Source organism: Marmota flaviventris, chromosome X (assembly GCF_047511675.1).
Source record: "Marmota flaviventris isolate mMarFla1 chromosome X, mMarFla1.hap1, whole genome shotgun sequence".
Lineage (NCBI taxonomy): Eukaryota > Metazoa > Chordata > Mammalia > Rodentia > Sciuridae > Marmota > Marmota flaviventris.
Window position 1 is genome coordinate 13,331,334 of NC_092518.1, and position 144,179 is coordinate 13,475,512.

The 144,179-nt window shown below is 38.4% G+C and overlaps 1 protein-coding gene across 1 annotated transcript; it reads right to left on the reverse strand.

Moving 5' to 3' along the window:
• Nucleotides 1-269: 269 nt before the first annotated feature.
• Adgrg2 (adhesion G protein-coupled receptor G2) lies at nt 270-110,103 on the reverse strand. Its single transcript, XM_027927358.2, has 28 exons — nt 110,030-110,103; nt 63,340-63,458; nt 41,731-41,766; nt 39,244-39,291; nt 39,123-39,146; nt 37,527-37,565; nt 35,421-35,462; nt 32,917-32,970; nt 29,641-29,696; nt 28,535-28,590; nt 26,960-26,999; nt 26,491-26,528; nt 25,276-25,370; nt 24,263-24,329; nt 20,069-20,469; nt 17,497-17,662; nt 17,152-17,308; nt 16,744-16,887; nt 16,031-16,153; nt 15,363-15,408; nt 15,146-15,249; nt 13,800-13,921; nt 12,190-12,458; nt 8,941-9,040; nt 8,124-8,407; nt 4,920-5,021; nt 3,798-3,950; nt 270-857 (listed from the first exon to the last, which is right to left on the reverse strand). Exons 2-28 carry the CDS (start codon nt 63,455-63,457, stop codon nt 673-675), a joined length of 3,069 nt encoding a protein of 1,022 aa, XP_027783159.1. The 5' UTR covers nt 63,458; nt 110,030-110,103; the 3' UTR covers nt 270-672.
• Between the last annotated feature and the right edge of the window lie 34,076 nt (nt 110,104-144,179).

Sequence of the window (144,179 nt, forward strand, 5' to 3'; positions counted from 1 at the left end):
AGGCACTGTATGAGCTAATTGTGGAACTGTCTGATTAGAGTCTGGCTGCATCATTATTATTTCTTGATTTCAATGAAGTTTCTGTATTTCACATCCATATAATCTCCAAAAGGAGCTTTAGAATTCACTGAATCAGTAAGGATTTTCTGAGTTATCACATTAGACAAAACAATAAAACCATGATTCTACAAAAGAATAAATCTACATAGTAGAAAATAAATACAAAAAAAAAGGTAAAAGTAAGATTTCTGACACGTGGGTCCCTAGAATTTAGCTTATATACAACAAAGGCATGCACAACTAAACTCACCAAAAGTCTGAAGTCAACAGTTGCTTTCTAGGATGTTATCAAAGATAACTTAGCCTCTTTAAAATGTAGCTGGAAATTAACTACGTTTTTGTTTATACAAGTCTTATTCTCACTGTGTTGTTTAAAACCAACCTTCTTTTAAAATGAAGGTTCGGAAACCAAATTGCTAATGTCTAAAGGTCACAATAATGTCTTGGTTTCCCCTTCCAATAGTAACCACCATCGCCTTTCATTAGCTTATGTTCCTCCAGAGGTTGCTGAGTATAAAATAAGTTGATTTTCATACATCTCACATTGTGTAAAAGGTAAAATTGGACATTTCACACCATCAAGCATCATGCTTTGATTTTAGAAAAAAGGAATCACATTTGTTCAATAAAGTGTAAGCTTCCCCTCTTTGAAGTCCTTCTGAGAGCCATACGGCTTTTACCATTGCAGGAATCTTCTTTGTCATTAAACATGTGCTGTTTTCCAGTAAGATCATGAAGGCACACATCTCCATTCTGAACACTGAAAGAAACCCCATTCCTCTCTGTAGAAGCATTACCTGTATAAAGAAAAACAAAGTGGGTATGATGAAGTACCCACAGAAAGCATTAAAAAACAAATGTAAACACTTTAAATATGCACACATGAAACAGCTTTTAAAAATATTTGATATATATTTATTTTATTTTTCATTCTATCCCTTTCCTAAGGGCAAAGTAAGCACAACAAATTGGAGATTGATTCAGAAATGAGTTTCCTATGACAGCTTTCTTTTTAATGAAATGGCCAAAATATGAAGCAAAGCAAGGTATTTATTTATTTGTTTATTTATTTATTTTGGTACTGGGGATTGAACCCAGGGGTGCTTTATCACTGAGCTACATCTCCAGCCCTTTTTAAAATTTTGAGATAGGGCCTTGCTAAGTTGCTGAAGCTGGCCTTGAACTTGCAATTCTCCTGCCTTAGCCTCCAAAGTCTCTGGGATCACAGGTGTGTGCCACAGCACCCAGCCAATATATTTTATTTTAGGCCCCTTTTCTAACTCTGATCAAAAACATACTGACTTCAAGAACATATAAGATAGCCTAAGGCAATATTTTGATCTCCCCCCAAAGTTAAGACTAACAGAGATCCCCATATATACCCTTAAAGGTTCCTGCTTCTCTAAGATTCCTATAAAATGAAACTTTGTACTAGCAGAGAAAGTTAGAGCAACCAACCATAACAGTCATGGCAAGAAGAAATCTCTGACCATCTTCTAAGCCAGCCTCTCTGTCTAAATTGAGATAGAACTCATTCCCAATAGAAAACCATAGATTCCAATCTAAGATGCCAGGCAGGGAGCAGCTGAGCATTCAGTGACACCTATACATTGGACCCAGGTCTCTGGGACCCCAAGTAGGCCCCAGATTGTAGGGCTACATAGCTTCCAAGAACTTCTAGCTACTTGGCACCATCCTTCTGAATGCTATACCATTGGGAGACTGTGTAGGAAGTGGAATAAAAAGCCCATTTGTTAGTTGGTGATGTAATCATAACAACAGTAATTATATCAGCACTGAGCACTTGATAAATATTATCTCATAACTCTATGGGATAGATACTCTATGGGATATTATTATGCTCATTTCAAAGATGATGGAATTAGGTTTGTAGAAATTAAGTGCTCTGCCCAAAGTTCCATGGCTCAGAAGGGATGAAATCAACATGCCAGGATGTTGCTTCCACACTGTGAGCTTGTGACTCTGTGATATGATTTATCTAAGGCAGCTTAGAATTGAAATATGTCACATTCATGCAGACAAGGTGGTGGATCTGGTTAATGCAGCCCCATCTGTGCCACAGCTCAAACAGGGCATGTGACTGTCTGAGGCAGCTGTTCTGACTTAGGCATTTTGGTCTGAGGACATTTTGGTGCAGGAACAATTTGTCCCAGTATAATAAACAAACGATTCAGCTGCTAGTGTCTCTTTTAAAATTGCCAATTCCATTCCTCATCCATTCCTGAACCTAATGTGAGGACTGACAAATCAGGGATATTCATCTGACAGACTTATTAGGTAGTCTGAAACAGCCATTCTGGTGGCCTTAAAATGTACCCCTTCCTCACTGTCAGGCATCAAAAATAGCTGTGTCAAGCAGCTGTGTCAAATGTGCTACTTCTGTCAAATTTGATTCCCCAAAGAATGACAATACATTGATAGGGCTAGGCAGGTGAAGCTTCATCTCCGAACTCTCTGTAGAATATGGAAAACTCTGGTTATTGATGAAGAATGCCAAACACATGCAATTTTAAGACTTCTGGATGACCCAGCCCATTCTTCGATTTCTCGCTTTTCAACTTGCTCTCTCACAATAAGTTATTAACCAACCTTGATTCCCACTGCCTCTACTCCGTTTGCCTACATTGAATCATTCCTGATATAGCTATTTGGCATAGAGCCCAGACCTTTTCTTCTGGTATTGACAGAAGATCCAAGGCCACATGGCAGCAGTTTCTCGTCTTTTATATAAGGAGTTCTTAACCAAGGGCAAGTTTATCCCCCAGGGGATATTTGGCAGTGTCTGGGGATGTTTTTGGTTGCCACAAATGAGGGTAGGGCACTACTGGCTCTACTAGGTAGAGGCCAGGGATGCTGCTTTCAATATCCTGCAATTCCACAAAACAGAATTACCCAGCCCCAAATATCTCCTGTACCTGAGGTTGAGAAACTGATTTCAAGGCATCCTATTGTATTTTTAAAGTCTGAACAAACCACCAGGGCTCCCCAACCCTCAGGAGACTGGAAAACCATTTGGTAAATGTATGAACTTTCTCACAAATTTATTTGAATTAGTCATGAAAAGAACTAACACCCTTAAACAGTGAATAAAGATAAATTCTCCATGGAAGGAGAAAGTATATTGGCAGAACTTAGGTTTTTATAAAATGCAAAAGATAATATTAAGAAGCAGAAGAAGGCAAGCTTTTATGAGTAATGAACAGCCCAGTCTCATGAAAGAAAGAAAGTGTAATGAAGTTTTAGCTAGAAATGTCAGACTTAATGAGTGCAGGAGGCACAGTAGCAATAATCTGTTCATATACTGATGACATATATGGTCACCAATACTGGTCACAATTCATCTTCTAGTATCTGATATATTTGTGGGGATTTGGGTGCTGTCACAAGGCAGCCACACTGTGGGAAAGAATTAACAAACATGAAAAGTGAAAAACAGGAAGGTTTAAAAGTGTTGAAGATGTGTACGATTATAGATGTAATAAAAATTAATATAGTCTCAAGGACTATTTTAGGTACTGCTCTCATAGAGCACAGTACTGAAGTCTTTGGGCGATATTTGGATAAATAAACTTGTCTTTTATGTAAGGGAACCCCATTTTGATCCACTAGTCATATATGTAATTATTCAGTTTGCTTTGCAAAAATACCACTAAAGGATAAAACTACTTAAAAAAATAAATACTAGCTTGAGAAATACTATATTGAGACATACATACCATTCCCGCTTGCGTGTACTGAGCAATCGTTATTCACTAGCAGTGTGGTGGAGTTAGTGGAGTTACTGCTTGACTGTAAGGAATTTGAAGAGCTGGATACTCCTTGGTTTACAGTCTGCTTCTTTAAACCATTAGTAGCAGTTTTACTCCAGTCTACAGCAGAATAAGCATTACAGAAAAACGGCCTATGTTGAAGCTCAAATGCAAGAGACAGATCACAGTGTAACAAGTTCTAGCAACAGATTTCTCACTTTGAGATCTTATAGAGAAGTCACACATTTCACAAGCTGGTGTGATAAAAGATTTTTTTTCATTTAGACTATTTACATTTGTCCTTTAAATGACTGTCTGGTTAAAAGTAAACTATATTCTCCTGGAACTAAAAGCCAAGCTCATTTGATTGTGTCTATAAATAACTACTGAATTAGGTACTAATTCAAAGCCTCACACTGTCTTCACAAGAACAGGAATCAACTGTGTTGTGATGTCTAATTCTTCTTGAATCCATAGAAATGACTGGCCTATGTGTATTGCCATTTCCTGAGAACAGACTCTAGTGCTCCTCACCCCCAACCCAGGTACCGAAAGGATGATATTCACACAAAAGGAATCTTGCTTTTTAAAACAGTACTTAATTTTTCTCATTTTTAAGAAAATCTACCACCCAACAGAGCATATGCAAAAATAACTTCTAAATAACCAAATGTGTGACAAAGCTTATATACAAAGTTTGGCCTGCTAACAAATAAAGTGACTGACAACTAGGACCTATGGAGAAAGAGTTGAGTCAACCCTTAAAAAGTTATGAAGGAAAATATTAAAAATTACTTTGGGAAATGAAAAACATGAACTCAATAGGAAATAAATTCTAAAAATGTCACTGTTGCTTCCTTCATTCAAGAAGCAGCCAGTCCACTAATTCTATTGCTTGTAAAATTCCCAAACAGCACTATTCACTAGGTTTTCCCCCTAATGTTCACAATCCATAGGCTTCTGTTGCACAGGTTCTGTTTTTTGATTTTCAGATCCAAGGGCCCCTTAGCAATGATTGCTTTGGAGTTTAATTTATACATCCTTTCCTTGAGATTTAAGAGGAAGAGAAAAAGTAAGGTTAATTTTTACCAGAATTTTCAGCCAGCCGGAACTTTCCACAACAAAGATAGCGCCTCCATTGCTTCCTGACATTCTCTTTTGCTACACAGTAAAAGATGAATATGAAAAATCCTAAAGGGGGAAAACAGAAAAACAAACCATAACATAATAAATTTCAAATAAGACCTGAATATCATGAGCTTACTTTGCAAAAAAATAAAATCTTTGGCAGCTATAGGCAAAGTGAAATTTTACACATTTACTAAAAAAGTCCTAAGTTCAAGGCTTGCTATGGAAAGGCACCCAGAGAATGCCCCTCATTTTAAAAAATTTTTGTGAGATAAAAAGTACTTATTGGCTGGGCCTGGTGGTGCAAGCTTGTAATCTCAGCGATTGGGAGACTAAGGCAGGAGGATCGCAAGTTCAAAACCAGCCTCAGCAACTTAGCAAGGCCCTAAGCAATTTATCAAGACTGTGTCTCAAGCATAAAAAAATAAAAATAAAAAGGCTGGGGATGTAGCTCAGTGGTTGAGCGCCCCTGGGTTAAATTCCCAGTAACAACAACAACAACAACAACAAAACCCAAAAATATATAAAAACAATGATAACTTCACATTTCCAAAATTAAGTTCACTGTCTCTCCTCTCACATTCTGTCATTGGCCTTCCCTGACTTGGCAGTATAAGCCATCCACCTTGGTGGGTCCTTGGCTCCTACCTCTCCCTCCCTCTGGATTCATAATCCATCTCCAAGTTTTGTCAAATGTCATCTCCTTCACAGTCTCACATTCTTCTCTCAGGCCCACTGTCAGGTCTTTGCTTGGCCTTTTCCCAATGTGCCTGCCTGGGTGGTACACCCAGTGCACTCATTAACTATCTTCCTGCTGCCACCAACCTGCTTAAGGACATTCTCCAGGGATGTCTCAGCAAGAAGAGCAAACTGAAGATTTGAAGGGGCCCTCAGACTCCACCTCCATCCCCAGTTATGCAGGCCAAGGCTCCCCACACCTCTCTCTCTGCCACACCCCAAGGCTTTGGCCAATAATATTTGCTGAATGTTTGGATGAATTATGAGGTGCTCTCTCTCTCCACAACCCTTTTGAAATACACAATCTTTTTGAAATACACAATCTTTTGAAATACCAGATTTGCTTCTAATAGGGTACACATGCCCACCCTCAAGACTGCTGTCTGAATATTGTATCCTTTCCTCAAAGTGTCACCCTGGGAGGCCACCCTTGGTTGCATTAGGGGGAAAACAACATGTGTCAGAGAGGTCAAAATGGAGATGCACACAGCCCAAATCAGAACCTATGCATAGCTCTCTTTAATCAACTCAAAAGCACTGTGAATTAGGCATTAGTTCTCTTTTATAGAAGAAGCAGAAAATGTTTTCTATTCATTCAAACTCAAATAAGAAGATTTTCTGGAGAAATACAGAAAAAGAGGTAGGTTCATTTTCCACATTAAACGTGAGGGTGGATACCTAGTTTTTTGTGTTAATGATTAATGTGATTTGGGCATATAAACTGTTTGTCTTAAAGTATATACTATTTAAGTATGCCATTGTTAGCAAATAAAATTTTTCTCAAAACCCTTAGAAATAATTTGCTCTTCTCTACTGTTGTTTTTGTTTTGGTATTTAATACCATGTAATGTGATACCTGGATATACCAATTTGGAGCCTGGTATATTACAGATAAAATTAACAACCATATGTAACCAATAAGCATATTTGGGGCTTCCTCCAAATAAAATAAGAACTAATGACCAAATCAGATATCTGAATTCATATCAGGGTGGGATTTCTTTTTTCTGATTCTTTTTTCAGTCCTAGGGGTTGAACTCAGGGCCTTGAGAAATGCTAGCCAAGCATTCTACCACTGAGCTACATCCCCAACCTATTTTATTTTATTTTTTAAAATTTTGAGACAGGGTCTCACTAAATTGCCATGTTAGCCTTGAAATTGTGATTCTCCTGCTTCAGCCTCCCCAGTTGGGATTACAGGTGTGTACCACCACTCTGGTTCTGGGTGGGATTTCTTTGAAAACCAGCAAAATGATCTATTGCCTGATGGAACTACGTGAGGGTGCTAGGGGAGCTAAAAGCAACAGGAAAACAAGCAGATGAGAGACTGCAATGAGAATCTCAAGCAAGGATTTGGAATAAAAGGAAGCCAAGGGACAGTGAATTATTGTTATTGTATGTAAGCCTATTAGCCTGCTGGGCTTTTAATGCCAAAGCACTTCCATTAAAAATTAACAGCTGACAAGTGTTTTATAACAGTACTCTAAAAAAATTAGTCATTTGCTTTCATAAAGAATACAACTATGGGGGTGGGATTGTGGCTCAGCTGTAGAGCAGTTGCCTAGCTCATGTGAGGCACTGGTTTCAATCCCCAGCACCACATAAAAATAAATAAAAGGAAATGTGTCCATCTACAACTAAAAAAAAAAAAAAGAATACAACTATACAACTATGGGGCTGAAGCTGGAGCCCAATGGCAGAGTGTTTGCCTAGCATGTGCAAGGCACTGGGTTCAAGGCTGTTGTTAAATATGATTAGCACCATATTTAACAACAGCCAAACAAACAAACAAAATAAAGACAATCTAAAAATACAAAAACTTAAAAAAAAAATACAACTATGAGGGTTCCAAAAGGAACATTTGTTGAGCTTCATTAACAAATGGAAAGCTCAGAAGGGAAAGGCAACATGCAGAGCCTGCCCCTTTCGTGCTGCAGAGTCAGCTCAGTAACTTCTAAGGATTAGCCTCTGGGAAGACTGTTGCCACTTGGGTCTGTTTATTCCCTTTCCATTTATCATCTGATGTCTCCAAATCAAATGCTGGCCTAGGTTGAAGTGGCCAGCCTTCCTATGGACATGTATAGTATGTGTGCTTTTATGGTTCTACTTCAATAAATTAGTTTAAAAGGGAAAAAAATAAAAAAGGAAAGAAGAAAGTGAAGGAAGAGTAATTGGCTCTCTCAGAAGAGTTCCTGGCAGGTTTCTCTCTCCAAGGAGATAACAATGGATAAAGAGGAAAAAAGCACAATTTCTTGAATTTAGTGAACACTTTTCTTCCAAGAATCTCAAAGCTCTTCTTCTCAGCAATAAATCTTAACAATGAATGTATTTTAAACCACTAAGCTACTTTGCAGATACTCTTTTAGTAGTGATATTTTATTATACAACTGGGATCATTCAGCTCGTATTTAATGGTGTAGAGCTTACCCTGTAAGGTGTTAAAGATGGCAAAGAGATACATGAAGGTGATGTTAACTGGTCCCCAGGCAAAGAAGGCAAAGCCCCAAGTAATTCCCAGTAAAAATGTGAGGCCAGCAATACTCCTGAGGTCTTGAATACTGGTTTTTCGCTGGGCTCCCAGTTGCTTCTTCTTTTTAATTCGACAGAGCTGAACCAGGACGACAATGAACATGCTGATGTTCAGCAAAAATATCACACAGAAATATCCCACAACTGTAATATAGAATACTGCATTGCTGTTGATCCAGCAACTGGAATTTGGGGGGGGGGGAGAAAAAGGGGAAATCACATTACTATGATGAAATAATGTTCTACATGATACACTGAGTCTATAATGTATCACTAAAACATTTTCTACAGGAGGAAAAAAATGATAAAGCCGCTGTTGTCCACAACCATTTATGGCTCTGAAGGACAAGAATCTATCTTAGGACACTTGGTGATTAAAAATATTTTCAAAAAATATTTTTAGACATTCAGGATTTCACCCTTGCAAACTCTAGCAATTCTATTTCATGAGCTTTATTAATATAATGTAATTTGTTTCATTTTTATGAGAGGCTAATAAAATATTTCCAATATAGTTTTTCCTAATTCATTAGTTAAATAATTGCATCTCCAACTACCTTATCTCATTACATATGACAGTGAAGGCTGTTGTTAAATATGATTAGATTTTATTATGATGACAGCTGGAGTTGATATGCTGATTAGATCCTCCATTTTCTTGGAGAATTTTATTTTCTAGTTTACTTAACAATACCTCAGGGAATTTTGTACTCACAAGTCATCTGGTGAGCCATTAGGGAATTTTCCATAGGATCCAAGCCCATAATTATGTGGGGATATAATCAGGACAATAGCTACAACCACAGCTGGTACCCCTGGAAGATGGGAAACATTGGTCACACATACTTTTAACAACCAAAGGTGGTGAGAAAAAAAAACTAAAGATCATTCCATTTACTTCTTGTGGCATGGTAGAGACTGGTTATTCACCAAATGAGTTTCTGTTTCTCTTTGACACATGGATAGACCCTCTCAGCCTCCCTGGCAGCCAGGTGTGCATGGCCATGATAGGGAACGGACAGATGCAAGTGGTAGGAACATGAGGTTAGGGGATTAGTTCTATAAATGGGGCCCACTGTGCTGATCCCACACACTTTTACTTTTAAAAAGCTATTTACTTGTAGCCCTGTCTGGCTTAAGCTGACAAGATATGTTACATTCCTTAGCAAACTACCTGTTATCTGCAGGAGAAATTCAGGCCCTGAAATGCTGATAAGAAGAACACAAGTTTGGGGGACTTTTGTGACCTTTACACAGATCAGATCCCAGAACTCAGGGAGATAAGGATAATTCCCCCAACCATAAAATCTGTAAGAATAGGTTCCAGTTAGAACTGGTCAGCAGAGGCCAAAGTGATCTAAAGTTGCCTTGGCAGTAAGGACTTGAAGGTCTGATGTCATCTGCTGTCAGTCAAAAGTCAAAAGGTGAATCTGGGCGGGACTCTCTGGAAACTTCCCTGGGATCTCCAATAAATCTGGAGAGCTGGAGAGTCATGCTGTTCCTCTCCTCTCTGAGACTACCCACTCTCTCCCTTGAGAGTGTTCCCTTTCTCCTTTCCTATCCCTTCTAATAAACCTATAACTGTAGTGACTTGTCTTAAATCTTTCTGACTTGATCCCTAGAATTGGGGTTTAAAAGGGGGGGGGGTGCTTTCTGCTGCCTCAGTTTCCTGTAAGTCCCCAATCCTGTAACACCACATGACTAAGTTTTGGTCAGTGGGATTTGGTCAGAAGTGATAAATTCCACTCCAGGTCTGCCCTTGTGAGATCTTTTACTCTCTTTTCCCCAAAACTCAGAGTAACCTTGGAAGCACCATTTCCAGGAAGTCTTCATCATCTTGGATCCCTGAAAAACTGCAAGACCAGAAACTCTTCTACTCCTTGTAACTGGACCATGTATAAGCAGGAGATAATCATCTGAGATTTCAAGGCTTATCTGTTATAGCAATGAGTGTTACCCTTAACTTACACATGACTAGAATGTAAATTTAAGAGTAAGCAATTCCTGGTGAATCATTCATAATGAAACCAAAATCCTGATTCTTTTTTTTTTTTTTTTGTGGTGCATGGAGATTGAACCCAGGGCCTTGTACATGTGAGGCAAGTACTCTACCAAAATCCCTATCCCCCCAAATCCTGATTATTTAGAACCCAGCGTATCTTAGCTGATATGGGGGAGGTGGCTGCCACTATTATTGGCTCTCTCAAGGGCTTATGAGTTTAAGAAGAGGAAAATGAGAAGTTCCTATAAGTTTAAAATGGTTTCTGGCTGGGAAAGAGGGCTTCTCATCCCTCTAGATCATTACCCACCTGCTCTATGCCACCACCTCACCTATATATACAGACCAACCAGCCATCTAACTCAAGGCTCAGAGAAATAAAAAACAATTGCTTTCACAGACTGGCTGGAATGCCTGGTACAATGTAATATTTCATTTAAATCCTTCGTATTTGAACCTTCTAATGATATTGACATATGATAATTTCCTAAGAAAGATGTTTTCCTAAAAATACAATAATGGAAGGTTGGGGATATAACTCAGTGGCAAAGCATTTGTCTAGCATGCACAAGGCCCTAGGTTTATCCCCAACACCACAAAATAAATTAAATAAAATAAATTAAAATCAAATCGTGATAGTAGGGCAGCTTGTTCTTCACAAGGGCGTCTGACCTTTAAGCTTTCTCTAAAGAAGACAGAATCTGTGCCCAATATCCAGAACAGGGACTTATCTTTCTGGGGCAAGTTAGGGGAAAAGGTTGTTTTATTTTTCTTCACAAAGAATGACAGGCAGGGTGATAAGGATGATGAAAGGTTTGCACTCCTGGCGTGTAGGGACTGTTGAGCCTGAAGAAGAGGGAGTCTGCAGGGCGGTAGCAGCTGTAATATAGTAGAAGGGGCCTGCACAAGGAATCAGAAAGGCAGGCTTGGCTGACTTCTAGCCTTCTGAATTGGGGATAAATCACACTGGCATTTTGAGCCAGTTTCTTCACCTGGAGTTGACAAAAACTGCCTTAAGTACCCCACAGGCTTGATTTTAATAAGGTGACTTATGTGAAAATACCTTGAAAAATTGGGCATTATACTACTTGTGAATAATCCAAAGGATTCCTGGGCAGAAGAGGTATCAGATGATGATGATGATGATGATGATGATGATGATTATGATGATGATGATGATGATGATGATGATGATGATTTTGTCTTGACAGCAAAACCATTGGTAAATGTCTCCAGGGAGCCAAGTGAACTTAATGGGAAAACGGAACTGAAGAGCTTTGGAAAGTGGTCATTGGCTGCTTTGTAAGATAATGATCTCCCCAATAATGGAAGTGTTCAAGCAGCAGTTGGATTATCTTTAGTCAAGGAAAATCAGGTGATTTGAGGAGGCACCTACATTGGGTTAGGATTTGAAGAAGCCCTACAAAATCTTGGGGAAGTCTAAGGCTTTGTGACCCACCACCAATAGGTAACATGATCTCAAATATTGTGCCAGTGTGGCAATGAAGTTACATTGGTTTACGTGTACATCCTTTTACTCTGCCCTTTGGAGTACATCATTCTCATACATGTGTCTGGTATGTGGGAGGTATAAATCAGAACAAGACTAGCCAAGAGCTCAGGGATGGAGAATTTGGCCTCATTACCACAAACATTTTTAATTTATTGAGCACATTCTGGTACCTTCTAGCACTTTCTGTGTTAGCTCAAATTCAGTTGCTGGAGGTACAACAAGGATTCATGGTCCAACCTCAAAGAGTTCTACATTCATAATAAATCTAGAGGAAATACCATGTCCTAGAAAAATATTACACAAGGTAGCTCTGCGGACAGTGCAGCCTGTAGGAATAGAAAGCTGTTTTAGAAACTTGCCAAATGTGATCTGCTTCATCATGTCTCTACCTTAATAAAAATCAAAACACTAGAGAAAATGTCCAGGGCATATGAAAGCAAATTTATACGTACCCCAGCCAACAATGCAGAATTTAAGGATGTATTTTCGGATATAAGTATTGAACACTTTGACAAGAGCCAGGTACATATGGAATGCTTCTAGGCCCATCCATGTGAATGAGACCAAGAGGAAATAATGAAGGAATACAGCTACTGAGATGCAGAGGCCTTTTGTGTTATAAAGAGCAATCCATGAGTCCAAGAGAAATATTAGGTTCAGCAGGAGCAGAGCAGTACATAGCTGGATGAGGATTTTGGAAGGGTAATCCCTCCGGATCTTTCTAAAAGGAAAGGGCAAGAAAAGGTTAACATTACATTTTGCCAACCCTTGCATAAGCATATTTGACAGGCTATCTATGAGTTCTAGGCAGTTTATTTTTATTCTTTGGTAAATGTCTAAGATATGTATAAATTTTCTCTGTCTCTGAGTGGGTGTATGTATGGGGGACTTTAAAATCAGCAACAAAGGAAAAATCTTAACCAAATCATCTATGGTAACCATATGGAAAATTTGTGTATGGATTTCTGTGGGACTTTTTACATGCTGACTGTTGACCCATACTTTTAAATAGTTTGTAGTAGATTCTACTGACTACCCACCCCATATCTCCCAAACTACTTCTAGAAGCATTGCTGCTCCTTCTCATGTAATAGACTACTAAATTCAGATCTTCAAAATGTAGCCAGATTCCCATATTATCCTAGGTTATTAATTAAAATGAGGTCATGGAAAGAGTTTAAACTATAGCTAAATGTAATGGCATAGGAAAATACAGCTAATTGATGACATGTACATGTTTATATGTGCAAAATTAGAACTGGTGAAATCATTCTGAGTAATGGCTGGCTTTATGGTGATTTAGTCTCACTAAGAATATTTCCAAAGGTCCACCAGAAGATCTGTAGTCACAGCTGGACCCTAAATTTGGCACTGAAAATAAATTTCTACATTTCCTGATCAGTGTCCAAAATCTAAATCCCAGAATCTACATATTGTTTCAATTAGCTAATATAACAAGAATGCCTAGTTCTTTCTTTTTCAATAGAATTTGTTAGAATTTTCCCCAAAAAGTGACTAGAGGAACCTTTCTGGTGAGCCAAGAGAAGCCATTTTTTGGAATGTCATTCCTGTTTTGACTTACAAAGCCACACCCACCAAGTATCTATTTTTTTTTCCAGTGAGGTTTTTTACACCCTTTTTCATTATCTCTAAACCAGTTAATATATTTAATCTTTTATGCTTGTTCAGTATAATTTAGAAGCTTAATTTACTCATAGTTATTCTGTTTCATGTGTTGCTGTAGCCTATTTCAGACTATAAGGTCTTGGATTTCAGGGTGTGTCCCCATCTTTCATTTCACACTAAATGTCGACTAGGTACCAGGCATCACTCTGGGGTACAGAGACAATTATGCTGCAATCCTTGCCTTTACTGAACTTGAAGACTTGTGGGAGGAAGCAAGCAGAGAAGCCAAAAAGCCTCATAAAGTTTCACACCTAGGTGCTCCACTAGGTGGGTGTACAGGGCAGGGAAGGTTGAGGAAAGTGCTTAATTAATACATTTTGGTGATGGAGGCGAGCATCAAGTCCTACAATCCAAATTTCCAGTTAAGGATACTCACTCAAAGGCTATGTAGGTTACAAGAGTAATTGACAGAAAAATTGATGAAAGCCCACAACCAATATATGTTATAAATGTCAGAGCCATCATTTGACCAGGCGGTAAGGATGTCCGAGATAGGTCCTGGAGAAGAAAACAATGCTTTCAATGATCAAATATTTTTATATAAACAAATGAATCATAATTTACATTTTTTGAGTGTGCTAGGTATCCATCTGTAGTCCATTGAACCAACCTATGTGGTAGGCACAATTATTATAATCAGGTAAAGACAAGGAAACTGTCATTCAGAGAGGTTAAGCAACTTGCCCAAGGTCACATAGCTAGGAAGTGGAGGAGTCACATTCAAATTCAGGTGAGCCTGACTTTAAATCCCATGTACTTGGTCACTGCATTACAATGCATGGGCAAAGCACTGGACTGGGATTCTAAAGACTGGCATTTGGCTCTTGGCTCTTACATTTCTTAATTCTATGGTTAGGGAAATGCCATGAGCTTTGATTATAATTTCAATAAAACAACAACAACAGTGCCCCATGCTACCTATCTTTTAGGACTGTGAAAGAGATTAAAGATTGTTTATGTCAAAATGTTTTTCAGATTTTTAAAATGCACCAGGCATAGTGCCACACACCTGTAATCCCAGCATCTTGGGAGGCTGAGGCAGGAGGATCACAAATTCAAAGCCAGCCTCAGCAATTTAGCAAGGCCCTAAGCAACTCAGCGAGACCCTCTCTAAATAAAATATAAAATAGGGCTGGGGATGTGGCTCAGTGTTTGAGTGCCCCTGAGTTCACTACCTGGTACCCCCTTCAAAAAAAATTCTTTTTAAATGCTTTGCAAACTAAACAATTTTTATTGTCCATTGTAATCTAAATTCCTTGTCTGAGTCATTTAAAGGAGAAATTTTAAATGTAAAAGTAGAGTGTGAGCCTGGCAATAGAATGTTATCCCAGAGACTCGAGAAGCTAAGGCAGGACAATTGCAATTTGGAGGCCAGCCTAGGCAACTTGGAGAGACCCTGTCTCAAAATAAAATTTAAAAAGGGCTGGGGATGTAGCTCAGGGGTAGAGCACTTGCCTATTGTATGATATGTGAGGTCCTGGATTCAATCCCCAGTAATGGGGGAAAAAAAAGAATGTGAAAAAACGTTTGTATTCATACTCAGATATTTTCCTTTAGATGCATTTGCTTATTAGAAAAGTAATCTCATTGGTATATAACTTTGCCATAATACCATGCTATCTGCTTATCTGTTCAAGTCATACTTTAGATTAGATATCCAGATATGTTGCCCAGCTTCCCCTCAGTCCCAGAATACAAGGCCACTGAGCATGGTCATGTTACCAATAGGACCCCAAAGCTGGTAAGGTGGCTACAGGTACAGATGGTTTCATTCAGCTTCCTTTCTTTGACCGAGCAGCCATCGGATGACCAGCCTCCTCTGCCACCTGTTGGCATCAGAAAGAATATCTGTCCTATCAGCAAGGCCACAGCATCCATGACTCCCCACCTTCTCCAATCACCCACTCAGGATCTTGACAAGGTTTTGACTAGAACCTACCATTTCTGCCCAAGTCCCAAAATACACATTTCACTGTTAAGTCATCCTGCAGTAGAAAGATAAATCATAATTAATTAATTTTCTGAACTGAAAAGCAATTGGGAAAAAAATTATGGTATTTTTTATTACAGAATCTCATGCTTGATTTTGAGAGTTATTGTTTTATGTGGTCCCCACAAGAGGGAGCCCCATATAGGTCATGAATCCTCAAGCATATCAGTCATGCACAGGGATGGCCCTGGGACCTTGATAAAGCACAGTCAGACTGAGTAGACCTGGGGTGGGTCCTGAGAGCTTACATTCTAGCGAACTCCCAGGTGATGCTGATGCTTCCAGTATGCAAACCACACTGTGAATAGAGAGGTCACAGCTGAAGTTCAAAGTGAACTGAGCTGAAAGGCTATCTCATGGAGGTGAAAATCAGACCTACATGCACTGAAATTCAGCAATTGACAAGAGCTTGCATTTGCATCCATCCTTCTTGGATACTAGGTGGTCATTTACGAGGTGTGTTAAGATCCTACAGAGTAATTATGCAATTCTAGTCTCACACATGAGTCTAATGAGTTCAAGATCCTTTTTGCTGTCTTTCTCAAGTCATGTCTTATGGACATAGTTTGCATAAGGTGTTCCTAGTCAATGAGCAGCTCAGACTGGCCTCTCCTCACCTGGCTTGGATCTGTGTGCTTCAGTGTGACTGTCACATTTCTTGTCAAGTTCTTGACAGTCAGGTTTGCAACACTTGATGATATGACATAGCTGATCAGAGAAAGGTTCTCCAGAGAAGGGTCCTAGAACACCAAAGAATCAGCAAGATGACAAGGGAAAATAAAATTTGATCACAGTTTTAGAGCTAGAAGGGACACAAAAGACATTTAAACCACATTATTTTATAACAGTAGGTCAGAAATTGAGGGTCCAGGAATAAAGTGACTTTCCCAAGGGACCACAATTAGAAGCAGACCTTATTTCACTACAATGCCATAAATCCTGAGATAAATTGCATAGATTAACACAATAGGACCTCATGAATCTTCAAAGGAACATAATATTAGTCCATTTAAACTGAATGTCCCTGAGCAAGTTACTTAACCTCTCTGTGCCTCCATTGCGTAGTTTCCTCCCTCATAGCTTTGCTAGAAGGATGAGTCAACATTAGTAAATGCTTAGGGTAGTGCTTGGCAATTGGTAAATACTATGTAAGTGTCTGTTACAGTTAGTTATCATCACCAGCACCATTAGGCTATGAATAAATATAAACTGCAGAGTTGCAGCAATTCATTTGACTTGTAGCAGGTGTAGAAATATACGAGGGTTAAAAGGAATAAATCCCCCACCTCCAAATGAAATGCAAACCAAAAGCAGTGAGCAGCAACTTTACCTGAAACAGGGCAGGTGTTTCAAAAAAATTGAACTGAATCCTGGAAGCTAGCTCCACATCATTAGCTGGCAAATTACTCATCAACGATGAAGGCAGAGTAATAATGCCGATACTATTGTCAGGAGCTTGAGTTTCCAGAGAAACCTGAAAATCAAGTAAGAGATAATGAAAATGTCTGGAACTGGTATAACAAGGAGATGGAAAACATGACTAATTAAGATGGAGGGTCCTGTAAGGGCTTGATCTGTGGTACTTCTACATAAAATGGCTCCTGCTTCTCTCTTTGGTTGCTACTAAATGAAAAAGAGGATATGAAATAATGAGATGAGGACTCCAAGTGGGAAAGGAAACATGTTAAGGATACACAGAAATAGTCAAATACTTTTCCCATAAAAAATTAGATTGTACCTGCAGATTTGCAGGGTCTTGGGCCGCAAAGGTAGTTGTGTTGAAATTACTGGCATTTACTCTGATCACAGCCAGAGCCAAAGAAGGGGAGGTTAGACTTATGGTCTTGTTTGAAAAATTCAGCTGTAAGCCAATGTCATCTACAACTTTTAGCAACCTGTAAAGAGAGACGGCAGTTTAAATTTAGCACTCTCATTTTGTCTCCCCCATTCTAAGCAGAATGTAGAGAAGTCAAACGAACTTAGTCCTTGAGAGAAAAACAATTGGCTATAACTCATCATGTAGACAGCATCTTTACTATTAGAGGGTCCCCTCTTAGCACCTCTTTAGTTTGCTAAGCCATACCTTTGAGCCAGAGGGGCCAGCAAGGCGGGAGGAGAATGAAGGAGTTTGCTGACTTTGTTTATCATTTCGCCTGCAAGGTTGGGCTCCAAGCTGCCAAAGGACAGAGTCTTCTCCATCTGGGACACTTGGTTCTCAAGATCAGAAACACTGCTGGTGTTGAAAATTTCTGTATCAAAGAGGAAAATTGTTTTATGAACACATGATGGAAAGATCACTAATAAAGATAAACATACAAAGACCCTGATCTGATCTGGTCAACCCGATCTTAGATAATTGCCCCAGAGAAAGAAAGCTTAGAAAAGCTTTCTTAAGAAAGCTTAGTCATGAGCCAGGCATGATTACAGCACACACCTGTAATCCCAGTAGTATATATCCATACAGTGGAATATTACTCAGTGATAAAAAGGAAATAATGACAATGCAGTCTACAACATGGGTAGATCACCAGTTTTCCAACACATTATGCTAAGTGAAAGAAGCCAAGCTCAAAAGGCCACATACTATGTGATTCTCGTCATATGACATTCTAGAAAAGTCAAAACTATAGAGAAATAGAACAGATTAGTGGTGGAGGGGCTGGGGGTAAGTGTTGGCTTCAAAGAGACCCAAGGGGACTTTAGGGGTGGTAGAAAAGTTATATATAATTTTTTTTGAGGGGGTGGAGTACCAAGGATTGAAGTCAGGGGCACTCAACTACTGAGCCACATCTCCAGCCCTATTTTTTATTTTATTTTGAGATAGGGTCTCACTGAGTTGCTTAGTGCCTCGCTTTTGCTGAGGCTGGCTTTGAACTTGCAATCCTCCTGCCTCAGCCTTCAGAGCCACTGGGATTACAGGCATGAGCCACCATACCCGGCTAAGTTATATATTTTGATTGTGATATTGGTTACATGACTATGGGTACTTATCCAACTGCACAGAACAATAAAAATTTCACTTAGCTGGGTGTGGTGGTGCACACCTATAATCCCAGCAACTTGGGAGGCTAAGATAGGAAGATGGCAAGTTTAAGACCAGCCTCAGCAATTTAGTGAGACCCAAAGCAACTTAGTGAAACCTTATCTTAAAATTTAAAAAAGGGTGGGGGGAGGGGCTGGTAACTCTGTTCAATTGTCCCTGGGTTCAATCCTCAGTACCAAAGAAAGAAAAAAATTAATTTATCCACAGAATTGGATAAATTTTACTGTACGTAAATTATATACTTCAATAAACCTAACTCAAAAATATAAAAGCGTATCAGAGTATTTAGTGTATATCACACCACTGCAAATCTACTTGCATTTAATTTATATCATGTACACAGGATTTTATGTGGGTCACTAGAAGCCCTTTTGTGAAAAAATTAAGAAATCAACAGCTAGACTCTCAGGAAGCCTAATTTTTATAGTGTATCTAATTGAGAGCTGGACTCTCAGCTAAGCCTGATTTTTATAGTCTATTTAACTGAGAATATAAACCTATCTTTAACAGCAAAAAAGTCTCTTCATTTTGCCACCAACATTCTATTATTTTGCATATTCCCTTCTAATCTTTATCCCTGTGTATTCACACTATTATAAACATGGTGAGCAAAATATCTGTCACTGGGCCTTTTTAAATTCACATCCAGACTTGAAAAATGCCCCCAAGAGTTTTTATATAGCTGTTCTAATGACCTACATGGTTACATGATAGTCACTGGGTTGAGGCGGCATATCCTGTGTAATCATTCCTCTCCCGTGGAATTAAGTTTTATCTACTTTTTGGCTACCAGGTAATACTCCAATGTGCATCTTCTGCAGGTATCATTTCTGATGCCCCAGGAGTAGAAGCATAGGATGAGGAGGCTACTTTGATGGTTTTTGTGCAACCCCTTAGGTTGTTTCTAAGGATAGATGGGAATAGCTTTGGAAAGATGGATTTTGCAGGCCTAGACTAACAAACTTCAATTGAACTTTATTCTTTACCAGCCACTGAAACTTCCCTTGATTAGAGCCCTAATGATCCTATGATTTTGCCTAAAATGTTAATATTTATTTCCAAAATTATTTAAGAGAGGGTATTGCAAAGTGGAAGAATTAACAACTCATTTGGCAGGAGCTCCAAATTTCCTGGTGATGCTAGAGCCATGACAGAGGGGGTGGAAAACAACACCTGAGCTTCAATCTAATGTCACCCAAAATTTGGCTTTGCCTCCCAGGCTCCAAATTGTAGAGGAAGATCTGTTTCTTACACACTGACTTGAAACTCCAGAGTATCCAGAATTCTCTGCTTCTTTCCATCTTGCCTTTATCTCGGTAACACTAAGCCTACCTGGCACCTGGGAGCCCTTTGCAGTTTCCACAGTATTCTCATGCCTGCCATCATTTTTAACGCAGTGCAGTTACATAGAATAGGTAGAGCAGGAGTCAAACTGTTTGTCCCAGATCACCTTGTCTGTGAGGACCTAAGCCTAGATCTTCTAAATGTTTCTCCCTTTCCAAAAAAGAAAGGCTCCACATGGTCTTATCACACATCCTGATTTGCAAGCCGGCAGCTGCCGGTCAGGCCAAATCCTAACTACTACAGGAGCAGCTTGGCTTCTTATACTTACCTGTTTTGACAGGAGGTGTGCTGATGCTGATGTCATTTGAAGATGCAGATGGAGCAGGTGTGGTGGGAGAGGGAAGTGAGGACTTCACAGGTGGTGGGGTATGGGAAGGATTGGTTTGGGGCAGAGGGGAAGAGAGAGTTCCAGATTGGGTGGGCATATTGATGGCAGGGCTGGAAGCTATGGGAGCTGAAGGCTGGGGAAGAGAAAAATGATTCTTCTGTGTCAGAGAGGGAGTGTTCTGGGTCACAGGGGGATGATTAAGGGATTCAGCAAAAGAGAAGGCACTGGATATCTGGGAAAAGATGGTGGTCTGAGGAGCAACTGGGATGGGTTTGCTGGCAGAAGAAAATGGTGGGCCATGTGGATATTCAGCAAGACAGACAATGGGATCCTGCAGATCACTAAAAGAAAAAAATCAGAGATGCATGTGAGACACAAATGTGCTACAGAGGAGTGAATCTCCTTCCTCTGGTAGCCATCTGACACCACCAAATTGACATGGTTACATCAAAGATGTACCACTTCCAGTCTCTGCCATGTCACACCCTCTGTGCCCCTGCCACTGGCCCCTGACTGCTTCTACCACCTACTTCTAGGGGGAAGAATTTTTAACATTCTTTTAGACCCCCTAGTTCTGTTTCACCAATTTGCAGCTGCTCTGGGGCTCTTTGCCTTATCATTTATTACTCCACTGAGGGGATCCTATAGCATTCCCATGTATTACTAGGGAAGGGAGCTATTAAATGCCCTATGACCCAAGTGGTTTCCATATACTAGGAATCTGTATTAACCAACTTCATACTGCTATAGTCTGACATAGTGGTACTGGCACATGGTAAATGACCAAGAAAAGTTGGTTGAATGCAAAGATAAATCACACTGGAGCCAAAGGAATTGGGTCCCCAGCTTGTAAATCATCTGCCCTCGATGCGTGAGAACTATCCAATGAACTTTAAAAAACAAATCATCTCTATATATGTGTGTGTATATATATATATATATATATATATATATATATATATATATATATAGAGAGAGAGAGAGAGAGAGAGAGAGAGAGAGAGAAATAGGTAGATTGATTTGTCTGGCTTACTCCTTAGTGTCTGATGCAGTTGGTCTTGGGACGAGGTGTTGGGGTGTGGAGGTCCCAGGCACGTGTATTTTTTATACTCTCAGGTGATTTTCCTGACTATCAAAGATTGAGAAGAACTCACCTACTATCAGCACATGATCTATTAGTCTATAGGGGGGAAAATTTGAGGGGACAACAAATGATCACCCAGGGATGTCTCTGATGGACCTAGTTTTGGAGGCTTAGAACACCAAGGAGAATGTGTCTTGGAGCTTCTCTTCAGTGAGAGGAGGGAGGACTATTAAGTGGAGGGGCATAAGCCCAGTCACAACCATAAAGAGAAGTGCCAGCTGACCTGCAGTCTCTGGCAGTGGGGCTGGGCATTTGTACCCATCTGAATATGCTTACTCATAGAGATATGGCCCTCATAGAGGGTTCTCACCTGACATTCAGAGCTTGATAAACTTTTACATATGTACAGACCTATATGATCTAGATCTAAACATACAGGTTTTCCAGAAAGCCACTTTAATATATCAGCACATTTTCAAAGTGTCCCAGGTGTTTCTAACATACCATCCATCTTAAGAACCAATACATTAGAAAGATCCTGGTGATCATTCTAGCCCAGTGGTTTTCAAATTTGGCTGCACATTAGAATCATCTCACTTCAGGGAGGGGGTGTAAAAACCCAGAAGTACAAACTATACTCCAGACCAGTCTCTGAGAGTGGGAAGCAGACACTGGTGTTTTTGAAACTCCTGGCATGGTTCCAAAATGCAGCCAGAATTGAGAACCACTGCGCTGCTCTATGGCCTAGATTCTCAATTCTCAAAGTGGGGTCCAGGGACCAGCAGCACTGGCTTTTTATCAAGAGATTTGCTAGAAATACACAATCCAGGGACCCCACCCCATACCTACTATATTACAATATGCAATTTAACAGATCCTCAATGAGTGATAGACACAGGAATATTTGAGATGTGCTTATCTAATCCACTTCCTAATTTCATGGAGATCTAATTTGTTTCCTCACTTTACCTAGAACTTTGAAGGTAAAAAAGCAGCTACTCTAGAAATTGAATACACAGCTAGTTAATGATATAGCCCTAGCCAGACACTAGGGTATAGTAGGGCTGCCTCAAAAGAGGGATGATCTTCTGCTTTCATTCTGATGCTTCCAGAAATTCTATCCCCCAAATGGGTCTCAACCTTCCAGCTTAATAGGGGATGTCAAGCTTAATGAGGTATGTTCCTCTTCACATTTTATTGCCAAAAAAAAAAAAAAAAAAAATGCTATAAATCCTTAACCAAAGACTTTTAGCTATTCCTTGAGCTCAATGTTTTCATATACCCCAGAAATATAACTCACCCAGAGCAGACAAACTACACTTAGCCTTCTATTCTATATAGGAAGCTTTCACATTTAAAAAAAAATGCATGTCTTTTTTTTTCAAATACAATTTTTATCTGATCACAGAAAAAATTAGAAAATGCTGAAAAGCAGGGGATGGTAAGAAGAAATAAAAAGTAAAAAAAAAAAATACTCATCATGCCAGCAGACAAGTCAATCATGGGTAACCATTGTGAACATTTTCATTCATTTCTTTCCTATTTTATTCTATGTCTATTTTTTATACCCCTGTGATCACATTATAGGTAACTGTCAGAGTCTTCTGCTATTTTGAAGCATCTATCTCCCAGTTATCCTCCATTGAAGAGATAAATTTAAGGCAGTGAATCTCAACTTAGTTACAGATTAGAATCAATAGAAAGGCTTTCGATACCTAAGCCATGTCCCAGACCAATTATATCAGAATCTCTGAGGGGTGAATAAGAATCAGTGTTTCTTTAAAACATTTTAATTTGAACAAATTTTAGCTCACAGAAATACTTCAAAAACAGTAATAAGAATTCCATGTACCCTCAACAGCTTCTTCTAATATCTAGAATTAGACCAATATTTGTTTATTTTGTTTTATTTGTTTTGAGACAGGGTTTCCCTATGTTGCCTAGACTGGCCTTAATCTTGTGATCCTCCTACTTCAGCCTCCTGAATCCTATCAAAATTTAGTATATATAATAAAGGCGTCACGTCAAACCCCTGGAAAAAGATGGAATTTTTAATAAATGGTGCTTTTTAATAAATTCTGCTAAACATTTGAAAGAAGATAAAATTAGATCCATATCTCACACCACACACAAGAATAGATTCAATGAATCTAATGTGAAAAATGAAACCACACAGGTATATAAAAATAAAAGGGAAAATGCCTCTACCACCTTGATATAGCAAAAGGCTTCCTAATCATGCCTCCAAATCTACTGGCAATATAAGAAAAGACTGATAAATGTAGTCACATAATTTTTTTTTTAATTTCCAGGAAAAAAACATGATAAACAAATTCAAAAAAGACAATGGACAAGGCTGGGAATTCTCAGTGTTTGGCTAGTGTGTGCAAGGCCCTGAGCTCAATCCCTAGCACATACCACAGATAAAGAGCTAACACTCATAATATATAAAGTCCTCTTAAAAACTGATCAAATATCTATTAGAAAAAGTAAAAGAAGACATAAAAACATAATTCACAGAAAGATACAAAATGATCCCCAAATATATGAAAAAAAATGTCCACACTCAGTCTTAATAAGAGAAATGTCAACTGAGGCAACACTGAAAAGCCATTTCTCATCTGTCAACCTGGCCATTTATTTTTTTTTTTTTAAGTTGTCGATGGACCTTTATTTTATTTTAGTTACATGTGGTGCTAAGAATTGAACCTAGGGCCTCACACATTCTAGGCAAGCACTCTACTACTGAGCCACAACCCAGCCAGCTGGCAACTTTTTTGAATGACATAACATTTAGTTGGTAAGACTGTGCAGTGTCAGAATATCCATAAGGCTCCTTAGGTAATTCTGATGCTCAGCCAAGATTACATATCATTGGTTTAAGGCAATGGTCTCAGTTGAAACTTCATAACAGAAAATGACATTTTCCCTAAAATTCAAAGCCTTTCTTCACTCCCCTATTTCCAGCAATCCTTAGCTAGCATGGAAATTAAATTACATGCCTATATATATATTTTTTTAAAAAAAAGCAAACAAAGTTTGCTACGTACCACTGCAGTTTTTCTAACTCTTCTGGTGAAGAGGGGCAAGGTGTCCTGACAGAACAGCAGCACTCTTCTGAAGGAGACACAAAGAAAAGGAAAAAAAAAATCATGGTCAAGAATAAAGTAATGTAGAAGTTCAGACCCATCAAATATATGGTTCTTATACTGCCTGCATTTTAAATAGAGATTGTCTATAACTGGTGGTAAAATTAATCAAATGCCTTTGTATTGGCAATTACACAATTATATAGTAGGTGCTCAAAAATGGTAATTGAGTGAATGCTTTTTTTTTTTCTTGTTTGGTTATATTCATGTAACATCAATCACTGTTCAACACCTAAGAGGAATCAGAAGTAAACATATCCTGGAGAACATTATGTTAATTGAAATAAGCCAGGCACAGAAAAACAATACCACATGATCTCACTCTGATGTGGAATCTAGAAGTCTAACTCATAGAAACAGAGAATGAAATGGTGGCTCCCAGACTGGGGAGATGTTGGTTAAAGGACACAAAATTTCAGTTAGAATAATAAGTTCTAGATATCTATCATACAACATGGTGACTACCCTAAGTAACAATATATTGTATACTTGAAAATTGCTAAGATTTTAAATGTTCTCACCACACCAAAAAATGATAAGTATGTGAGGTAATGTATATGTTAAATAGTTTGATTTAGCTATTCCATAATGTGTATCAAAACATCATACTGGACACCAAAAATATATACAATTTTTTGCTTGTTAATTCAAAAAAGAAGTAAACATATCCCAGTAACAATCCAAACAATTCTCCCTCTCAACAGGGTTTGTTTTTATCAAGTTTTCTGATGGCATATTGAAATTTTATAAGAAATCAGGAAAAATAACCTTTTTGAGCTTTCTAAAAATTGCTCAAGGACAAAAGAGTCAAACAGAAAGCTGAAACATATGCAAACTTATTAATTATATTTTTAATTATAAAAGCACACATCGAGAGTAATGAGTAAATGAACACAGCAATAGAGACAACTTACCCATTGGTCGAATATGTACTCTTTTCAAAGCAACCATTATAGCACACACATTCATTGTCTTATTCAGTTTTATTGTGAATGTACAATTTAATGTGCTGTAAAGAGAAATATATAACCAGAATGTTATATATGACATTTATAGAGATTCACATTCATAGATGTTGCAAACAGATGCTTGTGGTTTGTTTTGCCTGTCTGTACAATGAACAGACTGGGGTGAGACTTGGTTGCAAAGGTAAGCACCTTGACACCTTTAGTCTCCCACTGCCACAGCTGGCTACTTGCTTGGTGTCTACAGACATTTGAGTTTCCATCATGGGAACCCTTTCACAAACCAGTCTAGATGAATGTCAAGGTCTGTTAAATCCCAAATCTCTCTGGCAATCTAGATTATCAGATAACTAAGAATTTAAGACATTCTCCCTGTTTCTTTCTACTTTAGTCTTGGTGTAGGTGGAAAAAAAAATAATGCTGCAAAAAATGAAGAGGCAAGGGAACTGAATTAAAAACATAAATAGGGGACAGAGAGTCAACTTATAATTTCATGGAAAACTTGTCATGATTTGTACCAATGAACAGTTTGATGAGTGGAAATTATCATTTTCTAGGACTTGGACTCTCATAGAACACTCATGGTTCTCATGGTGAGATTATTGCTGTATAAGCCACTGGCTAATGCAGGCTTACGCAGGACAACCAATGGATGCAATTTAAAAGGGTTATTTATCTGTGCAACCCCAATAATTGTTGGACAATTTCTGATTTTCTCTTGTATACATTTTAATTTCCACTTTTCTCTTTTCTTCCTCCAATCTTTTCCTTCCCTCTTTCTTCTCATTCTGAGTTCCATATTGTGTTTCCTCTTTTCTGTCTGAATTTCACCATGCCTGGACCACTATGAGCCATTTTTTGGTCATATTGGTAGCCCTCAGAAATAAGAACATTGATGAGCCTCAGCCTCATAGAATCAGAGGCAAATGGTCTAATATCAGACACCTCTCCCTCAGTGCTTAATAAGGAAATTAAAAGATAGAGTGATGAAATGATCAGTGTTAGGAAAAATAAAACTATATAAATCCAAAATGTCACTAATAACTATGTATTTATGTTAGAGGAAAGCCTGTGAATTTACAACTTAATGAAGACTCCTTAATACTTTATTTCTCCCAAATGGAGAAATAATAAATATTTATTAAAGAATTTAAGATGACTGACCTTTGGGCCTCTGCTGTAGCACACACTATAAAATAAGTCTGAAATAAACAAAATTATATGTTATTTTGACAGCTGGAAAAGACGACACAGGGTGAATCACAGAATTTTAGAACTACGAGTATCCCTAGAGATCACCCCTTTTATACTCCTGCTAGATAAAAGTTATTCAGGTCATACAAGTTCTACTTGGGATTCCTCCAGCACCAGAAAGCTCAGTAGTACATGAGGGAGCACATTCTCCTGGAGTTTTCATTTTAAGAAATGTTTGGTCTTACAGGAAGGAAAATCTATCTCCTTCATATCCACCCACTGCTCCTAGTTCTGACTTTTGGATGCTAGTCCATTCGCTCTTTTACATGACATATTTGGGAGAATTTGAATACATATCTCCCAGGGAATACAAAACTCCATGGTTCCCCCCAAATAATAACAATGATTACAAACAAGGTACAGGGTATACTGTGATTACCTCACTTAAGGTTTGTAGGGTTTTGTTGAGCTCTGATCGTCTGTTAATAAAATCAGAGAAATTGACATTAAGGCGACCATTAGTGATGTGAAATTCAAAACAAGTTAGATTTTTAGCATTTAAATCAAGCATGTGGTATTTATTGCTCACAGTGTTCACTTTGAAGAAACACCGGGCATAATGAGAGATTGCTATGTGGGAAAAATAAATTATTTATATGTCAGGGGAAACTAATCAGACGGGAGCTGTACTGGTTCTAGCTAAGAGCAAGATATAAATTATGGTAGAACAATCTTGTTATTCATTAAGCTAGTGCACCCCCCCACACACACACCAGCTTCTTCTGGCAGAGGGCCAGAGGAAGAGCTGGCCCCAGGCAAGCATTTCTGAGAGGGGCAAGCCACTTACCCTATACCTCTGATTAATTCCTCATTCCTCTCCAACTCAAACAGCCTGCCCTCTCTAGCACTCTCCAGCCCTGCCTTCCCCTCCTCACAACTCCCCTTCAGGAATTTCGCTCAATCCTCTCTATCATTCCCATTCCAACAATATTTTCATTTCTTCAACATTTCAGAGTTTCACTGAAGTTAGGATGAAAGAAATCTAATTAAAGAATTCGCCCTAAGGCAAGGATTTTCAGTGGGGGGTGGGAGGACATTTGGCAATGTCTGGAGACATTTTGGGTTGTTGGGCTGGCTGGGAGGGTGCTACTCCATGGATACTGTTAAATGTCCTACAATGCATAAGACAGGCCCCCAAAACAAAGAATCCTCAAGCTTAATAGTGCCGGTGCCAATGCCAATACTGCTGAGGGGGAGAAACCTGCTCCAAGGAATGGGCAATAGTTCTAGATAGCTCCAGGCAAGGTCTGAAAGGAAGAAGAGAAGGACCACTGAAATAGTCAGCTAGCTCCTCAAACTGGCAGGAGCCACTCACTCCTCTGATTGTGCTCAGAGATCACCTCCTTCCTGGGAGTTTCCAAGAGCCCTCCAGCACACCTAACTGCTCCTCCTGCTCTACTGTCTGATCCTTGGGATGTCTTTTGGTACTCTGTATATGCCCCCTTCATGAAGTTGTGTCTCTCTGTGACAGAGTAAGACTATTTATGTCCTAGGCCATCTTGTTGGCTGACATTTTCAAACTCTGCTCTAACTGGGGGCAGCTATTTATAATGCATTTCTCATTGTTCTTGTCCTTGTAAGCCGAGGTCTACTGAACAAAAATCTTTCTCTGACTTTTGAATCACTGAGGCTTCATGAAAAACATAAACAAACGGTATACATGGAGTCCTATCTGGAACCCTTTGAATCATGCTGGATACCAAATCACATTAAAATGCAAATAACTCAAATGAAATTGTTGTGTAATTTCACAGCATCAGAGAGAACAACCTCATGGGGGTAATAGTTGATGATAGCTGACTTTGGTTAGTTTGGTTAGTAAGCAAGAACAAATTAACTCTATATCCTTTGGGTCTGTCTCTTCCCATTCTTGGTTTCCAAAGCAAAAACAGCTCATCAAGTATCTTTCCACAGTTGATGTCTGAAATTTTCAATCAAACAGTAGAGTACTCACTTCAATTCACTTAGAGACAGCACTCCAGAGTAGGTGCCATTAGTTACATCTTGATTCTGTTGGAAGCAAAAAATTAAGAATAAAATGAATATCACTTATTTTGTTTTTGTTTGTTATATACTCTAACAAGAAGTTGTTTTGCACTTTTGTTAGACACTCAAAGAATTACACCCCAAAGACTGAATCCTAATCCATGGAATATTGTCCATCAGATGATCAAATTGCTGTTACATAGATTCAACTAATTTGTGTGTGTGTGTGTGTATGTATGTGTGTGTTGGGGGGGATTAGAACGCAGGGCCTTGTGCATGCAAGGCAAGAACTCTACCAACTGAGCTATATCCCTAGCTCCCAAATTGCTGTTACATAGAAAGGGTGGAGGGAGTGGTACTCAAAAGTTAATCAATATTAACTGGCTAAGCCAGTTTCTGGTTTATGTTTTCTTAAAAGAAATCCTGAGTCAGCAGCTCTTATGTGCTATTTTCTGTCTTTTTTCAATTCAAGGGTTCCCTCAAAAGAACACTAGTAAAGCTCTCTTCATGACAGCCCCAGATTTAAGTAACAAGACCCCAATGTATAAAGGGAAACTCGATAGCAGCCACTACTGCATTTTTAGCACCTAGTTCGTGGCCTAGCATATAGTTGGTGCCCAGGGAATATTCACCAAATGAATAACATGTTTGTCTGGGATTCTCTGAACCAATATAGGTTATGGGAAGGTTGATACCATTGTAACTGAACCCCCCATATGGGGAACACAATTAGATACGGAAGATTATTCCTAGACTCAATATAGATATTTCTTGTTGCTAGGAGGTTTTAAGATAATTTTAAATTTTAAACTGGTAATGAAATTGCATCATATTAACATTCTTATTTAGCAGCAAACCTAGTGAAAACTAAACTATAATTATTAACAAGATACTATGATTATGGATTCAAGTTCTTACCATAAAGCTAGGGATTCAATAATACATATTTTATTTAAACGTGGCATAAAAGTAAATATGCAAATAGGATAAATAATCTGAACCTTCAACAAATCTTTAAATACATGCAAATTCACATTTTAAGAGTACAATAAGAAAAAAAACTTTAAAACCTACCTGGGTAATGTTGTGTTCTTCATCATATTGAAACATTATCTCACCTCTAAAAAACACTAAAAATAAATTTTCAAAAAGAAATTTGAGACTTGTATCCTTACAATTTGAGGATTAATACAACACATGAAAAGATTAGCAAATTCCTTTATAAACAGTTTTGTTTTTACTCCCATTTACTCTCTTGCCTATCAATAAGCTACTCAATGATAGTCAACATAATTTTTAGAAAATATGAACTATAAATTTTATGTGGGAATTCAGAAAGAGAGGAACTTGTCTCCTTATGAAGAAATTTATATCCCCATCTGCTTTTTTTTCAAAAAAAAAACAACTTTGTTTCCTTTAAAGGTAAGTGGGAGAACAAGGTGTGGTGGCTATAATCCCAGCAACTCTGGAGACAGAGGCAGAAGGATCACAAATTTGAGGCCACCCTAGACAACTTAGTGAGACTCTGTCCCAAAATAAAATAAAAAGGGGTATACGTCAGTAGTATAGCACTTGCCTAGCACGTGTGAGGCCCTGAGTTTAATCCCTAATACTGAAAAAATAAATAAACAACAAAAACAAAAAGAAAAAAAACCCCACAAAATCTAGGGGAACTGTGACTTTGATGTTAACTTAAAACAAAAATGTCTTTTAAAGTTATAGTTACAGTTACATAAATAAAGGAGGGAGGGGGAAAGGAGCAGCTAAGCAGCCTTATGGAAGTCTACTTATTGTTCATCAGTTTTTCAATTTAGTTTTTGTTTTTAAAATACAACTACCAAATGCAATATCTTTCCCAGAAACACAACTGAGATTTTGCTTTGAAACCTGAATAGTGTGCAGGAAAATTCTTCCTTCAGTTGAACAACTCATTTTTGCTTTCTCTTCAGATTTGCCAGAAAACCTTGTTCTTAAAATGCTGACTTTGGGAAATATTAAATTCAATTTCAGTCAACCTATTTCCTGTAGGGTACACCTAGGGGGCTCTATCTGGAAATAAATAAAATGGAGACTCTTAAACAGCAAAGTATGCATTTCATCACAGGAACCCAAACCTGGCCTTTTGAGCAATGGGGCAAGGATGTCACATACACCAAAGTAGAGTTTGGCCAATGTTTTTGGTGACCAGTTAGTAAATATTTGAGGTTTTATGTTCTCTGTTGTAATTCTGCCACTGATCATGAAAGCAACCACAAAAAATATGTAAATAGATGGGCATGGATGTAGGCCAATAAAACTTGATCTACAAAAACAGGTGGCTGGCCATATTTGGACTCTAGGCAGTAATTTGCCAACCCCTGAGTCAGAGTTGAACGCCTCCTCAACTCATCCTCTTTTATTGCACCCAAGGTACTACAACTGATTCCCATGGCCATGTATCCTATGGTCTACTTCCACTTAAAAATGGCTGAAAAAGCCACATAAGCAGTGATTAACATGACCTATTTCTACTGAGAACTTCAATTTTTAAATATTGATACTGAAATTTCAATTAATGCAGTATATAATTATTAAAAGTAAATATACTTGATATCTGCATAGCATTACTTATCCATTTAAAAAAATTTAAAAACCTTTAGCTTTTAAAAGCATATTTAGATTCTGTATGTCTGTGAACACTGAAATCCACAATTTCTCTCCCTCACATTCTTGAGTGCATGGTGAATTTCATAAATGTGCTGGGAGCACAGTAGTTCTGGTTTGCACAGGGCAACCAAGAAGCCATCACATTTGACCCTTAGTCTGACTCTTCCTGGTCATCTCTCAACTTCTTCACCAGCCTCCACTTCCTTTAATGGACCTACATTGGAAAGCTGCAAAAAGCAAAGGTTTCTAGTTTCTGGCAGGATATCATGGTATTTCTGGTGCCAGAAGAGTTGGTTCTCTGATGAGGTTGTTTTCACCACACACTAAAACAAATGGTCAATTCAGTCACTTAATTGGGGAAAACATTACACCAACCAGCTTTCTGGCATCTGTTATTCAAGATGACCAGGTTTTTCTTTTTTGACTACAAGTTCAATTTTCAAACAGTTATCAAATATGTAGACACAACACGGAGCTAGACATTAGTCACCAGCCTAAAACATGGATGAGGCACAAAAATAATGACTTTATGGGGAATTCAGTAAAGAGAAGAGTAAAAAAGGAGGGAGAAAAGGAGGAAGAAAAGAGATACAATATGTGTGTGTGTATACATACGTATAATTATTTATTATATAATGTATCCTATAATTCATTCCTTTCATCAAAATCACCTAATATTTCCTTTTTATATTCCACCCAGAGCATAATATCAGCAGATAGCTCAGATGAGCAAATCTCATATTCACACAATAGAAAGTGTTTCTACTCTTTCACGTTCTCTAATTTATCCAACCTTAAGTTATTTTACTTGAAATTGTTATCTATGTTTTTCAAACAAATTCTAAAACTATTCAAAGGAACAGAATAAAAGGGGGAAAACCTATGATTGTTTATTCCTGGAGACATACCAAGATTTTAATATCATAAAATACCTTGTTACCATTTTCTTCTCTCTTCCCATGATCTCCTAACCCTTTCTGACATGCCACATCATATTTTTCTGTTTTTCACTTTTGCTTTCATTGGTTTTCATAACGTGGGGAGCCCAGAGAGCCAAATCAATGTGAGAAAAGTGGTTATTTCATTCCTCTGGCCCATGGCAGAAAGAAAAATATTCCTATTTTAAAATAGCTTGTTCTCAAGAGATTTCCATCTTAACTTTAAAAAATAGTGGACAGTCTTGGTTAGAGATGGCAAAACACAATATGGACACAACTGGAATTAGCGTTTAGTTGAATTAGTTGTATATGAGGTTTCAACATTCTAGCAGTCAGGTTTGTTTTATTCTTAGCAAAGGACAACATCCTGTTTCTAAGCTATATTATTTAAGGTCCTACAGGAAAGCTTGAGGGATTTATATACAAAAAGTGACTTTCACTAATTAGTAATAATTTCATTATTATTCATGAATTAACACTAAGAGTATTAGTTATGAATTTAAAGCTACAGTGAAAAATATTTGTTGTAGCACTTTATGTCTCATATTAAGGAAGTTAATTCATCCTTTCACTAAACAATGGGAAGATAATTCCAGCCAGATCTAAAATTCACTTTTGTTTTATTAGGGACTTTTGGTAACCAGGTGGTATAAAAACAGACATCTCAGAGAGGCACACACATACACAACAGGAAAAAACCAAATCAAATCATTTTTCTCTATGGAACAAATTTATCTGGTAATGTATAATGTACACAAGAACTAACCTGAATCATTGCAAATAGATGTCAAATTGCAGATATTTCTCTGGGATTTGACTCCTGCAAAAAAAAACAACAACCTAGCTGGTTAAGCACATCAACACCTGCAATTATATACTACATTGTCAAGAATATTCACAAACGTAGGCAAATGTGGACCAAAAATATTAAGAAACTGGATAAAACTGGCTGGATGAATTTCACAGAGACTAAAGGAATGAGAGTCTTCATTTAGTTGGTCAGCTATGGAACTTGACTCTTTACTATTCTATAGTATGTCAGTGTCTGACCTTCAACTCCTTCCTAAAATTTTTTTGTTTCATTCACAATTAACCTTTTGTTCGTCCAATATAAAACAGAGCACCAGGTAACAAATCAAGTATAGAGACCATAAATGGAATAGGCCTCAAAGATTGTCTTTCCCTTCCTGGATTGGAGAGTCCCCAAATACTCTAATGTTAGTCCTAGCTCTCTATGCAAATGTATGTATGAAATAACATTAATGTCATGATATTGTTTCATGAGCAAAAACTACAAAATTCAAAATGTATTTGTTGTGCACCTACCATATTCTACAGGTTTTGGGAGGTTCAGATATAGACCCTGCCCTCAAGGAGCTTACAATCTAGAGGTCGATACTGGCCAGTATATAAAAAGTTTTAGTGCTAATCAGGACTTCAGATCACACGAGCATACCAAGGAGGCAGAATGGGAGAAGAAATGAACCATGTTAGAACAAAAACTCCAAACAGATGTATGTGAGAAACACTTTTTCCTTTAGTGAAAGGAGAAGTACATCTCTTTGTTTGAAAAGAGCTCAAGGTTTACTTCTCTAAGAGTCTTTCCTTCACTAATTGCATCTTTTGGTGAAGCATAAGAAATCCATAGTAAATGGGAGGGGCAAATGCTGACAATGTACTAAGCAAATTGCCAAGGGGAAAAGAGGGTTATATTAAGGAATCTTTCAGTCTCTTTGCTAGGTTCTGTATGGTCAGAATTATGTATGCAATGCCAATTGCTAGTTAATTTTCATTACATGTTTGTCCTATGAAAAAACTATAAAACTTATTATTTGAAATAGAAATAGAAAACTATTAAAACTATAATTTGACTTAGTGCGAGTGATATGGTTTCGGTCAGAATGATTTATTGGTGTACGGGCATCATGCTTCAGCTAAGAGTTTTGATTCTGTGAACAAACTGAATTTAGGTGCCCAAAGTTAGATAAAGATTTCTATATTCTTCCATAGCAATGTTACCCACACCAGAAGAGGAAGATTTCACTTTAAATATAGTTACTTATAGCTCACTATAACATACATACAATGCAAATGTTATAGAATATATAGATGGTGGGTAGTAATGCTTTCTTTAAAGCATTGATCCATTCTTGCTATACTTTTCATTCTACCATCTCTACCTGCATCTGCATTTCCAGTGATGTGGGTCTTTTTGTTGCTCTTTCATATCGAGAATTTTCTTTCCTGTTTCTAGGCCCATTATCTGCACTACAGCTACTTACTGGTCACTCCTTAAATCCTGAATGAGAAAACTGTCTGAAAAGGGTCAGATACTAAATATTTTAGGCTTTGTGGGTTATATGTTTTCTGTTGCAACTACTCAGCTCTACCATTCTATGTAGCAGAAAAGTAGCCATAGAAAATATGTAAACGAATGGACATGGCAGTGTTCCAATAACATATTTTACAAAAACAGGCAATGAACCAGATTTGGCCCATTGGCAATAGTTTGCCAACCCCTGTCTGAAGTCAATCAGAGGGCTTTGTTAAACTGAGCACAGTGGTGCATGCCTGTAATCCCAGCTACTCTGATGGCTGGAATCAGGAGGAAGACGAGTTTGAGGCCTTTTTAGCCTAGAGAACTTAGCAAGTCCCTGTATTTAAAAAAAAAAAGAAAGAAAGAGAAAAGAAAAGTCTTTGTTAAGTATATCTTGTATGCCTAGTCTTGTATTAGGTACTTAAAAGTATATCCTTGCTTTGCTTTAGAAAGAATTTGAGGTTCACTCCTCTCTTTCATTAATTGCATCCTGTTCATAAACTCATTACCACTAGTCCTTCTACCTCCTATGTCTCTTAATCATGAGAAATGCTTGTGGGGTTGTGGGTGTAGTTCAGTGGTAGAGTACATGCTTAGCATGCAAGAAGCCCTGGGTTTGATCTCCAACACCAAGGGGGAAAAAAGAGAGTGAGAAAGAGAAATCCTGGTGGAATTACTGCCTTTATCTGCATGCATGTTCACATTTGTGACCTGCTTCTTTGACCTGTCTCCCTCTTAGACTAGAAGATTCTTGAGAGAGGGCACTGTGCCTGATCATTATTATACAGCCCTTAATGTCTAGTACAACTTCAGATACCCAGTACCTACACATCTATTCATTAAGAACAGATTTTACTTTTAAAAAAAGAGAAAGAGATCATAAACACCAGCCATTTGTTTAATTTTACCTTAGTTATAAAGAAGAAAGTCTTGATATTTATAATAAGTCATACCTGATGCATTGAAGGTTTTTACTATAGTGATTTTAGTTTTTTCTGCAAAGAAGCAATTTAAATATTAGAGCACAATTGTTGCTTGTTTTTAAAAAACACTTTGCCATGAATATAATTTTTTAGTGAAGTGCAAAGAAAAATCACACCCTTGACATCTTTTTAAGACATGATTGGTCATCTCAGCAGTGGAATGGGGACCTGCACAGAAATTGTAGCATTGGCATGGGGTGGGCCTGGGAGTTGGATTCCCATGTTTACCCAGTTAGATCACACCCATTACACACCCCACTGCTTGTGTAATTCTACTCCAGTTTCCAGGCACTGCTGCTAGACCAACAAATGTGAATTTCAGATACGTGGAATTAAGTCACTCTCAGGACCTCTGGGTGATAGGTTGTAAAGGGTAGGTGATTCAGAGTCAAAATTAATGTGAGTCAATACACATAGGATCTAAAATACTGCTACTGCAGTCTACAGTCAAGCATCCTGCTGTTTGCTTTAACAGTTATCCCTATTGTACTGATAGATAAAACTATTTTGAGAGAGGTCAAAACCATCCAACTATAGTCACACAACAAGCCCACAGCAGAACCAGAACTGTTTAAAGTTAGGAACTCACAGGCAAATATTAACATGTTCTAAAGAAGCAAACCTTAAAAATATCATTACATTACAGTTGGGAGACAAAGCCCATGGTTCATTTGCCAGATAATGGAGAACCAGGTTCAGCAATCCATGCCATCAGGATGGCCAACTATAAGAGGCTGTGTTCAGGGCACAGATTTGCAAAGTTCTGTCTCCTAGTGCAGATGGGGAAATTCTGAATAAAAGAATAAGCTTTAAGCTTGGAGATAACACTTATGAATGATGATGTTATATTGACAACTTCAAAAACCTCATTTGTGTGTGTGTGTGTGTGTGTGTGTGTGCTATTGATGAGTTCATTTCACTATGTGACTCATGGGCAATGGTTGGTAGTAATTACAGAGACTGCATTATCATTAATAATCCTTTAAATATATTGTTTTGTTTGCCCTGATATTCAACCTCATTAATAATCAAGAATGAAAAATAATCTGGGTGCAATGGTATACTGTAATCCCAGCAGCTTGGGAGGCTGAGGCAGGAGGGTCACGAGATCAAAGCCAACCTCAGCAATTTAGGGAGGCCCTAGGCAACTCAGTGAGACCCTGTGTCTAGACAAAATACAAAACAGGGCTGGGGATATGGTTCAGTGAGTAAGTGCCCTCTAGGTTCAATCCCCTGCTACCAAAAAAGAAAGAAAGAAAAGAAAAGAAAACCTAAGTAATTGAGAGAAAAATTAATAATATACTATAATCCTAACAAAGGTACAGTGACATATATAACCTCATCCACTGCTTCAAGGAATGTTGCTGGACACAACCCTTCTGGAAGGTAATTGGACAGTGGGTGTCAAGGGCCTTAAAATATTCATACTTTATGTCCAATCCTTGGAATGTATCCTACAGAAATCAAGGATGAATGAAAAGTATTGGCACCAGGATGTTCATTGGAATAACCTCTATTAAAAAAATAGAAACAACTTTAGTGTTCAACATATGGTATACAATGGAATGTTATCAAGTCATTAAAAGCAAGAGATATTGGCAAATACTTATAATTTAATATTAGGTCAGAAGAGCAAGATATAAAAATCTACATAAACTATGAGTACTTTGCAAGGGACATATACATAAGATATATGTATATAAATACATGCATATATTATACTAAATGAAAATATACCAAATTTTAACAGTAAGTCTTAGAAAAGTAACATTAAAGATGATTTTTATCCTCCTTCTTTGTATTTCTCTATATTTTCCATTTTTATGAGCTACCATGTATCACTGTGATAATAAATGTTATTTAAATGAAGTGCTACTGCCATAATAGTTCATAAGTTTGAGAGTGATGACAACAGAATTATAGTTCAATGTCAAAGTCAAAGGAATAATAATAGTTGAAAGCTCAAGAAAGTTAGCAAAGGAAAACTTCTCTTTACTAACCCGTAGACCACACAAGTGAAAAACTCAAGAAGTCATAGAAGAAAAGCTATGACATTTAGAAATAACTTGATATTACCTGTCTTGTTTAATGTAGACAATACACTGGAAGTAGCATCTGAAACAAAATAATAAAAATTAGTGTAACTACTGGCATGGTTAACAAACATGACTCTTCTAACATTCCTTAAATATTTTACTTTTCCTAAAATCCAGAAGTTAGTTTTGCAAAAGTATGCATTTGCTGCCCATCCCCTTACTACTATCCATTCTCCCACTCCTGAAGATTAATTGAACAAATGTCTGTTCTTTCAAAATGTGTTTCCTGAATGCCAGTTACATATCTAACACATAACAACACTCCCATAATTATTAGATTTAAATAAACTCATTTATGTTGTTTAGTTTTTGTCCTTTACAATAATGAAATTCCCTAAGGGATATGAAATTTCAAATGTTGATATCAACTTTAGTAGATAGTGGTGGGGAGGCTGAATGTTTCTTCTGGTGGTATAGTCTTTTAAAGTAATTTTAACTAAGTCTAGTTTAAATTTGGGGTTCTTTTTTATATATACCTTTATTTCACTTATTTATTTTTAATGTGGTGCTGAGGATCGAACCCAGGGTCTTGCACATGCTAGGCGAGCACTCTACCGCTAAGCCACAATGCCAGCCCCTAAATTTGGAGTTCTTAAACAGTACATTCAACTAACTTTTAGGAAAAACCTCTTTTGATAGTGTTTGATCTAAAATCCAACTTTGAATCTATTCTATTGTTATTTCTTTAAATGAAAAGCATTCAAGAATTTATTATTCTGGATGAAAATTTTTTTAAGGAAAAAAATAAAAGGTATCACATTATCACACTTAACACACACACACACACACACACACACACACACAGATCCAAACACTGCTACAAAGCTAAATTGAAGATGTTCTTTTCACTGTAAAAAGTAATTACACATAAAAATTATAACCTTTGGCTCTTCCCATTGGTCCAAATATGAATTTAAACCAGTTTTTGATCAGTATAAGTTGCAACTATGATTAGCTCCTTAACCACCAACCACATGGTGAGATTTTATTTTAACTAAGTGATTCTGAAAAGTGTTGGGGTTAGACCGCAGTAAGATGGAAGGCTATCTACCCACAAAGAGGATGGAACAGAATGTGCCGCCCGGCCTACCTCCCTTGAATACAGCACAAAGCTCTGTCCTTTTCTCTAGCACAGTGAGGAAGCCAGTTTTTCCCCCATTTCATACTCTTTAAAAATCGATCAAATCATCTGTAAAAAGGCTGTCTTTGAACACTCTGTGCCTTCAAATCCATGCTGAATCATATTGAAGTCACTGGATGTGCTTTTCACATTTAAACATCTGTCATGCAAAACCTTATGGCATTGTGTTGTACAGCAAGTGAAATGGAGTACTCAAAATTTCCTTTCTAGAGCAGTTAAGAGTGGTGGAGGGCTGTCTTCCCTCTGTGATCATAATAATTTTATTATTTAACCAGAAAGTTTAGGTCACTCTTAAGGGTTGTCAGGTTTGGGGTTTTCTGAAATTATTTAATGTATTCAGAAATAATTTAGAGATGGAAATCTGCCACAATGTTCATTATACTTATATACATATTAACAGTTATCAGTTTTCACTTGCTCCAGAAAAATTCTTACCATTGAGGCTTGTAGTTTCAGCCACTTTTTGTTACAAGGAGAAAAACAATACAAGGTATCATTAAAACAAAAATTTAACAAGTTGGGCTAAATCTATGTTTAAATTTTTTCAAAGTCTTGCCTGGAGTACCATTGGAGTAGGGGACAAAACTGACAAGAGATGATTCAGCTGCAGGAGAGAAAAAGAAAATTTTAAAATAAATACTTTGAAACAGTTATGTATTAATCAGAACTTCTGAGGTATAAATATAAAAAGAAAACATGCTCTGAGACCCATGATCACAAAGCCTGCTACTACCTATGGAATATCATGGAAATAATCTTAGGAAACACACCAAAATAAAAGAAATATTACATTCAAAATTTTCAACCAAGAGAATTCTAGAAAACATTTAAAATAATGTGTTGAACTACAATCATGAAATATATTCACATATTGGCTTACAACGGTGCCTGGCAACTCATCCCACAGTGAATTTAGGATTATAAAGACAAATTGATACCACTCAATATTGTACTACCTAACACAATTTCCCAGGAAGCTATTTTAAAATATGGCTGCTATTAAGACAATCAATTGAGTAATAAATTTCCTGTGGAGTGACTCTATTTAGGTTAAGAGGTCAACCTACTACACACATCTTACATGTTTAAATATTAAAAAGATCTAGTGGCTTGACCTCTACCTAAACATGAGAAAAACAAACACAAACATTTTACAACTAAATCAAGTTTTTAATTTATCTGTAATTTATTTGCCTCCCTATTCTAGCAAGTGCTAAGCTTTTAGAAGCCTTTTGAAGCCTGATTTTTCAGCTGGTATGGACAAACTTTGGGTGTGTCAAGATGGTTGGCTGGACTGTCTGTTTTAGACTGCTCATGCATTGGCTGAAACACACACACCCTGTCTGTCCCACATTATTGCTTCCATATTTTGTCATTTGCTACATTTATTTTTTTTTAAGTTGGCAAGGATATTTCATGAGGAGTAAGACAGTTCCTGAGGGATAAAATCAAAGTGCAGATATGGACTTCTTTGCTATTGGGGCAGAACAAAATAACTGGTCAGAGCTGGTTTTTAATTAATGACTATTCGTTCTTCCAAATGTTAATGAATGGGGATATCACACAAAGAAGAGGCTTATGGGCACAGCTGTCTTTGCCCTTCAATGCTACATTGGCTCTTCCCCAGGGCACTCAGAACCTAGGCTGTGACTAGTGCCAGTGTGTACCCGCAAAGCCCTGTTCCTCATTCTCTGCAAACAAGATTTTGCAGATATCATCATAATCAAGTTCGCTGAAAGTTATTCTACTAAAAGAAAAATACACTGGCCTACTCTACCCTGGAAGCTTAATAACCAGGGGACAAATTGGCATGGTAAAAAGGGCTTGGGCTTTGGTGGCATGCAGTCCAGGTACAAATCTTTGCCCCATAACTTAGTAACTCATACTAATGATAGTTAATTTAGTAAGGGCTTACTCTGTGCCAGGCACATGTATCCTTTCATTTTCACAAAAACCCAATGAAGCAGGTACTGTTCTTCTAATTAATAGAGGAGGAAACTGAGGCATAGAAGGGTGAAGGAACTTGCCCCAAATCAGAGCTGGCAATGGGGGTGGGAGGGTGGTAGCCAAATTCAAACTCTAATAGTCTGGTTCCAGAGAATGTATGATCATGAGCAAGTTTTCCCTGCTGAGCCTCATCTGTAACATACAAATAATGATTCCTATCCTGCAACACTGAGAGGAATGGGAAGATGTTTGAAGACTTCTAGGCATGTAGTATGTGCACAAGAAACAACTGTCATTATTATTAATTCCATTTAAATGAATAATAGTAGAAGCTCATTTTCACACAACTAAGGATAAAATGTGAGTTGGCTCATCTTTTATCATGAGAGATCATTCTAGTCTATATGGTACAGCAGGAAGAAATCAGAGAAGCCATGTGCTGCCTCTGTATGATGTGGAGCAAGAAGCTGTGAGGTCTTCGACAAGTTACTGAGGTGCTATGGGCTTCATTCTCTCATCAGCTAAGGACTGGAGCTGGGCTATTTTATCCCTAAGGTTCCATCGCAGCTATCAATCTGGAAATAGGATACTGTTCCTAGTTCCTGCTAATATGGGTTCTAGTTATTAATTTATCTGTAATTTATTTGCCTCCCTATTCTAGCAAGTGCTAAGCTTTTGGAGGCCTTTTGAGAAATACTCAATGAGGGTACTGAGGAAGCATGTTTAAGAGAATATATCATCATGCAAATATAAAAACATTTGGCATGTTTAAGTTCTTGATACTCTTCAGAAAATTTGTGAACTAGAACACCAAAAAGAACTGAAGAACTTAAGCAGCTACCATGATGTAAACCCACAATTTATTTGTCAGTGTTGTACTCCCCAGCTTTGTTTGGCAATACGGAAGAATCAATATGGCTGTCTTCTTGTCTATGTTTGCTATTGATTTTCCAGATGTAGGTTTAATGACATAACTTAATTAAGCTACTTGCAGAAAAACAATTTTGCTATCACTGACAACATGCCATACTGTGTGGAGAACTTTTGGGATAATATTTTCCTGAAATTCCCCAAAGTCATAAAATAACAGTCTTACCAGATGGTGATAACAAACTGGAATTATCAGCATTTTCTGTCAAGGAAAAAGGTGATTTAAAATTAGTTTACTTTATGCACAAATTTGTAGGAGATGAACATCTTTAGTGGCAATGAATCTGAGTTGTAAATAGCTACCAAAAGAGGGCAGTATGTTAATTTACTATTATTCTTGACATTGATCAGTCCTTTTGAATTCTCTACAAAGACATCTCTTAGAAATGATGACTAAAAACTTCAGCTACTGCCTAATATTCATTAAAATGTGTAGAAGTAAATGTGTACATCTGCATAAATTAAACTTCCATGAACTGTGCTTCTTTTTAGCACAGATGTTAGCTCTGCTTATTCTGCCACCTCTTGTATATAATTTCAATCTGATCAGACACCTCTCAGTGTACAAACTACAAGAGCTATTGAGTTATTAATTTGGAGAAAATGCTCATGTCCCTTAAAAGTAATTCTCTTTTTTTCTCTATGTAAAATAATACATGCTTACTGGAGAAACTTCAGAAATGACAGAAAAAGAAAAGAAAAGCCACCTATAATTTTGCCACCAGAAATAAATGACATTAATATTTTAGTATATATTATTTTCCATGTGTATATCTACATATGTATATTAATGTATATTCACGTACATATGTATATATCTAAATGTATAATAAGAAGGATCATATTACACAAAACTATTTATTGTTTTATATCATTAAACAAATTTCCACAAATTGTGATAAATGCTTAGCATTTCAATGATTGGATTTAACATTTATCTATGACAGATTTCCTTTTTAATGAGCATTTTGATGTGGACAATTTTTCATTACAAATAATGCTGGATTTTTGCATACACACATGGCTCATTCTTTCAGAAATTCCATGAATTTTGGTTGTCAAAATGCCCTATAGAAAACTTAAATTAGTTTACAGTACCCTTTGCTATACACAACAGTGTTATTTCCCCAAACCTTCACTCACGTGAGGTGCTATAAGTTGTTAAAAAAATTAATTATAAAAGAATTGTTATTTTCTTTGTGGTATTCTGACATACAATTAATAGGAAAGAATAAGTATGTTTGGAAACTAAAGTTGCATAATGAAATATACCTACTATCATATGGGAGCCTATTTTCCTGAAATGATGGCAGGGTACTTATTATTTTCAGGGATAATTAAAATCATAATTATGCTTTCAAACAGGATTGAATGATGCTTAATTCCCCACTTCCCCTGCAGCCAATAAGGCAAATGTGGGCAGAGTGGTTAGTTGTCTTAGTACCCTAATGTAATTAGAATGACCTCTTCCTTAATCTCTGTTCTTTTTTTTTTTCAATTGATTTTTTTATTGGTTCTCAAAACATTACAATGATCTTGACATATCATATATCATACATTTGATTCAAATGGGGTATGAATTCTTATTTTTACCACGTGTACAGATTGCAGGATCACATTGGTTATACATCCGCATTTATACATACTGCCATACTAGTGTCTGTTGTATTCTGCTGCCTTTCCTATCCCTCATGCTACTTTTATATTCTATTGATCAGAATCTACTGAGTTAACCTTTAAAGGGTTAATTTAAAAAACATTCTTGGGAGCACTAGGGGGCAATCAGTCATTCACATGTTAGTATAAGTTAATCTGAACTGGTTGAATTCTTTTGATCATCTAGAAAAGACCTACCATACTGGGTAATATGGAAAAGCACTGGGGAAAACCATCATGAGCTTCTCTGAGAATGACACTTATTAGTTTGGGTAGGTGAAGCCGAGTGGGGCAGGAGTGTGGCAAAGGCAGGGAACAGGATGAAGGTACTGGGGGATAGTGGAGTACCAGAGAATAGGGATGCAGAGTGATGCTGAAGTGCAACAGAACCTAACACAGCTTCCTTAACAATTCCACTCCATGACTAACCATAGGCGCTAACAATTTTAATCTTTACTGCCAAATCTTTTGACCCAAAGCTATGTACTCCCAGGGAAAAGGGTTCAGTTTTACCTCTTTCTTAGATATTAGAGGAAATGGGCAACCCAAGGGTAAGAAGAGAGCCAGAGCAGAGACTCAATTTTCCAGGGAAACCCATGAAACTGATTGGCCATCCCTGGGTAGTCAGGTCTGACAGGCATGGACTCATAAGTAAGAGCTTAAACTTGATCAACATGTAAATTTCATAGGTTTTGATTGCAGGCAGAGCTGGGCATGTAGCCTGGAACTTACAGGGCTCCTGGCAGCTCCCAACAGGATAGACAACAATCTGCTTTGATGAAGAGAGGGAATCTAGTAAGCTAAAGCTTCAATTTTTTAACCTGTTAAGTTCCAAGTTTTGGGGGCTGGGGTGGTAGCTCAGTGGTAGAGCACTTGCCTAGCATGTGTGAGGCACTGGGGTTTATTCTTAGCACTGCATATAAAGAGATAAATAAAATAAACATCCAGCAACAGCTAAAAAAATATTTTTTAAAAAGTCCCAAGTTTTCAATTCTGTAAGCATAATAAATAGTCAAATATTATTTCAAAGTTACCATAAGTGGTAAGTTCTTATATGTGTTCCACATCTGGGATGACAGGAAAAAAAATGGGTTAAATTGTTACTGCCTACTTTTTCTTTTGGCAGTTTTTCCATTTGGTTTTGTTTATTTGCTTGCTTGCTTTGGGGGACCCAATTGCTTGGTGACTAACATTTATTCACTTTTTCTATCTCTAATTATGATGTGCTGTATCAGTCCTCCTGGTCCAAGATAAAGACATCCTCACAGGTATTACACTTTCCTGAACATCAGCCTATGTTTCTCTTGTGTCTCTCCCAATTCACTTCCCACTTGTTACAATAAAGAGGTGGTCGTCATTTGCAATGAGTCATATATTTGAGCTCCATGCCACTCTTGGGAGACAAAACATTTCCATTGTTAAAAAGATTCATAAACAAAGGAAGGAAAAACATTTAAAATTTTCAGATTTTCCTTTGCAAACCTATAAAGAGCAAAAGTTAAAGCATTATTCATTTACTGAAATCAGTCTAAATCAATAAATAAAATTATTGTGATCCATCTATAAAATTTACTCAATGTCTCTCCCTGGTGATTTTTTTTTTTTAAGACAAAGCCCATCAATTATGAGCAGGAGTTTGGTGAGCATAAGCTTAGAATGGAAGCCAAGCAGAGCCAGAGGAACTGGAAACTCAAGAAACTGACCTCCTTCCATGGTGTCCTTTTCCCTAACTCACCTCCCTGGCACTTTTTCTCAGTTATTGCCACCACCTCCTGAATGCCATTCTCACGTGGCCAAGTATGGTCTCAGCACTGCCATGTGAATATCCCACTGTCATTGCCTCAATATACCAAAGAACTCAGCCCTCATTACCCCACATCATTGCCATACTCGATCCATTCTTGAATTTAATAGCATTGCTGGTAACACCAGCCAAATAATTCCAATTGAGAACTTCAGTGCATTAGACTCTTCTTGCTGCTATAATGAAGTATCATAAATTTAGCAGCTTAAAACACAAATTTGTTATCACAGAGTTCTACAGGTAATAAGTCTAGCACACATCTTTCTAGCCTGAAGTCAAGGTCAAGGTGATGACTGGCGAAATTCCTTTCTGGAGACTTTAGGAAATAATATATTTCCTGCTTAATAGGGTTATTGGCAGAATTCAGTTCCTTGAAGTTACAGGACTGAGGTTCTCATTTTCTTGCTGTGACAAATTGAGGGTCATGCTAAGTCTAGAAGCAACCCATGTTTCTTGCCTCATTCCTCCATCTTCAAAGCCAATGACAATGGGAAAGGGTTGGGGAGTCCTTCTCATGTGCCATAATTCCAATTCACTTCCTCATCACACTTTAAAAAAACTCACGATGACTGGCTCTACGCAGGTAATCCATGATAACATCCCTATTTCCTATCTCCCTGTGGTCCTTAACTTTAATTATACCCACAAAGTCCCTTTTCCATGTAAGTTTTCACCCTGTCTTATAAAATTGGAAGTTTTAAAAGATGACCCCTTTATGTCAATTTTCTGGTCCTCTAAAGCATGCTCTGACTACAGAAGAAGATGGAGATGGCTCTCTCCTCTTTATATCTTAAAGTATTAATTGACTACAGGAGTCACTTGGCATTGGATATATATTATTTAACATTCACACTGTGTCTTAGTCCATTTTCTGCCACTATGACAGAATACCACTGGCTGGGTCAATTATAAACAATAAAAATTTATTTGGCTCATAGTTCTGGAGGCTGGGAAGTCCAAGATTGAGGGGTTGCATCTGGTGAGAACCTTCTGGCTGTGTCATAACCTGGCAGAAGGGTAAGTGAGCTCATGAGATAGAGAGATATTAACCCATTCCCATGAAAATGGCAGCATTTATCTGTTCATGATTGCAAAGCCCTCATGACCTAGTCACCTCTCAAAGATCCCACTTTTCAATACCATCATGATAGCCTTCTAATTTCAACATGAGATTTTCACAGGAATTCAAACAATAGCACACTGGATAAATTATTTTTCCAACTACATACTAAGAAGCTTGATGATTTATTTATTTTCCTTCAAGAATCCAGTCCAGCGTCTTGTTCAAAAGTATTTTTAGATGAACTGATGAAATCATTAAGAAATCTCTATCATGGTAGAGCACTTGCCTAGCATGAGACCCTGGGTTTGATCCCTAGCATTGTGAAAAAAGAAGAGGAAGAAAAGAAGAAATCTCCATCATCGGGATCAAGCCAGGAACCTATGATAGGCACTTCAAGAGCAGGAATTTAACTCAGGGAAATAGTGCAAAGGTGAAGTGCTGGAGCAATCCACAGAGGTCAGGTACTTCCAGGGATGGAGGAAGAAGGAGGGAGGTGAAGTTACTAGATCCCAGAGAGGAAAGCCACAGAGCATGAGCTGAGGCCACAGAGGGGGCTGTCCAGTGAGATGGAATCATGGAAGATGCACAGCCCACTATTAGAGATGCCAATCAGGGGGAGAAATGCCCCAAATTCTTCCTTTCCTCCTGCAATCCCATCTCCTGCCATTGCTGCCCATTGGCCACACCTAGCTGGAAGCCAATTAGCAATGGGACGTGGAAAATATGGCATGGGGTTAGGTCTCTGTGATACAAAGCAGAGCAGGGGAAGCATGGGGATGGATCTGAGAATAATGAGACAAAATGACCTATTGTGGAGTTCATGAAGACTTGAGAAAATTTCTTGGATGACTCTTACTCAATCTGAACGTGGAGTAGTTATGACTGCCAATCACAGCAGAGAGATTACTTAACAGATCTTACAAGTGTGTGTTAAAATGTCCATTCAAATACATACTGAAACAACATTTAAAATTCAGCAATTGAGAGCCCCTGTTGCCTACAGTGTGACTTCGATCATATACTCGCTAGGGACTCTTCCTCTTTTTCTAATGTCTCTTCCCTGCTCCCTTGCTCCTGATTTCTGAGATCTCTTCCAAATAAACTACCTGCATCCAGATCATGCAAGATCATGTCTGGGTGTTTGTTTTCATTTTTCTCTCCATTGTTTGACATTGTGGTAGATGTTAAGACTTCAAATGTGAGATGGTTGGTTGTCTACAAAGCTTTGAGTGCAGTAATACTAATGAGTCTTTCCTTTCAACAAATTGGCCCCAAAGTTGGATGGGGGGAAAAAAAGGTTTGATCTTCTCAGAGTGGATCTAGAAAGGATACAATTAGGCCCCCCTGCATGAATATTTTAGACCCAACTGAAATTTGTAATTTGGTGGCAGTCTTCCTCTGGATTGAATTGCTATTCCATAGAGAGATAATTAAAAACAAGCCACCATGCCTAGAGACTCTTACATAGGAACCCCAAACAAAGCAAAAAAAAAATTGTTATTATATTGGCTCCTCAGAGCTTGAGCAACGGATACTCTTTCAGAAACTGCATTTTCAGATTTTGCTACATAACAAAAAAAATAAATGAAAACATTTCTAATTTGGCACATCTGAAACATGCTTACTTGAGCTGTAACTATCTCACATCACACTGCTCAATAAGTACTCTTACATAATATATTTGTTAAAAGATTAATAATGACATCACTAAAGAAAACTTCAACTCTCAGTTGATGGAACTTCCCAAAGAACAAATTGTCAGCAATTCTAGGTGGGTTTTGGTCAAAATGGGAAAGTAAAATGTGTTCTTGATCCCCCAGGTCCTGACTTGCTCTTCTTCCCCTTTCACACACTACCACTTCACATCCTCTCAGTCCTTTACCTTCTGGAACTGATCCTGATTCCCTCAGGGCTTTATGTGCAAAGGTCTATGAGATGCATTTTGGAGTATCACTAAATTCCCTGAACTAAAATGCAAATTTATGTGTGTGTTCACAGCCCCTCCCCAAGAGTAAAGTCCCAAATTATTTTTAATTAATAAGAATTTTTACGGTGGGTGCTATGGTGCAGGGCTGTAATTTCAGCAACTTGGGAGGGTGAGGAAGGAGGATCACAAACTCAAGGCCAGCCTCAGCAGCTTAGCAAGGCCCTGTCTCAAAATAAAAATATAAAAAGGACTGTAGATATAACTTAGTAGTAAAGCAACTCTGGGTTCAATCTTCTGCACCACCCCCCTCCAAAAAAGGAATTTATATAGTATTACTATGACTAGGCACTGTATAAGTGTTCACTTTATTTAGTCTATATAACAACCAAATGAGATAAGTTATCCCCATTTTACCGTTAGGGCCTTGGACAACTTAGACCATCTGCAATTCAGTTTTCCATTTGGAAGTTAGGGATAAAATTAGTCATACTAACTGACTATGTACTTCCTGAGTACTACTGTTAAAGAACTGAGAAGAATATACAGTAAATACTGCTTATGTCAGTAACTAATACAGTGATACTTTCCCTATTCCTCATTTTCTCAGTTATTCATCTGAAAATAATTTCTCCCTTCTATGTTCAAGAGTTCCATTTCAGTTTCTTTTCTCTTCATATTCTTTGCCTCTGATTTTCAAATTGCTTTAGGGATTACTTTGGAAACATGGGATGAGAAAGGAGAAGGGCTTCAGGAGAACAAATGACCCTGACTTGTTTCATAAATTCTTACAAAAGTCAAGACCAGGTGAAATTTTAAGGAAGGAAGTAGAAGGCACAATTAATCATGATGTTATTAGAGTGACCTTGAGTAGTATGTGCAGTCTTGCAAGGGTTATTGTTTGGCTTGTAAAACATAATATTAATATTTTTCTAATTATAACCAGAATATAGGCTTATGTGCAAAAAACTCCAAACCACAGAAAAATATAAAGAAAAACTAAAAACAAAACAATAATGACAAAACAAAAACAAAAGCCAGGCATGGTGTCACAGGCCTGTAATCCCAGTGGCTTGGGAGGTTAAGGCAGGAAAATCTCAAGTTCAAAGCCAGCCTCAGCAAAAGCGAGGCACTGAGCAACTCAGTGAGACCCTGTCTCTAAATAAAATACAAAATAGGGCTGGGGATGTGGCTCAGTGGTCAAATGCCCCTGAGTTCAATCCCCAGTACCCCAAAAAAACAAAAACAAAAATGAACAACAACAACAAAAACCTCGTAGTCTTATCACTCCAAGATAAGGCTAGCTGGCTGAAAGGATCTTTAGAATATCTTTGGGTCAGCTGTAAAACTGAAACAACTAAATAGAGCCTTGGGAGATGTTAGCATCATCTTCTATTTTGAATTAACAGATACAAAATTGGGCTCATTAGCTTTCCAGTATGTGTGGTGGTGTTATAATGTTTCAATTAGGTAAGCTAACTACTTTTCCCTGATTTCCCTTTCCTGTATGTGTCTGGTGAATGTGAGACCCAAGAGGACTTACATAGGGAATCTGGGCAGATATGGAGCAACAGCTATTTTGGAGTTCACACACATTGACAATTATCAGCTGCCTGACCTTGTTAATAGGAGGTTGCTGTCAGGCCTACACTGCTCCACCTTCCCCTGAATCTTCCTTCAGCCGTGCCAACTCCTGGGCCAGGTGAGTACTTAATTTTGTGATGAAGAGCCTGGCTTCTATGGGACATCCCTACCACCAAGGCCAAAGGCAACAAGAACTAACATGGGCTACAACTCAGGTTTGTGGCTTCCAGCTTGATTTTGCTCTCCCCAATCTTATGTTCATCCTCCCTTTCAGACTGCCTGCCCTATAGATGTCAAGTTCCAGCATCAGATGTGAAAGTAACAGTTTTATAACAATTGCTTAACCAGCTCCCACAGTTGTATAGTCAAATCCTTATGATAAATCCCAGAGAGAGAGAGAGAGAATATGAATATTAGTGATTCTCCTTTTGTGATTGAACTCAGACTTATACAGCTTGAAACAAAAATTTTTTGAAGCACTTAAATTGTCTGTAGTTGTGCTGTGCAACATGACATCCGCTAGCCATGTGTGGCTATGTAAATTTAAGTTCAAATTCATGAAAGTTAAGTATAATTAAAAATTTAGTTCCCCAAACATGTTTCGAGTGCTCAGTAGTCACATGTGGCTGGTGGTTACTGTATTGAGCAACACAGATACAAAACACTTCCGTAACCTTGAAAAAAATTCTATTAGTGTTGGTCTGTAGTGACGATAACAGCTAATATTTACTGAATTCTTATATGTGGCAGATGCATTACAAACATCTGTTTTATATTCATTAACTAATATAACTATGAGATAGGTAATTCCACTTTACAGATAAGGAGATTCAATTACAATAATTAAATACTTTATTAAGGTTGGAGGTAAGATTTGACCCTACAAAGTCCAGAGCTTATAAGTCAACCTTATGCCACATTGTGAAGGTCCCAGTGACCTGGCTTGGCACAAAGGGAATGGGTAGTTCTGGTAGAGTTTCCTACCCTCAAATGACTCTCCAGTTTGGACAATGAGCACCTCAGTAGTGCCCATAACGGACTCCCCCAGTTTCCTTAGATTATATGAACTTGGCTTCTAATATGATACCAAAAAGAAAAGGATGCCAACTTTATCCCACTCTACCCTCCAATAATAGAATGAGATGTGACAATAACCCTAGCAGAGGGTACAATCAGATGCATTAGCTAAGGTAATGCAAGCACTTAAATAATTAAACCCCCAAATTTTGGGGGCTTTATAAAATAGTTTGTTTTCCATGTTTCAAGTCCAGTGAGCAGCCTAGAGTAGAGCACTGGGGATGGGGGAGGCAGGGGGAGGGAACACAGTTGACAGAGGCACTGCTTTCTTAAACATAAGATTCCAAATTTGCCCAGGACAGTGATATCAGGAAAGCAAACAGGGAAGTTATAAGGAGTGAGCAGAATCAGGTGGGAGATATTTAATAGCCAGGACAGGCACACCTTAGATCTACCCACATCCATCGGCCAGAACACAGTCACATGGCCACTTTCAACTATGAGGGAACTAGGAAATGTAGTCCAGCTGTGTACTGAGGGAAAAAAGCAAAAGCTTTGGTACTATGCCAGCTAATGCTTGCCACATCAGATTTAATGAATGTCATTAAGTAAGTAATGCCCATTAAACTAATGATGGGACAAGATTAATGTTCAAATCACTCTCCCCTGGAAAAACCACCTTCTCTGGTTTTTTGTCATGACATTGACAAGGTCAAAAGTCGGGGAATCAATATGAACTAGAGGAGGAATCCTTGCCTCTTTCAGGCTGAATATGAATCCCCCTTTCTTTGTGACTCATGCTTCCAGCTTCGCTTCCAGCAAACATCCAAATCATCATTCTTCCAGGACCCTCGAGAGTAGGACTCCCATGTGACAAACCAGTTCTGTAAACAACTATGTACTGGTAGAAACCACTAAGAGAGGTTGAAATTATGGATATCCCTGCTGCATGGAAATCCTATTTAGTTGGAAAAGTTGCATTTTTGAGTTGCCTTTGTTTTGAAGCCACATTTACCCTTAATCTTTGCTGTGTTATTATGGATAGAAGACTTAGAAGGCCCCTAGGCCTTTGTTTATTGGTGGCTCCTGTTCTAATAGCTTTTCCTTATATTGTCTTTGGCCTGTCATGAGCTTTGATAGCCTGATCTGGAATTCCTCACTTTTCACAATCTGTGAGTCTGACTTGATAATCTTCTCCATATGAATACAATGCCTGTATCCGTTTATTTCCAATGGATGAAAGAATGTGCCTGCTAACCAAGCCTTAAAACTTGGTTAAGAGACTGACTTTCCAGGGAGACTGACTGGGGTTCAGATCCTAGCTCTGCCTTGAGTAAGATCCTGACATTTCTCTGCTTACATTTCCTTATTTGTAAAATGGGGATTGTTTTCTTTGAATAAAATTATATTAGATTTACAAAGCATTTTATCACAGTACCAACATAATCATGATGATTATTCCTTCAGACTATATAATTCTATATCCTTGGATAAAGTTTACCTTTATAAAATAAGCTGAGTTTTCCCCCTTGTGCAAATAATGTGATATCAGTAATTTGTAAAGAGCATTTTAAAAACAAATGAAGATAATTTCTTTCCATGGTTTGCATGTATGTGATCTCCATTCTAACTATAAAATATTATTATCTACTCTCTCATGCTCAATTAGTGAGAATATCTATTAGAACACAATGTTTGTCTAATTCAAGTTTCCATAGCTTAGGATCATATGAAGGCAACTCCTAGAAAGATCATGGGGTTCTGACCCTTCATATTACACATCAGAAATTGTAATTCATGGAAATCCATTTCAGAGGCAAAGGAGACTTGAAGAAGATCCATTGAAATATTGGAAATTTTGCGAAGGTAATCACTTAGACCATATTTTCATCATTTCAAAAATTGTTTATTTATCACAATATGCTGCAAAAGAAAATTAGAGTGTTCTGTTTGTTTTGTTTGGAATTATATCAATACTGATTTTCTGCTGCCAATCAGACACTGGATACAGTCAGATGTGTCTTTGTTCAACACAAAAATAGGGGAAAAAATCTTTATTTACTTAAAATTTTAAAAGATAGCATCTTTTAGGACTTGGAGTTCACTGGGAGAAAAGAATTACAAAACAGATCATATGTGGGGAAAAGGCCAGATACCAAAATAGTCCAACCACCTCTGTCTATAAGTAAGGAAACTCAGGCTCAAAAATATGAAGTGATTTGCCCAAAGTTTACTCATGTATTCTGTATTTTGAAGGCCTACTGTGTGCTAGGCACTGTGTTATAGCAGGGAATAAGACAAAGTCCTTAGCCTAAATAGAGTTTATATCTGAGTAATAATTCTCAGCTCACAAGTTTTAAAATTCCACTTTGAAAACATTCTATAACTGAAAATTTCTCAGTAATTCAAAGTTATCCCCTCCTGCTTGTATACCAAAACACAGAATTTGTTAGACTTCACTGTGAATCCAAATGTGTCTAATGACAAATCATATTTTATATTGGGCACAAGGCAAAAATGTCTATGTAGTTGAAAGACAATATGGCCATGTGGTCAGTTCTTGCTCATTCAATGAATCAGATCATTATAAGCAATTTTAACTTACTTGTTAAAGCAAGATTAGTACCCATTTTGTACTTTCATTTCTCTCTTCTTTAAAAAAAACTATACTGTACTAAATACTTTAGCAACATTAGGATACCTTTTACTTTATGCTTTGCACATTCCTAAAGGGCAAGGAGAGGAAAGGGTATAGGTCAAATAGGACATGAGTGTTCAAGACTTACACAATTGCCACAAACATCACTGAGAAAGCATCTATAATTTATCTTGATTTTTTTAAATGGCACTGTGATCTCATAAATATGAGATCTCCTGCCAAGATCAATGTGCTTCTTATAATTTCTTGAAGTAAGGATGTACCCATTCTCAAGATATATCTCAACAGTGTGTTCTCTTGGAACATCAACTTAATCCACAGTAACTTAAATTAGTGGAAATATTGCTTTCATTTCTCAGACCTCTCTTAAATCTTTACTCAGTACAAATCCATCCCAGAATGAATGAATCATGGCAAAGTCGTGTAAAACCCATTTTTCAACTGTCTCAGTGACTAAACACTGGGGAAGTGGTTAAGAACTCAAGTTCTAGAATCCTACCACCTCCTCTTTCCAGATGTGTGAACTTGGAAGTGAATCAAACTGCCCAAGCCCAAAATAAGTACTTTGTGCAGGCTGGTATAGAGGTCAGAGTTCTACAGAGCTGCTTTCTTAGTCTCAGTACTGTTTCTTTCTGGATAACCTTCAAAGTTACTTCATTGCTGTGAGCTTCAGTCTTCTGATCAGCAAAGTAAGGATAATATGAACTTCTCTGCCTACCCCTAGGGGACACAGTGAGATGACCTATGCTAAGGAGCATTACAAACCATCAACACCTGTAGAAAATGTTCAGTTGTAATAAGGGGGGTGGGGAGAATAGAAGCTCAGGGGATGGGAATAGGAAAGACAGTGGAATGAATTGGATGTACCTTTCCTGTTCATATATGAATACATGACCAGTGAAACTCCTCATCATGTACAACCACAAGAATGAAAATTATACTCCTTGTATATATGATATATCAAAATACACTCTACTCTCATGTATATCTAAAAAGAACAAATAAAAAAATGTCCAGTTGTGTTGCTGCTATTACTGTTGTAACAGTAACAGTAACTGTGGCTACTGGATCCTATAAAGAGACGTAATGAATTCACTTTCCATGAAGTGCCTTACTGACTGGTAAATCCTCAAGTTGCCAGTCAGTAAGAGCCACTCTCAAACTTTTATCAATTTTGAAGTCAAGATATTTATTGGCTTCATTCTAAATTTAAAAGCTTTTGAAATTGCCTCACTTTAGAAATCTAGCTGTAAAAAATATGGCTTCAAGTTGTTTCTAATTTTACATGAGGAGCCTCATATAGGGGAACAGCCTAAAAATGGGATTGCAGAGATGAGTGGTTCCCAGTTCAGCTAGAATCACTTGGGTCACTTTGAAGAACCCTAGTACTCAGGCTATACCCTCAGACCAATGACATTGGGATACAGGCATCAGGTTTTCTTAAAGCTCTACAGGTAATTCCAATGTACAGCCAAGTGTGAGAACCTAGCATATATAATCAACGGCTCAAATATCACACAAGGATTTTCTGAATGACATTATGTCTGAGCCAGACTCCAAGGATCCCCAATTTCTCAGGACAAAGAATTAGGAATCTGAGCTGGGTGGTTGAACTCACATAATGTCAGACTGTGAAAGAATCTTAACAGTCAATAAATTGAGCTTCTTCATCATATAAAGGTGGAGAAATACATCCTTTAAGGGAATTCTAGTTAATGTACAGCTATCTCACTGAAGTCTATACAAAAGTTTGGAGGGGTAATTTGTGTTATATTAGAACTCACTGGGTTCAGATGAGGGTATGGCTGATGATATAAGATGAAGGGAGAGGCTCACATTTTAGAATATCTCTAGGCTTTAGACTAAGGGTCACAAATCAAAACCAATCAACCAACCAGAGTTCATTAAGCACTTACTATGTGCTATGGAGGACACCCAAAGAGAGTAAAGATGTTACCCTTACCCTCAAGGATCTGAATAGATTATTTCCACATACCTGAAAAGGTCAAACCAGGAGAAGCAGAATTCAGGATGATGCCTTCAACAATTTCTAGCAGAGTGTCCTGACAAGTCATAAGTGTCTGCTATATATTAGGTTTTAGAGCAAGTTTTACATTTGCAGATACAATTGAGATGGAGAAACAATTGAAACAATAAACAAACCAAAAAATCCCTGAGCTTCCTTTGATGTCTCAGATGGCTTCATCTTGTTTTGGAGCATCCAATCCAGAGGTATAGGAAAGGGAATCCTTAAGTCTGATGCTTAAAGGCAGCTATGTCTCTCTTGCTCTAAAATGATCTATATAACTCAACGTCTTTTGAATGATTTCACAATCTTTGTTTTCCCTTCTTTTTCTTCTGGTAGTCCAGATGGCATCCATGCTTGGGAATGGGTGCTAGCGACCTTCTGGTAGCAGGAAGAAGTCTGGATCTGTGTGCTCACCTAGTGCCGAGCCCAGGATTCTCAATGGCCTCTTCAGACATGTCCTCTGTCTTGCAGGGTTCCTCAGTGTCCAGTTGAAATCCAGTGGTGAAGGCTACATCCAATGGGCCCCATAGTCGATTCTCTCAGAATCACATCTAGGCCTAGGAGTCCCTTTCTTGATGATCAAGCTCCCTTCAGCTCTCACCACTGACAGACTCTGTGTCTGGCACATTCTTTTTCTGGCTCCTGGTCTAGGTTGTTTATGCCACAGTCTTTTCAGTCTTGTCTTTACCATTGGCTCTCAACACAGCTGTCCACTAGGAAAATGAGGGCCCTTTAGAATCCCTACCTTAGCACATGAGAGCCAAGAGAAAATTAGAGGGAACACTGTCTCTGGCTTTCTCTCTGCCTAAACATACTGTCTCACCATTCTTCATCTATACAATTGCTCTGTGAGGAGTCCTTACCAGCAGTTCCAAGAGAAAAGTGGGATACGATGTTGTCCACTTTCAGTTTCCTCCCCCAATCTGTCTAGAATCTCTATCACTAATCTCCTTGTCACCATTTCCACATGCCAGGGAAAGAGTCAGGGCTCAACAGAAGTGACTTCATGCCTGGGTGTGGAGACTAGGTTTCGGGGGGCTGTGAGATTATCTGAGCATCATATCAATGACATGGTAAGTATTTATAATCTCAGTTTTACAGATAGAATATTGTGGCAGAGGAAGGAGACCAGCACTGGGTTTGGTGTTAAGAGACAAAGTCAAACAAGGGTGTTTTTTTTTTTCCTGTTTTTCAGAAGCATAGAGCCTACCTCCTGCAGTGCTAACATCTTTTGCACAAGTAAGAATAGACTCCAAGAAACAAAGCATGAGAGAGTAAGAGGTCTTAGAGAAGGGGAACTGGAGAGGAACTTATCACTGGAAATACTTGCAGCACAAAAAGACCTAGATCCAGCTCAGAGAGAGAGAGAGAAAGAGAGAGTGTTGGGGATTATAGTTTATGAGATCACCAAACTGGCTCAAATGTGTAATTGTTTCCAAATGGGGAAGACAATTCTGCAGGAATGAAATTATAACCATCTTCCACTATTATGTCATCTTACCCTCTGGAAAATAGAACAGTTTTACCTAAAAGAAGACCTCCTTCGAAGACCAAAGAGGAGAAAAAAAAAGAAAAGAAAAGAAAAAGAAAGAAAGGCATTGGCACAGGCTGGGAAAGCTAGAGGCCAGAGGTAAGTATAGTTATCTGCCAAAGACAACTGGGCTTCTGGTAGACTGGGAATGATTGCCTCAACCGTCACCAAACTAGACAATTGAAAGCATTCAGGTCTAAGAATTCTCTCTGTTGGCCAGTGGCCTAATAAGAGCATTAGGCCTACCTCTCCCTGCTAACATGAGCTGGTGAGTCATCCCCAGGATGAAGCTACCATGTTTGCAGCCCAGATCCCCAAGAGCCAGGGGAGTGACTATTCTCCAATGGTTTACCTTGGGCTCCTTTTCCACCTTCTACCTGTGCCTCAGTGATAGGTTCACTCAATCTTCAGACACTTACTGAGGGTGCTCTGGGAAGCCAGGTGGAGTATGAATAGTACTGGCTACAGATTCTGATGGCAAATCTTCTGGGCAAATGACTTAATTTCTTTGACACTCTATCTGTAAACTGACATGAAAAATATTCACTGTGAAGAGTTGGGGGGAAGATTAAATGAGATAATGTTCATAAAGCACTATAAGGGCCTGACCCAGAGCAGGCTGAGAGTACTCATTAATTTTCCTCACATCAGTTCACACCCCCACCCCCACGTCTGCACTCTCCCTTCTCAGCCACACTGACAATGGACTTGAAGGAATCATGGTGCAAAGGAAGTCTATGATGAACATAATCCAAGGTGGCAAGTATCACCAGGTAAAAGATAAAGAGTAAGGGGTGAGGGCTGGGGTTCAGCGGTAGAGTGCTTACCTAGCAAGTGTGAGGCACTAGGTTTGATCCTCAGCACTTCATATGAATAAATGAATAAAATAAAGGTCCATCAACAACTAAAAAACATACATATTAAAAAAAAGAGTAAGAGGAGAGAGATTTCATTCTTCTGAGGAAGTCATAGCAAGTTATATAGAAGTAGGGAAATCTGGCTGAACCTTGGGTGGTGAGTGTGTTTCCAAATGGAGATGACCCCAGGAAGTGGGGGGCATACTTAAGTAAAGCAGGGAAGAGAGTAGAGCCAATAATGGGTACATTAACAAGCAGCTTACTCCTATGCATAACTGGGACACAATCCAACTAGGGAACTCTGGCAGACAACATCCAACACTCCTTAGCATAGTCCCACCAAGGGACAAGGAAGAGGACACATTTAAATGTCAACTCCCATTCCTCACTGTTTTGAGGTGTTAACTTCTCACTTTTGAGGAGTTTTGACACTTTTGGCTTGTCCCGTGTACAAGCCAAGTATGCTCCCATGGAGCTGGGCACAGTGGTGCATATCTGTAATCCCAGTGGTTGGGGAGGTGAGGCCGGAGGATCGTTAGTACAAAGCTAGCCTCAGCAAAAGTGAGGCGCTGGACAACTCAGTGAGACCGTATCTCTAAATAAAATACAAAATAGCACTAGGGATGTGCCTCAGTAGTTGGGTACCCCTGATTTCAGTCCACAGTATCAAAAAAAAAAGTATGCTCCCATGGACACAGATCATTCTCAGTCAGGAAGACATGAAGCAGTCAACATCCACAGGAAAAGTCTGCAGGTGACCTTAGGAGTGTTATGGGTAAGGCACTAATAGCATCTGCTATGGGCGTCTTAGCATTTAGCTAGACAAATCCACAGATTTGGCAAGAGCCACACATTTGAGTCCTTTAGCACGGATTCATGCTTTAGGACCTATACTTGTACCTATACTTATACCTGTGTTGTATTGTACCTGTATTGTAGTCATGTTCCTCCACCTGCAGTGTAAATTCCCTGGAGTCAGAGATGATGTTCTCTCGGCATCTGGGGCTGTTGGGCCCAGAGCAGGCAATTGCTATCATACAATTGATAACTCTGTGTTCACCAAGTCAGTCCCCTTGGCCTTCATAAAGACCAGACCCAAGCTATTTTGAACTGAAAAGAAATGGTCTCAGTCCAAAGCTGTTCAGGGAAATGGTGGCCCTGAGCCACCTGGGTGATTCAGAACCCATATTCATGATTTTCACAATTATGGATTCCATCTTTGTTTTTAATCTACAGATGTAAAAACCAGCAAGCAACTAAGTCTAGCATAGCAGAGTTTCCTCATCTGTGAAATAAACTACTAACAGTGTCTATTTCAAAGGGTTATTGAATGAGCTTTAAACAAGTTATTTTTTTTTATAAGGGCTTAGACCAGTGGCTGGCAATCATTGTGATCATTAAATAACATAATACTCTTACTGGGAGTTCTGAGAGATAATAAAAAACTCCTATTTAGCCCTTTTGAGATTCCAAGACACTTAATTCAGAAAAACCTTTGCTTTCATGAGTTTCTTTTTTTTTTAAACGTATATTTTGAGCCTTATCATAGCTCCCCTGATGGAAAGATGAGGAAACAGAGGCTTATATTAGTGGCAAATCAAGATCATACACATAGCAGGCAGAAGGCATGGGCGAAGGGGTTCTAACCCCAGATCTCACTAGTTTTCTGCTCTGGCAGGCTGCCAGCAGGCTGTTAGTCAATTCTTTAAGCCAGTGGTTCTACCCTTGAGCATGCATCAATATACCTGGAGCACTGGTTACAACACAGAATACTGCCCCTTCCCCAGAATTTCAGATCCAGCAGGTCTAGCATGGGCCCCAGAATCTGCACTTCTAATAAGCTCCAAGGTAATACTGATATTACTTGTCTGGGGGCCACACTTTAAGAGCCAGTACTCTAAGAAACCAATTCATCAGTGCAATAGTTTATATCTGGAATGTTCCCCAAAGGCCCATGTGTTAAAAAGTTTGGTCCCCAACTTGGTGCTAGTGAAAGCTGATAGATACCTTTAAGAGGCTGGACCTGGTGGGAGGTTTTAGGTCATAGGAGGTGTGTCCTCAAAGGGGACCGTGGGACACCCATATTTTCCTCTTCCTTTTTATAAACAGGCTTCTTCCACCCTGCACTCCTTGCTGTGGTGTGCTGCCTAATCACAGGCTCAAAAGCCATGGGGCCAATTGACCATGGACTGAAACCTTCAAAACTGTGAGCCCAAATAAACCTTTCCTCTTTTTAAGTTGATCAACTCAGGTACTTTGTTTCAGTAATGGAAAGCTGACTAACAAAAGCAGAATGCTGGAACAAGAAATACATTCATTCATCTGCCTTAAGCTACCACTCTGCTTCTCCCTACTTAGGTTTGCTTCAGAGTTATGTACTTTCCTATTTACCTGCTCATTTTTATCATTTTTACATATAAATTTTCAAAAGTCTTATTTCTAGCAGACAGCTTTCATTTTGATGAATTTTTTTCCTGTTTCACTTTCCTGCCTCATCTGTCCCTGTGGGGGAAAAAGCACCACAGTGAGACTGAAGATGTGGCATCATTCATGAACTCTACCACTTCCTAACCAATAAGATCACTGGGGGGACATTTACTTATCAATAATGTGGGGACACAAGATTTTTGCCCTGCCGATCAGACAATGATATTTTAATGTTCCAAGGAGATGATGTGTGTGACCATAGTTATGTGGATGTTGCATGGCCACAAGAGAATTTATATACCATGAATATCAGGAGGCATTTTCTCTCCCTATTTATCTTCTACTAGTTCTATAAACTGGTTCTCAAAGTGTGGTCCCTAGACCAGTTGCATCAGCATCACCTGGGAGTTTATTAGAGATGTAAATTCTCAGATCCCACCCCAGACCTTCTAAGTCACAAACCCTGGGACAAGGGCTCAGTGATATATGTTTCAACAACCCTGATTGTGTGGTTCTGAGCACAAAATCTAGAGTTGGGTTCAAATCCCAGTTCTGTTACTTCCCAGGGCTAACAACCCTAGGCAAGTTATCTCTCTGAGCCTCAGCTTCCTGTTCTGGGTTCAAAAACTGGGTTCAAATCCCAGTTCTGTTACTTCCCAGGGCTAACAACCCTAGGCAAGTTACTTATCTCTCTGAGCCTCAGCTTCCTGTTCTGAAAAACAGAGGCAAGACTAGGATCAGATCTGGTTGAAAAGATTAGGAAAGTGGGTTAGTGCAAAGCAGGGATCTGGCACATTGTAATCCTTAGTACACACTGAATTTTTATTTTTTTATTTTATTTTTTTAAAGCGTATGGCTTCTTGACAACATGCCCTTGTGCCTACTTTGTAAAAGATTGCCCATTGTGCTTTAGCTTGCTGGAAAGTTTTCCATTTAATTTGCTTGCAAGTATGTATATTGGTACATGTGTTTTGTTTATTTATGTTGCTACAGTTTGCAGCCAGTAGATTTTTGTTTTATCCAACAAAGGTTCTTTGGTCCTACCACCTTCTTCTGAATAAGAAACATATTTACCTGTCTTAAATAATGTCTTTTTTTGGGGGGGGAGGGCACCAGGGATTGAACCCAGAGGTGCTTAGCCACATCCCCAGCCCTTTTTATATTTTATTTAGAGACAAGTTCTCACTAAGTTGCTGACGCTGGCTTTGAACTTGCAATCCTCCTGCCTCAGCCTCCTGAGCCACTGGGATTACAGGGATGAGCCACCACACTGGCTAATAGTGTCTTCTTAAATAACATTCATTTCCTAATCTTACTCCTAATGAGTATTCTTTTCCTTTTCTTTTTTTTTTTTTTTTTTGTGGTTCTGGAAATTGAACTCAGGGTCTTATGCATGTGAGGCAAGCACTCTACCAGCTGAGCTATATCCTCAGCCCCCTAATGATTATTCTTTATATTTGCATAGCCCAGTGTTCTTTTGGCAGTATACCCACAGAAATCACAGCCCTATTGCTGGCCTTTATGCAGCCTTAAGTTGCTGAGGTTGGCCTTGAATTTGTAATCTTTGTCTCAAAACAAAAAATAAAGGGGGTGGGGGATTGTGACTCAGTGGTAGAGTGTCCCTGGGTTCAATACCCAGTACCACAAAATAAAATAGAATAAATGTCAGAAATAAATGCTAATACATTTGGTCAATTGACTTCGGACAAAGACGCCAATACCATTCGAAAGGAAAAGACAGTCTTTTTAACATATGGTGCTGGGAAAACTGGATATCCAAAGGAACAAGAATGAAATTGGATTCTTACATCATATATAAAATTTAACTCTAAATAGATCAAGGGACCAAAATGCAAGAACTAAGGTCTTAGAAGAAAATGGGAAAATCTTCCTGACATTGGATTTGGCAATGATTTTTTTAGGTATGACACTAACCTATAAACAATCAAAGTAAAAATAGATACAATGGACTTTATCAAAATTAAACACTTTTTCAAGACATGGTGGTTCACACCTATAATCCCAGTGACTTGCAAGGCTTAGGCAGGAGAATAGCAAGTTCAAGGCCAGCCAAGGCAATTTAGAGACCCTGTCTCAAAATAAAAAATAAAAAGGGTTGGGGATGTACCTTAATGGTAAAGTGCCCCTGGGTTCAATCCCTGGTACCACAAAAAAGAAATAAAACCAAAACTTTTATCCATGAAATTATACTATAAGAAAGTGACAAAATGCTCCACAGAATGGGAGAAAATATTTGCCAAACATATATCCTACACAGGATTTAATATGTAGAGTATATAAATAACTCCTAAAAGGCAACAACAACAACAATAACCCAATTAAAAAGTGAGCAAAAGTCTTAAACAGCTAATTCTCCAAAGGTATACAAATGGCCAATAAGCACATGAAAAGATGCTGACATCACTGATCACTAAGGAAAAGCAAATCAAAACCACAATGAGATGCTACTTCATACCTATCATCAAAACAAAAGAAAATAGTGTTGCCAAGGATGTGGAGAAACTAGAATCCTTGTGCTTCATTTATGGGAAAGTTAAATGGCACAGCCACTGTGAAAGAGATTGGCAGTTTCTCAAAAAGTTAAACAGAGAATTACCATATGACCCTGCAAGTCTACTCGTAGGTAAATACCCCAAAGAACTGAAAGCAGGGACTCAAATAGTTACTTGTATACCCATCTTCATAGCAGCATTGTTCACAATAGCCAAAAGATGGAAACAACCCAAATGTTCATCAATGTATGAATGGATAAGTAAGTTGTGGCACATACACTCAATGGGATATTATTCAACTTTAAAAAGGAATGAAATTCTGTTGAATAAGCTAAAACATAGATGAACCTTGAAAACATTATGCCAACTGAAGTAAATTGAACAGAAAAGGATAAATATTACTATATTTTTACTTATGAAGTACCCAGAATAGGCAAATTCATAGAAACAAAAAGAATAGAGATTGGGGGATGTGGAGTTACTGTTTAATAGTGAAATGTTCCAGGAATGGATATTGGTGATGTCTGCACAAAATCATGATTGTACTTAAAGCCAATAACTGTACACTTAGAAATGGTTAAAATGGTAAATATCATGTTGTGTATATTTTACCATAGTGAAAAAATGATCTTAAATAACAACAACCCCCCCCCCCACACACACACACACAAATAAACAGAGAAAAAAAGAAAAGAAAAACAGACACCTTACCTTCCAGGGATGTAACCAGAACAACATGAAGACAAATGATGACAAGGAATATCTTGAATGTCAGTAAAACTTCTTCAGGTCTGCCAACATGACCACACTGCCCACCAGAGAAAAACATCCTGAAATAAAAGAAGGGGAACAACAGATTGTCACAGCTGCCATAATCACAACACAGCAATACCCAAAAGGTCATTCCTCAACCAAGGCAACCTGCCAGGCTGATTCCTTTTAGTACTATGAGTCCAGAAAATCAGCAATGCCAGGTGAGCACCAGCCATTAAAAAGCAAAGCCCATGTTTTGATTAAGGGAAAGTCACAAAGCAGGACATTATATTCAAAATGATTAGCAAGGTAGTCCATGAAGATCTATGGAAAATACCAACACGGGGGCTGGGGTTGTGGCTCAATGGCAGAACACTTGCCTAGCATGTGTGAGGCACTGGGTTCGATCCTCAGAACCACATGTAAATAAATTAAAAAGGCACATCAACAACTAAAAATTATTTAAAAAAAAAAAAGAAAAGAAAATACCAACACATTCAAAATATCAGAAGAAATTTAAAACCAAAATGGTATGTATATAATTATTACCACCATATAAAGGCTGGTTGAGATTATACTAAGAATCAGAAGAATTCACAGAATCTTCTAAATAATCTACCCTACTTATGTCTTATACTGTAAAAGGCCAGGTACTTTGTGTTTCCTCTTTATTGCATCTTATTGTCACTGCTTGCATTTTTAGTAGTCCATGAGTCAAACTTTTTTAAAAAACAAAGTTTATATCAGAATTGAATTTAAAGGCTTCACTTACCATTCACTTATTTGTTCATTCAATGAATCTACGGAGAGTCGACATGTACCAGATGAGATGTGAGGACTGAACAGGGTAACTAGAAGAATTACATGTAGTGGAGGTGGGGTACTGCAAATGCTAAGACTACTTCTATTCTGCTCAGGTGGAGGAGTTGACCAACAAAACCCATGATAGGCAGGCAGCACCTGTCATGCCATGGAAGCTGGCGTGGATGCTCAGGGAGGAAGAAGCCATCTGGGAAAATGCAATGCACTCTTCAGCTCAGGCACAAGCAGGGAGGCAGTTAGAGCCCAATGAACACACTCCCACATAGCCAGAAGGGAAGGGGCTGCAACAGACCAGGCTGTGTTTTTGGTGACCCTACTGGCCAAGAGTACCCATCAATCCAGCCACCAAGGCAGCTTCTGCAAGCCTGAGGCAGAGTGTGCATACACAGTGGTGAAGACTAAAGAGCATGAGTTGAAAGGATCCAGCTCTGCCACATAACGTGAATGGCTCTAGGCAAGTAATTTCCAATGGTCAAATTACCCATTTAGCAAATTGTGATAACAGCATCAACATTATAGTATTGCTGTGATGAGTGTTATGGTTTACATATTAGGTGTCCCCAAAAAGCTCATGTGTGAGACAATGAAAGAAAATTTAGAGGGAAAATGATTGGGTTATAAGACCCTTAACCATGGGAATCTCTCTCTCTCTCTCTCTCTCTCTCTCTCTCTCTCTCTCTCTCTCTTTTCCTGGTGTTATGTTCTTAGCTGCTTTGCTTCACCATATCCTTCCTCCATGATGCTCTGCTTCACCTTGGGCCTAGAGCAATGGAGTCGTCCATCTATGGACAGAGACCTTTGAAACTGTGAGCCCTAAATAAACTTTTCTTCTCTAAAATTGTTCTTGTCAGGTCTTTTGGTGACAGCAACAAGAAAGCTGACTAAAACAATGAGTAAAGGAAAGATCTTTGCACAGTGGCCGGCATTGTGAATGCCCTATAAATGTTAGCTATATTCTTCATTCATTCATTCATTCATTCAGCAAATCTTTATTTTGCACCCAGCATGTGCAGGGTCATGTAGCACAAGGATTAAGGTGATGAGGGCAGGGAAAGAGGGGGATAAATAAACTACAGTTTCTCGTTTCAAGGTAAAGCTGGCACTCTTTGAGACTCTTGTCATTTAGTAGCCATAACCAGTACTGGGAGAGTGATTCTTTCCTTGACATGGCATGATAACATTTTAGACCAGGAGGTGAATCCTTCTCCTTCAAAAGAGGATTTGCATTTTTAAAATTAATAAATTGTATTATATATTAATACAATGTGTTAATAAATTATAAAATGCCTCTCATTTGTTTCTTCTCTTGAGCATTTTTATCCTCTGTTCATAATGGCATATTATTGATCTTCTCAAATGAGTCTCTCAAATGAGAATGTCAATACAGTTTGCAAAGATGTATCAGTCTATCTGAAGGAAAAATGTGTTTGCCACAGCTACACACAACAATATTGATGAGTCTCAGATGTATAATGTCAGCCAAGGAAACCTCACATAAAAGAATGCATAATGTACCATGATTCCATTCATATGCGAAACAAAAGCAGACAAAACTAATCAATAGGGAAGTCAGGAGCGCAGTTATCCTTGGAAGGAAGAGGGTAGTAATAATCATAAAAGTGGACACAAGGAGAGAGGACTTATGAGGTACAGATAATATTCTGTGTGCTGGTTAGATGGGCATGTTCAGTTTGTAAAATTCAATGAATTAGACATTATATGTATATCTAAGGAAGTTCCAACTGAAAGTTTGGAAATAAATATGTTTTTAAAGTTTCTGAACCCTGTTCCACCTCTAAAAGCACTGCTCTTTTAAAAAGTAATTATTTAGTGAACTAAAATGCTACAAAAACTCTGTCCTATGCAAACGCCTTAGGCTCTAGTCTGTCTAGAATTGGTAGAGTTGACTTAGAAGATTTAACGCACATGTATCTAAGTTCATCTCTAGGAAGAATATAGGAGCAGTTTATTCTGGAATGGAACTCAGAATCCACCTAGCCTCAAACCCTCATTCTACAGATGAACAAAGAGGCCCAGTATGCTCCTGAAGATGAGTCAAGGTCATTTGGCTATTTGGTGAGTCTCTATACTTTCTACCAGACCACAATACCAGCCTCCTGAGAATTTGTCTCCTTGTAAGTAAGTTTTGGGTCCATCAGATAAAATGAATCAACAAATTCAAAATTCTATTATACAATTTCAAAATTTCTACAAACTCATTCCTGACCTTTGCCAACTCTTAGGGCAGGGCTAAGTGGTATACAAGATATGGTCAAAGTTAAGTTAGTATACACAGTGACTGGTTATTATGTACTGTGACTTGGGCCTCTGATCAAAATAAACCATGCCTTTATACTGAAGAGGAAAGGTACTCAATTCCCAGGTGAGGGTAAGAAAAGCCAGAATGAAGAATGATCCCAACAATCATCTTGAAAAGAGAATATGGATCAAGAACTTACTAGTTCCTGGGAGCCCCTGAAGAGACTGCTTTCATTGTCATGTCTGAACTATGTTTCCTCAAGGCTAAAAATATATTTGCTAATAGAAGTTTTATGGTATTTTAAATAATGTAGCTACTATTGACTTCTACATAAACTGAGAATGTCCTGCTAAGTCACAGGTCTCTGGGATCATTGATCAAAGAGAGATATCTATAGATTTTCAAATGCTTATATAAGTCATTTTTATTTTTTCAACTGGAACATTTCCTTGTGATGTAGGATTTTCCTTCCTTCTTTTATCATTGATTTCCAGTTTCATTCCATTATGATCAGATATGGTGCATGGTATTATCTCCACACCTTTATATTTACTAAGAGTTGCCCTATGGCATAATATATGGTCTATCTTTGAGTAGGATCCATGTGCTGCTGAGAAGAACGTGTATCCACTTGATGATGGTTAATATATTCTATATATGTTGGTTAAGTCTAGGTTATTGATTGTGCTATTGAGTTCTGTAGTTTCTTTATTCAGCTTTTGTCTAGAGGATCTGTCTAATGGCGAGAGCGGTGTGTTGAAGTCACCCATAATTATTGTGTTGTGGTCTATTTGACTCTTGAACTTGAGGAGAGTTTGTTTTATGAACATTGCAGCACCATTGTTTGGTGCATACAAATTGATAATTGTTATGTCTTGTTGATGGATGGTTCCTTTTATGGAATATTTCCTCATCCTCTGGTATAATATAGGTTAGCTCATTATTATCTGGGTCATCAACAGAAATGACCTGAATAGCTATCAGTTCTCAGCAAAATTTTAAGGTATTAAGAATGACTAGTAAGATAGCATCAATTATAGAGAAAATAACTTGCTAGCATTTAACCAGTAAAATTTAGACCTTGACACTAGACAATCAACTCACTAAAAATGAGCCCAAATTCATCTTAGTCTAGGGCTTCCTTTAGGTTGTACCTTGATGTAAATGGCAACCTCTAGGGTTGCACAATGCATAAGCTACATGACTATATGCCATGCACCTGCTTAAACCACTCCAAGAAATTGTTCTATACCTCTTCAATTACATTAAACAGTACCACTGTCATATTTTTAAAATGTAACTCTTGGTACAACCTTTAATGACAATAAATGATAAATCTATCTTTATAAAGATATAGAATTATTAAAAATAAGAGTAAGATTTAAAAGAGGGCAAATAGCTTGATGCTATTGTAGGGCAGGTCTGGGTGAAGGTTAATCTCTATTATCTCTGGTTAACTGCCATATTTGATTATATCATAGTTGCTATGATATATGCAATGATCAATATTTTTAACCTAAGTAACAAGAGGTATGATTGTTCATTAAGTCTTCTAGAAATCTCTATGCCTTTGAGATATTTACATTGAGTCATTAGTGTTGGCTAACAAGACTAGAATATGAGGAAATTAAAAAAGGGAGGTACTAAGAGGTTCTCAGTGTGGACAAAGCAAGAACAAAAAGTGAAAAAGCAATCGATTTAGATTGTTCACCTGCCAAAGAAGTCAGGGAGTGGGGAAGAACCAAGGAAGCTGTGTGTAAAAGCACAATTAAATTTCTATTTGAATTCTGCTAAAAGACCTTGATATAGCAAATAAATCAGGAATAAAAACAGACAAAATGTCTTTGGTGTTTTAGGAGTAACTTGGGTTAGGTTATTTAGATAAAACCTTTTGCTGAAGACAATTAAAAATCATTCATAAAAGATTAGAAGCATTTTCTTAACTATAGCAAAGAGCTGACGAGATAGAAAGGAATTGTCAGGCCAAAGTTGAAGATAAAGCTGAAAGCCAGGGAGATAACATGAGCAGTGAAGCCACTTATACCTAAAGGTAGGGGCCCATGGGGAAAACTTGAGTTTCAGACATGAAATATCAGAGAAAAATTCAGAGGCATGGAGAAAATACATATTTAGATATAATTCAAGGACTGACATATATTTGAATAAAATTCAAGGAGGAGAGGATGGGGAAGAGTTAATGTTTGAAATTATAATGACTAAATGACCCCAAACCAGTGAAAAACACCAATTCACAGGTTCAAGGAGCCCAAATAATCTCAATTACAATAAATAAATAAAAAGAGATCTATACCTAGAGATGTCATAGTGAAATTGAAAAAGAAAAAAACAAAAAAGAAAGAAATTGAAGAAAAAAGAAAGAAAATCCTGAAAATAGAGAAACAAGACAGTTAACTTTCAAAGGAGCAACTGTTAGACTAACAGCTGTCTTCTCAGAAGCCACAATGAGAGCCAGAAAACAATGGAATATTATCTGCAATGTTGTAAGAGAAAATAACTGCTGACCTAGAATTCTACTCCCAGTAAAAATACTTTTCAAGAATGAGGGCAAAGTGAAGACATTTTCAGATAAAAAGAAAACTATGATGTTGTTTTCTACCTGCAAATCTTCATTGAAATTGATTCTAAAAGATGTATTCCAGCAGAAGATGTAAGATCTGAGATGCAAGAAGGAATAAAGAACAAAGATAGTGATTAGTATAGAGCCAGCCCACCCCTAACATTTGTAAGATACACGTCAAGAGTTTAAAAAGAGGTACAGTTTGTTCTTCCTCTTTCACTAAGGCTGTATCAAATTGCAAGAGGCTTTGTACATGTGCATGTGGTCATCAAAGCCCATATATCCAAACCCCCTCTCCTGCAAACACATACCCCTTGGTCATTCCTTGGGGTCTAGAGGTACATATACTTGCAGCATGGTTTATGCAGGGGAAGAGGCCTGCTCAGGTCCTGGAAATAGGCTGAGAATGTTTACATAGGGAATTCAAGGGTCCTAGGTTCCCACAGTATGACTTAGAAACAAGAGTTGGAGGAGGAAGGAGACAGGCTCCAGTCAGGCATGTCTTCTTGGTGCTACAGAGTTCTTACCCTTTGGGGGACAGGTGAAACTACAGAACAGCCAGAGAGAGGACCTCTAAATCATGATATACAACCCAGAGGCCCCAATTTCCCATATCTAAAGAGTAGTACTATATAATGGTATATCCAAATGAATTTTTAACTATATAATAAACAGTAATAATAGTATCTTGCAGGGATTAGTGAAACATGATAAAATAAAAACATATGACAACTATATACATACACATATATATACACACATAAAATAAAGAAACTACATGTATTAAAGAGATGAAAGTATAAAATTCAAAAATTAAAGTATTCCAAAGACTTTATATTACCCTAGAGGAACCTAAAGATGTTGAAAAGTTGAATAGCATGCTGGTTTTTTGTTTTTGAGACTGGGTCTCACTATGTTACCCAGACTGACCATAAACTCCTGGGCTCAAACAATTCTCCTGCTTCAGCCTTCAGAGTAGCTGGGACTACAGGTATATATGCCACCATGCCCAACTGTCAACATGTTATAATTGCTATAGTGGCTACTAAAGAATAGAAATGGGGAAGTATTAGGAACAATAGAACTTCCTAAGTGGTGGAGAGGGAAAAATGATTTTTAAAATATTCTGTCAATCTAAAAGAAGGCAAGAAAGGGGAAAAAATAAACAAAGAATGTTTAGAAAAAATAGAAGATGAACACAAACACATCAATGATTCATTAAATATAAATGGACTAAATGATTCCATTAAAAGGCAAAGATTATCAGGCTAGAAAAAAGTACAAACTCCAATTATGTGCAATTTACAAGGACACAACTGGAACCTAATGATAAAGTTTGAAAGCAAAAGGATGCAAAAGATATGCCATGCCAATCAAGAGAAAAGTAATGTGTTATGGTTTGGATATGAAGTGTACTCCAAAAGCTCATGTGTGAGACAATGCAGGAATGTTCAGAGGTGAAATTAATAGATTATATTTTGATATTAATGAGTTAATCAGTGGATTAATCCACTTGATGGGTTAAAAACTTGAGTGGATTAATGTGAGGTAATTGTAGGGTATAGCTTGAGGAAGTAAGTAAATAAGACATGCCCTTGGGGATTATATTATCCCTGGCTCTTTGCACTCAAGCACTCTCTGCTTCCTGGCTATCATGATGAGCTTTCCTTTGCCGTATCCTTCCATGATGACTTTCTGCCTCAATTTGGGCCCTAAGCTATAGAGTCCACCAACCATGGACTGAACCTCTGAGACCATGAGCCAAAATAAACTTTTTTTCCTCTAAGCTATTGTTGTCAGGTCTCTTGGTCAGTGACAAAAAGCTGACTAAAACAATGTATTTATAGTAATATTAAATTATATTTTAAAGCAAAAAACAGTACCTAAAAATAAAATGGTTCATTCATAAAAGATTTAATTCAGTAGGAAGACAGAAAAAAATTTATATGTGAACGCAATAAAATAGCCACAATATACACAAAGCAACAATGAGAAAATATAGAAATAGAATAAGTTCACAACCATCTCTTTCAGCATTTGGTAAAAATCAAATAAAAAGTCATTAAGGATAAAGAATATTTTAATAATACATTTAATCAACTTGCTTAAAGACCATACATATAACCTCTCATTCAACAATTGCAGAGTGGTTTCAAGTGCACATGGAACGTTTATGAAAAACAGGCCAAAGAAGTCTCAAAAACTTTTTATAGAATTAGAAAAAAAGGAAAGAAGCATGTTCTCTGATCACAAAACAATTAAGTTGTAATATCAAAAAGTTATCTTTGTTATTTAATAGATAATTTACAAGTCAAAGAAGAAGTCATAATGTATATTAGAAAGCATTTGATCTTATCAACAATAAAACACTATATATTAAAACATGTAGGATAGAGCTAAAGACAGAGGGATCTTCAATATTTTAGATATACATACTAGAAAATGAGAAAGCTTAAAATTAATGAATTAAGGTCCTTTTCAAGAAGTTTGAAAAAGAACAGCAAAATAAACTCAAGAAGAAAGGTAATGATAAAAATAAAAGCCTAATGTAATGACACAGAAAAAAAGACATAAAGGCTGTTAATAAATCCAAAGCTATTCTTTTGAAAAGACAATTCTGGCAAAAATAAGACACAGAGAATAGAGAGGGAGCTGAAGAAGGGAGAGAGAAAAAGAGAAAGAGAGAGAGAGAGAGAGAGAGCAAATAACCAAGAGAAAGAATTTTAAAAAGCAACATAACGCAAATGCTATAAACATAAAAACAGATATAAAGTTCTTTAGGGCTAACTTTATTCAATAATTTGGAATATCTAGACAGAAATGGACATATTCCTAGGAGAAAAATGCAACTTACCAAGAAAGAATTAAGAAGAAAGAGTAAATTTAAATAGGACATATAGCCACTAAAAATCTCAAAAATTTCCCACATAGAAAATTCTAGAATATGATGCTGGTGATTCTATCAAATATTTAAGAAACAATAATTCTAGTCTCACAAAAACTCAGAGAAGAGAAAAATAGAGCACATCTTAACTCATTTTTACCAGGCTAGCAAAACCCATGTCAAAAACCTAACAAGAAAAAGTTCTCACATTTTTATCATTATGTAAATCAAATGAGAGTATTTATAGGATTCTCTGGAATGCTCACAGAAGTGTCTAAGAGAAATTTCAAATCTTGTAAATTGAGGTAATCTGCATAGATATAGGGACAAAAGGAACCATTCTGAATTTTAGCAACAAAATTCTTTGAAGATAAGGTCACCGTGAACTAAAGCCAGCATTGCCTAGTAAGAGAAATAACATCCCATATGCCAAAAAAAAAGAGAGAGAGAGAGAGAGAGAAAATGTCCTACAGATGACAGAAACTGGGTTAACTGGTAAGTGCTGAATATGAGCTCTAAAATGACAGTTTTGTGTACTATTTGTCATAGCACAAAGTGAAGTCAATGCTGAATTATATGGAATGACTGCAATATGAAGCTTTCACATCTCTAGAAGCAAATGGAAGGAAAATGATTTGTTTATTTTTTATAGTGCAAAATGATTGCTTAATAAGCCTTAAGTGCTTTCTAATGCAGAAAAAAGCTTTATGTGATAAAACAAGTGAATCAATATCAGACGTGCAAGATTAGAAATAAATTATGCACTTCAACATATAACCACAAAGCCTTGTTGAGAGGTGTTTTATGCTTTTAAAACTCCCTTGAACATCCTGAAATTTCTCCACTCTCCTACCTGCAGTCTACCATATTATTGATTGCCTATACATGAATTATCCAAGGCAAGATGAAAGCCTTACCCTTCAGGGTCTACCCCCAATGCTCATAGTAAGTATACACTATACACATGAATGAGCAGAATTGCAGTTTAAGAGCATGTGTGTTAGAGTCATCTGCCTGCCTTCAAATCTAAGCTCCTTAACCACTCACAGTATGACCTTGGGACGCTCCTTAATCTCTCTGGACCTTAAATTCTTCATCTGAAAAACATGGAGGTTATGATAGAACTATTTTCATAAGGTTCTACAGGGATTAAATGAAGTAATATAATGAATGTCTTAGTACACTCATCAAGTACTAGCTGTGATTACAAGCTCAATCAGAAGATAAGTTTATAGTATACTCCAATGCTATGTGAACAGACTTTGGAGTCATTTCCTGCATTTATTCATCTAGTTTTTAAATATTTACATCAGTAAATTCTGTTATATGCAGGGGTATTATGCCAGGGACTACAGATACTGCAATAAACAAGAAAGATATCTCTTCTGTCTTTGAGAACTTATAGCCACTACTTAGATTCATCAGTCATTGGTATATCCAAATAAATAGTGATCTTTTAAAAAACCAAACTTAAAAGACACTTTTTCATTGTCATCAAAGTTCAACTTAGCCTAAAAACAAAAACAAGTCACCAGAATGCAATATCTCTTCCTGTGGAGGCTTGGTGTATACCTTGCCCTCACCCCCACAGCAGGCATTCAAAAAAGATTTTAAATATTGATTTGGTCCAGAATCTACTGCTGAAAAATAATTCTATGAAAATGTAGAGGAAAGAAATAGGAAACTCTCATGAAAAGCATCCTCAGGGTGTTGATCTATACTGGGGCTTGGGGGTGGGGTTGGGACAGAAGCACTTGGTTTGGATCCTTCAGGAGCTCATACTGGAGAGGAAAACAGGTATTCAAGAAAGCCAACTCCACTGCCACCATCAATACTGTGTGCCTTCCTTGCTTTTGTCATCACACCATGCTGGCTCCTGCTTTAAGTACTGACTTGGCCATTTCCTAGTTGTGTGTACTTATTATAATAACTGTGTTATTTGTCCTATAAATTATGATAGGATAATTCTGATTAATATTAATTATAATACATATTTACATAGTTTATAAGATTTTGATAATTTATATCAATGCAATGCCAGAAATAATGACTATATTTGAATCTCAAAGTAAAAAGGAAGCCCTAGGATGGGGAGTGTACCACTGGTAGACCACTTGTCTAACATGAAGAAGGTCTGATCCTCAGCATGGAGGGAAAAACAAGAAGAAGAAGAAGCATGAAAGCCAATAGTGGCTTCAGAATTCCCACCCAGAAGAAAGTGGACAGCAGAAATCTGGTTGAGAGCTTTGAGGAGAGCACATGCACAGCACCTTAGGTAAGAGAGAGAAGATGTGGATAGTCCATTTTGAAATATGACAAGAGCTGTTGGAGCTAGGGAAGCAAAACCCGGAAAATAGTGAAACAAAATCCCAAAGAATTCTATGTAAATAATCATTCTCCTCCTTCAACTTTCACTGCACCATGTAATTTCAAAAGCTGCACCTGTTCCTGAAAGTCTACTAGAAAAGCAACTAGGTTACCAAGAAGAAATGGCTCCACAATAGAACCCCTATGGAAAGAAAATATCTGGAGAAAACAGAGCTCCAAGTGGGAGGGAGGAGTTAAAAACAAAACCAACAGGAAAGAAAAAAGTTGTTTTGGAGGTGGGCATTTGGAATAAAGGAGGGGAAAGAAAAGAAAACCAACCAAACGTGTTCCTAAGTTTTACATTATCACACAGAAAGCCTCACTCACCTGAGAGGAAGTTCAGAAAAAAAGGTAGAGAAACTGCACGCATCTGAAAATGAAAACAAGACAGGAACAGAAGATGAGACCGATGGAAAGTGGGCCCTCTTAAGCCTTCAAAAAGGCCTTGATCCCGTAGTCAGCACAGTAGCCAGGCCCTATGGATTTCCAGCTGCACACTGAGGCTTGAACTCGGCAGCAGAGTTACAAAAGAAATGAACAATGCAAGATCTGCTCTTGTGGACCTTAGGTAAGACAGAACAAGCCCAAAGCCAGTTCAGAGCTGATCTTGTTATATTTTAGTAGCATGCGTTACTGCTCAAACTAAAGCTTCAATAAATGCATTATAGGGGCATTAGACAATAAGGTGATCAGAGCAGATCTGGGGTGAGGCACTCCCTTCTAAAAACCCTGATTGCTCAGGTAACTCTTCATGTATTTGTGTCTTAACTTCCCTAGACTCTGAACTCCTTGATATCAAGGATCGGGTCATTTATGTCTCATGTGTCCCCAAAGCCAGAGGCAAATGTTTTTTATCCTCAGAGGCTGAATAAATGACTCTCTCTGTGATTATTAAGTCTGGCTCAGAGCTGAAAAGGGGAGGTGGCGCATTGGCAATGGCATGAGTGAGGGAAAGATCAGATGCATACTGGGGAAAGGAAATAGCCTGCCCACCCAAGACAGAGAGCATTGCTGACAACCTGATTGGCATTCTTTGGAATATTCCATCACACTTTACTTCAAAACCAAAACACCAATAGAACTATTAGCTCAAGATGACAGTCACTTCAAATAATGGTATCCTCTCATGTGAAATGATTTTCAAATCAAGATTTACCAGAGGAAACAACCTATAGGGTCATCTTGAAACCAACTGACCTACTCCTGGCTTCTGTCAACAGACTGATAAAACAGAAGTTCAATGCTCAAAGAGGAACCAGAATATGAATTCAAAGAAGAGATAAGGAGTCTCCATGAGTTTATATTGATCACAGTATGCTCTTTAAGAGGAAAAACAGGAATACTTCCTCATAAATTAAAGTCCATTATGCCAGAAAGACTTCATTAAGCAATGTTTAAAGAAGACAAAAAATGAAAGCCAAGCATTTCGTCCTGTCCTAGGATGAACAAATTACAAACACATGTCCCTGTGCTCAACATAGAATGGATGTAGGATTATCAATCATAAAACTTTAAAATAATCAAACAAAGAAACAAATTGATTGTGACTTGAGTGTGGAAATAATTTCACTGAACATTTGTGAAAATGAAGATTTTCTACGTAGGGATTTCTGATAATATTTTTGATGAAAGTTCACAACTCAAGCACACTGCCTCTTCCAAAATCTTATGGATGACTACAATAAAGCACACTTAATGGTTCCTGGTAATCCAGTTTATTAATGAACAACAGGAGGTTCTGTTTGCTCCTTTGGAACACTTTCAGGTAGAAAAGTAGGGCAGGCAACAATGACATTTGTTTTTTCCAGTGAATGAAAAAAATCAAAAAGTCTAATAATAATATCCAGTGCTTGAAAGCATGTGGAGATATAAACACTTGCATACACCAGTGGTGGAAATCTAAACTTTGAGATTTTGAAACTTTAAATGTGCATACTTTGATTCTTTTAATATTTCAAAAAGTATTTTTCACATGTGCCGAAATTCTAATTCCAGAAATTGTCCCTGCATAAATACTGACACATATGCACAAAAAATATAAACCCAAACACTGTCACTGCAGTGTCAGGGGGAAAACTAAATATCTATCAGCAAATGAATAGGTAAATGATGGTAAAGTGAAATTGTGGAATATTATGCAATGTCTAAAAAATAAAGCTGGTTTAGATGTACTAACATATAGACATTGTCAATATACATAATACATATAAGTCAAGTGAAAAGATCAAGTTTCATAATATACTACTATATATACTAGGACATGTTAAGAAGCAATCAAAGTGATATATGTGTATATTTATATAGTGACAGGGTTGAATACAAAGTAAAAAACATGGGAGGAAACCTACCAAGCCTCCACAGATGAGAGTGTGATGGAGGAAAGGAAGAAGCCACATTTTTCCTCTATAGAACACAGCTATGTATTCAAATATCATTTACAAATATCACTTTCCTCTTCTAATGAGGAAAAGGAGAACAGAGGGAGGGTCAAACAGAGCTCCTAAGTCAAGCCCAGGGGTTGCATAAATGGAAGGGAATGCTGTCACTTGCTCAATTCAACATCATCTCCCCTTTCCCTGTTCTAACCCAATTAGAAAGGCCCAATAGGGGACACAAAGACTTTTGGTCACACAGCCAAGAAACTAGCTTCCTAGCTCGAAAGCAGGAATTCACTGAGCAAGTTGTGGACAATATTGTTAAAAGCAGTGATGTGACCATGCCTGATGGATGCTGAGGCCTAAACTTAACTAACAAGCTGCCCCTCCTTGGACCCACTGACCCCTCCTCACTCTGATCACCACCACACCCCCACCAGCCTTCATCTACCAGAGAAACTAAACAGGAAGCAGAATCCAATCAGCACCAGCAATTCAGTAACAAAACATAGTGACTGCCAATGTTTGAGGTTCTTACATCATTGAAAGGAAAGGGCAAGTCACAAAAAGAACCCTATGAACTTATGTAAGACATGGCACAGAACAGAGAAGTTTCTCAGAGAACAGCAAACTCACCAATTGCTAGGATTAACTGAAACCTCCCGCAGTTGCAATGCCCCAAACCATGACATCAGGGTGGCTGGGAATGTCTCCAACTTCCTCTATTTATCAAGCTGGCTAAAACATATGGTAATACCAGTGTTACTGGGAAAAAAAAAAAAAAGGCAAGCAGACTTCACAAATGGTTTGGGTGAGGAGGAAATTCTCTCTGGGTGAATGTACAGCCCTGCTCCAGTGCAGAGGAAGCTTTCAAGGAGGCTGCATCCAAGAATCAGAACTGTCCTGGGTGGCTGGCCACAGAGACACATATCCTGAGGGTAAACATCAATCCAATGGGAAAAGTTCACAGGTGACAGCAGCCCCAGGGAGTTGTCCCACTGCTTTCTGGGGTAATGACACTTGTCCAGGGAGCAACCAAAACAAAACACAACTATGATATGCAGCACCCTGGAAGGCTCAGTGCTTCATTTACAACTTAATGATTAATTAGTGACCAAGACTGAGGGGCAGAAACTGGCTTGCAATTCCTGGTGATGACACCAATACCATGGAGAAAGAGTTAGAAGACAAGGAGGCCCTGATAAGTGAGGAATGGGGCCAAAAATAGGCAAAGGGAGCTGGGCACGGTGGCACATGCCTGTAAGGAGTGGCTGAGGAGGCTAAGGCAGGAGGATCACAAGTTCAAAGCCAGCCTCAGCAACGTAGTTAGACCCCAAGGAACTTAGGAAGACCTTGTCCCAAAATAAAATATAAAAGAGGCTGGGGATGTGGCTCAGTGGCAAAGTGCCCCTGAGTTCAATCCCTGGAAAGGAAGAAAGGAAGGGGGGGGGGGAGAGAGAGAGAGAAATGAGGGGGGAGGAATGAGAGAAAGAGAGAGAGAGAGGAATTTCTCCACACCATAGGAAAAACAAATTGCATGAATGGAAATGATGGTAAAGGATAGGCTGGTGGGCACATCCAGAAAGTCAGGGATGTGCATGCAGATCCTTGGTTTTAGAGTGGTAGGTACTGCCATTGAGGAGCAAACAGAGTGGTTCTAGAATCTTATGGTTGCCTCATTCCTGACCAGCCACTGCATCATAGAACCCTTATCTGCACAGATTGGTTTGTTTAGTTCTGGATGCCACCATTCAAGAGGGGTTAAGTTGGCTCTGTAAAATTCGAAAGATAATTCACTCAGCAAACGTGTGCCATATACCCACTATGTGCCACAAACAGGGCCACTTTGTATGGTTGTACAGGTTGTACCTTGCACAAGGGTGCCTGGCATAGGGATCGATGGAGCAGAATCTGGGATGCCAGGCTTTCTGGAGGTGCCATATGAACCAGCTGCAGGCAGTAACAGAAGCACTGAGTGAGAAAGGGCCCCAACCCAGTATGGGAAAATGGATCCAGCAAAGTTATGTCAAGGAGGTAACGGTCAGGCCATATCCTAAAGAACACACAACTTTCTTAACATGAAGAAATGGGAAAGATCATTCCAAAGAAAGGAAATAGCTTAAACCCACACACAGAGCCAAAGAACTTAAACTAAACAGGAAGAAGAATGTCCTGGTATCCATCACTGTTAAATTACAGAAAAGACTAAGAAGGCTTTTGGAACTGCTTTCTGAACCACCTCAAAAGGTGACCTCTTAGCCAGTCTGGGGAGGCCGAGGAGACATGAAGCAGGCCAAGAGAAGTGGCCAGTAGGCCTCTTTCAACCATTGGCACCCATGTTATTTTTCTGTAGCACTGAAAAGCTTTCTTCTCTTTTTTCTTTTTTTTTTTTCAGTAGTGGGGATTGAACGTAGTATATGCTACATTCCCAGCCCCAAAGCTTTCTTTTTTCTCTTGGTCCCTCTTCCTTCTACTCTCCATTCCATAGTTTCTCTCTTTTCCTTCCCTCCCCTTAGCTATCTTGAGGCTTGCCAAATGTGTCCTAGAAGCTAGAACGCTGCTAGTTGCCTCTGCCCACACCAGAGAAGAGAGTTAGAGACCACATGGTGACAGACACAACTTCAAATGACTCCCTGACCTTATACTTGATTTTTTTTTAATGCCAGTCTTACATTAAGCTGAGTTTGTACAAAATTAACTAGAAGTGAACTTTCTTCCATTTGTATAAAAACAATTCACCAGGAAAACTGAATGTATCAATCCCAATGGCCATGACTGACTTTTTCTAGTAAACTTGAACTTTTTCCACTGAGGAGCAACAAGCAATGAGCTCTGTAAAATTCTGCTTAAATTATGTTTCAGTGCTATATTTTCAATAATGAGAGAAAAAAAAATGGTGAAAAGATAAGTAGATAAGGAAAGAATAATTGTACATATAGGATGAGTCCCACCAAGTAACTAATAAAACCACACATGTAAATTTTGCCTTTGTTTAGTAAGTCTTTGTTGTGTATTTGAGCTAGAAACTAAGGCTGGTGTGTTAAAATTTTTGTTTCCAAATATATTTGCCACTTGAGATGTTCTAAATATTTAACTGCTCCTTAGTTCAGTTCTAGGGGGTAAAAGACAAGGAAATTCTTACCCATAAAGTTTTTACTATTCCCACTGGAAATGAGTAACATGTTATATTATCATCTGGTCCTATTTGACAGATAAAATGTGGAAGGTAGGAACATAGTGATTTATTAACATTTTAAAATTCAAGATTGCTATGTCTTCACTGACTTTGCTAACAAAAGAAATGTCTACTCCTTCCCTTCTGTGGTAGATTGCAAAACTGGTCAATTCTTCCAATCCCAGTGTGCCTGTCCACTTGAAATGTCACTTTGCAGCTCCTCCTATCAAAACGTGGAGTCTATTTCTCCATTCCCGAATATGGGCTTTGCCCTGTGAGGCATTACAAAGGTGATGCAAGCAGAAGCTTGCAAAGTCCGAAGCATGGTTTTGCTGTCTTGCTGCTCTACACATAAGTGTAGAAACAAGCCTGTACTAGCCTGTCAGATGACGAAAGCCACATGCCCAGTCACCCCCATTGCTCCAAGGGACAGCCAGCCAACCCCCAGGATCAGAATCATCCAGCTGACTGGCAGCAGACAGCAGATGCCTGGGTTAGCCCAACTGAGACTAGCAGAAAGACCATTCCACTGGACCCAGCCAAAAGTGCGCACTTCCAAAGTGTAAATTAGCTAAATGTCACTGCTTTAGGCCACTAAGTTTTGAAGTATTTTGTAACACAGAAAAAGCTAACTTAGGGGCTGTGGCTGTGGCTCAGTGGTAGTGCACTTGTCTGACATGTGTGAGGCACTGGGTTCGAGTCTCAGCACCACATATAAATTAATAAAGTTCTATCAACAACTAAAAACAAATATATATATATATATATATATATATATATATATATATATATATATATATATATAAAACAAAAAGGTAACTTATTTACCATCTTCTTCCTTTCCTACCGCCTCACTTTCCTTTCCTCTCTAGCCACCTACTCTTATTTTCTTCCTTTCCTTCTCTAAGTACTACAAGTACTACAAGCACATGGTGGGTTTAAGCCTTTGAACTAGGCTGTCTCTAGTTCAAAGCCTGCCTCACTTTCTTCTAAACCACGTCCTCTGTGCTAGGTTTGAATGTGGTTTGAGTGTGTCCCCCAAGGGTTCATATACTGGAAACTTTTTCCCCAGTGTAGTGATATTAAGAGGTAATGGGGGTTGGGGCTGTAGCTCAGTGGCAGAGTGCTTGCCTAGCATGTGTGAGGCACTGGGTTCAGTCTTCAGCACCACATAAAAATAAACAAAATAAAGGCATTCTGTCTATATAAAACTACAAAATAAATTTTTTAAAAAAAGAGGTAATGGGAACTTTAAGAGTTGGGCCTCAAAGGTCATGGAGGATGCTGTCCTCAGAAGGGATCAAGGTAGTTCTTATAGGACCCCTGAGTTAGTTCTGATGAGAGGTTTGTTATAAAAGAACAAACCCAGCCTCTTTGCCTTCCTGGTCACATGATCTCTCCCAGCATCCCTGTGAGGCCATCAGCCATGAGGTAATATAGTAGGGGTGGCCCTCACCAGAGCCAGCACTATGCTGTTTAGACATTCAGCCTCCAAAACTGTGAGTTAAATAAACCTCTTTTCTTTATAAGTATACAGACTCGGGTGTTTCATTCTACAAATAGGAAACAGAGTAATATTGTCTGGAATACAAAGTCTACTTAGGGCCAACATAGCAGACCTTGTATGGTGTGTGGGCCTCACAGAGATGAACCCTCTGGGACCAACTGATTATAGGATGGATGCTTGGCAGGGTTGGGAGGCCACCTCTGGGCACTCCCTCATGATAATCTCCCTGGAGAATTATTTGTCACTATGACCCATTGAGTATGTTCTACATTTCCCATCTACCTGTTACTCCTAGTCACTGGAGGGGAAGTATAATAAGAAGAAAATGAGTCTGCAAGCCAGACACACAAGGGTTAAGGGGCCTAGCCTAAGACACTCTCCCTCAAGTGGCTGCCCAGGGTAAAAGTACAGAAAAAATATATATAACTACAGGAAACAACACGCTGTGAGTGGTAAAATGCTTACATTTCCATTTGTTTACTACACGAATAAAAGAAAATCAATAGGATCATCTTGCTAATGACATCGAACCACTCAATACTACTCACAAGCCAGAAGAAGGTCATTTCTTAAAAGGCTTTTCTTTCCTCTTCCACATTTACAGTCTGTACTCTGTTTCCACTTTAACTTATTTTTTTCTCCCGAATGATGTTTTCTCAGACTTTTTGAAAACTTACTTTTCCCTGGTGTCTCGGAACCCACCATTTGTTTGTGGTTATGACATTAATGTTTACAAAGGTCAAATCAGATGTTGGGGTTGGATAAATGTTCATTTTCTTTTTATGATGTTTTTAATGAGACCCTTTTCTCCCTTAGGATTCCTTGGAGAAGTTCTCTTCTTCTCTAGGTGCTTGTATTTCAAAACTGACCATCAAAATGTCATGTAGACAGATATTTTCTCAGCTTCCAACAACTAATGTAAATAGGAAGTGTACTCTTAGGAAGCCTTTTCCAGGATTGTTCTTGATTTCTTCATGCAAACTTCTACAAGGACAGAGGAATTCTTCATTGTTTCAAGCATCTTCCAACATCTCCCTTCCTATGTCTATAGACCTAAACCATCTATAGAACAATGGAAGCCACTGAAAGAGAATTACTTTTCCTCCTCTCCTCTGTTATTAGTACTAATAATTTCTTCCAGTTGTACAATGATTTATGGTAAGCAAAATGCTTTTGTATACATTATCTCTCTGGACCCACAGATGTGTACAGAGTAATTTCAGGGCAAATATTTAGCCCTGTGTTAGGTAGGGACTAGGGATACACGGGAGAGCAAGAGAAGTCTGCTCTGAGGGAGCTTATTGCCTTATTAGGGAAACAAAGGTGTGATGCAAAAGTTAACACCAAGAAATGCATTACTGCAACTGTACTAAGTGCCAAAGAAAAACATCTGGAACTCTGGGTAAAGCCAATGGTCACAGAAGGCTTCCCTGTGGAGCTAAAACCTGAAGGGTAAATAGGAGGAATTGGCCCATCACAGAGGCAGTGAAAGACCATACCAAGTAGAAACAGCAGTATGTGCAAAGGCACTGTAGTGGGAGAGGGTGCAGCCTATGTAAGGAACTGAAAAAAAGGGCCAGAGTGGGTAGGACATGGAAGGACAAGGGAGAACTGCAAGAGATGAGGCTGGAGAGGCAAGAAAGGCCCAGCTCCCACGAGTGGCCAAGGTAAGGAGCTGTGCCTTTGTTCTGAGAGCAATGGAAAGTCAGTGAAGGGTTTAAACAGTGACTGATGTGTTCAGATGCACATTTTTTACAAGATCGTTCTACGTGTTGCACTGAAAAATGGATTGGAGGGGGGAGAGCAGAAGTTTCAGATTTCTGCACTCCATTTTCAAACAATGTTCTGAAGCTGTGAACAATTCAAAATCCAAAATAAGAGGTATATTCAAGGAAATGGAAACTCCAAATTTGTTTATTTGACACACACATAAAAATCTACTAAAATCTTACAGGAATTAGAGTTCAGAAAAGGAGGAAGATTCAAAATAATTACACAAGTAAGTATTCCCTTTGCACCAGGAGTTATCAAACCTTTTCTGTAAAGGGTCAGATTGCAAATACTTCCAGTTTTATAGTTGTAGGATTTCTGCAGCAACTACTCAACTCTGCCATTGTAGCACAAAAACTATCACAGACACTCTGCAAATGAACAGGTGTGGCTGTGTGTCAATAAAACTTTATGTACAAAATCAGCTACCTCGCAGGATTTGGCCCATGGGCAGCAGTTTGCCCTGTTCTGTACCAATGAGGAAGTGAACCTAGTATTTGAAATGAGACACAATGATACCTTGGATAAAGATGGTTGTGGTGATGGGACATATTTGTGAGGTATTTGGGAGGGAGAATTGACAAGACTTGGGTCTGAGTTGGATTTTTTTCTGTTTTCCATATTTTTTATTAGTACATTGTAGTTGCACATAATGTTAGGATTCATTGTTACATATCCATACATGCACACAATATAACAATATAATTGGCCAATATCATTTACTGATATTGGAAAGTATTTCCCTTTTCCTCCACCCCCTGGTCCCTTTACTCTACTCTACTGATTTTCCTGAGATTCTACCCCCCCACACACACACCTTTCTTTTCCTTTTTTCCTCTCTACTTTCCACATATGAGAGAACACATCTAACCTTTGAGTTTCTAAGTTTGGCTTATTGCCTCAGCGTAATGGTCTCTAGTTCCATCTACTTTCCTGCAAATGATATAATTTCATTTTTCTTTATGGCCGAGTAAAACTCCATTGTGTATATATACCACATTTTCTTTACCCATTCATCCGGGATAATGGTTCCATAGTTTGGCTATTGTGAATTGTGCTGCTATAAACTAATCACTGTAGTAAGATGACTTTAATTCTTCAGGGTAAATACCAAGAAGTGGCATAGCTAGGTCATCTTTTGAGGAACCTCCATACTAATTTCCATAGTGATTTATTAATTTACAATATCACCAACAGTGTAAAATTGTTCCTTTTCTCCACATTCTCTCCAGCGTTTGTAATTGTATTCTTGATGACTGCCATTCTAACTGGAGTGAGTTGACATCTCAGTATAGCTCTGATTTGAGTTTCCCTAATGGCAAACGATGTTGGACATGTTTTTCATATTTGTTGGCTATTTGTATTTTTTTTTCTTTTGAGACATTTGAGTTGAATATTAACCCGGGAAAAAGAGTGGCAGCCCCTGCCTAGAGTTTATTTGAAGCAACTGAGGCTCAGAGGAAATGAGTGGCCTAGTCTGAACTGGGGATGTCACCCCTAGGCTCAGCGGGCCTTCCCACCTCAGCCCCCGCCCCTCTGCCAGTCCCATTCACATCCCCCAGCCCCAGAAGCGTCCTTGCAGTCTTCTGTTGTGAGATTGCAAGTGTATGGGATACTTCCTCAAAAATGCTCTTGGCCTTCATAGTCACATACAATTTCTATACGGTTAACTAACATCACTTCTTGGACTTTCCCCTCAAACTAGCCCATATGAAAGTTCAAAATAAGGCAAGTATTAATAACAAAAAAATCAGCATAGTAGGGAGTCAATGCCTCATTTGGTGAGCACAGAATGACTTGGGGGGTGGGGAGCCGAAATCAGTGCCAGTCCATTCAGCTCACTGACATCCAGGAAAATCTCCCAGCTGCTGCCCGGCCTTTGTTTCCCTCATCAGAATGTTCTCTCCTAAAGCATCAGCACTACCTGCTCCTTTTGCTTACATCGCCTTCAGATCATTCTATTTGGCTCCACCAGAAGTGGAGTTATTTTTAAAGACTGGATGGTGTAAGGTAGGGTGGGGAAAGCCAGAACGGGAAGGCTCGGATGGTGGAAACTCCTCTATCACCAGGGAAGTTGGCTGGAGCACCAAGCCCTGGCCTCCCACCAGAGCAGGGCCATCCATTTTCTTGTTCTTTTTATAGTACTATCCTCTTTGACCCACCCAGTGCTGAGATTTTTCAGTGTGTTTTTCCAGGAGACCTGGCAAACAACAACTTGACAGGTTCAATGGTTTTCATTGACAGCCTGAATGGAGTCCTCTGAAGATTGCAAAACTGGACACACAAACAGACCATAAAAATCCTACCTCCCACAAGCGTCTGGACGTTGCCTCTTCCCAAATGGCCCTCCTGCACTGATGCAGCATGGGTGGCTTTACAGCACATTTTTAAGTGATTTTTTCCAAAACTGGGGTGTTCCAAGTGGCATGGGAGTATTATTTTTTCCCTTGCAGTAAAGGACTGACTCCCCAGATATTTTTGAGAAAACAAGAGAATACATGAGTCAAGTGGCTTCCAAAGCAAATCACTTGCCAGCAGACTCCATGACTTGGTGAACTGTGAGGTGCACTGGGCCTGTCTGTCACAAGGTCTGTAACTCACTTGAACACATTTCAGGGAATGTGGTGGCATATCTGTGTGTATCAGTTACTCTGAATTTGAATGCTATGAGTGCTTAGCGAATTATGGCAGAAAGGCCACTCTCTGGAGGCAGCTTCCAATAGGCTTTCTGTCACCCTGTCAGCAATCCCCACTTTGCTAGTCAGCATGTGGTATGCCAAAAATGTTTTATTGGTAAAGTCAGTAACTCGTTAATTATAATGATGAAAAGAAGGCTCAGGAAAAAAAATAAACATTATTTCTCTAATATTCACACAGATTCATCTCAGGAACATATGACAATTTTTATGGTAACAAAAAAGAAAGTGCAGGGTCAATATGACAGAATATTTCAGCCTCCCAATTTCCCATTGAAAAGGATGAAGTTGAAATGAAATGGACCAAAATGGGAAAACCAGGTGACATCTAGAAGGAAGGAATATTTATAAACTTCCTAACTCCTTGCCAATGTCACTAGGTATTAACCATAGGAAGGAAAGGAAACTGTGTCCACTCGCAGAAGGACAGGTGGTGAACCCTTTAAAGGGGCATAAGTCCCTGAGCATGAATTCTGGCTCTGCCACTTGCTATTCCTAAAATTTGGGGCAAGTAACTCTGTCTTCGTGTGCCTCAGTTTCTTTATCTGTAAAACGAAGGTAATACAAATAGCATTCATCTCACAGTTGTGGGAACATATACATGTTACAATACATGTAAAACCCACAAAACAATCCCTGGCACATAGCAAATGCTCAATAAATAGTAATTATCAGTATTGTAGTTAAGAATAGGTCTAACAAGGTCTAAATAGGGCTGGATATATAGCTTGGTTGGTAGAGTGCTTGCCTCACATGCATAAGGCCCTGGGTTCAATCCCTAGCACCACACACACACAAAAAGAATAGGGCAAATAATACCATTTGTTATACAAATGATTCTGCTTGAATAAAGATGTGCTCATACAAGTTAAGACAAGTGCCCAAAGGTCTGGGGTTGTGACTCAGTGATAGAGCACTTGCCTAGCATGTGTGAAGCAGTGGGTTCGATTCTCGGCACCACATGTAAATAAATTAATAAATAAAGGTCCATCGATAATTTTAAGAATATTTAAAAAAAACAAGTGCACAAAAATCTCAAAATACCTGTTTTTAAAATTTGCTTTCCAAAAGAATCATAAGCTGCCTTTAGTTATAACTACAATAATGCCTTTTTTTTTCTTTTTTTGGGTACTGTGGATTGAACCCAGAGTCTCATGCATGCAAACCACAGGCTCTACCAATGAGCTATATCCCAAGCCCAATACTGTCCAATCACTGGCCAAAATGTTAAAACCTTTTCACATACAAGATTATAGAAAAAAGGAAAGTGGGGGGAAGGGGAGTGAGATATTTTCACTGCATCAGGAGAATAATGCTCAATATTTAATTTAAGCCTATCATAAGTTGCAGGATCAAGTAGTCACTGATATTTACTACCTCTGTACCTTGGATTCTTTACTCATAAATTGGGGATCATCATACTTGCGTCCTAAAGCATCAGTTGTGAGTCAGTCAAGAAAAGTGCTAGGCTCAGAGTTTACTTTGTAGGACATAGCTACTGCCATTAGTTCTGTCATTGCCTAGCACTCTGCTTATTGCTCCACAGCTGTGGTGAAATGGACAATCATGCTTCTATAGAAAAGACTCTGTATGCCATGGGCCCACAGCCATAGGTGCCCTCCTCTTCACTCCTACAGTATCACAACTGCCACCCAGGAACACAGTTAATATCCACCCTTGACCTCTTAGTGTGAAGGCCCTAATGAGCCTCCTATCTCAAAAGGCATCTGCCCTTTAAACCAACTCAGATGGCTGAATTAATAACTTTGTCTTTGTTACAGGAATTTGGATCCTGGGGGAATAAAGTACGGATGATATTTGAAGGCCAGGGACCACATTTTAGGTGTTTATTTTCTTATGCTGAGGGTTTACACATGGGTCACCCCCAACCTGGCCCCAGCAGCAGGATACCCCCATTGCATGGAGGGCGCATGTGCTCTGTCATGCTCAGGCACCTTCCCATTCAACAAATATTTATTGAGTAAATACTATGTGCCAGGCACTATGTGAGGTACTAAGAGCATACTGGTTAACAAGACAGACACAACTGTGCCCCCTCTGGACCATCCGTGCCCGTGGGACCTTCAAACAAATAAAAAGGTAAATGGACAAATCAATGAAACAGTGACAAGTTTTTAAGAGACTTTTAAAGCTAACAGTTTGAAAGCTAACACGGAGATTAATTATATTCTTAGAGGAGACAAAGACACAGAAAATAACTTGCTCAATATAATAAAGAAAGCAAATAAAAAGTGTGATACACATGATAATTTCTATTAAGAGACTCAATTTGGCAGGAGTCAGGCTAACACTTTGCCAACATGCCAGAAAACCTTAGCTTCAAGCAGGGGAACATTCCATTTCACTCAGTTGCTATTCACTTTTTTTTTTTTTTAACTGCTAGAGATGGGATAGGATAGAGCAGTGTGTGTATATTTTCTCTCACATTAAGGTTCAGATACAAATATGGAAGGAAAAGTTTATCTTCCAGGAATCAAATTCGTAATACAAGTTTAATATCTCTTATCTGGAATGCTTGGGACCATAAGTGTTTCAGATTTCAGAGTTATTTCAATTGTGAAATATTAGCAAACACTTGATCAGTTGACCATCTTTAATCCAAAAAATTCAAAATCTGAAATGCTTCAAAATCCAAAACATTTTTAGCGTCATGTCAACACTCAAAAAAGTTTAGATCCTGGAGCATTCTGGATTTCAGATTTTCAGATTAGGGATGCTCAATTTATACTCAGAGAACACAAGAAATGGTCATTTGCTTGTAAGGTTTTAGCTAGAGTTACACAATCAGACTAGAAAATGTATTCCCTCTCCAGCCTGAGGAAGCCTGTTTTTGTCTTGGTACACAGCAAAACATCAACTCTGGTGGTGAAAGCGGGTGTAGGACCACAGGTGCATTGTATTTGGTTGTTTCACTACATTTTTCTGTAATTTCCAGAATTTTAATGAAGACACATTATTTTTGAAAACAGAAAAATCCTACCGGCATAATATATTTTGGGGTATTTCTGTTTTTGTTCTGTGTATATAACAGCAAAAGCAAGCTATACTAAAACATTATTAGGGCTGGTCATGGTGGTACACGTCATCCCAGTGACTCAGAGGCTGAGGCAGGAAGATTGCAAGTTCAAAACTAAGTTGCCTCAGCAACTTAGCGAGACCCTGCCTCAAAATAAAATAAAAAATAAATAAATAAAAAGGGCTGAGGATGTTCTCAGAGGAAGGTGCCCTGAGTTCAATCCCCAGTACTAAAAACAAAAACCCAAAACCACATTATTAGGGAGCTGGGGATGTATCTCAGTGGTAGACCAGTTAGTTGCCTCACATGCTCAAGGCCATGGGTTTAATCTCTAGAACTATAATATGTATATATCAGTAAAACCTGCATGTTAATCGTAAGTATGAAGTACAAATACAACACAGGGAAGGATAGGAAGTGTGTCAGGAGAAGGGATGGTGACAATTGTAGGGAGGCAGCTTGCAAAAGCCCTATGAGAAGACATCTGAGCCAAGAGCTGCTACAAGAGGTCAGGGGTACACCAGGGGGTTCCCTAGGGACAAAGGTTGCAGGCAGAGGCACTGGGAATTGCAAGAAGAATCCTAAATGGCCTGTTAACCCAGAACAGTAATCACTTCTGGCAGTAATCAGTTTGGACCAAGTGGAACCCAGTAATGGGCCAGAAGAAAACTAAGTGATAGGGCTGGCATGACATTGATAAGAAATGGCAGCCAAAGTCTAATAAATGCTTACTCCAGTTGGGCATGATTTTAACTGCTTTGTTTGTATGAACTCAATCTCTGCAATGACCCTAGCTAGGGTATGCATAAAATTTATTGTTCAAAGTAAGGTACCTGAGAGTAAAATGGGACACTATTAATTAAAGTGGAGAAAACAGGCAAATCAGGCCTGCTGAAGAGTGAAACAGGTGGTATCGCTATACCAGACCTTAAACTATACTACAGAGCAACAGTAACAAAAACAGCACGGTATTGGCACCAAAACAGACTGGTAGACCAATGGTACAGAATAGAGGACACAGAGACTAACCCACAAAATTACAATTATCTTATATTAGACAAAGGTGCCAAAAAACATGCATTGGAGAAAACATAGCCTCTTCAACAAATGATGTTGGAAAACTGGAAATCCATATGCAACAAAATGAAATTAAACCCCTATCTCTCACCATGCACAAAACTCAACTCAAAATGGATCAAGGACTTAGGAATACAACCAGAGACCCTGCATCTAACAGAAGAAAAAGTAGGCCCTAATCTCCATCATGTGGGATTAGACCCCAACTTCCTTAATAAGAATCCTATAGCGCAAGAATTAAAACCAAGAATCAATAAATGGGATGGACTCAAACTAAAAGTTTCTTCTCAGCAAAACAATCTGTGAGGTGAATAGAGAGCCTATATCTTGGGAGAAAATTTTTACCCCTCACACAGATAGAGCACTAATCTCTAGGGTATATAAAGAACTCAAAAAGCTAAGCACACATACACACACACAAATAAATAAATAAATAAATAACCCAATCAACAAATGGGCCAAGGACCTGAGGAGACACTTCTCAGAAGAGGATATTCAATCAATCAACAAATATATGAAAAAAGGCTCATCATCTCTAGCAATTAGAGAAATGCAAATCAAAACTACTCTAAGATACCATCTCACTCCAGTCAGAATGGCAGCTATTATGAAGACAAACAACAATAAGTGTTGGTGAGGATGTGGGGGAAAAGGCACACTCATACATTGCTGGTGGGACTGCAAATTGGTGCAGCCAATATGGAAAGCAGTATGGAGATTCCTTGGAAATCTAGGAATGGAACCACCATTTGACCCAGCTATCCCTTTCCTCGGACTATACCCAAAGGACTTAAAAACAGCATACTACAGGGACACAGCCACATCAATGTTTATAGCAGCACAATTCACAATAGCTAAACTGTGGAGCCAACCTAGATGCCCTTCAGTGGATGAATGAATAAAAAAAAATGTGGCATATACACACAGTTAAATTTTACTCAGCAATAAAAGAGAACAAAATCATGGCATTTGCAGGTAAATGGATGGCATTGGAGAAGATAATGCTAAGTGAAGTTAGCCAACCCCAAAAAAACAAATGCCGAATGTTTTCTCTGATATAAGGAGGCTGACTCATAGTGGGGTAGGGAGGGGGAGCATGGGAGGAATAGATGAATTCTGGATAGGGCAGAGGGGTAGGAGGGAAAGGGAGGGGGCGGGGATTAGCAAGGATGGTGGAATGTGATGGACATCATTATCCAAAGTACATGTATGAAGACACGAATTGGTGTCATACTTTATATACAATCAGAGGCACGAAAAATTGTTCTATATGTGTAATAAGAATTGTGATGCATTCCGCTGTCATGTATTTAAAAAATAACCCCCCCAAAAAAAAAAATCAGGCCTGCCCTGGACAAATCAGATGCATCACTATCCTACCTAGAAGGCAAACTATTATGACTACTTTATAGACAGGGAAACTGAGACAGGGCCCAGAGAGGTCAAGCAACTTGCCTGAAGTTGGAGAAGTGACAGAGCAAACATTTCATCTTAGGCAGTGGAGCTTCAGAGCCCATGCTCAATGGTTACCCAGGATTGTCTTTTTGCTTATTTTTTGTTTTGTTTTCTTATTTTTAGTATTGCCTTTTTTGGGGGTACTAGGTATTGCCTTTCTGTGTTTCATATGATAGGAAGCTTCCCAGGCTAAAAACTGGGTTATAGTTATCACTAGGGAGTAGGAGACTGGGCTGTAAAAAGCACCAGCTTTGAGAGTTAAACACCACCACTTTACGAGGCAAGCAACCCTAGACAACCATATTAACCTGGCGGAGCCTCTGTTCAGTCACCTATGAAACAAAACTACTGAGACCTGCCTCACAACACCACCCTGCGTAGCACTCATACGAGACAGTGTTTATGACAATCTTTTGGATACCGGAAAACAAAACATGGATAATAATTCCCAAAGTTATGTGTAAAAACCTGCATTTCTAATGCAAAGGCAAATAGTAAATATTTTCTATAAAAGGCCAAATAGCAAACATGTTAGGCTTTGCAGTCCACGTAGTCTCTTCTGTGACCACTGACCTCTGCTGATGTAGTGCCAAAGCAGCTACAGACAATCTGGAAATGAATGAGCATGGCTGCATGCCAATGAAACTCTATTTACAGAAACAGGTGGAGTTCCACAGGCCACAGTTTGCCAACCCCTGGCCTAGAGAAATGCTATTGGAAAGTGCAACCAGTCAGCACTCACTGTGCCTCTTTCCTGATTAATTTTCTTCCACAGTATTACTCACCATCCAACACACTGTATGCTTTACTCGTTTATCATCGGCTTCCCCCACTAGAAAATTAGCTTCGTTGAGGCAGAGATTTTTGTCTGTTTGGCTCACTGTTGACCACCCAGTACCTGGAAGTGTGCCTGGCACATAGTAGGGACATTATAAACATGTCAAAGAATGCATGCATGAATGAGTGGAGAGACTGTGAAGGAACTGAGCATTCTCTTGGGAGAGGAGGGCAAATCCCTGCCAAGCAAAAAAGGAAACAGAGAAAGATAACACTATCTGAAAACTTAGGGGAAGAAAAGCTACTGCAAATGAACTCAAACTCAACTTTGCCATTCTTTGTAGACAAAGGGAAAAAGGATTATTTCCAAAACCAATTTTGTGGGTTATGAATAATATGGAAGAACCAAAGCCCTAAAAAACATTTTCCAAAATAGCTAGTTAAAAGCTAAATTAATTATTGGCTTGATTTTGGTTTAAGAGAATAGCTTGAGTTGTGTTGCAGATCAACTAGTTACTGTGTATGCACACCATCCCTGCTTTCTCCCTATTCTGGTAAATGTGGGTTTGGTTGTTCACTGGTAATGGTTCAGAGGTAAAGCAAAGGAAAAGAAATGGGCTACAGCTACATCTAACAATGAGGCTGAATCTGACAAAAATAATGTTGAATGAAATGAAAGTTGCAGAGAACATGATGGTAAAAAAGATAACAATCAAAAGAATTTTAAAAGTATGCCAGTGAGACAGGCATGGTGGCATATGCCTATAATCCCAGACACTGGGGGGCGCCTAAGGCAGGAAGATTGCAAATTTGAGGCCAGCCTTGGTATTTTAGCAAGAACCTCAGCAACTTAGAGAGACACTGTCTCAAAAAAAAAAAAAAGTCATGTCATGTGAGTGGCATTCTCTCTTGCTTAGGGACATAGTCATAAGCAGGGAAACTATAAGAAATATACAAGAAGGATAAACTCCAAATTCAGGATAGTGTTTATCTTTACATGTTTTAAAAGCTGATGCAGAGCCAGGGTTGCTAAAGCAGCCCCAAAAGGAACAGGACTCCATATGCATTCCCATTCATATGCATTCCTCTCCCACTGACCCACCACTGACTCTACCTCATCAGGTCCCTCTGAGAGCAAAGGCCACATAGGCAGCAGAGTTATATGCCTAATGGTTACATACTGACTGAGTTAATTGTTCATAAGCAGCTGATCCCAGCAATAACAAGCCCCCAGAAGTGGCTCACTTCATTTCAGGTGCCATTTTGATGCCAGCAGCAGAGGAAAATGAAACACTGAGATGAAAATATTCTGATTGAAAAAAGATTACCGCTTGGTAAAAAAACAGTAATGAAGACTTTCTCAAAATCATAGTTAATATGAAAATCATCCATACATAATTAATCTTTGACATTTCAAAAAGTACTTAAGGCTCCAGCAGCACATAGAATCATTACTACAAACACCTGTTGTCTTTACACAAAATTTGCTGGTTAACGAAGAGTTTGTGTTGATGGAAAAATTGAACTTACACCTCTCTCTCAATGACTTCCTTTTTAAACGAGGAGTCTCTTGAACCACTCGTACATCCAAGAAAACAAAGTTAAGTACTCAGTTCTTTTATGTAAGGACAATTTTTCAGGAACTGGTAAGAAAATAACTCTCAAGACTAGGACAGGCCTTCCCAAAGTTAATAGGCAGACATTAGAGAAAACCGACTCCCTTTTTAGTTCCCTTTCTGTCCTCTAGATGGGGCCCATTCCCAACTTGTAGGTACCCAATACAAACTTTTTGAACCCTTGCCTGCTCTTAGGAAAAGGGCACATGGAGGCATGTCAACCAGATTCTGCACCTATGTACCTTTTAACAACACATTAAACCAAGGAAATGAATCTCTAATTGTGCAATTTCAGGTTTCAGTCAGATGAATAGGTGAGAAGCTGGCAGGGGAGGTGGGGGGCGGGGGAAGCTGGGCAGTTATTGTTATAAACCATATTTAACCCTCTTCCCATTCATATGTTGAAGCCCTAACTCCCAATGTAACTACATATGGGTCTCAGGAAGTATTTTAGGTTAAATGAGGTCATATGAGTAGGAACCTACTCTGATAAAACTGTAGCCTTATAAGAAGTGAAAAAGAGATCTTTCTCTCTGCCAAGTACAAAGAGAAGGTGGTTGTCTATAAGCCTGGAAGAGGGCCCTCACTGGACAGTGACGATGCTGATACTTTGACATTGGATTTCTAGTCTTCAGAACTGTGAGAAACAAATTTGATGTTTAAGCCATCCAGTTTATAGCAATTTATCCTTATCACTAACTACCAGAAACAACTGAAAAGAAAGTTATATTTTTGGTTCCACAAATCACAGAGAGGCAATCACCTAGCCACCCTGGATGTTTTAATAATTGTTGCATTAAAGTTAGCCCTGTTGATACAGTATGTACTCTTAAGATAGCATGTCCAAAGGACCAAGGGTCCCTAATTAGCACCTTCAAAAATCCCAAACAGAGAGATAGAGGCTTAGTTTGCTGGGCAGTGCAACCTGGCCAAGGTAGGACACAACCGTGAGAAACTCAGTCCAGAGTGCCAAATCAGGACAATATCCCTGCCTGTGTGGGTTTTGAACATGAAAGGAACCATGGAGAACTTTGAATACAAGGTCTTGAGAGGGAAAGGCTGTGTATCATATTTCTGAACATATAGAGGGACTAAGAACTCCCAGATAGCCCTAAAATCCCCTAAATACACTGAAAACCTTAAATTATCTGCTTCTGGTCTGGGGAAGAAAGCAGGAGGAAGAAAAAGCTAAGGGTGTGGCTAGGAGAAGCAATGACCACGGATGCAAAGCTTGTATATGTCCTTGAAACTTAATGTCATGGGCCTCCATTCAGTAACGTGAATATCCAAGGACTCCTCACCACAAGGGGCTAGGCAGAGAGCCCACCACAGAGAAAGCCACTGAGAGAGGACTATGGAAAGAGCATAAAAACATAATGTAGCCAGGGCATGGTCAAGGCTGAGGGGGAACTTATACATCCATCCTCCTGGGGGGGAGACACAAAGACAGGAATCAGTTTGACTGGGGAGCCCTGAAAATCAACTCTGTTGACATGATCCCAGGAACATGGAAGTACTCTCTCCATTATCAACCTATTTCTAGCCATCTAAAAGTTTAGTGTCATGCTACCAAAATATCTAAATATTGGTGATCCCCCCCCCCCAGGCCTTAGAGCAAACCCCACAGAGGTCCCATCTTCTTTTCTTGTAAAAGGACTTCTTAAAAAAACAAAAGTACTTCATGTATCCTTGAAGAGCCTTGACTTAGTTTTGGTTCCTCCAGAAGGTAACTCTGAGGCATGGATTGAAGAGAAAGTGGTTTATTTAGGATGTGATTCCAGGAAACACAGGAGAATGAGGAAGCGTGAGAGGGGCAGAGAGGTAGCTAACACACATCATCACCACTGCAGGGTAGGGGTGGGGGGACTGGAAATTAGCCCTAGGAATTCTGGAAATTATCCCTCTCAAGGCCAAAGAACTGTGTGGTGTATATATCTAATTTTTATCAGGTATTGGTTGAGGGCAGCTCAGGAGTCGGTTAGGGGGTTGAACCCAGGCTCAGACACACTTGCAGCTGGCAGGAGGACTGGTGTATGCTGAAGTGGTCAGGGACAAGGAGGTTGAAATGGACACCTAGGCTCTCCGGAATGAACAAGAAAACATGAAATATTAAAAACAGGAGAGGAGAGGGGGGCTTCATGCTGGCCCCAACTCACTCCTTTCTTCATGCCAGTACCTGGGGTTGAGTACATGTGTGCATTGCTTTTTGGCATATGTTGGAAGAGTTCAGTGGTTTCTCTTCAGTTATTTGCTACATTTGAGGAGAAAACAAGTGTGGGGGTGGGGGGACTTTGATAGAAGTTGCTAATTGAGACTAAAAGAATCGCTCAAAGCACATTGGGCTTTTTCCACCGCTGTAATGCAGACTGTACATAACCTGGTTCTTCAGCCAGCATGGCCAGCCCAGAAAGGCTCTAAGGTAGGGGTGTTTATCATAGTAAATGGGCAACTGACAAACGCCCCCATATAATCCCCCAGGAACTGAGAAGCAGCTGTGCTCTAAAGCCTCACACCTGGCATCTGCCTCACGTAGGAGTTGAAAAGCAGAAATCTCCTGCAGCAACCCAAGGCTGCAGAATCGACATCTGCATTTTAATACGATCCCCAGGTGATCATTAAGCACAATGGAATTTGAAAAGCACTGCTGCAGATGAGGCTCTTTGCTAATTGTTCTCTCTGCATAAAAAGTACCTACAGGGAAAGTGTCTCTCACCAAAAACAAGTGGAATGTATTTGCTCCAGTTCCAGTGTTGGAAAAATCAGATTTGCTGAATGGAAAAAAGGAAAAAAAAACCCTACTGACCTGATGTAATCACGACAAAAGATAGTATACCTTAGTTTTTCCAAACCCCCTTTATGTACTTCTTTCTTCCTTTGTTTTCCCTTTTTTGTTTACCTGGCAAAAATGAGGAATCAATGCCCATTACACTTGTCCATTTAGATGGTGAATCTGTGCCTCTGTATCTACGTTTCAACAGTTCCAGGGGTGTTTTTTTTTTACTTCAAAAAAATGAGATACTCAGAGACAGTTTGCAGTAAAAGAAAAGCAACACAAAATTCTTAAGACATTTAAAAATGATATCTTTATATAGGTCATTGATAGAGTAATAAAGAAACATAGAAACAGAAAGAAAAATGATGCTAAAAATTATTTCAAATTATATATATATATGTATATAATTTGAAAAGACTCAAAATTGGATATGGATAGAGATGTATGAGCTATGCCCAAAGGTGGCTACTAGCCCTAACTGCATACCAAAAATAGTTGACACCTGTGAAAACAATTAAAATATATTTAAAAGCTTTTATAAAGCTTTCTTTTAGGTATTTACCTGCTAGTAATGCACACATGTATTCTCCAAAAAAATATGCAAGTGTTCTTCACAGCATTATTTTAAAACTGGAAATAAACCAAAGGCCCATCCACAGTAGAAAGGATGAACTGCAGGAGCATGTGATGCAGTACCTCGCAGCAGGGAGGCGATCCAGCCACAACTATCTACAAGGACATGGAGGATCTCAAAACCAATAGCTGGTGGAAGAAGTCAGCAATCCCATCTGGACCCATACACATGAAATGTAAGAACAAACAAAACTAATCTATGGCATTAAGAGTCAGGACAGTAATTACTAGAAGGATGTGAAAAGCTTCTGGGGGCTTTTCATGTTCAGATTCTTGATATGGGGGCTGGTGGCAGGGGTAGGCCCAGCCTGTAAAAATTTGCTGAGCTATACATTTATAATGTGTATTATTTGTACTTCAATACAAGTGTGATTTTAAAAAATATTTTTATGCACTCTCTATCCACTTTCACAGATGAGTCAAAAGAGTAAGTCTCTAAATGAGTCCATGAAATGCTACTTGACACATATGCCTACTTCATAAGGATGGGTGCTAGAAAGAAAATGACTGATGGTGATGCATAGGTAATAGATATTCTGAGAGTGAATAATGGTGCACAGCTCTTAGGTATGAACTATGAATACAACAAGCATTTGGGCCAATTTAGAAAACCAGACCCTACTGGATCAGGGGTAATGGTTTCCCCAAATACACTAAAACATGTGGTACCTTCTGTCATAAAGTTAATAATCTAGACAAGAAAATCACTGCTTGAAGCTCATTTGTACTGATTTTCTCCTGGATGCTTTAGTATCATAGAGTCCTCTACTAGAGGTTTTGTTTGGTTTTTTTAAATTGAGTGCTGCCTATGTAGCTCAGTGATAGAGCACTTGCCTAGTATGCTGCAGGCTCTGGGTTCCATTCTCAGCACCAGTGAAAAAAAGAACTTCAATAATCTTCAAATAATGCTCCAAAAGGAAAATCATTTCAGTATACAACCTCCCAATCTTCCGCCCCCCCATCTCCCATGTATTCAATTTATGACTGCCATACCAGAACCACCTACTAGGAGACATTTTTTATGTCCTTTTCCCAGATTCCCGTAACATCCACTAGTTTATCATCTGCGTTATTCCAGAACAACCACTGAAATGGACTCAGTGGATTATACTATAAACAAAAGGCAGAGGTGAATGTCACTTTCTTTGTTATCCCCTTTCCCCCATTAAAATTCCACATGTAGTCCTCTAAAATGGTGCATTAAGAGAATTTACATGCCTGAATCCCAAGGTATGTCAACTTTTTAAAAATCTGATAACCACTCTTAAAATATTCAGGAGGACCAGGAAAGTCCCCATTGAAAAATGTGACACTGGTGATCTCTGGAATTCTATCACTTTTTTTCTTGGTAAAACGTAATTCCCCTTTTTTTCTGAAAACTCAAATAATAACACTAACACATAAAAGTGGATCTTTCATTGGATCCCTCTCCTCACCAGAAGCTTCTAGACTAGTCCCAGACATATGGGAGTACTATAGGAGAAAAAGAACATTTCCTGGATATATTTAATGTGGTGGAAATCATGTCAAATGGTTTAAATGTATCATTCATTTACCAAATGTTTATTGGATACCTACTATATAGCAAATATTGTTGTAGGCACTAAATATGGGGAAGGGAAATAGGATAGTGGCACAATAAAAATACAAATAAACAAGGAAACTAATAGATAATAAGTACAGTATTGAGAATTGTAAGGTGAAAACTGAAGTCTGAATGATGAAGAATCAGCCATAGAAAGATGGAGAAGGAAGAGAGACCATCCAAAGAGAACAAACAGTATAAAAGACCAAAAGGAGCTTGATGTGCTGGCAGAATCTAAAGAAGGAGCACAGTGGGCCACAAACAGAGATGAACAGTGGGGTCCAGGCCATGGCAGAACACCGTAATCCAGTAAGAGAATGACATGATCCTTTAGCGGTCTAAAAAGATATTCTAGCTGCCATGTGGATTAGATTGTAGGAAGTCACTGCAGTCATCCAAGAAAGAGATGAGAGTGGGCTGACATATGTGGAAAAGTGTCAGTAGAGAGAAGTGGAAAGATTTGGTACATACTTTGGAAGTTAAATTGCCAAGATTTGTTGATGGGTTGTATGTGAGGTATGGAACTTGGTAGGTCTAGGGCTTGAACAACTGAGTGGATGGTGGTATCACAGACTGAGATGGGTCTCATAGAGAGAGGATCAGATTTTACATGAGGGTGACAGAGAACTGAGATTTTACTTTGAAAACATTAAATTTGATATGCCTGTTGGATATCTATGCAAATTATTGAATCCTGGTTGGTAAGAAAGGTCATGCCTAGAGGTACTGAAGTGGCACCCCTTTCTCTACAGAAAAGTCTTAACTGGGCTTCTCCAGAAATCTTCACCATGGCTAATTTTAGGACTGTCAGCAAAAGAGTCTCTGCAAAAGAGTTCAATGTAGGTAAACTTCCTATTTTAGTGTTGCCCTGTTTTACTTGGCCACTGGCCAGGAAGATACCAGAACTCCAGGTGCTGGACACCCCCTTACTAGTTTTTCACAAACATATACAGTATAGTAGTTTGTAGAAATGTACAAACAAGGCCTCTGGCCTTGAGCTGGGCTTCACAAAGATGTCTACATTTTTAAGATAAGTGACCAATTGGGCTCTATGGTAACAGCTGGCAGGGAGAGGAAAGAAAGGGGAGAAGAAGCTCTCCCCTTCTCAGGTGTTGTCCTTGAAGGGTTAACTTGACCAAAACAGTGAAAGAAAAAGCTGCTTTTATGTGAACTTTAGCAGACTGTGAACTTCTGAGTCCCTCCCCTTACATGCTGGGTATAAAACTCTGAAACTCCCTGAACTTGGGGTTCAGGGGATTAATTGATTACAGCAAAAGCTGTGTCCTCTGAACCTGGCTATAGCCAAATAAAACTGTTTCCTGCTGTCTTCGGTGCCTTGCGTTGTCTGCCCCAACAAAGTACTTGGTATCTAGATGAAATGTAAAGCCATAGGGACTAAATGGGGTCATTTCAGGAGAATGTATAAGACAGTGTAATATAATGAAGGCCAGAAGAAGAAATGTTCAAAGGAAAGAATGACTACTTGTATTAAATGCTGCTGCCAAGTCTAGCATGATAAGTCAGGTAAGTAAGAACTGTATTTGGCAATGTGAAATTCACTAAGGACTGACAAGAGCCTCAGGACAGCACCTGATTAGATTGGACAAGGGAAGAATGTGGAGCAATAAAGTATGAGCATCCTTTGAAGAAGTTCCTCTGAGGGGGGGTGACCAGAAATGGAGGGAGGGATAGTGAAGGGAGATGCAGACTTAATGGTGATATTAGAGCATGATTGTAAACTGATAGGAATGATCCAGAAAAGAGAGGGAGGAATTCATTAAAGCAGGAAAGAGAGAAGGAAACATCGTTTTTACATGGTTTTTGTTATTGTTGCTTGTTTGTTTGTTTTTTTACAGTACTAAATGGAACCTATGCTGGGCAAATGCTTTGCCACTGAACTTCACACCTGGCCCTGAGAGAAGGAAATAGAATAAAAAACTAAGTCCTTTACAGTTCGGCAAACACACCAGTTAAATATGGCAATAAGTTACAAACAATTACTAAAACATAGGTATTTATGAGTTCATATCAATAATAAATAGGTGAACACATAAATAAATGGGGCAAAAGGAATGGCATTTGCTGAAAGCCGACTGGTAAATGTGGACGGAATACTAGAATTGAAAAATCATTATTTTCAACCATCATATTAAAGATTGGACCAGGCAAAAATCATCACTGGATGCTAAATCTACAGAAAAAATATTAGGAGGAGCAGAATATTTAGTCTTCCCAAAGGCTGCTGATTTGGAAGAAAAAAAAACAGTCACCACCCAGTGGAGAAATCAGAAAACACTTTAATCACGTGATCAAAAATTAAACATTACCAATGAGGAGGAGATGGACATCATGGGCCTCTAAGATATGATGTCCTAAGGAGGACACATCATCACCTATGCAGTACTATGGCCCAAAATGCATAACATAAATCTAATCACAAGAAACATGAGATAAATCAAAAGTGAAGAATATCCTATTAAAAAAAGAAAAGGAGGGGGTGGACTGTATTCATCCCAAATATTAATGTCCTAAAAGACAAAGAAAGGCTGTGGAAATGTTCCAAACTAAAAGAGACTAAGAGGCATGATAACTAATTGCAGAAATAACTCTAAACCGGATCCTATACTAGAAGGAAAAAGTACTGTAAAGGATGTTATCTGGCCTATTGTCAAAATCAAAATAGAAATAGAAGATTAGATAACAGTATCTTATCAACATTAAATTTACAGAATTGATAACAGTACAGTGGTAATGTAAGAGAATATTCTTATTGTTAGGAAACTCAAGTATTTAGGAGTAAAGGGCCATGAAGTATGTAATTTATTCTCTAATAATTCAGAGAAAAAATAAGTGCATGAGCAAGAGTGCAAATAATAAAGCATATAGGGTGAAATGTTAACAATAGATGCATCTGGATAAAGGGTATATAGGTATTCTTTTTTTTTTTTAACCTCAATACTGGGGAATGAACCCAGGGGTGTTACCACTGCACTACATCCCCAGCCCTTTTTAGTTTATTATTTATTTATTTATTAGGGATTGAGCCCAGGGGTGCTCTACCACTGAGCTACATACCAAGACTTTTTGTTGTTGTTGTTGTTGTTTCTAATTTTTGAGACAGGGTCTTGCTAAGTTGCTGAGGCTAGTCTTGAACTTGCAATCCTCCTGCCTTGACCTTCCAAGTAGCTAGGATCACAGGTGTGCACCACTGAGCCCAGCATCGCATAAGGGTACTGGGGGTTGAACTCAGGGGCACTCCACCACTGAGCCACATCCCCAGCCCTATTTTGTGTTTTATTTAGAGACAGGGTCTCACTGAGTTGCTTAGCATTTCGCTTTTGCTGAGGCTGGCTTTGAACTTGCAATTCTCCGGTCTCAGCCTCCTGAGCCGCTGGGATTACAGGCATGCGCCACTGCACCCAGCTAGGTATTCTTTATACTGTTTTCACTTTTACAAATAAAGTGGAACAGTTGTGAAGTTTAAATTTTTTTCAAAATAAAAAATAAAAGACGTTAAAAAATTACGTGCTTGGGAAGACAAAGAAGAGATATCCTGAGCCTAGAAAAGATGGTCTTTGACACATCAGGGGCATCTCACTCACAGTTTCACAGCATCAATGGCTAGCACTGTGAGTCTTTGTACAAATGTGGGCATGTTGGACGGTGGGAATATGAGGAGGTTCCTGTCTAATGAGCTCCAGACAGCAGGTGATGTGTGAAGGGCAGAGGAAATAAAATATAAAACAGCGCCTTTGGGGAATGGAAAGGCAAATCTACTAGGCAAGCATAGTAGGATTGCTTGGCAATGTTGAAGGTCCACTGAGGTTTATTAAAATCAAAAACTGGACCTAGAGATTGCTATTTATTTTTAGAACTCCCCCAGTGATTTTAACACAGGCTCTGAAATCAGATGGTCTGTATTCAAAACCTGGATCCACTACTCACCTTTTGAATGACCTTAGACAAGGTACTTAACTTCTTTGTGCCTCAGTTCCCTCTTCTGTAAAGTTATAAAAATACCTGCTTCAAGATGTTAGGAGTAATGAATGAGTTAATATATGTGAAGCAGTAAAAGCAGTGTGTTTGCAGTAAATATTAACTATTAGCTACCATTATTATAATTACAGTCAGAAATGTAGTGGATACTAGATGAATGTCTGTGGATTAATGAACTGTTGACATTAAAATAGACTCAATGCTGAACCCAAAGAAATGTCCCCACTCAATGTGAACAGAAAGGCTCAAAGCATTGAATTTTTCTTAGAATTAGTGTCTGATTTCTTCTAGATTCTAGGCATGCTCATTCAGTCATTCAACACATATTCATTCAGCACTAACTATGTCCAGGTAGTGTGGAGATCCTGACAAAAAAAAAAAAAAAAAAAACTGAGCAAAGTCCCTGACCTCTTGGGACTTATATTCTAACAGGGAAAAAACAAAGATGTGAAATTAGTAATAGAAATATAATTGCAGGTAAGAGTGTTAACAAAAGTGGGATAAGAGAATGGACCTTTCCAGTGGGAGGTGGGGGGTGCTCTTTTAGAACAAGGGTTAGAGAACATCCCAATGAAACCAGGGAACAAGTTACGTGACTGTGTGGCAGGCAAATGCTTGGCTTGGGTGAGGACCAGTGTGGAGAAGTATGAGAAGAAAATAAATAAAGGGGGCTACACTGGAGACCTGGGAATCCATCCTAAGTGTGGAAGGAGGTCATTTGAAAGTTTTCAACCATGGAGTTATAAGACTTCATTTACTTACTGGCTAGTTTGTAGGGACAAGAGTGGATGCTGGGAGGCTAGCTTAGAGGCTCAACAGTCATTCCAGAGAGAAATGTGAGTAGTGACAGTTATCTCTGGGTAATATAAAGGAACTCACTTTGCATCATAACAGGATCTGATAGAAAGTGAACCTATCCTGGACACAAATCCTGCAGTTTAGGGGCTTCAAAACTAAATGAATGGCTGAGGAGCTAAATGGGTTAGCTCAGTGGCAGAAAACTTGCCTAGTGTGTGAGGTCTTGAGTTCAATCCTCAGAACTACCCACACACACAAAAAGAAGAAGAAGAAGAAGAAGAAGAAGAAGAAGAAGAAGAAGAAGAAGAAGAAGAAGAAGAAAAAGAAGCTAAATTAACACTCCAGGTGTGGTGACGCATGCCTATAATACCAGCTACTCGAAACGCTGAGGCAAGAGGATCACCAGCCTGGGCAACTTAGTGAGACCCCATCTCAAAATCAAAAATAAAAATAAAAGGGGCTGGGGGTGTGGCTCAGAGGTATAGTGCTTACCTAGAACACTTGAGGCACTGGGTGCAATCGCTAGCACCATCAAAACAAACAAACAAAACCGCTAAATGAACAGTTTTATAAAGCATGACTGTAGGTCATAAAATCAAATGAAAGGGAAAAGAGTGGTCAAATCAACTCAGACAATTATGATCAAGAGGATCGTGATCATTTTAAAATAAAATGAACAGATGGGAAGTGAAATATCAATACACTCACATGGGGAAAATATGTAACACTTGAGATTTTGTTGCAATTATATACAGGTGTGTTTATACTAGGTTGAAATATAAAATGCACTTCTCACTGAGAATGGTGGGCAAGAGTTTGAAAAACACTATGAAATTACTCTATTTATTTATACATGTATAGCTTATAACTATCCCTTTATTTTCTCCCCTCCCTACTGCCTCCAGCATCTTGCCAAGTGAGAACATTATGAAAATTCCCCAAATGTAGTCTCTTCATAATCTATCTAAATAAAACCATTGATTGAATCCTACACTAACTTCTCTAAAGAGATCAAAATATGAACTTCCAAAGTCAGGAAGATTGAGTGGCTGTAAACCTGTTAAGCTTTCAATGAAATACAAAAAATTCTAAGCAGAATAAGAAATTTTTGAATTAAACTTTAGACTTTCAGCAAACTAAATATGAAAAAAACCTCCTGAAAGAAAATTAGCTACCAGAATCCTACAGCATGCATAATACTTTACTTAATGGCAAAATGTTAAATAAGCATTCCCACCCAAATCATAAATTACTACCCAACATTATCCTAGAAGGAAGCCTAGCCACTAAGACAAGAAAATAAAATGAGGTAAAAATATTGGGGCTGTGGCTATGGCTCAGTGGTAGAGTGCTCGCCTAGCACATGTGAGGCACTGGGTTCGATGAAAAATGAAATAAAGATATTGTGTCCACCTACAACTAAAGAATTAATAAAAAGAAAATTGGGGAGAGGGGATCCCTATACTATTGCCATCAAAGCCGATGATGACCTACTTATCTACTTTGAAAATGTGCAAAACTTAATTGAAAAAATATGAAATGAATAAAAGTATAGTAAAATGGTTTGAATATAAGATAGATCTACCAAAAAACTTAAATAGCCTTCCTACTCAATAATATAGTAATCAGAAGATGAAATGAGAAAAAAAGATAAATTTCTAAAAGCAATAAAAATTACATACAAAAAAACAATCTTGGAATTCATCTAAAAGGATGCATAAGACATACAACCTATACTAGCATAGGATAGACACACAGATCAATAGAACACAATAGAGAAATTAATAGAATCACACATATACAATCAATTTTTGACAAAGGGGACAAGGGGATATAATGAAGGGAAAGAAGAATCTTTTCAACAAATGATGTTGAAACAGCCAGATATCTATATTGGGAAAAAAGTGAACCTTGACTCTTGTTTCATACAAAAATAAGCTTGAAATGAAGTTAAAGACTTACATATAAATGATAAAACTATAAAATGTCTAGAAGAAAGCACAGGAGAATATCTTGGTGAACTTGAGATAGACAAATACTTATTAGATTACTAAAAATGCTATCCCTAAAAGAAAAAAACTTGATAACTTAAAAGTTTATCAGAATTTAAAAACTCTGATGGCACATGCCTGTATTCCCAGCAACTCTGTAGGCTGAAGCAGGAGGATCACAAGTTCAAGGCCAGCCTCATCAACTTCATGAGACTTGGTCTCAAATACAAAAATATAAAAGAGGCTGGGGATGTAGTTCAGTGGTGGAGCATTCCTGAGTCCAATCCCCAGTACCTCCCCTGCCACCAAATTAAAAACTTCTACTCTTCAAAGAAACAACATTAGGGAAATGAAAAGGCAGTCCACAGACTAAAAGAAAGTATTTGTTATATATATATATATATATATATATATATATATATATATATATATATATATATATATATATCAGAGATCTTACATCCAGTTGCACAAAGAACTCTTGATTCAATAATCAAACACATTGAAGAAAAAAAAAATCAGACATTCACAAAAGAATATACACAAATAAACAAAAAGCACATGAAAATGTGTTCAACATCATTAGTCATCAGAGAAGAACCTCACAGAGCCACAGGAATGGCTAAAATAAAATAAACTGACAATACCAAGTGCCGATGAGGGAATACAAAACGGTACAACCAGGCCAGGCATGGTGGCGCATGCCTATGATCCCAGCGCCTTGAGAGGCGGATGCAGGAGTATGCCAAGTTCAAAGGCAGCCTCAGCAACTTAGTGAGGCCCTAAGCAACTTATCAAGACCCTGTCTTAAAATATAAAAAATTAAAAATGAAAGAAAAAGAGCTGGGGATGTAGCTCAATGGTTAAGCACCCCTAGGTTCAATCCCAAGTACCAAAAAAAAGGTATAACCTAGGGTTGGGCATGTAGCTCAATGGCAGAATATCTGATTAATATGTGTTGAGTCCCTGGGTTCAATCCCCAGAACCACCCAAAATCAAAAACAAACAATAAATCAAAAAACAACCAGTTTGGGAAAGTTGGGTAGTTTTTGGTTTTTTTTTAATAAAGTTAAACTTACCACAAAACATGACAATTTTACTTTTAAGTATTGAGTAGAGTGAAATGGGAATTTATGCTGTATGCAAATGTTTATGTTGGCTTTACTCATTAACCATTGATAATGGATAATTGATAATTGATCATTGCAAATGGATAAGCTGTGGAATATTACTCAGAAATAAAAAAGAATGAATTAAGCTCGGTGCAGTGGCACATGCCTGTAATCCCAGTGGCTCAAGAAGCTGAGGCAGGAGGATTAAAAGTTCAAAGTCAGCCTCAGCAACTTAAGTGAGACCCTACCTCAAAATAAAAAAATTAAAAAGGGCTGGGGTGTGGCCCAGTGTTTAAGTGTCCCTGGGTTCAATGCTTGGTATCAAAAAAGAAAAAAAGAATAAATAATTGATCCACATAATAACATAGATGAATTTCAAATGTAATATGCTAGGTAAAAGAGACCAGACTCAAAAGCCTACAGAGTATATGAGTTTATTTATGGAACAGTCTGGAGAAGTCAAAAGCATACAGACAGAAAACAAATCAGTGCTTTCCAGGGGCTGAGAGTGATAAGAGTGGTTGACTACAAAGACACTCAATAGGACATTTGCTGAAGTGATAGAATTCTTCTTTATCTTCATATGATGGATATAACATGATATGATGATAGTTACATGACTATATGTATTTCTAGAACTGTACATTAAAAAGAGCAAAGTGTGGACTGGGGTTGTAGTTCAGTGGTAGAGCACTTGCCTAGCACCTGTAAGGCACTGAGTTCGATCCACAGCACCACATAAAAATAAATAAATAAAATAAAGTATTGTGTCCATCTACAACTTAAAAAACATAAACAACAGTGAAGTATAATAAATTATACTTCAGTTTTAAAAATGCAAAATAGATTCAGAATCTTTGAGGAACTGATTTTATGATAATTTTTCCCAAATATTTCAACTTCCCCCCACCTCACACAATGCCCCCCCCCAAATAAAGTTCCACAGATTAAAGACCTAGACATTTTACAACATTTAAAATGAACTTTTTTCCTCTCTCTTGAGGTAGAGAAGGACTTTCTCAGTGAGGCATAAAAACCAGTTCCCAAATTTTTATTGAAGTCAGAATCTCTATTTTTGGAACTGTTAACATTACAGAAACACATCCCCCCTCCCCATTTTTTAATTTAATGGTGCTGGGCCCGATAGTGTATTTGAAAGTGACTTGACACTCTAAAATGGAAAAAATGTATTTGCCAGTTTCATCTGAGTAGTGAAAGCACCAAGAACATTTGTCGTGATGAACCTTCTCTGAGTCCCCAGAATGACCACATCAGCCATGGAAAATCAACTTCTATGCTGGCTCTCCCTAACACCTGAGCAAACTCACTTGACCATTTCTTGAAGGCTGTTCGTGGTACCAAAAACATAGCGGCTTTCCTTTCCCTGCCAAACCCGCCAATGAAATTCCATTTCTCAGACTTTTTTCTCCTTCTGCTGAAGAAAATCATAGCCATAATTAGAGTTCCATTTTTTCTTTTCTTTTTTTCTAACATTTTTTTTCCAGAAAAATATACACACCTGGAATCTGTGGTTTTTTGGCAAGAATTATTCACAGACAAAACAAGGATGCTGGCCCTGCATTTCTTCAGTGTTTTTTTTCAGTAGTGAAATTTGCTTTATCCCCCTTTTAATGAAAGTCACCTTGCAAGGATGTGGGAACGATAAAAGCAAAAGGGAATCTGATCTGGGCTGGCAGGGTGCTGAGGCCCTGTAAAACAATACCTCTGAATAGCTACAAAATTTGGCCACTTTTTGTATTCCAGCTTTGCATTTGACCTGTACAAGTGGCCAAACCAAGCAATGTCCAACTCATCTTGGATTTTACCTAAGCAAAATTTTGAGACACTAGATAAAGCCTCCCCAAATCCTTCGGAAATAACATACCTTGTCTGTTATTTTACAAATTATCTGGCCATCAACCTTAATAGTATTGTCTACTAATGTGAAACTCTTAATGCACTATTAATTATTAATAAAGCAATAAATTCTGTCCTACCATGCATGACTGGGGCTACGCTCAGGAATCCTTATGATAGTCAATGTTGAGAAAGATTAGAAAAACTGCAATATTTTGCTTAATAAAACTTTACTCGACATCACCCACCAGTTCCAAACCTGATTAAAGAAATGATCCTTTTCCCACTTATGGTGATCATGAGACAAGATCCGACATAAGTTGTGGGGCCCAACGCAAAACAAAAATGCAAAATCCCTTGTTCAAAAATCATTCAGAATTTCAGCATTAAACCAAGTGTAGGTTGTACCTCCATGAAGCCAACTCTGCTGTTAGATAAAGTACCGGCTAGAAAGCTGTAAGAAGAGTAAAGCATTTTGCTATTACATGAATAGCAATAGTTTAGTCGTTTTTAATGTGTGTGCTTGGGGATACAGATGAGTTGTAACGTCTTAGGACCTCATCTTCAGATCTCCCACTTTTCCTTAAATTTTCAACTTGTTGGACAAAAAGTAGGTCTATATAGTATTGCCACATAAAGTAGTCTGCCACATAAAGTGTAGTCCGTGGGCAGCAACAGTAGCAGCATCTGGGAACTTGTTAGAATTGCAGACTCTGGGGCCCCACCCCAGACCTACTGAATCAGAACTTCATTTTAACCAGATCCCCAAGGGATTCATGTGCACAGTACAGGCTAGAAGTGTCACTGTCGAGGCAGCCACGTAAAACCTCTGTCTCTGATTTCATCAAGCTTTTGGGTAGCCGGGCAGCGCTTTTTCTCTCTCACTCACTTTGTATATAGTTCCGGAGCCTCAGAATTCAAGTCCCTGACAATGCGCTCGCCCGAATCCACTAGCCTCTTCCCCTATGCTCACCCCCTGGCTCTGAGCCGCTGCTCCATCCTGCCGGCCCGGGGCCACCTGTTCTGGGCCCAGCCAGGTGGTGCTTCGCCCAGCAGTCCCGGGCCCGGGGCGCGCTAGCGCTCCTCCGGCACCGCCGCACCCCACTGTCCCACACGGTAAACCGATTCCCCGGGATGCGCGTCTCGCAGAACGCCCGGGCGAGTAAAGCTCGTGACTCCGTTTTCCAGAGAGGCGGGAAGGATTTGAATCCGTTTAAAAGTTTGGAATACACGAGTCCCCCCTAAGAGAACGCGTCGCTGGAGCCCCCTTTCCCTCAGCGCGCAGTTTCCCACTGTGGGAGTGCCAGTCCCGGGGCTCTACGCTTTGCCACTGCCTTTCAGGACGGCCCGGGCCGGAGGCGGAGAGCCTCAGCCGGGCGAAGGGAGCGTTCGTCCCGTCGCCCTCCAGTCCACACGTTGCGACTGAGCCTCCCGTGCCTGTCGCCAGCTCTCGGGCCAGGTCTTAGAAGCGCTAGGGGACAGATCCATCTCGGCGCCGCACGCTTACCTGCAGGTCCCAGCGACGGGCTGGCCGCTGGCGCCCTCGGGCCCTCCTTTTCCCTTTTCCCTCGGGCCTCGTCCCTCCTCCTCCCTCCCGCGGGCCGGGCACCGCCCCCGCCGCTCCCGGACCGCTCGCGCGCCCGCCTGCTCTCCAGCTGCCCAACGCGGCGTGGCGCGTCCGGCGCTCGGCGGCTGCAAGGCTGGGCGCGGAGGCTGGACGCGGAGGTGGGGAGCGGGCGGGGCGCAGTGAGGAGGGTGTGAGCGAGCCGCGTAGCCGGCCAGAGCCCTGCAGGGAGCTTGGGGCTGAAGAGGTGGGAGGTAGCGGGGGCAACGAGCCCGGCTGCCCACCCCACTTTCGCCAGAACCTCCGCGGCGCTTCTGGACTCCGCGAACCAATAGTCCCTGGATGCTGGGCGTGGAGCCCGGCGCGCTTTCCCTCCGGGTCCCCAACTTTCACGGCTAGCGGCTCACCTTTAGGGGTCGCTCTGGTACCCAAAGGCCTGTCCCGCTACTTCCAGCGCCGCGCGCTGTGATAAATGGGAGCCCCGAGGTCGCCCCTTTGCCAGGATATTCCTGAATGCAGAAACCAGACCCCTTAAGGTTTGGAGAGACCGATAAAAAAGAAACGTCCTGGGAAAGGATTCAACTCGTGGTTTCCTGGTGAAGGATATAATTCACTGGGTACCTAGAAACTAGGATCCTCAGCGCTCTGCCTTCTGGGGACAGCTAGAGGGGTGAGGTGACAGTTTATGAAGTTGATGGTTTTACCCTGTCATTATCTCCACCCTCTGCACTTTCACAGAATAAAAATTAGATCTGAACAGCACTTACAGATCACCTAAGCATCTTGTCAAAGTACTTTACAGATGGGAAACCCGAGGCTCGATTCTACAATACAAATTAGTTATAGAGACCAGGTAAATACTATACACTCCGAATTCCCTCTCTGGCTCCTTTTGCTACTCTCCCCCCCCCCCGTTATAGTCAAATAACACTTATATTTGAGAAATGCTTTATCACTTTAAGAACACTGTTCTCTAGGTTAAACCCGCAGAAGAATATACGGTTTATCTTTCTGATCTGAATTCCGAATTGAATTCACATCCCTGGAGACATGATGTTTATAAAGGGCAAATCTGCAGAGCACCTCTTTGACTCTGCCATATTAGCCACATCAGAGGTGAGGTATATACTGAGCTTTGCAGGAGGGGTGGAATTTGTTTTGCAAACACCAATTTATTGACACAACATTCTAGCGGGATACATGAATGGACAGTGTTTTCAGAGAGACCTTTGGCTGGTTGGATTAAGGAAGAGTGGAGGTCAAGAAGCTCATCCAGATTACATAACAAGCTAGAAGTTATGACTAGAGGGAAAAGAGTGTATGAGTAACTTGATGTTACTCCAAAGGGTTAAATTGGTTCTGTTTAAATTAATTTATTTACATATGTTTGACTTTCTATAAAATAAACTTCATATTGAATAGAACCATCAGAACTCTCATAGACTGCTAGTGGGAGTGTAAATTGCTTATAACACTTAGAGTTCTTTAGCAGAATGTATTAAAGTTGAGAGTACAACTAACCCTATGGAGAGCAACTCCCCTTCTAGATCAAATAAGTGTGTCTGCTTACCAAAGGATATGAACTAGACTATTATACCAGTGCATCTGTAATAGCTCCAGATTGGAAACTGCCCAAATGCCTGTTAACTGTAGCATGGATTAAAAGTGGTGGTGGTATAGTCACCAAATGGAATGTCAGATAGCAATGAGAACTTTTGAACCACTGCTACACTGAATTTAGATGGACTGCATAAACAACGTGGAGTGAAACAAGTCAGAGATGTCCGTGCTTGGGATTCTGCTTCTAAAAAGGATAAAACAGGCAAAACTAATCTGTGCTGTTAGAAGTCAGGAGAGTGATCACTGGTGAACTAAAGGAGAGTTAAAAGAGAGAATAAGAAGGGCTTACAGGGTGCCAGTAACAAACTTGATCTGGAGTCTGGTTACATGAATCTATTATATTTGTTCAAATTCATTGAGCTGCTCAACTATAATATTGTCCACTTTCTGGTATATATGTTTCACTTCAATTAAATGTTAAAACATGTATCTCATACCTCATATAAAAAGTTGCTTGAATTTCTGAAATTCCAGACTATGTTTTTCCTTTAAACAACTTGCTTAAAAAAAAAAAAAGTACTTTAAAGAAATCTGTCTAAAAACCAAAAGCCAGTTCTCACCATAAAATTAAAAGTTCTTATTATACTTCCAGCGAAATTTTCGTTTTTGACAAACACTCTCAGATCAGTATCAGGATCTACAGAAAAGAGGCTGGGACCAAGTAGACCTGGCCCTCAGACTGAGGGCCTTCTGCCTTTCCAACAGGAAGCCCTGATCACCTGCCTGCCTCCTACACAGGTGACACGAAGGAAGATTGTGGATGCTCAGGATTTGTGGTTAAATATTTATTCAAAGTCTGTGGTTTGATGTCCGGATAAATGGCAAGTAGGTGACTGGCCCTTATTCCACAGGGTCTTTGAGCTGGTAACGGAGTTTGATCACCAGACATAGATTACTTAGCAAATATGGAAGAGACTGAGTAAGCAGGGCAGAAATCTTTGTCTGCTTGCTCCCTTCCATTGGCAGACCCTGTAGTGTGAGCTCTTAGCAAAGGAGATGGCAGAGGAAGACAGTTAAACCAGTGCTCAGGGCCCAATTCTCCTTAGATCTTTGAATGCACTTTACCTGTGGCCAAATAGTCTACAAATATACCACACAATGGTCTAAAACAGATTAATTATTTTCCAAGAGCAGGAGAGCAGGATGAGAACATGGGACTCAGGTGCAAGTCAAGACAGAGGGCTGATGAATAATAATAATAAGCAATCTTTACAAACTTTATAGTTCATTTCACTAAATCCTCATGGCAACTCACTAAGGATTGTATAATTGAGGAAACTAAAGCACAGGGAGGTTGAGTAGATTCTTCCAAGGTACACAGCTAGTAGTGGTAGAGCCAGGACTAGAATTGGTCAGAGTGTGACTCTCTAACCCCTGCTTTCTTAACATTTGCATAGGAAAGTAGACAAAGAATCAGGAAATGAGGGATTTTGTGTCCACCAGTTTTGCCACTAACTAATAGGCATTTTCACTTAGACAATTTGGGCTTTGGTTTCTCATTTGTAAAACACATAGCATCAAAACTCGGGTGGTAATGAATGCCAAGGCTTGGTTGGTTTGGGGTGATTTAATTTCCATGAATGCTCCCACATTCCAAATAAAAGCCATCTAATAAAAACTGCATACTATACAATGTAAACAAGAAAAGCTCCCTAGCTAACATGGCTCTAACTTCTCACATACTTGTAATTAAACTATCATGCATGCATCTCTCCTTTATAGACATTCTAGTGCAATACTTCTCAGAAGTCTCTTCTGGCCTATGTCACTCATTCATTCATTCAAGAAAATTTATTTTATGCCTAAGGGATCAGTGAGGACAGCTTAAGTTATGCTGCAATAACAAACAGCCCTCAGTCTCAGTGATTAGCTGCTGGTGATGGTGCACACCTATAATCCCAGCTACTATGGAGGCGGAGGCATGAGTATCACAAGTTAAAGGCAACTTAGTGAGACCCTGTCTCAAAATAAAAAAAGAGCTGGGGACATAGCTCAGTTGGAAAGCACTTGCCTAACATGTGTAAGGCCCTGATTTCAATCTTCAGTACTGGAGGAAAAAAGAATCTGAAAGAATCCCGGTGGTTAACACGACAAAGGTTCATGGGTTCCTCATAGTTAGTAGAGGAATTTTGTGTATTGCAAGCACTCAGAACTGGAGGAAAAAAGGGCTCTGAACCACAAGCATTTTCATGTTCCAACCTAGAAGTGATGTGTGACACTTTTCCTCCCAACTCATCACATGGAACTGTTCACATAATTGCACCCAGGTGCCAAGAGCCAGGAGATGCAGCCCTATGAAGACCCAGGAAGTGAAAAGCTGAAAACACTTGGTGAACAGTACCAATGACTATCACACCTGCTATGTGACAGACCCAGGGCAAAGGAGGATGAGCAACTGGTGGCCCCAGCCCCTCCAATCACTCACTCCCAATCAGACCAGAGCAGTTGCTGGTGATGTAATTCTCCCTGGTGGTGAAGGCTTTGGTGGATCTAGGTGAGAAACCAGTCTCTGCCAACTTAAGTGAAGTCACCATGTGATACAGCAACATTTTTCTCCAGAACATTGTGTTAGTTGTAATGGTGGTAAACGGATTGCATAACAGAGGAGATAAATAAATCACACACTCTCCTGGGAGGCAAGAAGGCCCTCTTTTGTGAAAATACTGAATGAAGACAGTTGGACATGTTGTCATTCTGTTCAATGAAAGTTACAAATGACAGTTTAATGAAAAATGAAGCCAGACTTTGGCTTCAGACAAGATGAGAATGGTGGGACCAACCCTTTCTGAGAATGTGTTCCAGTTTGGGAAGAGCTGAACATGATCCTGGGCCAACACAAATAACCCAAAAATTCAGAGGAAACTGAAGGCAACCCAGTCAATCTGCACGCTGAGATTAGTTTATGAAACTCACCACCACCGTGCCTGGCAGTGAGCAATCCCAGGGCCTTGGGGTTGGGGATAGAGAGTTGGGGGAGGGGATGAGTCTTTGGGACTCTTTAGTAGTGAGAAAGGAGGCAAATTTGGGGGCCAGGCCACATCCAGCTCAGTGCTAATTGAAGAGCTCCAAATAGCAATGGACTTTTTTGTTCCCAAGAGGAACCCATGAAGTCCTGACCATGCAATTTTATTTATTTATATTTTGGGGGTGGTACTAGGGATTAAACTCAGGGGCACTTGGCCACTGAGCCACATCCCCAGCCCTATTTTGTATTTTATTTAGAGACAGAATCTCACTGAGTTGCATGGCATCTTGCCATTGCTGAAGCTGGCTTTGAACTCGTGATTCTCCTGTCTCAGCCTCCCAAGCTGCTGGGATTACAGGCATGGGCCACCGCGTCTGGCCTGATCATGCAATTTTAACTCTTGCTTTTCCTGTCTCTTAAACTCTAGGGCACATTTCAGAAGGAAAATCTGGATGGATGGACCCCTACAGCACTCAGCTTGCTTTATGTATTCATTTTCCTCTGGAGGAAGATATTTTGAGACTATGTAAGTAACCTGTCTCTCCTCAAACCTTCTCCCACTAACTTTAGCATCCATTGGTGGATCTTGCCTGAAAAAAATATCACTGTGATGCTATTTCCCTCATTGTTTCTTCATTAAATCACCAGAATTCTTCCAGAGGAAAGAGCTGCATCTTCTTCCCTGTATTTTTACTTATTCAATTATTATTTAACTCAACATAGGCTCCTAGATATTTGTTTTAGTCTTTGGGTTATAAATCAATGCTATTATTTTTTATTTTGTTGCCAGATTGTTATAGCTGGGTCATTGGGAGATTTTCAATATGGGTCCTGTGTCCCCATCCTTTTTTGAGCACTTCTTTACTTTCCAGCACGACAATATGCTCCAGATTCATATTAGACATTACTATTTTTTGTTTGTTTTCATTTCATGTAAGAATATGTCTTATTTAAAATCCCTATCCCCACCACCTTCATTTTTGAAAAAACATTTGTATTTTTTTTTAACCAGGGATTGAACCCAGGGGCGCTTAAACCACTGAGCCATGTCCCCAGTCTTTTTTATATTTTATTTTGAGACAGGGTCTTTCTGAGTTGCTTAGGTCCTTGCTAAGTTGCTGGAGCTGGCTTTGAACCTGTGATCCTCCTACTCCAGCCTCCCAAGTCCCTGGGATTACAGGTATGCACCACTGTGCCTGGCTGCCATTTGTACATTTTTCGCTAATTTGCTAATCAGGGATCTACCTGCATAGAGTAATAGTCCATTTTATTTGTATTTAGTTTCTTTTCTCAAGTTGTAGCAGTTAATCTATCTGGGTCCAGTGTTTTGGAACTTGGTTAAAAAAAATTATCTTAAAATATTTTTGGTATGCCCATTGTCCCCTTTCTTCCTTGGTCTCATCTGTAGTTAAGACATTTTGGGCTATTAGGTATCAGAAACCACAAATTCTACTGGCTTAAACAATAATGAAATACACACTGTTTCAGGGAACAGGAAGACCAGAGGCATAGTGCAAAGATTCTGGCCCCTTTTTTGCTGTTATGCTTTCAGCTCTGTCCTCGGTCTGGTTTTCTTCATAGGTATGTTCTAGCTGTCAGGAACAAAGAAAGCAACATACTACCTTAGTTGTGTCATCAAGAGGGAGGGGAAAGGACAAGGGAGGGGACTCTTCTCCTATGGTGAGTAAATAGCCTTCATTTCAGTCCACTGGTGGCATGACCACCTCTGGACCAATTACAGCTGCCAGAAGAATGCTAGACACTGATTGGTGCAAGTCCTGGGTTCAAGAACCAACTGCTATCAAGGGGAATGTGATTACCATGATTGATGAGGACCAGACTATATGGAGGAGGAGGGAAAGGTGGAAAAAAAGTGGGGTAGGAGAGGAATGGATTCTGGCTAGACCATTGCTATGGTCTGAATATTTGTGTCTCCTCAAAATCCTTATGTTGAAATTTAATTCCAAATGAGATGGTATTAAGAGGTGAGACCTTTAGGAATTGATTAGATCATGAAAGCCAAGCCTTCATGAATGGGATCAGTGCCCTTATTTAAAGACCCCTAGAGATCTCCACACCCCTTCCACCATGTGAAGACACAGTCAGAAGACCATCTATGAACTAGAAAACAGGCCCTCACTAGACCCTAAATCTGATGGTGTCTTGAACTTGAACTTTCCAGACTTCAGAATTGTGACAAATAAATTTCTGTAGTTTATATATACCCATTCTAAAGTATTTTCTTATAGCAGACCCAATGGACTATGACAACCATCAACTGGTATCCACTGAACTAGCTGTCCTTAAACTTTAATGTGTATATAAACTACCTAGGAGTCTTATTAAAAATGCAGATTCTCCACCATTTGATCCAGTTATCCCACTCCTCAGCATATACCCAAAGAACTTAAAATCATCATACTACAGGTGACACAGCCATATCATATTTATAGCAGCTCAATTCACAATAGCTGAACTATGGAACCAACATAGATGCCCTTCAATAGATAAATAGATAAACAAAATGTGGTACATATGTACAAAACGGAATATTATTCAGCCTTAAAGGAGAATGAAATTATGGCATTTGCCAATGAATGGATGGAACTAAAGACTATTACACTACATGAAATAAGCCAATCCCAAAAAACCAAAGGCTGAATATGTGGATGCTGACTTACAATTGGAGGGGATAGGGGGGTGGAGGTTCACTGGATTGGACAGGGAAGAGTGGGGGGAAGAGAGGGGTGATGGGTATGGGAAAAACAGTAGAATGAATAAGATATAACTTTCCTTTGTTCATATATGAATACCTGCCTAGTGTAACTCCACATCATGTACAACCACAAGACTGGGAAGTTATATTCCATGTATGTATGATATATAAAAATACATGCCATTGTCATATATAACTAAGCAGAACAAATAAAACAATTTTTAAAATGCAGATTCTCTCAGAAGTTCTGGGGTGGGGCCTGGAATTCTGCATTTCTGCCAAGCAGTGCTGATACGCCTCACTCTGATGGGAAAAGTACTACACTGCCCTTTCCCTGGTTTAGGGGTTCACTATTCCACAACCAGTAACAGAAGTCTTCTGCTCTCAGTTGTGAATGGTCGCATTGACCTCCTAGATCACCCCCATAGCATTCCTTCTCACCTGAAGTATCCAGCCCAGACTCTTCTGCTTGGTATTCAGAACCCTCTAGGAATCTGAACTCAGTCTAGTTCCCTGTGTGCATCCTTAATTCCTGTCAGAATCCCTGCACACTCTGCTTGGAATGTGCCAGAATGTGTCTAGCCTATTCCCCTTGCTTTATCTTTTCATTTGCTGTATTTCCTACCTACAATGTCCTTCCTCGTCATTTTTGCCTCTTTGAATCCTATGTGGCTCTCAAAGGCAAGCTGAAAGTCTGTTCTTTCAAATCCTCCTCGATCGTGTCTCTATTGATTCTACCCTAAGTGCCAACTCCAGAATGCCAGGCAACATCATAGTCCTCCCCTCCATGGAATCCCCAAAGTCCTCATTGTGTGCACCATTCATTAAGCACTGATGATTCATGATCTTGAAAGTTAAGTTCAAGTTGTAGTTTTAGTCTTCAACTAGAACATAAGTGCCTCAAGAGCAAACCCTGCTAACTTCTTTTTCTTCCCTACAGTGTTCACACATGTATAAGAGTAGAAGTATAAATAAAATTAGACTAGGCTACTGTGACTACCCTAAAATTCAATAGATTTGACTCCACAAAGGCATATTTCTCCTCACATAAACCTGAGATGGGACAAGATACCCTTCTTTATCTTAAAGATAAGCCATCAGGAACACATGTCCCCAAGATAGCTGAGAAGGGAAGAGAAAAGTAGAGAGGCACTTGGGCTTTTTAGATACCTTGGCCCAGAGTGACACATATCAATTCTGCTCACAATTAATTGGCCAGACTTAGTCCCATAGCTCCAACTTAACTGCAAGAAGGCTGGGAAGTGTAGAGAAACACTATAACATAGTTGGTATTGTAGTCCTTTCTTTCTTTCTTTCTTTCTTTCTTTCTTTCTTTCTTTCTTTCTTTCTTTCTTTCTGTGTGTGTGTGTGTGTGGTGCTGGGGATTGAACCCAGGGCCTTGTACATGCAAGGCAAGCACTCTACCAACTGAGCTATATCCCCAGCCCCTTGTAGTCATTTCTTAATTTTTTTTTAGTTGTAGCTAGACACATATCTTTTATTTTTATTTTATTTTTTAATGTGGTGCTGAGGACCAAACCCAGGGCCTCACATGTGTGAGGCAAGCACTCTACCATTGAGCTACAACCCCAGCTCTGTAGTCATTTCTTGATGGATAGTTTGAGTCTCTTTCTCAGGACCTATTTCAGCTGTAATAGATATTTCTTGAGGATGGATGACCAAGACCACACTGGATTCCAGTGACATCTGCCCTGACCAACTCATTTATACCTTGAAACGCTTTTCCTTGTCACCCTTAGCTGGTGCTCTATAATCTTCCTGCTTTATTTTTCTCCTACCACTGATTGCCATCCAACATAGGTCACTTGCTTGCTTTGTTCATTATTCCTCTCTGGAAAAGACAGAAGCTAAGTCCTATGAGGGCTAGGCTTTTAGTAGAAACTATTTTGGTTGCTGCTGTGTCTCTAATGCCTAGACCTGTGCCTGGCACATAATTGGTACTAAATAAATAACTGATGAATAAATGAATCTGTAGATCATGGATTTATGTAAGAGAAGGCAGTTATTTTTTATTGTTTTGCTTTTTCTTTAATGTTTATTTAGTTGTAGATGTTTTTATGTAGTGTTGAGGATTGAACCCAGTGCCTGACACATACAAGGCAAGCACTTTACACTGAGCTACAGCCTCAGCCCATATTGTTTTGCTTTTTTTAAAAAAATATTTTTAGTTGTAGATGGGCACAATACCTTTATTTATTTAGTTTTTATGTAGTGCTGAGGATCGAGCCCAGTGCCTCATACGTGTGATGCAAGTACTCTACTGCTGAGCTGCAACCCCAACCCTATTGTTTTGCTTTATAACCAGGTGCCTTCTTGAACAGCATTGGCTTGCTTGAGTAGATGTATCAAAGGAAAAGTATATGTTGATATTAAAGTTTATACTCTCTAAAATTGATAATGCCAGAAACTTCCTTGGATCTCTTGGTTTTTCTTTAACCTGTACACTCAAGAGAAAAAGAAGGAGAGATTAAAAAGAAAACTTCAGAAATATTGGTGCCAGGGCCTCTCCTCTTTTAAGTTTGCCTCTGGATGGACCATATCCCCAGGGATAGGCTGGGCAAATCATCAGAAAGCAGGTTACTAAATAGAATTTCCAGGGACATTCTGGGATACTGCTGCTCTCTCCCTCCACCTGAAAAAGAAAGTTCAAAAACTCAAGTTATTCTCCAAATCACCAGGTTAGGTGCCCAGTTTCCCTGTGGAGAATCACTGCTCTGGCAAGAACGACAATAAAATCCCTTTCTTGCAACTGGTGAGGTGAGACTCTTAGCAGTAACTTCAATCCCCTGCTTTTAGTTTCATCCTCCTGTTCCTTCACTCCACAAAGTGAAATGTGATAGTAGCATAATTTCTGTAGCTTTTCTAAGAAATTCCTCTTTACTGGCACATAAAAAGGACTCTCCTGGATTCCTGCCATTGGCCATGGAGCTTTAACACATTGTTGTTGGCTCAGCTGGGGAGCCAAGATGAGTAAAATATTCTCTAAACTCCTGTGGAAACACACATCAAGTGTTTCCAACCGTACTGTATTATTTGACCCAAAATATTTTTCCCCATCCAATTTGCCAATCCATGTGTTACTTCCCTCAAAATTCCAAGTGGACCTCCTTTCCCAAGCCCCACAGCTCTTGAATTACTAAAAGGGTCTGGGGCCACCACTAATTTCTGACCTTCAACAAGTTAACTCCCTTTTCTGGGCCTCTGGTTTCACATCTCATGGAAAGGATGTACCAGAACAGTGTTTCTCAAACTTTAATGTGGATTCAAATCCTCTGGAGGAAGAGGATTGAGGGGGAGGGAGGAGGGATGGGAAAAGGGAGCAGCAGTGAAATAAAAATGACCAAATTATGCTATGTATATATATGAATACACCACGGTGAATTTCACCTTCATGTAAATCTAAAAAGCACCAATTAAAAAAAAAACTATAAATAAATAGAAGGAAAACCAAAAAAGTAGAGGAACAGAAACAGGGGGAGATAGGGAGGGGAGGGAAAGAGGACGTATTGGAGACTGAAGTGGAACAAATTATATTCCATACATGTATGATTATGTCAAAATGAACCCCAATATTATGTATACCTATAATGCACTAATAAAAACATTTAAAAAAAAGAAAAAGAAAAAAATCAACTGGATGACTTGTTAAAATCAAGTTCTGTGCCCCACCTCTAGTCTGATTCAGTAAGTTTGGGATGGGACTGGGAGGTTTTCATCTCTAATAAGTTTCAGGGGCCACATTGAGAGCCATCGGATTGGATGACCTCAGAGGTTCTTGTAACTTGTGCATTCATTAAGTCTATGATCAGTTTGAGTCAGGGCTTTTTGGGCACAAGTGACAGAAACTTGACTCAAACCAGTTTAAGTAAGGGAATTTTTCAGCTCTTATCTGGGAAGGACAGAGGTGGAGTGTGTTTTGAATTCAAATTATGTTAATAGGTTTTTTTCTCATTCTCTTTCTCTCCCTGACCTGTCTCTTTCTTTCTCTCAGGAGTTGGTCCTAATTTCCTTCTAGACAAATGTTTCTTCCATGCTAAGCTGCAGGAGGCATGGCCACAGACACCTACAGCTTGTATCAGCCCAATGGCAAACTCAGAGAAGAAAGACAACTCCCGCTCCCTGCTCCCTGTTCGGGTGTATATTAATCCCAGGGACAGACTGTTTGGAGGATGGAGTATTAATATATATATATTTTTTTGCTGAGGTTACATACTTTCTCTGGAAGATGGGGAACTAGAACCTTATGATGGGTATTACCATATTGTCAGGACCTTGCACATAGCAGGTGCTTAACAAATGCTGTGCTGACTGAATAACTGAACCATTTCATGAATAGTGTATTTTTCTTAGTGAATCCAGATATCTTCAAAATTGATGATCCTTTGCATTCCAGGGGCAGATGTGAGATTTCCACAAAATTTGACTGTACCTATCCAAATACAATTATTTTTCTTTACTCTTTTTCTCCCCGCCCCAGTAAAGACTAGAGGCATTATGCTAAAACTTAGCATATCTACCACCTCTTACATTCTTTTGGTTTTATGAGGCTCATTCTGATCCTGTCTCTGGAAACACAGTCATACATTTTTTCCTCAAAATAATGTAAGTCAGTTTTAAGTTAGATCCTCTTTTGTCTCTTTTAGTGAGTGTCCTATATGCTTTTGTGAGTTGATAATTTAATAAGGTTTAAATTATAGGGTTTTTTTTCAACAAAAATGAACATCTCTCCCCACCCACCTCAACCAGTGTTACAGTGGCTTCTTTTTAGAATATTTGACAAATCAGGGGACCTGGATTCTCTATCACAAATACTGACTCTTTGGGGGCCTCTATTTCCTCAGGGTTCAATCCCTGGTACCCCCCCCCCAATTTTTTTCTTTCAATATTTCCATCCCTGTCCTCAAATTTTTTCTAGAGTCAGTATTAATAGTTTATTCTTTGGACTACCTTTTACTAAAATAAAAATTTCCTTTGAAATAACTCACTAAAGATGTAGAATACAAATATGTTTTATTTATAAGAGAAAAATCCCATAAACACATTTTATTTTGTCTTTTAAAAAATTTTGGTAAAATAGATTCTACTTCTGCGTTTCTTTAGTGCCCTGGATAGCTGACTATACAGTTCTTTTTATGTTTAGAAAAGGAAAAATGTATTTCATACAACCAGAATTGTTCTTCAAAAGTCACCATGTTTAGTACCTTCTATTTAGAAAGAGAGTTCATTTAGATAGCAAGAGCATTGTTACTAATTTAAAAAAAAAAATTGTTTCAAATGGATTTGTCATACCTGTACTTTGAAGATAACTATATGCAAGTGAAATTTGACAATCAAAGAACCCATTGGCGTTGTGACAAGAACTGATTTTGTGTCTTGTAGATTTAGAGTTCATCATATTATCAAACAGATTTGGAAACCAACAAACTGAACTCCAAGAGTATTTGTCCCCTGAGAGCTCACCCAGTTTCATTTTATGAGCTACTGATAAAGTTATTTTCTGATTCTTCTAACACTTTAATTTTCTTTTTCCTTTTTTGCCTACAGAATTGTTAATTTTTCAATTGACCCTGAATTTTCAGACACAGACCCATTCCTTTCCCAATCTTGAGGCTCATCCAGCAAGAGCAATCAGAGCCGGAGATGCAAAAATCTGGTTGTCCCATGAGAAGAAGAGAAACCCTGTGCTTTTTGTACTAGTGTAAACTCTCTGCTGTATTTTGGAACATTCAACATTCTTGACCCCATCATGAAGATCTACATGTGTTGGTATTTAGCTTTTTGGGGGGCAGGGGTGTGGGAGGGAGGTAACCAGGGATTGAACTCAGGGGCACTAGACTCAGGGGCACTAGACCACTGAGTCACGTCCCCAGCCCTATTTTGTATTTTATTCTGAGACAGGGTCTCACTGAGTTGTTCAGGGCCTCGCTAAGTTGCTGAGGCTGGTTTTGAACTCTCAATCCTCCTGCCTCAGGAGCCACTGGGATCACAGGCATACACCACTGCGCCCCCCGGCAAGTGTTGCTATTTAGCAAACTCAGTACGAATAAGCAAGCTGACATCAGTTCCTGTGTTCATACCTCTGAGGAAGGGAGCCTTGATCAGCACCTATAATAATAAATGGGAAAGGTCACCAATTAAAATCTTTTGTACTTCTTTATCCTCCTTTTTGAGGGCAGAAGTTCTTTTGGTATTTGCTTATGAATGTTAAGGATAAGCCTTGTCCTTAGGAAACAGAATTATAATGGCTGATCTTCAGACTTCTTGCCACTTCTAGTGTGGTTCTAGAACCAGGATGAACACAACCCCCTGGGTACTGGTTGGAAATGCAGAATCTCAAGCCCTACTCCAGCCCTATTACATCAAAATCAGTACTTTAATAAGATCCCAAAGTGATTTGAACGTGCATTAATATGCAAAAAAGAGTGTTCTAGCTACTTTACAATATCATTCTATTCCGTGTTTTCCAAAAACTAGAGAGTATTGACACCTTATCCTGAATTTTTTCTCCCTTCCAAACAAAATTTTAAAACTCCCAAACTTTAACGTTTTCTATTTTCCCTCATTTTGGGGGAATTCTCTTCCCTACATTATTCTCTTGGTTTTCTCATTTTTAGTCATACGTTTTATTCATCTTTCCAGAAAGTGATTTTGTGAAACAAGGACGTAAGGCTGTTCCTCAGAGTCCCCAGGGACTATGTGTAAAACCATGGGTTACACCCCTTATGAGGCAACTAACTGTTCATTGTCAATGTGAAGTTCTTTTGTGTCCTCAAGAATGGCTTCAGCACAAAGAAAATATTATTCAGAGGCTAATTTTGTTTTTGGAAATAATATTTGATTCAAATTAAATCAACAACTTTAAAAACAGATCTTTCTTAAACTTTTAAATTGAACTTACAAATGTTATTGTTTTCCTTATAAATATAGTTGCATTTTATCAAAATTTTACAGGGACTCTTTTTTTAAAATATTTATTTTTTAGTTGTAGATGGACATAATACCTTTATTTTATTTATTTATTTTTATGTGGTGTTGAGGATCAAACCCAGGGCCTCATACATGCTAGGCGAGCGCTCTACTGCTGAGCCACAACCCCAGCGCCCTACAGGGACTCTTATGATTAATTAATTTTTCAGGAATTTAAACATTTTACATATTTTATTTTTCTAAGTGTATCTGTCCTTTCTGAACAAGATTTCCTTAAGAACATCACTGGAGGGCTGGGGTTGTGGCTTAGCGGTAGAGTGCTCGCCTAGCATGTGTGAGGCACTGGGTTCTATCCTCAGCACCACATAAAGTAAAATAAAGACATTGTGTCCACCTCTAACTAAAAAAAAAAAAAAAAAAAAAAAAAAAAAGAACATCACTGGAGTTGGGCTCAGTGGCCCACACAGAGTAGCTGGGGCTACTTGGGAGATTGAAACAGTTTGAGGCCAGTCTGGGCAATTTAGCAAGACCCTGTCTCAAAATAATTAAAAGGTCTGGGGATGTGATTCAGTGGTTAAGCATCCCTGGTTCAATCCCTGGTACCAAAAAAAAAAAAAAAAAAAAAAAAGAAAGAAAGGAATCACTGACTCTAATAAATTAAACTTCTAAATAAGTTCTTTCAAATGTTCTAATGTTGTTGACAAGCATGATAAACTGGTTGTTACAGCCTAAATCAATTACTCATATACACATTTTAAATTAGAAGCATAAGGTTAAACTGTTTGACAATCAAATAATCAAAATTATCTTAGATGTTGCAAGTAAATATACACCGAGAAGTACCACACCTAATACAAAAATATGAATACTATCAGTTTGACATATTTTTCTCTATACTTCCCTGTAGATGTTCTTAAGGGAAAAGCAGTGGTTCTCAGCAGAAGGTGGCTTTGCCTCTCAGGGCACATTTGGCAATGTCTGGAGAGCTTTTTGATTGTTGCAACTGCAGTGGGGAAGGAGTGCTCCTGACATCTGGTGAGTAGAAGTCAGGGATTCTGCTAAATGTCCTACAGTGTGGAGATGTAGAGGTGAATGAAAAGTTCCCCTCCACCCGAGTCTATTCACTGAAATAAACTTGACAAAGATTAAATAGGGGAAAAGGCGGACAAATACATTAATGTGCAAAGGGAGAAAAATCACAATATGGTAAAATTTCAGAATTGTGATTACTCATTAGCTCAATGGCATTTGAAAACTTATATACTCCCTTTTTTATAGTGGAAAGGGAGAATGGGGATTGTAGACAATTTTTAGGGCAATAGTAAATGATTTTTAGGGGAACACACCATGTTTGGTTTGGAGAACACACAATGGCCAAGGTCAAAGTCTGGCCTGCAGAACTGAGGCTGATTTGTAAATGATTCTTTTTGGAAAAAGGAATGGGACCAAAGTAGAAGACAATGGTGTGTGACAAAAGTCTGTCCAGGTGTACTGACAGACTTTAGTATCTCTTAGGAATTTAGTTAAAATCTCTCTTAGGAATTTAGTTAACATTCTGGGAAGGGAATGGAGATACCTGTTAGCTCCTTAGGGACTTGAAGCAGACAAGATTTCAGAGGAAAGCCTCTTCCAGGATTTGTTGCTCTCTATGTCCTTTAATTTTTAAAAATCAGTATACCAGGATGCCATATTTTGAGTCCTTTGGAGGACAGCCTCCACAACAGGGAATTATCCAGAATAAAACATAACTAGCGCCAAGGTAGAGAAACCCTGGATTAAAGATACTATTTAAGAACATAAGTGCAAGTAATTTGGGTGTCCCTTTTCAGGTGTTACCTTGTCACTTGACTGAGATTTCTGTCAGAATGTGAGATCTAGAGCATCCAGAATGATCTTTCCTTAATCCAAGCTGCCTTACAATGCCCCAATCCTGCCCTCCAACCCACACATTTTTCCACAGTGGCTATACAATGGGCAACTCCAAGTTCAGATTCTATAAATGATTCTATAAATGAGGCAAGTTTTGCTCTCAGAGTATTCTGAGAAAGTTCTACTCAAGATTTATCTACTTTTTTAACTTCTTTCACTTTTTTTTTTTTTTTTTTTTTTTTTTTTTGGTCCTTGAGATTGACGCTAGGGTCACTCAACCACTGAGTCACATCCCCAGCCTTATTTTATATTTTATTTAGAGACAGGGTCTCACTGAGTTGTTTAGTGCTTTGCTTTTGCTGAGGCTGGCTTTGAACTTTCGATCCTCCTGCTTCAGCCTCCCTAGCTAGCCATTGGGATTACAGGCGTACATTACCATGCCCTGCACTTCTTTCACTTTTTTTATCTGATAAGAGTCAAATGAAAATTCAGGATTCTTCAGTCCAGGTCATTTCCCCATTGGATTGGATTTAATCTAACATATTTATAACTTTACTGTGTCATAAAATCTTATCTAAGAGGACTTAAACATTTAAATGCCTCCCATTGGATTCTGCATACTAGTCAGATTTTCTCTGGCTGAATGGTCAAGTTCTGAAGTCACTCTAATGGCTTCAGAAGCACTTAATATTATTTTACATAATGTGTTAATATATAATATATATTATATATACATGAATAATACATATATTATGACGTGCCTACCATGTGCAAGAAACTGATGTTTTACATTTAATATTGCTCTAGACATAGGAATTGAGGCTTCAAGTGCTGACAAACTTTTTTTTTAATATCTTTATTTTTATTCATTTATTTTTATGCGGTGCTGAGGATCGAACTCAGGGCCTCACACCTGTGAGGCAAGTGCTCTACCACTGAGCTACAGCCCAAGCATAACAGACTTTTGTTAATTTCTCTCTCTATGCCCTCTAATTGATCGATTTGGGTGTCTAATTTTTGGACACCCAATTTGTCTACCCATTCATACAGCAAGTATTTATTGAGCACCTATTATGTGTCAGATATTATGGGAGGTGCTCAGGATGAGAAAGTAAACAAGATACATGTATTCTCCACTACCATTGACAGTATATTCAAAGGCTGCAAAAGAGATGATATATGCCAACCCTTTATACTTCATTAATCACCTGAATTCTAAACATACTGCCATACTTGAGGAGGAGGCTTCAGGGGCTTCAAGTAAGAACCTTTGCATCTCCAGGATATAAAATCTTCTTAGGGTTGAATTTTAAAGTTTCAATTCCTTTGAACTTTATATCAAATATCACAAAGCAACTTCGTTACAATAGGGTAGACATAGCCAATAAAAGAGGCTTTGCTGTCTTCACACCATGGCTTTCATGATTGTTCATGTCCAACAGTCAACCAGCAGATGGTAGAGGGATGAAGACAGGAATATGAATGAGTAGTTTTTTATAGGCCACACCTGGATAGTGCCCTTCACTTTTGCTTGTCTTTCATTGTCTAGGCTAGGGCTCAGTCATATGGCCATATCTAACTGCAGGAAGGCTGGGAAATGCAGTCTACCAAGGTGCCCAGGTGGGAGAGGATCGAGTTTTAGTGACTAGTTATTCACACTTTAATGTACCCCTTCATGCATGACTAATTAATTATAGTAAACAAACTCATACAAAAACCCTGGACTGTGTATCTTGAATCTTGATAGTCGATGCATTTTGTACTCCAAATCTTAAGATGTACATTTAAATAAAAGGATAAAATGTATGTTAGTTAATTTCTTAGGATCATTCTCTTTACCTCTTAGAGCCTCAGTTTTTTCACCTATGGGGGAAAAAGTGAAATGATAAAGATTAGAACATAAAGTAATAAAATAGAAAATAAAAAATAGAGAACAACCAATGAAACCAAAAGTTGGTTCCTGGACAAAATCAACAAAGTTGACAAACTTTTAGCTACACTGACCAAGAAGAAAGAGAGAGAGAGAGAGAGAGAGAGAGAGAATCTAAACATTAAAATTAGAAAGGAAAGAGAGAACATTACTGCTAACCTTAATAAAATAAAAAAAATATTATATAGGAATACTATAAACAACTGTATGCCAACATAGACACATTCCTAGAAAGACACAAACCAAGGTAATGAACTCAAGAAGAAATGGGAAATCAGATAATACTTAAATATGTAATCAAAACAAACCGCAAGGCCTGGGGTTGTGGCTCAGTGGTGGAGCACTTGCCTGGCATGTGTGGGGCACTGGATTCGATTCTCAGCACCACATATAAAGAAATAAATAAAACAAAGATCCATCAACAACTACCAAAAAAAAAAAAAAAAAGAACTAACCATAAAGAAATGGTAGTACAGCCCAGACCTAATGGCTTCATGGGTGATTTCTACCAAATGTTTAGAGAAAGACAAATATTAGTTCTTCATAAACTCTTTCAAAAAATAAAAGAGGAAGGGTCTGCTTCCCAACTCAATCTATGAGGGCCAGTATTACCCTGATAACAAAATCAGACTAAGACATCATAAGGAAAGAAAACCATAGACCGTGATCTCTCACAAATGGAGATTAAAAAAATCCAAATGAAATACTAGCAAACTGAATCCATCAACAAAAAATAATAAATTAAGAATAGAAAGGAACTTCCTCAATCTGATAAAAAGCATCTATGAGAAACGCACAGCTAATGGTAAAAGATGGAATGCTTTCCCCTAAAATCAGGAATGAAAAAAAAAAGAAAGAAAGAAAATCTGCTCTCATATTTCAATTAAATATTGTATTGGAGGTTCTAGCCAGGAAAATTAGGCAAGAAAGAGAAATAAAAGGCAGCCAGGTTAGAAAAGATGAAGTAAAATAATCTGTTTTCACAAATAGCATGACCTTACATATAGAAAATCTCAAGAAATACATTAAAAAATCACTAGGTTTTGTAGGATAAAAGATTAATATGCAGAAATTAATTTTAATTCTACATGCTTACAATGAGGAATCAGAAAATGAAATTAAGAAAACAATTACATTTACAATAGCATCAAACAGAACAAAATGCTCAGGAATAAAATTAATGCAAAAAATGTAAAACTAACTGGCAGTGGTGGCACATGCCTGTAATACTGGCACCTCCAGAGTCAGAGGCAGGAGGATCACAGTTCAAAGCCAGCCTCAGCAACTTAGCGAGGCACTAAGAAACTCAGTGAGACCCCATCTCTAAATAAAATATTAAAAATGTGGATATGATTCATTGGTTAAGCACCCCGGGTTTAATCCCCAGTACTAAAAATAAAAAAAGTAAAACTTATACTCTCAAAACTACAAAAAATTGGAAGAAATTCAAGACTTAAATAAATGAACAGATAATCATGTTTTTGATTGGAAAAATTAATATTGTTAAGACAGCAATAGTCTCCAAGTTGGCTTACAAATTCAAGTGTAATCCCTATCAAAATCTAGGCTGGCACTTTTTAAAAAATCTATAAATTACCAAGATGATCCTAAGATTCATTTGGGAATGAAAGGGATTAAGAATAGCCAAAAACAATCTTTAAAAAGAACAAATTTATTTTAAAACTAAGTTATTTCAAAACTTACTGCAAAATCGCACTAATTGTTACGGGCATAAGGGCAGAAATATAAATTAATGGAAAACAAGTAGGAGTCTAGAAATAAACTCATATATATGGTCAATTGATTTTTAGCAAATGTATCAAAACAATTCAATAAGCAAGAATAGTCTTTTTCAACAAAGGTGTTGGTACAACTGGATATTAACATGCAAAAGAATTAAACTGGAACCTTACATAATATCATATGTCAAAATTAGCCCCCAAAGGATCAAAGTCCTAAATATAATAGCTAAAACAATAAAACTCTTAGAAGAAAACACAGGGCTAAATCTTCCTGGTCTTGAAGTAAACAATGGTTTCTTAGATGTGATACCAAAAACACAAGCAAAAACAACAAAATAATAGATACATTGGACTTCAACAAAATTGAAAATTATTGTACTTCAAATGATAACCTCAAGAAAATGAAAAGATAACCCTCAGAATAAGAGAATGTATATGCAAATCATATATCTAACAAGGGACTTTTATCTAGAAAATATAAAGAGTTCAACTGATGAGTGGATAAATAAAATACGGTATATCCATATAATTTGGCCACAAAAAGGAATGAAAGTGAATCAAAAAGTGATCAAAAATTGTGAAGCCCCACACAAGATGTTTCCTTTTAGGTTGTTTCTATAGGATAGCAAAACATTCGTCGAGTGTGTGTGTGAGTGTGTGTGAGTGTGTGTGTGTGTGTGTGTGTACAATCTACATTTAGTTCATATGTTAAACTATCACACATCAAAACTCCAAAACTCTTGGGAACCACTGCTTCAAATAATATTGTATTTGTTGTGAGACATACCTTTCAGACTTTCCCTCATTTTCCAAAAGACAAATTATTATTTTGTTTAAAGGAGGACTATGCCCTTTTAAAAAATATTTAGTTTTTAGTTGTAGTTGGACACAATAACTTTATTTTTATTTATTTATTTTTATGTGGTGCTGAAGATCAAACCCAGGGCCTCACAGGTGCTAGGTGAGTGCTCTACTGCTAAGCCACAACCCCAGCCCCAAGACAAATTATCTTTGAAGTTTCCATGTCTTCCTAGATATTTATTCAGGGCTAAAAACTTGCATAAAAGGTGGAAAGTGAAAAAATACTAATGTCAAAGAGAGAAGATGGAAACAAATAAAGAGGTAGATGGAAATAAATATTCTCCACATTCCCTACTTTGGCCTTTTCTTTTCCATTCTCTTGGTAACTTTTGAAATATATTGCCTTTTTTCTCACTTTCTCCTGCTTAAAACCTTCATCTTATCTCTTTCTTTTTTTTATTGGTTGTTCAAAACATTACAAAGCTCTTGACATATCATATTTCATACATTAGATTCAAGTTGGTTATGAACTCCCATCAATTATCTTTGCATCAACCTATGAGATAAATGCATCCTTGGATGGGCAGGTATCATGAAAGCAGGAGTTAGGGCTAGCCCCAAACTGTGATTTTTTTTAATTGGTGCATTATAATTATATATAACAGAGGAATCCATAATGCCATATTCAAACATGTACATGATATAATTTGATCAATCTCATTCCCCAATATCTTCCTTTTCCCTCTCTTTCTTCCTCCCATTCATGTTTTCTACTGATCTCCCTTCTATTATTACTATTTTAATTAGCACATTATAATTATATATATAAATGGGATTTATTGTGATGCAGTCACACATGGACATAGCATAATTTAGTAGATTTTGTTCTCTAGTACTTCCCTATCCCCTCCTCTTCTCCCTCCTTCACCATTCCCTTCTTCTACTCTATTGGTCTCCCATCTATTTTCATGAGATCCCCTTTTAAAATTCCTTTTCTTTTTTCCTCTCTGGCTTCCAGACATGAGAGAAGACATTCAACCTTTGACTTTCTGATTCTAGCTTATTTCATTTAGCATGATGTTCTCCAGTTTCATCCATTTACCAGCAAATGACATAATTTCATTCTTCTTTATGGCTGAGCAAAACTCCACTGTGTATTCAGACCACATTTTCTTTATCCATTCATCCATTGATGGACACGTAAGCTGGTTCCATAACTTGGCTATTGTGAATTATAGTGCTATAAACATTGGTATGCCTGTATCACTATTATATGCTGATTTTAATTCTTTTGGATAAATGCCAAGGAGTGAGATACCTGGGTCATATGGTGGCTTCATTCCTACTCTTTTTAAAAAATTCTCTGTACTGCTTTCCAAAGTGGTTGCACCAATTTGTGGTCCTGTCAACAATGTATGAGTGTATCTTTCCCCACATCCTCACCAGCAATTATTGTTATTTATATTCTTGATGACTGCCATTCAAATTGGAGTGAAATGAAATCTCAGTATAGTTTTGTTTTGTTTTGTGTGTGTGTGTTTCTGGAGATTGAACCCAGGGCTTTGTGTATGTGAGGCAAGCACTCTACCAACTGAGCTATATCCCCAGCCCTCAGTGGAGTTTTGATTTGCTTTTTCCCTGATTGCTAGAGATATTGAACATTTTTTATATGTTTGTTGACCATTTCAAACTCTGATATTAATAAAATGTTTCTTTGCATCTTTGGACCCTTCCCTGTCAAGCTGTCCCTTTGGAAATGTATGCATTGTTTCAACAAATATTCATTCATCTACTGGCTACCAGGTACCATGCTAGGAACACAAAATAAGTGAGATTCCTTCTCAGACCTCAAGGAACTCATAGTTTCATGTAGTGCTCTCAAACTTTTTTTTTTAAAATTATCACCCTCTGAAAGAGCTTCATTATATTTTTTGTCCCTAATAGATTTCCCCTCAAACCTTACCCAATGAAATTTGACATCCACAGGCACACTGTTTAATCTCTTTATATATTTGTGGCCCTTTGGAGGGTCATCAACTGTTGTCATATCTAAGATATGGTTCTTCTCCCAGGACTAAATTTTGCCCCCTTGGGGCCCTTTTGCTCCCATTGAGAATGCATGGTTTAGTGGAAGAGAATAATGTAAAGAAGGAAATGACCAAAGGATGTGACATTATCAAGGCAGAACAAAATGTATCAGATCTCATAAAAGGAGAGACCTTACATCCACAACTATGTTGATGGTAAGAGCCTGCGCTGGGGGCTTTCAGGAGTAGAAAAATCAATAAAAGAAGATCTCTACTTCCTAAGCATCTACAGAAGAACAGTTCATTTGTTTTTTTCTTTCCTCCCTCTATTTCTCCTTTCCCCTTCCCCTCCACAAGTTCTTTTTTTTATTTTTTATTTTTTTGTAGATGGACACAATACCTTTATTTTGTTTATTTATTTATCTTTATGTGGTGCTGAGGATCAAACCCAGCGCCTTATACATGCTAGGCAAGCACTCTACCACTGAGTCACAGCCCCAGCCCACAATTTCTTCATTAGTGACTAGTAAGTGCCAAGCACTGTATCTTTTTTAAAACTTTCCTTCTCTAGTTTAGTTTTGCTTCCTTCCTTCTACCCTCCTCAGATTTTGGCACTTTTCTATTCTCTCCTAAAGTAATTTATTCAGGTCTCTTATCTCCACTAATGCTTAAATGATAAAAGATGAAAATGTTATCCTTCTATGTCTGAGACCACTCATTATCTTTCTTCCTTGGGGATAGAATCTTCGTTTTCTTTTACATGTCAATGGAAGCAGTGGAAAGATTACATTATCTAGCTTATCTTGCAGACAGGTTGACCTATGCGATGCAAAGAGAGGTTGTTGGATGGGGTGTCCAGGAAGCCTCTTTAGGAAGGGGTAGAATCTGGAATGTTTCTTTTGACTTTCCTTCTTTCTTCTTTTCTGCTAGCTGGAGTACATACATATATGATGGCCTGAGCTCCAGCAGCCATCTTGGAATCTGAGTGGAACTTGGAGATGAATTGCTCATGCTTAGGAAGATAAAGTAAAAAGACCTGTTTTCTCCATAATCATGGGACTTCCCTACCAACATGGAACTACCTACTTATGGACTTATTATACATAAGGGAAAAATAAATTCTTAAGTGTTTAAGCTACTGCTATTCTGATTTTTCTGCTTCATGCAGCCAAATCTAATACTAATACCTTTCAGTGGTGGCATTTACATTTCAACAGACATTAAATGTTTAACCTGAAAGAATGAAACTTTGTCTCAAAGCTTTAGGCAGAAACCATCTGGGAGGATTTTGAGGTCCCAGACCTTTTGTGGAATTTAGAGATTCTTTTTGGAATGTAGTCCTAATATCTATGAAATTAGGAGCTGTGTTTTTTAATTATCTTCTACCTTAGCAACTCCACAATGTTATTTGATCTATAAACCAAAATTTGAAATGCTGCATTCTTATGGAATTATTCATTTAAATGGTTAATCATTCATTTACATGGTTAAGTATAAACAAACCCTTTAAAATAAATGTATAAGTGTTTGATTATCAAATCGATTAGTTTTGATAAAAATCATATACCTGACTGAAAGTGTCACTTAAGCTGTGTTTGAGCCTGTTTAAGCATCTTTGTGGCTGTGTTTTTTGTTTGTTTGTTTTCTGGGCTTGTGTTAAGGAAATAAAAATCTGGAATTGGACTTTGATAAGCCACAATTATCTTAACATATACATGCCCATGGCAGAACATAATTCAGGAGATAAATTGGTGCCTGGAGCAATGTAGCTCCAACAAGAAGCTATCTCTGCTTAGTCATACCACCAATTTGAAAAAGTCAATCCTATCAACTTGGAAACTATATGTAAGAATTCCAGTGGCTAAGAAAATATGAATCATAAGGGTTGGGAAAGGGAAAATTGGATTACATTTATGTGATATTAAAAAACTATTATGTGTGTGGTTGTCTTACACATCATTTCACACTGAGTTATGTCTAGGGATAGAGATCCCAGGACAAGTATTTAAATATGTTTTTTAACTTAGCCTCTAAGAAATCAGGAGCCAATGTGAAGCCTTGATTCAAGCCTGAATTTCTAATCTCTGCCCTCATTTCAAACACATGTTGATTTGCCTGAACACAAGGCTACTTATCCAACTATAAAATTATATCCTAAATATTCAAGTTTTCCAAAGAGTGCAGTGAAGTCGCTAAACCAACCCCTTGAGCTACCAATAAAGAAAGCCTTCTCCACAGACTTTGGGAAAGTCATGAACAGCATCTTGCTGAAACTCGCCTGATCACATTTTCCAGAAATGCCCCAAATGTTTATTTTGGTTTAAAGGGATAAAAATTGCTTGCTGGTTACTATAATGTGTGCCTGTGTCAAACTGAATACCAGCCCTTGAGACCTTCTAATTGCACATTCATGAATAAGGAGTAGTAATCCCACGGAAAGGATCAATATTCATGAATATGTATAAATAGCTACAGCAGGTGGTTTCTATAACCAAAGGTCAAAACAATCAGTATTCCTCTGAAAAACAGGTAACTTTACATGTAAAATCAGCTCCTTTCACATAAAACCAGACAGACTTTTCAAAACAAATAAACAAAAATCTAGCGTTTGGAAGAAGGCAGTAAGTATGGAAGTTGAGTCGACAGGATCCCTAGCAGATAGTTCTAAGATCAAATATTATATTTGTTAGGATCCCAGCAAAAAAAAAAAAAAGAAGGCATACTCAACTGAGATCTGTGAAGATAAGTGAATGAAGACACCGTTTGTGGAGGTTTGGGCAGGGTTAAGGGAATCAACAAGAGATATCATAAATGGTGGGAAGCTCTTGCTTCCCTTGAACCAGAAAGGGGAAGGGGAGGAAACAATGTCATGAGCTCTCGATTACAGCTGCAGCTATGGAGAAGGGCAACTGACAGAAGCTATAGTGGTCAAGGGAGGCAGCTGCTGCCATAACCAGGTAAGTGGAACAGGGAGAGAGATGGGAAGAAAACTCTCTCTCCCCCTACTCTCCAATCTCCTGTAGTGATTGCCATCAGCCAAATCCAAACAGAATCCAGTGGGTAAGGAGGTCTGGAGCACAGAGCAGAGGCCCAGATGGGCCAAGAGTGGATAGGAAGGGCGATTCAAACAGGGAATATCAGCATGCTGCAAAATGCAAATTGTGTAAATAGGGATAGAAACAGTACCTACTCCCCAAATCTGTCTTGTGGATTAAATAAGACATACAAGAGACATCCAATTTAAGTTAGCTAGCATTTTAATTGTGGGCTATTGAAGATGCAGACATATTTATTGCAAGTTATGGCCAATTTAGCAATCAGTGTTAAGATTTAGGACTTCTTGAACATGAGTCTTAAAGCCAGCTTACCCAGATGTCTTTTCAAGCTGCCTTTTCCCGTTAACTGTATGACTTTATATGCCATAACCTAACAAGTGATATAGCAGCAGCAACTTCATCTTACTGAAGTCTGTTCACTTACATGATCTATTCACAAAAGAAAGCACAAACCAAAGAACGTAGAGGGACTTCTCTTTCCCACTTTGGAAAAAGAATATGTTAAAAGTCCAATTCAAAAAATTCCAAATCAAGAGCTCTCTTTTGGTTTGCACGTGGACTCATAAAACATTTGCATTCTAGATTCTTCAGCTCCCCAAATTCTTTCCCACCTGCCTTTGAGGCCTAAAATCCTTCTATAAAGGAATGAAGCTTTTCCTCCTGCTACTGAAGTCAGACATAACTTGGGAAAAGCCTATTGGCCAAGAATTCAGATGCTTCCTGGACAGCAAGTTTTGTAAGAGGTAGACAGGGAGAGGGCAGGCTTCTTCTACCCAGACCCTGCTGAGACCAAAGAGGAGTAGGCAAAAGAAGTGGGAGTGTCACCCACCAGCTGTGCCAGAGAAGGAAGGTCCCCAGGCCTGGGCTGAATTAAAAGAGGTGTAACTTGAGGCAGTCTGAGACAGCACAGCCAGCTGCAGGGGAGAACTGGAACAGTTCTTGACCAAAGCCAAGGTTAGAGCTGGGAAGTCAATTTCATGTGTGCCAACCAAAAGGTGAGGCCAGGACAGAAAACTGGTATGGAATGTTAGTTGTGCCTGGGGGTGATGGTCAAAATATTTAACAAAAAGTATGGTAATTTAGAGATGAAAATATAGAAATATAGCACATGTAGATGGAGATATAGACATATTTGGGTACATATTATGTGATAATTAAAAGTTAAATGTATATAATTCCTTTTTTCTTTTTCTTCTCTTTCTTTCTTTCCTCCTCCTCCTCCTCCTCCTCCTCCTCCTCCTCCTCCTTCTTCTTCTTCACTGGGGCTTATACCCAGAGGTGATTTACCACTGAGCTACATCACCAGCCTCTTTTATTTTTTGAGACAGGGTCTCACTAAGTTGCTGAGGCTGGCCTCAAACTTGCAATCCTCCTGCCTCAACCTCCACAGTCTCTGGGATTACAACGGTGCACCACTACGCCCATCTAGAATTTCTTTTATTCTCCTAACTAAACTCTGTATGTTTATATATCAAAAACTTTATTCAATCATTCATCAAATAGTTCTGGTAACTTAAAGTTATTTGTTGATTTTTAGAAAACTTTAGTGTGGCCTTTGGGTTGACATGTCGCTATTACTACCAAATAGCCCTGAGTGAGCAATGATTTGAGACAGGAAGCAACATCAAATACTTCTAGCAATAGGGGCTGGAGGAGAAGTAGCTCAGTGGTCTAGGCTTCAATCCCCAGCTCTACAAACAAAAAACAAGCAAACAAACTTCTAATGACACCATTAACTGTATTGTCATTAGATAATTTGTAGTCTCAATTTGTAGATAATTCGTCTTAATATCTCATTGGTTATGGTGCTTAGGCCTCTTTTAGCTTCTTTGAATTTAGAGCATAGACATTTAAGGACTTTTCAGATTTTATTCTGCTTGACAATTTTGTATATTCACCATCTATTTTGTTAGCATGACATTAAATCTCTAAAATCATTTATTAGAATTTTATGTAAAATTAGTTGACCTAATTAAAAATTTTTTTTTGTTTGCTTTCTTCAATCCAAAGAGATTTGCAAACATCATTTGATCAAATTTCTGGCATCAATATTATGTGTTTTGTTCTTGCATTTGTCAGTAAACAACAAATCCATTTGTAGATAATTTTTAAGGCACATGGATAGTATTTCTTCTTGAAATCAATATTTATTTAATTTCAAAGGGTAAACCCCAATTCTTTATCTCTATAATATCCTCCTCCTCTCTCTTTGATTTATTTTGTTTTATGTAATCAATACCTTTGTTCATCTAACAAATCTACCACCTTTAACATAGAAACATTCCTTTGTTTGAGAGCTGAAGACAGTATTGACATCTCAGTTAGAATATCATTGATTCAAGCCAAATCTCTTAATAATATTATATTTTATAAATAGTTAATTACATTTAATAATTTCTTTTAAAGTGACTATACAAGGCTTGATATCATCTCCAGAACATTTTTACACTCTAAGCCCTACAAATTATCTCAGGGTATCAGAATATTTTTTTCTATTTATATTACTTTAATTTACAGATTCTTAGATGATCTATCTATCTATTGATCTATAATTTTTCAGTGTTAGGGATGTAATCCAGGGACTATGCATGGTAAGTATATACTCTATCACTGAGCTATATACCCTTAATCCCTTTAGATGTTTTACATAATTCTTTCCAATTGCTATTTTTGTATGGTAGTATATTGTAAAATTTATTGAGGAAATATTTTTTAAGGTTTTAATTCAGGGGTTGTTAAACTTTTCTGTGATAGACCAGAAGTAAGATATTTTAGATTTTGCAGGACTGATGATATCTATAGAAATGACTCAATTTTGCTGTTGTAGTGAGAGGGCAATCATGGACAAACTAGAAATGAATGGGTGTGTCTGTGTGCCAATGAAACTTTACTTATAGAATCTGGGATTTGAATTTTATATAATTTTTCATGTATCATAAATATTTTTCTTCTACAGTTTATAGGCCAAACAAAAATAGGCAATGGGCCGGATTTAGCCCATGTACCCAGGGAACAATCTCTGTTCTGGTTTATGTTTTTAATGCATCATTCAAGAAGAATTGATTGTAATGACTACTTCCAAATTAAAACATCCAGAGCTGGGCATGGTGATGTACACCTGTAATCCCACCAATTCAGGAGGCTGAGGCAGGAGGATCACAAATTCAAGGCCATTCTCAGCAACTGAGTGAGGCCCTAAGCAATTGAACAAGACCCTGTCTCAAGATAAAAAATAGAAAAAGGACTAAAAATGTAGCTCAGGGGTAATGCACCCCTGAGTTTAAACTCCAATACAAAAGAATCCAGAAAAGTTCCTACAATTTTGACTAAAGTTCCATTTGTTTTATCAGGCAATAAGGTTTTCCTGAAAATATTTGTCTTTTAAATTATTTTCCTCAAGCACCAAAAACAGTTTAATATATTACTCCTTTCAGTTTTATATATCAACAAAACACATTAAATTTATTCACTCTTGCATCTCATAATTTAAGTAAGTTGTTAAAATACTTTGATGTTACAAGGGATGGAAATGCTAATTACTCTGATTTGATTATTGCACACTATATATATATCAAATTATCATTGTTGTGCCTCATAAATATGTACAAATATTATGTGTCAACTAAAAATTTTAAAAGTACTTTTATGTGAAATAGTTTGAGCACTTTTGATAATTATTGAAATTTTTATCTTCTTGTTTAAGATGTTTTCCTTAAAAAATTGTTTTTTTATTTCACTCGATAAATTTTGCAATAAGTATGACCTTAAATCTGGATTGCATTGATATGCTTATGTCAATATTACTTTTTATTTGAGGTTTTCATAAAACTTTCTTTTCTGAATAAGCTTGGTTATGCTTAACTGAACAATTTTTAAAATTCTGGTGTGTTTTCTAAATGCTCTTCATTTGCTTTTTCGGCATCTTGATCAAATTGGGGGCACTGTTTTACTATTTCTAAAACTTTATTATATGGAATTGGTTCTTGATGTTATTTCAACTTTTTTCTCATTGGTGTTTGTGAATTTATTTTTTCCAGAACCATGACTTTTAACAGAACATGAATCCCATTTTGATAAAAACACATGTTTTGCACTTCCAAATTTGAGTGATACAACTTCTGAACACATTTGAACTTGACATTTATATCAGGAAGAATAATAGGCTCTTTAGATTTTTTTGTTGAAATAATCAAAGTGGTTTTAATTGTAGAATTATAAATTATTTTACTTGAGGCTGATTCCTGTAATCAGAATATATAACAAGCTACAGTTTATTACTGAAATCATTTGTTGGTTGTTTTCTTTCACATTCAGAAGATTCATGTTGAAGCTATTTTAAAGGATCATTAAGACACCTATCCAAAATTTCTTTCTCCCTCTATTCTCTAAAAACAGTTTAATTTATAAATATTAGCACATGGTTCATGTGCCATGTGCATAGTATAATACTCAAAAACAAACCCATGTATCAATGGAATTATTTAGAAGTAATAACAACTAAGTGATTTGAGGATAATAATAAAATGAATGTCTCATGAAGAAGGGCAATGCAGTCTTGTTGTCTATTATGATATGCTAGAAATGGCAGATGTGATTGTTTCTCAGACGTCAATAATAAAGAAAGCTCTTTTCTCAATTATTGTCTCAACAATCTATCTCAGGCCCAGACTAATGCTTCTCAAAGTATGAAGCTTTAAAAGCTGGCTTATCCATCCATTCAACAAACATTTATTGAGCAACTAGTAGAGTCTCTCTCTCTCTCTCTCTCTCTCTCTCTCTCTCTCTCTCTCTCTCATGCTGGGGATTAATTAAACTCAGGGCCTCAGGCACATGGTCTACCACTGAGCTACAATCCCTGCTAATAGACTCTTGGAAAAGAGTATGATTGGAAGCCACATTACATTTATCCCATCATTTTATAGCTGTAAATCGAGCTAACAATATGTTAAATAAAATATGTTCTATTTGGGCTGGGGCTGTGGCTCAGCAGTAGAGAGCTCATCTAGCACATGCAAGGCACTGGGTTCAATCCTCAGCACCACATAAAAATAAATAAAAAGTATTGTGTTCAACTATAATTTTTTTTAATATATTTTTTTTAGGTGTAGATGGACACAACACAATGCCTTTATTTTTATGTGGTGCTGAGGATCGAACCCAGGTCCCACCCATGCTAGGTGAGCACTCTACCACTGAGCCACAATCCCAGACCCTTCAACTACAATTTAAGAAAATATTTTTTAAAATGTTCTAGGGGCTGGGGCTGGGGCTGGGGCTCAGAAGTAGTGCACTTGCCTGGCATGTGTGAAGTACTGGGTTCAATTCTCAACACCACAAATAAATAAAACAAAGGTCTATCAACAACTTAAAAAAAAAAAAGTTCTATTTTCCTGCCTCAAGAAATGTACCTTTATAAGATAAAGTAGAAAAATTGTTTTTCCATAACCAATAGTCAGCAAAATTTCAAGAAGGGCTATATTTAATCACTATTGCATGTGTCTTGATTTTTTGATTTACTGATGAGGTTTAGATGAGTAATAAATTAGACATTATAATGTATAAATTATTTTATATTTATTTCTTAAAATACATTTTACTTATTTCAATGGTACTACAAATGACTTGCCTTCTTTTGAGAAGAATAATTTAAAAGATAAAAATAAAATGTAAGTGCATTTACAATAGGATAACTGTGGTTAACAGCAACTAACTGCATATTTCAAAATAGCTATCAAGGACTTTGAATGTTCCTAGCATAAAGAAATGATACATGCTTGAGATGACAGATAAGGCAGCTATTCTGATCTGATTATTACCCATTGTGTATATAGATCAAAATGTCACATTGTACCCCATACATATGAATAATTACTATGTGCCAATTAAAAATATTATTTTTTATGGTACTGGGGATTGAACCCAGGGCCCTGTGCATGCTAGGCAAGTGTTCTGCCACTGAACTATATCCCCAGCCCTTAAAAATAAAAAATAATACATAAAAATTTATGTGCGTTTGAAATCTACAAAATTTGAATACACGTTCATTAAAAATGTAGATTAAAGTAGATGTCATAAATCAAATTTTAAATATATATATATTTTTAAGTTAGTTTTCTGGGTGGGAGCTGTATAGCTTGGTGATAAAGTGCTTGCCTAAATAACATGCACCGAGCCCTGGGTTTGATCCCAAGTGCCAAGGGGAAAAAAAGTTAGTTTTCATCTAAAATATGCAAAAGTAGTTTTGAAAGTTAAAAATATAACAACAACTTAAGTTTAAACCCCACTTATTAAAATAAAGAGTGAAATTTTTCAATCAATTCCCTTAAAATTTTAGTTAAATCTTTAAAAAAATTTTTTTAGTTGTAGATTGACATAATATCTTTATTTTACTTTATTTATTTTTATGTGGTGCTGAGGATTGAACCCGGTGCTTCACACATGCTAGGCAAGCACTCTACCACTGAGCCACAGACCCAGCTCCAGTTGAATCTTACTAGTTTTGTAATTTTTAGCATCCAAGTTGCATTTGCTTGCTAATATGAAGAATCAGTACCATGCTTCATACATTTTCCATCGGTCTACCTACCTACCTGTCTGTCTATCCATCTATCCACATATAAAAACTAATGAATTGACTAATATTGCAAAATGTTTCCCAGTTTCTCTGTGCAATCTCAGTGGCTAGCACACTAATTCATGAGTATCTGTGGAATTCCAACTTGAAACAAGAGGGGAAGGGAAAAGTGGATGCTTGGCACTACTGGGAACAATATTTCATTATGCAAGGATCTATTACATTCATTATATTTGGCAGAGAATGTTAATTAATTAATTAGCTTTTTCTCTTAGCTAAGCACTTCCCCAACTGAAATCCTCCCTGCACTCCAAAGCTGTAGCTGTTTTGTATGTTGGCTACCGTGCAACCACAGAACTTTTTTTTTTAAACAAATAGCTTAAGTATTTTCTTTTCAATTAAGCTTGTTAACTCTGTATAATGAAAATACAAAAAGAATAAATGTTGCAATTTTGTGTTAGATTTATGTCAAAGAACCACATCAATAAGGAATCTTTGCATGTGAATATTCCAGAAATTTCTTTTAGCCATCTGATCGGAACAACTGTCTGTCTCTGAATATTACCTTACTTTGGAAAGTATTGGCATATATTTAATCAAACTCAGACTCTTTCAAAATAAGCTGTCATTAAAAAACTATTCTCTATTCAAAGTAAAACAATTTTAATAGAACTTTCCTTTCCAGCTGGGCACGGTGTTGCATGACTGTAACCCCAGCAACTCGGGAAGCTGAGAAAGGAGAGTTGCAAGTTTGAGGCCAGCCTTAGCAACTTAGTGAGACCCTGACTCAAAACAAAAACAAACCCATAAAACATTAAAAACAACAACCCAAAAAACCCACTTTCCTTTCCAGAAACAACAAGAAAGGAAACAAGGCATATTCTAATGTGTGGTCTTGAACAACTAACAGTAGAAAAATAAATGTGGACTTAATTTCCACCTCCTCAAAACAGAGGTTACCTTCTGTTCCAGAACCTTGGACACAAGCAACTTTGGGCAGGGGAGTTGCTGAAACAAAGCTTAAGCAGTTGAACATGGGTGCCTCAAAAGAATTTAAGGGAATCCTCCCCAAGAATCTGAATTCTCTTTACTAACAAATACAAGGGTGAGGTGATTCCTCCCAAGTAGCAGTGCTGCTGGGGCCTGGGCTTGGCTCAGCCCAGCACTCATCTATGTTATGCTCCTGCTCCATTAGGGGCTTTTTTCCTTTAGAGGTTCGGCATGCAGGGAGCTGGCTGATTGTGTGAAAGAGGCCAATGTTGACTCCATAACCACAACAGTTAGATGCAACTATCTTTGTTTTGAAGTCACAGGGTAAGAGACTCATGGACACATTTGCCCTGGAGTCTGAACCATGTGAGTCATAAGAGTAGACTGTTAAGGTTGCAGGTCATGCAGTGCCAGGCTGAGCGCTGGGTCCTACAGGTCAGAGGTACCCAACTATCCAATACATTGGTTTGTGTGTATGCATGCCTGTGTGTGTTATCTGTGGCTCCCTAAAGCTTGAGGTCCCAGATATTTCCTGCCTGGTTCTAACAACATTACTGAGTATATGTCAAGTCTTATCCTTGATGCTAGAATACAAGGGTTAAAAAAAAAATGAAGTCTTATATAGACAAGTGTTGGAAGATAGATGAGGAACCTTTGTAATGTGCTAAGTATTACACTAGAAATGAGTGTGGGGGCTCTGGGTGGGATGGGAGTTACCTAGCATAGCCTGGTAGAAGGCAGGGAGGGAGACCCTGGAGAAGACTTTGAGCAGATCAAGTTTGAAGAAGGGGAAGTAGAGGACAATGGGGGTAAGAGCATTTCAGATAGAAACAATACCAGGGGATTGAGGAGGTA

Coding starts and splice junctions, on each gene's coding strand:
- Adgrg2 (XM_027927358.2), bottom strand. CDS start 63,457: ATGTTTTTCTCTGGTGGGCAGTGTGGTCATGTTGGCAGACCTGAAGAA. Junction 20,470..24,262: donor GAGTTAGAAAAACTGCAGTG/GTACGTAGCAAA, acceptor TTTTTCTTTTAG/TGATCTGCAGGATCCCATTG. Junction 5,022..8,123: donor CATCTTTAACACCTTACAGG/GTAAGCTCTACA, acceptor TTCCCCCTTTAG/GATTTTTCATATTCATCTTT.